At 32.1% G+C, this 121,896-nt stretch overlaps 5 protein-coding genes and 1 pseudogene across 8 annotated transcripts; 2 read left to right on the top strand and 4 right to left on the bottom strand.

The window, feature by feature from the left end:
- Window positions 1–29,824: 29,824 nt before the first annotated feature.
- LOC143084208 (uncharacterized) lies at window positions 29,825–34,956 on the bottom strand (annotated as a pseudogene).
- A 954-nt stretch (window positions 34,957–35,910) lies between these two features.
- Window positions 35,911–37,604, bottom strand: LOC143083127 (uncharacterized). The gene has a single exon (XM_076259353.1). The coding sequence runs from the start codon at window positions 37,170–37,172 to the stop codon at window positions 35,973–35,975; it is 1,200 nt and encodes a 399-aa protein (XP_076115468.1). The 5' UTR covers window positions 37,173–37,604; the 3' UTR covers window positions 35,911–35,972.
- A 17,868-nt stretch (window positions 37,605–55,472) lies between these two features.
- LOC143083132 (small ribosomal subunit protein uS15) lies at window positions 55,473–61,736 on the bottom strand. The gene is made up of 6 exons (XM_076259360.1): window positions 61,652–61,736; window positions 59,931–59,979; window positions 59,566–59,644; window positions 58,699–58,868; window positions 56,073–56,173; window positions 55,473–55,538 (listed from the first exon to the last, which is right to left on the bottom strand). Exons 1-6 carry the CDS (start codon window positions 61,672–61,674, stop codon window positions 55,505–55,507), a joined length of 456 nt encoding a protein of 151 aa, XP_076115475.1. The 5' UTR covers window positions 61,675–61,736; the 3' UTR covers window positions 55,473–55,504.
- LOC143083130 (NAD-dependent protein deacylase sirtuin-5, mitochondrial-like) lies at window positions 61,712–77,768 on the top strand. 2 transcript variants are annotated; one of them, XM_076259358.1, is made up of 10 exons: window positions 61,712–61,851; window positions 68,047–68,202; window positions 68,813–68,911; window positions 69,519–69,645; window positions 70,806–70,893; window positions 72,373–72,426; window positions 74,624–74,747; window positions 75,459–75,574; window positions 76,393–76,491; window positions 76,674–77,768. In XM_076259358.1, the coding sequence occupies exons 1-9, from the start codon at window positions 61,774–61,776 to the stop codon at window positions 76,463–76,465; spliced, it is 915 nt and encodes a 304-aa protein (XP_076115473.1). In that variant the 5' UTR covers window positions 61,712–61,773; the 3' UTR covers window positions 76,466–76,491; window positions 76,674–77,768. The 2 variants fall into 2 exon arrangements, with proteins under 2 accessions (XP_076115473.1, XP_076115472.1); XM_076259357.1 differs by having other exon boundaries at window positions 76,700–77,768.
- A 3,022-nt stretch (window positions 77,769–80,790) lies between these two features.
- LOC143083128 (NAD-dependent protein deacylase sirtuin-5, mitochondrial-like) lies at window positions 80,791–92,389 on the top strand. 3 transcript variants are annotated; one of them, XM_076259354.1, is made up of 9 exons: window positions 80,793–81,003; window positions 82,247–82,402; window positions 83,156–83,254; window positions 86,065–86,191; window positions 86,976–87,063; window positions 87,303–87,356; window positions 88,353–88,476; window positions 90,146–90,261; window positions 90,997–92,389. In XM_076259354.1, the coding sequence occupies exons 1-9, from the start codon at window positions 80,911–80,913 to the stop codon at window positions 91,070–91,072; spliced, it is 933 nt and encodes a 310-aa protein (XP_076115469.1). In that variant the 5' UTR covers window positions 80,793–80,910; the 3' UTR covers window positions 91,073–92,389. The 3 variants fall into 3 exon arrangements, with proteins under 3 accessions (XP_076115471.1, XP_076115470.1, XP_076115469.1); XM_076259356.1 differs by lacking the exon at window positions 82,247–82,402 and having other exon boundaries at window positions 80,791–81,003; XM_076259355.1 differs by lacking the exon at window positions 87,303–87,356 and having other exon boundaries at window positions 80,792–81,003.
- A 132-nt stretch (window positions 92,390–92,521) lies between these two features.
- Window positions 92,522–121,596, bottom strand: LOC143083131 (CD82 antigen-like). The gene is made up of 9 exons (XM_076259359.1): window positions 121,482–121,596; window positions 117,186–117,268; window positions 115,377–115,568; window positions 107,685–107,759; window positions 106,869–106,979; window positions 103,271–103,343; window positions 102,326–102,489; window positions 100,947–101,030; window positions 92,522–98,661 (listed from the first exon to the last, which is right to left on the bottom strand). The coding sequence occupies exons 2-9, from the start codon at window positions 117,240–117,242 to the stop codon at window positions 98,581–98,583; spliced, it is 837 nt and encodes a 278-aa protein (XP_076115474.1). The 5' UTR covers window positions 117,243–117,268; window positions 121,482–121,596; the 3' UTR covers window positions 92,522–98,580.
- Between the last annotated feature and the right edge of the window lie 300 nt (window positions 121,597–121,896).

Consider the following 121,896-nt stretch of genomic DNA (forward strand, 5'->3'; position numbering starts at 1 on the left):
AGGCCACTTGTTATTTCGATCTAACTGATTCAAAATTGTTCAGTCTTTTATAACTGACTATACAGTAAACGGGGACAAGCAGTCAATACGGACTGTAATTCATATACTTTTGTTGTCAAATTGTCATCGATATTTCTTTGTCAATTCAAAAAAACAAACATGCTTTTTCTATAGCCAAGCTTGTCAGCAGGAAAATAAATATCTCCGTTCATTATTATAAAAGACAAAAGTTCAAGTTAAATAGAGATAGTGCATGATCAAGTTTGATCAGCAGAGCACTCATAGTAAACGTCTCCTATAAAAATAATGAATAGTGGTATAATTGCTAAATATGTAAATAATTACATTACATGTATGTTTCATTATAATACTTTATTTTGATTGGCTAACAGCAATCTCGCGTCATTCTGAAATTAACATTCATTTAAAAATGAACAGCAACATTCATGATGACACACGTTTCAACAATAAAGTGCACGGGTAAATAAAAGAAAACAGTAATAGTAATCATTTTTTCATGATCATAGTGAAAAAATGTAATTATAAGTATTGAATGCTTCTTTTAGTAATTTCATAGGGCTGTAAAAGCGTTGACCATGCACACTTTTTTAGAATGAAGCACATCCACGCTTCATACAAAATGAACATTGGTCAATGCTTTTACACCCCAATGAATTTACAAAAAAAAGCATTCAATTCTTAAATAATGAGACAATTTACGCTCCACCAAAGACAAATCACAGATCACCGGGCCCCTTTCAATAATTTGCAAAACTATATATATTACATTCAAAACATTTAAAATATATATAAACTGTATATATACAGATATGAAACAATACAATATATGTTTAGATTGTCGGAAGAAATTTTCTCTTTTTTCATTCATTGTTAAATAACGAAATAGTAGTATATCACTGTTCAATAGTCATAAACTGAAAGAAATCCGGGTCACAAATTAAAACTGAGGGAAACACATCAACTATAAGAGGAAGCAAAACGGAACAACATAAAGACTGAACAGCTATAAAAACAAACGCCAAAATACATAGAAAAGTTTACATTTACTAACTACTAGTATCAAGAAACACTGATTGTAACATTACTGTCAACACAGTTTCCACATTATTTAAGACTATACACGAACACAGTTTCATTTCTATTCGCGACTAACATCTTACAAGTTGATCTCTCAACGTGTGTAACCGATGGTTCCTTTAATCCATTCTCACTAGTTAGAAGCTCTCTATAATGCTGACCATCGGGAGAGATAACCACTACGTTAATTGAACCTCCTCCTACTACGTAGACATTTCCACCTCCATCTACAGTTATACCAAAAGAGGTTTTGAGAACAGTTTCAATCGTGTGATTCCTTTAAAGTCAATGCAGGTTACATTATCGTCTTAATAATCTGTATAGAAAATATTGTCTCTGAATGCTACGAATGAACATACGAAAAGCTAGTTACTTCGGTTTTAGTAATGTTGATAATAGATTCATCATTAAGGTTGATCATTTGTATTCCATCTTTTTTAGCACAATAAATCAATTTGTCTTCACAGTATGCTAATCCAGTGTTTACTGATTTCACTTATAATGTTTTCCTTACTTTCCTTTGCTTTAAATCAATTAAATTTATTTGAATGGAGTCCTTATAAAAACCAGATGTCACAGCGACTGAATTATCTCCTATGTTTGTCACATCGAATACATGTCCAAAGTTTCCAATTTCAAAATCCAGAGAACCATCTGGCTTAAAAACGTTAATAATTCTATTTGAAACCCATGAAATTACCATTCTACAATCAGGCAAAAGCGTACACCCCCCGACAGCCGCAAATATTGTGTCAAATGATTGCAGCAGTGTAGGTGTCAGGCTATCGATAGTCATAGGTGTTACAGCTACCATCATCTGAGCGTGTTTATCCTTCTGTCTCTGGATTGGTATTTTACATTGATCTGCTGTCACCACGACATCTCCAAATTTCTGAAAGGCAGATATCATTTTTTGTAAGGAGGGACTAATCTTGCACGAAAAGTCAACTTGGTTCGCACCATCACTTTTGACAATTGTTTGGGTGTACTGTTCTTTTTCTACGACATCTTTTTTCTATGTTTTTCAAAGCGAGGAAGGTTTGCAGCTCTGATGCATACTGCTTTATATTGCCTATATTTGTTTGGTGTTCTGTTATCTCGTTTTCTTTATCTATTAATGACTTCAGTAGTCCTATTTTGTTAGTTTCTTCTTCTTCCCTCGATTTCAGATCCTTCAATAGAACCTCTTTTTCAATGTCTTTACTCTTTTTCCTGATTGACGCCAAATTGTCTTCCAGGTTGATTCGAAGTCTTCTAATGTTTTCTGCAATTTCTGACACGGTCTGTTCGATATCTACAAAAGCATTTTGAGGTTTCGTGTAATATCATCGATATCGGTCAATTCTTTACATTCCATGTATGATTCAACAACACATATCTTGCAGCACGGACAATCATGCTTTTTACAGAATAACACATAATTTTCATAATGCTTATATAAATAAATTTGGTGTTTTTACTGTCTTCTGATTGGTTAAAATTATTAGTTTTATTTTCAATGTTGTCAATTTTGATGGTGACACGCCCACTCTGACGTTGTGTATTCATACGCCAACATGTGTGTACGTTGTTATTGTTAATATAAATAATATAAAAAGTTCTTTGAGCCTTATTTTTGATAGAAATTTATTTATAATGAATGGCAATAATAAGTTTCTGGTACTCCGTTATAGATACAGTGTCATGACTTCTTGTCCTTAAGTTGTTCACATCCTCGTCCTTTGTTCCCTAATATATAGGTGTTTCAAAAACAGTCATACATATGTTTACACTGTATGTAAAGCTCGAAAAAGCGCCGAGCCAAACCAAATTTTTTAGTAAAACTACAGAAATATAAATATTTCTATCAACACTAAATTTTCTAAATAATAAACATATGACAAAATGCAAAAACTGAAAGATTCCCAACTTTGGACAGATCCAAGGTTAGAAAGGGTAACGTGGATTGTTTATAGAAAGCAGCATATTGAGTATTATAACTTTTGTAAATGTATCAAATATATATGTATATGCGAAAACGATATATACTACAGCAAAATATACATGCGATAGCAAATTAAACTAGAGGCTCCACCAAAAAGTCTGTATTGCAAAACAGACATTTTTCATAGACCTGATATAATACAATTTGATTATTATATATGATAGTTACTGAACAAAAACCGCAACAAATAGGTAAACATTGTCATTCAAGGGCAATTACTCGTATTTACAGTAATGTAGATTTTTTTTTTAATTTAAGTTAATGATGTTTCACCAGTATTTGTCGAGGTTCGTGTTGCTCAGTATTTAGTTCTTTATGTTGTGTTTTGTGTATTGTTTGTCCATCCATGATATATTTCGCCTATCTTTTTTAACGCCCTACAAATAACTTTTGAGCAGTCAACTAACGATATCAGCCAGGTTGTCAATTTATAAATCCTGAGTTATTACAGTGACATAAGGAAAATATATATACTTCTAATAAACAGCATGAGATCAAGGTCATAGAGATCGTTAATCATACAACAATCAATCAATCATTCATTCAAAGTAAGCAATATCTACGACGACATAGATACTGTATGAACTTAAAAATTCATTTCAATCATGGTTAAAAAGATGAGGCTATGAGTATGACAAAAAGCAGATTTTGAAAATTCATAAGTCATTTGGGAGATAGTCAACGATGAGTCATTTTGAAAAAAACATTGAATTGCTTATTGCATAGTTTAATTATCAGACATGGTTTTTGCTTTAAAAGATGTAAACAATAGCGTTTTATGTATTACTGGTAAAGTATTCAGTCGGAGATTTCGTTACCACAAATTACTTAGAACCTTTACTAAAGTTTTCCACAGATACACAGATTTTGTTTGCATGCACGTTTGGCAGTTCTTGTACTTGTTTCAAACCGAATAGCACATCAATTTTTTTATGGGGATGTTTTTTTGACCGAGCTCAGAAATTTAGATACAAACTTTTGAATAAACTTACACTAAAAGGTTACAGATTCAAAGTTGTATTCATATCTTTGAATGTTGTTTTTATTGGTATAAATATTGATTTTGTTATCAGTAAATTAAACCATATTAATATTAAATATTATTGTTATACACATATGCACATTCAAGTTATTACAATCTGTCGACACCTACATTTTGATATTGCACAAGGTCATGTCTTTCTATGACTGTTAATGGTGTCTTACACTAAATCCATTGGATGTTGGGTGTACCAGATATTCTAGTCTTAGATAAATGATGCTTGTACTGTGTTATTGGCTTCGTTAGAACTAGTTGTTAGTAGTTGCTTGTACTCTTAGTTCTTTTCTTATTGTCTTTTGTATTCACGGTGGGAATGGTTGTCCTGCGAGAGAACGTTCTGTGCTGGTGATTTGGTCCTGTCAGGTGCTGGTGGGTCCTGATTCTGTGCTGGTGGGTTTGTTTACATTGTATCAGAACGGCAATAAAACGACTGTTTTGTTGCTTAATTTTTCTCTGATGCGTCATAAGTACAATGCAAAGTATATTACAACAATATTATATTGCAAAAGTCGTGCAAGTTCGTTAAACGGAATTGTCCTGACGCTGTGCTGGTGATAAGAAAAACGGTCCTGGTTCTGTGCTCCTATGTCCTGGTTCTGTGCCTTTATATTTTAGTTAAAAGTGGCATATATCCAAGATCATTGATGCTGTACTGTTATTGACTAATTAACTGTTGTCTGCTTTCTTGAAATTGACATTGTTGTGAATCTGAATACTGTTATTATGAGAGAAAAAATACCCCCCTTTTTTTTAAATTAACTGTAATCTTATTTATTGACCTGTTAATGGAAACCTTCTTGCACCCTTTTAAGATAAGAAAATATGTTTACGATTTTCGGGATTACGATCATTTTGCAAGATCACCAAAATACGTTGTAATTTATACAATACTTATATAAAGCAGATGGTGTGGTATGTTTGTTGTCAATGGACAAATTTCCATAAGAAACCAAAGGAAGTATGTGTTAACAACCATACGTCATCGTACGACCTTCAACAATAACCCATAAACAATACAAATCTACACACAAAAAAAAACTGGCTTAATTTCAACTGGTTATCAACCCGAATCGCTATTAGATCATATATAAGCTCACCCGTGTCAATGGGTCGTGTGAGGTTCATGTATTGTCTTGGAGTCCGCAATTACAAAAAGATCTTTTCTGAAATTACTTGACCAAATGTTACCAAACGATTTTTCAAGAGTGAATCTAGGAAAAACAATATTCATCAACAAACATGACCACTGTCTGTTAAAATGTATTCGAGTTTTTAGTTACAGCCGATTCCATTGAGTATATAGGCAAATGTAATATCTTTGATTAGCTTACTTGTTAGCTAAACCGTGAAGTCATTGTTAGGTAAGGTATACTACCCTCCTTTCGAAGTAGCCTGGTCCTACAGACAGAAAGATGTGTCATTTGTCGGACTAGTCTACTCTTAAAGTAGGATAGTTTACATAACCTAACAATGACTTTTCTGTTCAGCAAGCAAGATAACCAAAGATATTCCCTTTGTCTACACACTAATTGAAATCGGCTTTAATATTGAAAACACACATTAAACAGCCAAATGGATGCACAAGAGCTAAAATAGGAGTCATAGATCCTATTGACAACAATTATCTGCCCAATTTTATTGATTTTGTAACATTTGTTTCAAATATGACCAACTTCTTATCCAAAATCACCAGCACCGTATCAGGACCCACCAGCACAATGGCAGGACCCACAAGCACAGTATCAGGACATGAATAAATTGAGAAAATGCTAAATTTTAATAAATTGCAATGTTTTTTCACAAAATAGTTTTGTCGTGTGGATTGCGGTATAGAAAGCGGACTCCATGAGCATTTTTGTTTTATTTTTTCAGTTCTAGATTTTCTGAAAATGAGCATTTTTGTGTTACGCTTACTGAAACAGTTTAGAGGGTCAACTTTTTAATGGTTTACATATGAACCCATAAGAAACAAAATTTAAAAATCTCAACTGTTTTCTTCCATTTTTTATGAGTGAAAACGTCAAAAATCATCATTTTTGTCTTTGTTTACATTTTTTCATTGATCACCAGCACCCGTCAGGACCGAATCACCAGCACAGAACGTTCTCTCGCAGGACAACCATACCCACCGTGGTATTGTAGCATGTATAAATACGTTGCCACGTTCGGTCTGTGTTTTAGTTAGATACTTTTTGCTTTTTATCGATTTGAAGAATTCAGCCCCTTTCAACTGATTATCATAGTTTGTTCATATTGTGTACTGTTACATCCCTGTCCCAGGGTTGGGGAAGGTTTTGGTGCATGTATACTAGTTAAACCCCGTAATATTCTATGTGGGTTTTTTCCAAGTCAGGAGCCTGTAGATCTGTCGTTACCGTTGTTTCATGACTATAATAATTGTTTTTCTTGAGAAAAAAAATCATAAAATAAAGCCGTTAGTTTTCTCGGTTGAATTGTTTTACATTTACCTGTTGGAACCTTTAATAGCCTTTTTTAAAACTGAATTATCTGGTCTTAAATTGTCAGCAATATTACTCAGTTATTTAGCAAACAAAAACATAGGCTGAACAATGATAATCTCAGTTCATTTTTTTTTAAAGGAACTCAAATAACATATAGATATTCCGTGATAAAGTTTGATCAGCAGAGCACATCTCATATACAACAAGCATTCTGTGAGTCAGTATTCGGCATGGCAATACATAGTCCCCTACCGATTAGAAAATCATTGTTCTAACTTGATCTATAACTTGTCTTGGTGTAAACTACTAAAATAACAAACAAACCTACCACTAAAATCTTCAAACAATTTACTAAAGACAAGGGAAAAATCCAAAATGTCATTTATCTTAATACAATATCTTTTACAAATCTTTTAAAAAATGAGTTATTTCCCTTGAACAGAAATCTAGTAATTAATATAATAAAATTAAAAGTACCAATTTTCTTGCACCAGATGCGCATTTCGACAATACATGTCTCTTCAGTGATGCTCGTGGCCAAAATATTTGAAATCCAAAGCTTATATAAAAGATGAAGAGCTATAATCCAAAAGGTCCAAAAAGTATAGCCAAATCCATGAAAGGAATCAGAGCTTTGCATGAGGGAGATACATTCCTTAATTTATAATAATTTCTATCATTTTGTAACAGTAAAATTTAATAACACAAAAAAACCGTATTTTCATGCCAGTACCGAAGTACTGGCTACTGGGGTGGTGATACCCTCGGGGACTAATAGTCCACCAGCAGAGGCATCGACCCAGTGGTAGTAATAAAATTAACGGTACCAATTTTATAAAGTATTTCATCACAAATTTAATTCTGGGGAAAGTTAGAAAGTTAGTTATTTCCCTTTGAACATAAATCTAGTAATTAATAAGTTTTTCATCAAAAAATTAATTCTAGGGAACGGGCTTTAACTGAACAAGAAGAAAAGCTAAAATCGTGAAAATCGAACTTGACCTGTAACTTGTCATGATAACATAATACACCAAATATCAAATCAATATCTTCAAGCATGAAGAAAAAAAGTCCGGAAAACTGATTTGCCGGACTGACGGATGGATGGACAGACGAACAGACAGACAGACAGACGGACAGAGTGCAAACCTAAAGTCCTCTTCGAATTTGTCGGTAGCGGACTAATAAGGAGAAATGGTTCAATTGCAAATGAGAAAGTTTACTACCCAACTAAGACAAATGGACAGAGATTTGATATAGATCATCATGCTCATTTGCAAAACTCACGCCTTTGTATTATACTTTATATATATACATTTTACAAATATGAAAAAAACATACAATTTATTTTTAGATGTATCTCAGAAATGTTCTCTTTTTCCATTGTTACTATTGATTAACTTCTTATTATCATTAACTCTAACTGTACTGACATCAATCGTCGTCAAATTATTTAAGATTATATACGAACGCTTTTTCCTTTCTATTTGCAACTAACATCTTACAAGATGATATATCAACGTATATTACTTCAGGTTGCTTCAGTCTTTTCTTATTTGATAAAAGTTCTCTATAGTTTTGTCCGTTACGAGATATAACCACTACGTTTTGCGAACCTCCTCCTACTACGTAAACATTTCCATCTCTATCTACAGATATACCAAAAGGACTTTTAAGAACTCTTATATTTTTGAAAACCCATCGTGTGTTCCCCTTAAAGTCAATGCAAGTTACACTATCTTCGTTACAGTTTGTATAGAAAATGTTGTCTCTGAATAATGCAACATACGAGAATTTAGGAACTTCTGTTTTAGTTACGTTGACAATGGATTCATCATTAAGATTGATCATTTGTATACCGTCCTTTCCAGCACAATACATCAACTTGTCTTCACTGTATGCTACTCCAGTGTTTACTGAGTTCACTTTCAATGTTTTCCTCACTTTCTTTGTGTTTAATTCAATTAAATTAATTTGGAGGGAATCCCTATCATAACCAGAAGTCACAGCAACTGAATTATCCCCTATGTATGCCACATCGAATACGGGGCCGAAGCCTTCAATATCAAAATCCAGAGAACTATCTGGCTTAAAAACTCTAATTAGTTTGTTTACCTCGCACGAAATAATCATCCTAAAATCTGGTAAAAACGTACAACCAGATACAAATTCAAGTTTTGTATCCAGTGATTGCAGCAGTGTAAGTTTCAGATTATCGATAGTCATCGGTGTTATAGCTACCATCATCTGAGCTTGTTTATCCTTCTGTTTTAGGATTGGTATATTATATGTATCTGTTGTCACCACGACATCTCCATATTTCTGAATGGCAGATACCAAACCTTGCAATGACGGATTAATCTGGCATGAAAAGTCAACTTGGTTCTTACCAACAATTTTTATCATTGATTGAATGTACTGTTCTTCAACTACGATATCTTTTTCTATGTGTTTCAAAGCGAGGAAGGTCTGCAGATCTGAGGCATACTGCTTTATATTAGCAATGTTTGTTCGGTGTTCTGTTATTTCTTTTTCCTTTTCTGTCAATGATTTAAGTAGTCGTCGTATTTCGTTACTTTCTTCTTCTTCCTTCGTTTTCAGATCTCTCAGTATGGCATCCTGAAGTTTATCAAGATGAAGATCGATCCTAGCACGAGTTTCGAGAACCTCTTTTTCAATTTCTCTTCTCTTTTTTCCGATTGACGTCAAATTTTCTTCCCGGTTGGTTCGAAGTCTATTGATATTCTCTGCAATATCTGACAAGGTCTGTTCGATGTCTGAGAACGCATTTGAAGATTTGATAGTTCGTATTATATCATCGATATCGGCCAATTCTTTACATTCCATGTGTGATTCAACTACACATTTCTTGCAGCACGGACAATCATGCTTTTTACAGAATAGCACATATTTCTCATTGTGCTTATCACAAGAACGTGCCAATTGTAATACGTTGTTTGGAAGTTTCCGGTGCTCGCTAATAGATACAGTACCATGACTTCTGGTTCCTTTGGAAATACTATGATGGTCTTTACATTCTTCACAAAGCCCTTCATCACACTCTGAACACCACACAACTGATGGTTTGGTAATGTGGCGATAATCACATACCCCGCAAACACTCCAATTACTTGCCATTATTCTGCAAAGAAACGTCACAAAATAATTTGAAAATATACATGTGATTTTTACACGTTAAAATATTTCGCACCTTTATGATATCTTCTATTTTGATATGATCCAAATCAGTGAAATCACTTACAATTTCGGTTTTGTTAATAAATTTAACATATTAATGCCATTAGGACATGACTTGATGTCAAAATTATGTCACTTCTGTCTACAATATTTAACATTTAATAACCACGCAGTTATCTGATTATCTGGCAACATATAATAATTGTGTAAGGAATAGCGTTTTTATTATATAATAAAAAGACAGTCTTACTAATTTTTTATTTGTTGTCCAATCTGATTATCTGGCAACATATAATAATTGTGTAAGGAATAGCGGGGTTTTTTTATCTAATAAAAGATAGTCTTACTAATTTTTAATTTGTTGTCCAATTTGAGTTTGAAAACGGTTTGAATTTGCTTTAAACCATTGTATCATTGAAACTTAATTTGTTCTGTTGCTTTTATAGAAAGTGACCCTAACTTAGTTTTAAAATCTTGGGGTTAACGTTTGTGGTTCATAAAGTTAAAAAGAAGAAAAGAAAGATGAGAAATGAGATGAAGTCTGGCGCGGAATAAGAAATAATGAAAGGGGTTTCTGCTCTTATAATCGTCTATTTCTGCTTGATTAAAAAAAACGACGAAAAGACAAACAAAGGTACACAAAACAAAGACTGGTCAACACGAACCCCAACAAAATGCAGGATACTCAAACAATAAATATTTTCAATAAAGGTGTTTTAACATCATCATTATCGTATTCAAAATCAATCATTTCAAACCAAAAGTCTCCAAAATCACGAGCAAACAATAAGTCATGTTATTATCGACCAATAAGCGGTTTTAGGTTCACGTGTTGCTTTTTTTTAATTTTCAATTCAATTCTTTTATTACTTTGAGCAAATAATGCTCTTCAGTACAAAGATCATATATATTCAAATACAATATATCATAAATAAATACATAATGCATACATAACAAATAAATGAATACATCCGAGAAGAATAATTATCTATATTAAATATTGGTTACTTATAACATGTCTGTTCTACGTTAAAATGTATGGAAAAGAAATTTACGAAGGTTACATATGTCTTTTACATTTCCTGTGCTCAACAACTGTATAAGCGCAAATGACGATGGACGCTTATAATAATATGGATTACTATACTGTCTCCTTGTTGCATTATAACAATCACACTGTAAAACTAGAGGCTCTAAAGAGCCTGTGTCGCTCACCTTGGTCTATGTGAATATTAAACAAAGAAAGCAGATGGATTCATGACAAAATTGTGATTTGGTGATGGTGATGTGTTTGTACATCTTACTTTACTGAACATTCTTGCTACTTACAATTATCTCTATCTATAATGAACTTGGCTCAGTAGTTTCAGTGGAAAATGTTAGTAAAAATTTACAAATTTTATGAAAATTGTTAAAAATTAACTCCTTAGGGGGTCAATTGACCATTTTGGTCATGTTGACTTAATTTTAGGTCTTACTTTGCTGTACATTATTGCTGTTTACAGTTTATCTCTATCTATAAAAATATTCAAGATAATAACAAAAACAGCAAAATTTCCTTAAAATTACCAATTCAGGGGCAGCAACCCAACAACAGGTTGTCCGATTTATCTGAAAATTTCAGGGCAGATAGATCTTGACCTGAGCCAAAAACTGCATTTCACCCTTATGTTCTATTTTTAGCCATGGCGGCCATCTTGGTTGGTTGGCCGGGTCACCGGACACATTTATTAAACCAGATACCCCAAAGGTGATTGTGGCCAAGTTTGGATTAATTTGGCCAAGTAGTTTCAGAGAAGATTTTTGTAAAAGTTAACAGACGACGCCGGACGACGACGACGACGGACGACGGACGCAAAGTGATGAGAAAAGCCAGGTGAGCTAATAAAATGAACTCGTCTTCTATTGTATTTAACAATAAAGTACGAGTGTGCATTTTCCTTCTGATCTATTAACACCGTGATATCGGCCTGTTTCAACAAATAAGTTATGTAAAGACAATATTATTCTCGTTAGATACACTCTAAAATTCAAATGTTTAATAAGGTATAATTGTAAACAAACCTTATTCAGTGTATGTAAAGTGCGGATCCTAAAATATCATTTTCACTGTATATGCCAGAAATTTTTGATGTAGAATGATAAATAAACAGACGACTTTTATTTTATTTTTGAAGAAAATTAGTTAAAAAGTATATGTTAAGAAACACATAATACTAATAAAACAAAGTAAGAGATGCGAATCGGTTTTTTTCGCGCCTAAATCCAAATAGCTGTGAAATATATACCAAAATAGGTGAATATTAAGGACATTTCACGAACAGATCGTGCAGGTGTTTTATAACTAACAGGTAAGATGTTGTTGTAGAAAAAATATTCATTTCAACACAATTATTAAAGTTGTATAACGTAGAATAGGTTTTGTCATTCAGTTTCTTCATATTGAACTGAATTCCACTATGATGCTTTCTTTATGAGAGTCATGTTTACTGTCGAATAATGATACTATTCTTTCATTTTCACTGTAGAGCGATTCATTAGTATTGTATATGCGGCACATTTTCACTGTATGATATATTTATTTTTTTATCTATTACGGCGTATTTTTTTAAGCATGTAAACATGTTGAATTTAAATGTGGGAATTATATCATTGAATATTCTACTACTTATACATATTTAGGTTTAGTTTTAAGTGAATTTTTAGATTATAATGTAACTGCTAAAGCTGTTGCAGCTTCTGCAAATAGAGCACTGGGCCTTGTTATAGCCAAGTGCAAAATCTTAGGTGGTGTTACTCATAATGTCTTTTCAAAATTATATGAGAGTTTGGTGCTTCCAATTGTTGAATATGGTGCTGGTATTTGGGGTTGCAAAAAATTTTCTTTTATAAATGCCATCCATAATAGAGCTTGCAGATTTTTTCTTGGAGTGGGTAAATATACTCCAAATGCTGCAGTTGCAGGGGATATGGGGTGGATACCTATCTTTCAAAAACAATGGCAATGCTTAATTCGACTATGGTGCCGTTTGAACAATATGAGTTCTGATCGTTTAAACAGAAAAATTTTCATATGGGCAGACATTATGAGTAAAAAACATAAGTGTATAAAAAATTGGAATTTTTATGTAAGGAAAACGTTTTCTGAGTATAATGCAGAACATTTGTGTATCATTACAGATTATGTTGATAGTACCTCAGTTGTCAATACTGTTATGTCTAAAATGTTTAGTAAATATGTCGAACAGTGGCAAGGCAATTTACAATCAGAGAAAGCTTTATCTGGTAAAGGTGGTAACAAACTTCGTACATATAATCTATTTAAGAACAGTTTTGAAACGGAAACTTATTGTAAAATTCCAATGCCATTTTCGCAAAGGAGTTCTTTTGCCAAATTTCGATGTGGTGTAGCACCACTAAGAATAGAAACGGGGAGATTTGAAAAATTAATTTTAAAAGATCGAGTCTGTGATAATTGTATGAATATTTTAGAAGATGAAGCCCATGTTATTTTATCGTGTCCTTTGTATGATGATTTTAGAAAAAAATTATTTGATGAAGCAACACATTTTAATAGTGATTTTATGTCTTATGATGATAAACAGAAATTAGTGTTTTTATTTACAGATAATAATATGATTCGTAGCTGTGCCAAAGCCTGTAATCTTATTTTAAATAGACGTAGAAATGTTTTATACTGTAAATAATGTTAATGTCAATATGTTTTATAATATATAGATGCATTCTTTATATAATTTTTAATGTTATAGTCTCTTGTAATTCTGTACAGAATGGCTCTCTTTTTATATTTATATATTTTTACATTTAATGTAATGTTGTATTATATATTATTGAGAGATGAGACTTAAATAAAATATTGAATTGAATTGTAAAGCAAAACTTTAGTTAGCGTGCTTGCTTTGGGTTTTTTTTTTGTACAGTCATTATGATAACACCCAATTTAATTCAAATATAATAATTATATAAATACAGGTTAAACTATGCCGATACATATTGTTTAAAGATGTCAATCTTATTTACAAAGTTTGTATAAACAATTATACAAACTAAGCAATCAAGTCAACCAACGTTTTGCTTTACATGCATTAGGAAATTAGCTGTAAAGCCTTAATCTAGCCGACTTGCTCAATCAATAGATAAAGTAAGAGATGGATTTGATAAAATTTAACTTACGGAGGAAAGTTTGGTTTTAAAACACTCTAAATAAATTCAATAGAAATAACATTTATTTCAAATGTATTCCATTTTTAAAATTTCTTTCCATTTCCATATCCTTGTTTTTTTTTATCCATTTCCATGACACTTCACCACTAATTACGTACATCTTGATAAAGATTGAATCGTTGGTTTTCCCGTTTAAAAGGTTTTACACTGGGGCTCTTTATAACTTGCTGTTCGGTGTGAGCCAAGACTCCATGTTTTGACGTATAAAGGTATACTTTTTTTAATTGTGACTCGTTTTGAAAGTTGTCTCATTGTCACATATGACATCTTATCTATCTGTGGCTCAACCCGAAACGAGACGGGATAAAAAGGGATAAAAAACACTTTTTTAATATATTTATAATGGGCTTAATATGAGTCAGAAAAGAGTAGAATAGTGGGTCGCGTTGGGGTATAAGCGTGACGCTGAATTGCCGATTTTTTTTGTAAGCATGACACGTGATAGTCAAATGATTGTGTCGTGAAAACGAGAAATAAAGTATAGCGGGACACGGAAAATTTAAAAAAATGAGAACTGCATAGTATAAGCGGGATACGGGAATCTGAATTATGGAAAAACCTAATTTGAAGAATACGTCAATATGACATTTTGAGAAGCGTTTTTGTTACAAGTTTGAAAAGCTATATATTTGATAAAGAATGAATGAGTAGTTTGTATTTCAATTTGAAAATACATTTATCATAAATTCTAACGTCATCAACTAAGTTTTTTCATTTGTTTCAAGTACATTTATCAAATAATTCTACAATAAAAATTCCTGCATCTTCGAAAATTCCACATCAGAAATGATTGCACTAACAGTGATAATTCATCGCATCTATAGTTAAAATGGATCGCTTTCAAAAATCGATATGCTATATTATGTTGCTTTTATAACACTTATTTGAACTTTAATGCTATGTTTGTACATAATAAAGACATATCACAATGAAAATATGTAAAAACTTTCCTTCAAATCAATTAATTTGGTATTTTCAAAACGTAAACAAATACAGTTTTCCCATGATCCTTTATTCTACAATAGACATACCCGCATAGGACAGTGAAAATGAACTTCTGGATTCGCACTTTATATACACTGTTATTTACACAGTATTAATACAAATAACATTTTGGCGAGCCATCCAATAATTGATTCAAGTATTGATTAGCTTGATCAAAGCTTCTGGTTTTGATAAAATACTTAAGAGTGTCACTGATTAACAACTGAATTATTTAAGGAAGGCAACTTGATTTTATTTTTTAAATGGATAAAATATTATTTCTCCGTGAACTTTATTATATAAATAAATTTTACCAACCATTAAATGTGTTTGATCTGTTTATGTAAATCCTTACTTTACATTTAGTTCAATCTTGATAAAAACGACTGTGGTCATCTTGATCTAAAACATACGAAAGTGAAAACAAAATGAAATTATAAACTAAGGTGGCATGCAAACAAGTAAAGTAATGTATATCGTCAATTATTGGCTATAATCGTCTTGTTGATAATCTTTTATAAAAATACCTTACAATCGTCTTAAATCCGTTCATGGTTGCTTCGAATTACACCCTACTTATCAACCAGGAAGGTGAAGTATCACATGTATCATGTGACCAATTTAAGACAAATATTTTATCATTTGAATATGGCGGACTATTTTGAATTTGGTTGTTTATAAATTTTCGAAATTCAATTATTTTACCATACATACATAATTATGGTCACTCAGATTTTTTTTGGTCATGACCGTACGCGTATGGTCCAAATACTCATATAGTCCGGAACACATACACAAAGCCTGTCCAATAATATGATATTTTGGGATTATACATTATTTCAGAAATACAGATTATTTACAACAGAGAGTGGATTGTTTTCATCATAACACATGATTTCCATTTTGGCAGGTTTTTGATCAACACAATATATATATTTTTTTTTAATTTTTAATGATTAATGCATTTATGAAGTATAGTGGTTTAGTCTGTAGATTCATCTATGATTTGTACAATAAATAATGGTGTTACCTTTGTTCAATAAAGTACTTGCATAATTTGTTATATAACAGATTTGTAAAAAAAGATAATGTGAAAAAATTTAACAGAAACAATAAGAGAAATGTGTTTTCCTTTTTCAGACTCCAGAGAATCAACCTATGTAGCAATGTGTTTGGTTTAATCATTCTTTGGAGACTGTTGATGAACAGATTCACTATGGCCAAGTCACTGTGGAAGTTCTTAATGGGATGGGCATTGAAGATATTCAAAAGTCTGCCAACACTTATGAAAGCTACACAATAATCATGACACGTTTTAGACAGGACAAATTACATACTTCTGTGATATGGTTGTAAACTATATATAATATTGTAGGTTTAACTCCAAAAAAGTTTCCAAATTAACCTCTGTGAAAAAAGGAACTGGATTTATAAAAAAAAATAGATATATGGTTTGTATTCAATGTTTTAAGTTCAAAACACCTTTCACAAACTTTATAAAAGATTTGATATAAATGGCTATTTATGATTTTTGTATGTAATTAAAATTACATAATCATGATAAATACACATCTTTTATATCAACATTTTTTATTTTCATTTTCAAATTTTGTTTATATATACTGTATGATAAAAAATATTTGCAACTTGATATTTTTTGAGTGGATAAGAATGTCTATTGGCACTTTCTTTCTTTATTTTCACAACATTACATTATATTTAACCGGATTTTTGTGACAAAAATGTCGGTTATTGAATTGGGGATGTACGGCGGGCGGGCGGGCGGGCGCCAATCAAATTTTGTCCGTGCATTAACTCATGAAACGTTCAACCAAAGCTTTTAAAATTTTAATATGTTGTTACTGACAACTAAATGAAGGTCAAGTTCAATAATGGCGATTTTGACTTTTACCGTTCAGGAATTATGGTTCTTGAAAGATTGAAAAATGGAGTTTCCAGTTGTGTCCGTGCATTTACGCATGAACTGTTCTACCAAAGCTTCCCAAATTTTAATATGTTGTTACTGATGACAAAATGGAGGTCAAGTTCAATAATGACGATTTTGACTTTTACCGTTCAGGAATTATGGTTCTTGAAAGATTGAAAAATTGAGTTTCCAGTCGTGTCCGTGCATTTACGCATGAACTGTTCTACCAAAGCTTCCCTAATTTTGATATGTTGTTACTGATGACAAAATGGAGGTCAAGTTCAATAATGACGATTTTGACTTTTACCGTTCAGGAGTTATGGTTCTTGAAAGATTGAAAAATGGTGTTTCCAGTCGTGTCCGTGCATTTTCTCATGAACTATTCAACCAAAGCTTTTCAAATTTTAATATGTTGTTACTGATGACAAAATAGAGGTCAAGTTCAATAATGACGATTTTGACTTTTACCGTTCAGGAGTTATGGTTCTTGAAAGATTGTAAAATGGCGTTTCCATTCACGTTGTTGCATTTACTCATGAACTTTCAATCTAAGCTATTCAAATTTTAATATGTTGATACTGATGACAAAATGGAGGTCAAATTTGATATTGACGATTTTCACTTTCACCATTCATCAGTAATGGTTCATTTGATATTGCCAGGACACAAATAAATGTTAATAAATCCGGTTTGCTGTCGTTGTGACAGCCTCTTGTTTAATGTATGAACTTATGCTAAGAAAATGACACTGCTGTTAACATTGTGCTCTTTTCTTTAAGAAAGTGAATAGAGTTATAATATAAATCAGATCCGGTCATGTGTACAGATATGAAGGATTTTCTATTCATCTCGTTTTTATGGAATTATATTTTTAGTTGGATATCAATTTCCAATATTAACACCAGTAAAAAAAAAAAAAAAATTCAATGAATATCAAAAGTGAATAAGATAGATGACTATATGTTTAAATTATTTAAGCCCTTGCTATGATTTACAAAAGAATATAACATAATGAATAAAAGATGTCAATGGTAAACATTTTTTAAACCAGACTTGTATCTAGACACTATATTTGTTTTGTAATTATGAATACACATTAAGTAAAATATAGCTCTTATGTCTATAGTGACTATTACTCTGTATTTTTCAAAGCAGTGTTATACTTTGTATCTGTAATCATGGTTCAGAGTAATGTCTTTCTACTTTTTGTTGATGTGTACAGTTATCAGTACTTGTTGTGTATTTGAATGTTAGTTTTAAAATACCTATTTTTTTTCATTAATATTTATTTTCTTGTGTAGGTTCTTTTTATACTTTTATATTTTGTTAGTATGACTTGTTGAATTTTTATGCCTTTCTGATTTGTTTATATAAGACATGACTGATAAAAAAAAAATTGAAAACTAAATTACCAGTATTGTACTGTAATTAATTTTTTTACACATATTATATTAAAACTTAAGGGCATTATATATTACTTGACAGTTTTTATCTTAAAAGATAAAATAAATCTTAAGATTTAGATATAACCACCACTTTTTTTGCTCTCGTTCTATTATCAGATTTCCAAAAATCTATTTGGATACTTTATTTCTTGTTTGGTTATCTGACAACACTTGATAGTCATGTTGGTTATCGAAAGAGACATCTATATTACAAATTGGTGGCACGAGTTATATTCATAACTTAAATGTTGTGCTCATGTCTGTTTTTTTTTAATTTGTTTTGTATTAAATTAACAGACAGAAATTTTCATAGAAAAAAAATCAATCATACTAAATTAGATATGCAGTCAGTAAGACGCATGCATTATCTTAAAAAGTATTCTTGTCCCCAAAAAAATAACCTAGATTAGTGCTCATGAGTATTTATTGGATGTTTTTATTTTACAACAAATAATGATTTTGGATATGTATGTGACTTAAATTTGAAAGTCTATCGTAACAGTGTTAACTTCTGAATTGATACATCAATAGTTGTTTAAGATTTGTGATGACAGTCTTTAGTTAATAAATGTCTCAACTTAATTTAAATCAACACAAATTATTATGAATACATTTATATTCGGGGGTACCAATTTTACTGGATTAAGGAATGCTTGGTTTTCCATGGATACTAAATTTCAAGGTTTTGTCAAAGTCTACGTTCAAACTTGTTCCCATGAAATCAATGCAAATTGATAACCAATGAATAATAATTAATCCATAGTTTATCCTCATCAGTTTTTAAAAAGAAAAGGGTTAGAAAAAATATTCTCTCATTGATTGGAGTTTTTTTATACTTCGTAAAAAAACCAAACGGTTTGTTAAATTGTCACTTGCAATTAACTTATAAGTGTGTATTCACTTGGATTGGTAGTTAATTCATTTCACATTATTTACATTGCTTTGCAAAAGAACTGATCATAATTTTTTTCTCTTCACTTCAATGAGAGTTCAGCAAAGAAACTAAATGTTAGTTGTTTACAATAGAAGGACAATCTACATGTTAGTGTATATCTAAATTTTTGTTTAGTAAAATTATTTTCATGTCATTGGTTGTACTGTATGAAGCTATATATTTCCATTATGTACAAACTGTTTTCAAGATTAAGAATGAGATTCATTGTGTTTTATAATTACACTAATGTTTGCTACTGGATTTCAAAATAGCAACATAGCAGTCTTATTCAATAGATAATATATAATACAATAAATATGAAAGTTATAAATTTATAGTTTGTTGTTTTGTTCTTGTTTTTGATATTTTTAAAATGGTCCTTCTTATTAATAGGGGAATAGGATTATTTTTCGTACAAAATTCATTGGTAGACATCAATGTCAGACAAATAAAAATGGAGTAGAAATGACAAAAATCTAAAATGTTTTTTTCAGATGTCTATGTGTAATCTATGGTTCTAATTAAATGGACCTATACACAGTAATTCTCTAGAAATCTTGATTCTAGAAATTAAAAAGACAATGCAGGCTGAGTTACAAGGAGCAGTTGGGGATGAAAAAATATCAGTTAGTTTTAATTGGCATTTTTCCATTAAATTCTTGATTGAAATTTTAGCTATAAATAAGGGCAATCTTTAAGGCCTTTTAAAATTTGCTCCATTTATTCTCCTCAAAATCTGCTCTACAAATTTGTTGTAAGATGCCTGTAGCACTTAACCATAATTTTTGAATTTGATATTGATATCTGCATATATTGTGAAACAGACTTGGATGGAGAGTTGTCTCATTGGCACTCATACCACATCTTTTTATATCTACTTTCTTCTGTGAAAGCAAAGTGCCCTTCTTCAATAAATACAATATAGAAATAAGGAGATGTGGTATGATTGTCAATAAAAGAGGGACGAAGGATACCAAAGGGACAGTCGAACTTATAAATCGAAATAAACTGACAACACCAAGGCTAAAAATGAAAAAGACAAACAGACAAACAATAGTACACACAATTTAGAAAACTAAAGAATAAGCAACACAAACCCCACCAAAACTAGGGGTGATCTCAGGTGCTCCGGAAGGGTAAGCAGATCTGATCCACATGTGGCACCCATCGTGTTGCTTATGTTATAACAAATCCGATAAATAGTCTAATAAAATACCTTCAGACAAAGTACAAATGATGTCATTTCATGGAACTACAGTCGCTGTACAGCTTGCATGAATGAGCAAAACCCATACCATATAATTGCTATAAAAGATTTAACTTTGACAAAATTAGAATGAATAAAAAATAATAAAAAAAAACAAAGATCAGATTTATTGCTTAACAAATATGAATACACCAATTGACAATAACCACTGAATAACAGGCTCCTGACTTAAGCTTGGGACAGGCAAGTTCAGCATTGTGAGGTAAAACATGGTTATGAGAGCTCTATATAACCTTGCTGCACACAAACACAACTAATAGAAAGAAAACAGACACAAAAGACCAATATGACACAGCATGCATTTACTAAAAGCTATCAAAGGTGAAGTCCATAACAACTAATGAATGAATCATGTTAAAACACTGAAATATCAATCGGTGCACATCATATGGATTAAGTGTTAAGAAATCATTAACAGCATGAGAAAGCATGACCTTGTGCAATACCAAAATATAAGTAAATAATATCAACATGATTTTTTACCAATCAAAACTTGAAATCTATAGAAGTTTACAATTTCTATCAAGGAACATAAGCCCTGGAATATTGTGTCAACTGGGAAATATATCCTCGGTATGCTGGCGCTGCTGAAATGTTGCTACATAGAAATGGGAAGTAAAATTATCTTCTTTGTTGTAAAGATTTGTTTTCGACCAACTCTAATTGTTTAATTCTAGATGGAAGTCAAGATATAAGTCAGACTTAACTGTATCTGCTGTTTCCTTTATCTCAAAATTGATGCGTTCAACATCGTCACCAAATTATGAATTATTTAGTGAGAGAACATCATCTATATAGCAAAAGTAAAATTAATAAATATTGCTGACTTCTTTTCTTTCTTCCTAAGTTATTCCTGTATGAAGTCTTGCCCATATGAATAAAGGAACAAGTCGGCAAGAATAGGGGCACAGTTGGTTCCCATGCGAATGCCGATTATTTGTTGTAAAACATGTCCCCCAAACGTAATAATGTTGTTAAACAAGAAATCAAGCATCTTGATTATGTCAGTTTCAGGTATTTTTTTGTTTGATTCAGAGATATATTTTACAAAGTACAATGATCTCTCCATAAGACAAGACCCATTCTTTTTTATGAAACAAGCATTACGAACTCTTTAAACTTGTCTTTTAGTTTGAAATGGGGAATACTTGTCTAAAGTATAGAACAGTACTATTGAAAGTGTCTTAGATCGTATGTAATCGAAAAAGATCTTTTGAATTTTTTAGTATCCACATCTGTTTCACGCCACCTTAAGAATAGGTAGTTTCACAATAAGATTGAAGGCGGCTTTGAATGCTAATAAAATAGACGTTAATAATTTAGAAAGATCTAGAGATTTCATGGAGCACTTAGAAGACCTAGCAATAAAATGTTGTTTTACGGACACATATGTAGTTTAGTTATCCAATACAGTGGAGGAATATCCAGTTCTTCGTCATTGGTTAAAATCCTAAAGAAAAATAGAAGAGACCTATGATAATACAGGAGTCATCCTTGGTAAAACAATCGAGAACAACACGTTTAATAATTTCATCCGTCCGAAGCGCTTTTCTAGATTTACCTTCATCAGGAACGCTCAAAGCCAAACATTTGAAATCCGAAGATGTATAAGTACCGAAAACGTTGAAGAACTATATAACAAAAATACATAAAATAAATAGCAAGATTCATCTAAAGTCAACTTTGCCTGAGGGAGTTGAAACCTTAGTTTCTTAATAATTTCTAAATTTATAAACAGACAATTTAAGAAAAAATTGTTAAATCATACTAAGCTGTTGGTAATTAAGTGTCGTGCGTGTATATGTCGAGTTTCAAAGTGAATTGTCAATACCTAATGCATTTATCAAACAGTTTGAGAAATGTGATTTACACACAAAAACGATTTTTGTTGGGCTTTGTCTGCGGGGACAATAACATATTTGATATGGAGGTAGGACAAGTGTTATGCAACATTTTGACATTTAAAAATTATTGTAGTATTGGTGTACATAGACCCATTCATTTTTTTTATTCAAATTTGTGTGTCTGTCTATACAACATCATTCACTATGTTAAGCTTTAAGCTGTGTAGACTCTTTATGATTAGGTTATAAATTTATAGCGAATGCTACCATATCTATAATGAAAAGCATTTTGGATTATTGATTTGAGACGACTTTTCTGATCGCATGCATTTGTGGTTTAAAAAAAACTCTAAAGAACTTCTGGATTTTGAAATCTCGATCTTTCTCTGAAATTAATTATATCATGATTTTTCAACCCTTTATACTACCATTCATCGTGTGAAATTGAAAAATCGTTCGAAAGAAATAATCCACACTATTGATCACTTTGGGATACAATACGGCATGTTTTGTTAATAGAGAACAAAGGGGTAAAACATGCTACACAGAGGAACAAGAAACCAGTATGCTGAAGTTTCTTATTGACAACATATTTGCTGAATTTGAAGACAGACTACTTCAACACTCTTATAGTTGACTATGCGATATGAATTTTTATTATTATTGAAGACCGTACGGTGACTTATATTTGATAATATTTATGTAATTTGGTCTCTTGTGGAGAGTTGTATCATTGGCAATAATATCACATCCACTTATCTTTATATAGGGGAACCTTTCTGGACATGTCTGCTTTAAACGCCAGAGTCCTGCACTAAACTAATAAAAAGTGAATGTAAAAGTAAAAACGGTTGCATAGGAAGATGCAAATGTGTAAGGCAGCATTAAGTTATACTATTCCGTGTAAATGTGGGGGCCAATGTGATGTGGTATAATAGATTGGCGATGTTGTGTGATCTGGGAACAGTATATATATATATATATATATATATATATATATATATATATATATATATATATATATATACAACTCGTCTAAACATCAACCCAACAATGTTAGATCTGTAAATTTGCTTTCGCAAATTTTTGGTTCTTCCCTCGCCGGGATTCGAACCCATGCTACTGAGATATCGTGACACCAAATCGCCTGCACTGCAGCCGTCCCGCTAGACCACACGACCACCTGGGCTCTCAAAAAAAGAGCTTTCGGTGGGCATGTGTTACCTTTCCACGTCAGTTTTAATCTAGCGGCGTACTACAGTACATGATATATAAGGCATGAAGATGTTATTGTTACAGATCAGCTAAATTATCTATAGTAAAGGATCCTACAAATTAATGTAAGATACAGTCACAGAAAATAATTATATTCATAAGTACGTCTGAGTCAGTGACAACCCTACAACAGATGTATCCATCGGATCGCCATCAAATATATATATACAACTCGTCTAAACATCAACCCAACAATGTTAGATCTGTAAATTTGCTTTCGCAAATTTTTAGTTCTTCCCTCGCTGGGATTCGAACCCATGCTACTGAGATATCGTGACACCAAATCGCCTACACTGTAGCCGTCCCGCTAGACCACACGACCACCTGGGCTTCAAAATGAAGCTTTCGGTGGCCGGGTGTTACCTTTCCACGTCAGTTTTAATCTAGCGCCGTACTACAGTACATACTATATAAGGCATGAAGATGTTATACTTACATATATGTGTCAATGTAGCTGAGCTGTAAGAATAACATCTTCATGCCTTATATATCATGTACTGTAGTACGACGCTAGATTAAAACTGACGTGAAAAGGTAACACCCGGCCATCGAAAGCTTCATTTTTATGAAGCCCAGGTGGTCGTGTGGTCTAGCGGGACGGCTACAGTGCAGGCGATTTGGTGTCACGATATCTCAGTAGCATGGGTTCGAATCCCGGCGAGGGAAGAACAAAAAATTTGCGAAAGCAAATTTACAGATCTAACATTGTTGGGTTGATGTTTAGACGAGTTGTATATATATGTCAATATAAATGTTCCTTGTATGATTAACAGATTTGACAAAACAAGTGCTACTTATTTATTGTTTTGATAGTTATAGCCTCAATTGAGAACATTAAGGCAGATGATTTCCTTATGACATCATATGCACTTGAATGATATGATACTATTTATGCCTACATGCATTGTGTCAGTCTAATAAATCTAATTTTACAGTTTGTTCTGATATTGTGAAGTTTCGCCACATTCCCAAGTTATAGGGTGGTTGGGTGCTAACACATATGTTTAACCCAAGCATTATAATTTATATACAATTGGACAAAAGTGAGTTCATTGGACAAAAGTGAGTTCATTGGACAAAAGTGAGTTCATTTGACAAAAGTGAGTTCATTGGACAAAAGTGAGTTTTCAGTCAAAAAATTTCCTTTCATTTTAACTGTTTCAAAAAAATATTTCCAAGCAACTACATGACTAATTTATATCAAATACATACCATAACATGAAGAAATTTTTAAAGTTTTATTGTTTATTTGGCCATTATATTATTCATGCTTATTTTAATTTCTGACCCTCTTTTAAAGCTGACTAAACGATAAACTGCAGTCAATATATATATATATATATATATATATATATATGGACTATGATTTGAATTATTTTGTACGTGAATGATCGTCTATTGCAATATTACTTGATAATTAAAAAATAACATCTTTATTCTATAGCTAATTATCTCTGCAGAAAAATAATATTTCCATTTTAAAGCTACACAAGATTGAAAAGGAATTGCAGTTAATAAAGCAGTGCAATTCAAAGTTTCATCAGCAGAGCGCTTTTGTCACTCTTTATGTAAAAATAAAAAGATGATATAATTGCCAATAAGACAGCGTCCCATGGAATCTACCAGAGACAAAGTGACAAAAACTATTACATAGATCACCGTGTTGCCTTCAGTAATTTGCCAAACTCACGCCTTTACACTCAGTTCGAAACATTATGAATGTATATAAACTTTATATTTACAAATAAGAAACAATACAATTTATTTCGATGTTTCTAAGAAATATCCTCTTTTTAAATTGTAAATATCATTTAACTTTCAATAAGCATTGACTCTCACATAAGTGACATCATAGTTCCCACATTATTTTTAAAGATTAAACACGAACGCTTGTCCCATTTCATTGGCAACTCACATCTTACAACATCTTGATCTATCAACGTGTAGAACTAATGGATCCGTCAGTCCATTCTCACTTGTTAAAAGCTGTCTATAGTTTTGTCCGTTAGGAGAGATAACTACTATGTTATTCAAACCTTGTCCTACTACATATACATTTCCATCTCTATCTACAGATATACCTAAAGGAAATTTGAGAACACTTTTATTTTTGAATACCCATCTCATGTTTCCTTGAAAGTCAATGCAGGTTACATTATGGTCGTACCGCCTGTATAGTAAATATTGTCTCTAAATGTTGCAACATATGAATAGTAAGGTAATTTTGTTTTAGTAACACTGACAATGGCTTCATTATGAAGGTTGATCATTTGTATTCCGTCTTTTGCAGCACAATATATTAAATTGTCGTCACTGTATGTTACTCCAGTGTTTACTGAATTTAATTTCAATGTTTTCATTACTTTCTTTGTTGTTAAGTCGATTAAACTAATTCCAATGGACTTATTATAACCAGATGTCACAGCAACTGAGTTATCTCCTATGTATGTCACATCGAATACAGGACCAAAGCTTCTAATTTCAAAATCCAAAGATCCATCTGGCTTAAAAACTTGAATAATTCTTTTTGTTAAGCACGCAAAAACCGTTCTACAATCAGGCAAAAACGTACACCCAAAGACATCTAACAACTTTGTGCCAAACGTATTAAGCAATATAGGTGTTACGTTATCGATAGTCATCGGTGTAACAGCTACCATTATCTGAGCTTGTCTTTCCTTCTGTTTAAGGATTGGTATTTTACATTGATCTGCTTTCACCACGATATCTCCAAAATTCTGAATGCTAGATAGCGAACCTTGCAATGACGGATTAGTCTGGCAAGAAAAATCAACTTGGTTTGCACCATCACTTTTGACCATTGATTGGATGTTCTTTTCATCTGCTACGACATTCGTTTCTGTGTGTTTCAAAGCGATGAAGGTTTGCAGTTCTGAAGCGTACTGTTTTATATTAGCAATGTTTGTTTGGTGTTCTGTGTTCTCTTTATCCTTGTCTATTAATGATTTCAGTAGCCGTCGGATTTTGTTACTTTCTTCTTCTTCTCTCGTTTTTAGATCTTTCAATATGGCATTCTGAAGTTTATCCAGATGAAAATTGATCCTAGCACGAGTTTCTAGAACCCCCTTTTCAATTTCTTTACTTTGTTTCCCGATTAACGCCAAATTGTCTTCCCTGTTGATTCGAAGTCTTTTTATATTCAATGCCATTTCTGACAAGGTATGTTCGATATCTTCAAAAGATGTGTGATGATTTGATGTTTCGTGTTATATCATTAACATCGATCAATTCTTTACATTCAATGTGTGATTCAACTATACATTTCTTGCAACATGGGCAATCATGCTTTTTGCAGAATATCATGTATTTCTCATTATGATTATCACAAGAACTGGCTAATTGTAACACGTTATATGGAAGTTTCTGGTAATCGGTAATTGATTCAATGCCATGACTTCTGGTTCCTTTTGAAACACCATGGTGTTCTTTACATTCTTCACACAGCCCTTCGTCGCATTCTGAACACCAAACAACCGATTGTTTTGTTATGTGGCGATACTCACAGACCCCGCAAACAGTCCAGTTACTTGCCATTAATCTGCCAAAAAAAAACATTTATTGATTTAAAAATACATGAATTTACAAACTCGTCAGGTTTGTTTTATTTTGAACTTTCATTCAGGATTCTAGAAACACGTTGATTCTAAATTTCTACGGACCAAACAAGAAAAATGTTGTTCGTAAAAAATCTGTAATTATTCCAGACATTCAGATTACCAAGTTTAATATTATCAAGTATTAAAATATATTTTGCATTTATTCAACATGATCAACAAACTTCAAATTTTTATATAGAGAAGTCAATGACATAACAATTTTTCATCAGCTGTATGAAGAATACCTATTTTCGTCTTTTATAAAATAAAGAAAATACTTAAGTAGAGGTAAAAATGTCTATCGTTCAAATTGTATCTTTACATGTAATGTAGCTATGAACACTTAATTATGGTACTACATCATATCGATACGTATATTTTGAAATTGCACATAGTCGGCATGCTTTTCTCGCACTCTTTGTGAAGTCTTCACACTAAATCCATACGTTGGATGTGAAGTGATTTTTATATTTGATCTTCTTCTTAATACATGTTAAAACAAATATTATACTGTTTTGTAAATTTTGACTACTTTAAAAAGTGAAATTTTTCAGTTGCAACTGCAATCTAAAAATTTGTTCAAACGTTTCCCATCTGCAACTTAATCTGGTTCATTTGTTAACGAATTAAAAGGGATGTGATTTATACGTCTATAAGACCGCAACCTGACAAAATAATTAACCAAAAGACACCTAGAAATTAACATAAGATCACAACAATAAACATGTGTGTCAACTATATAGATGCAAAAAATTAAGACAAAGCTTCATAAATTTCCTTTGTCCGAAGCACTTTACTTGATTTACCTGATCTGAAGACGTTCAAACTCGAATAATTGAAGGCCAAAGTGTATTAAAAACGAGCTATCTGACCAAAAAGACATAAAAAAATGTTGAGAAAGTATTTACAATAAATATCACACAACACAAAATTTACATATAAAAATCTTAAACATGAATATGACAAAACGCAACTGTAGAGGTATGCAGGATTGTATGTAAGTATCAAGTATGTGAAAACAGTATATACTTTCTGAAAAAAATATATTGAGTGCAAATTAAACTAGAGGCTACAAGCAGCGCGTATCGATCAACTGTCATGTATCCTCAGTAGAGAATATGTCTGAAGGTTACTGGAAAAAAACGTAACAATGTCATTCAAGGGCAATACTCCTTCAAAGAGCCCCTTTCAAAAGGCTGTTGATAATTTTTCTGTCACATTTGTAAGTTGGTGATGCATTTTTCTCTACCTACTTAGTATCAAGCAAAAAAAAAACACAAAAAAGGGTGTTAAAAATCATCTTTCAAAAAGTAAAATCACACAAATACTGAACTTCAAGGAAAATTCAAAACGAAAAGTCCCCGGTCAAATGATAAAATCAAAAGCTCAAACACACTAAACGATGGATACAATAGACACAATACGACTCAATAGGTAAAAATGTCAAAACAGGGGCACAGCAGTCAACATTGTGTTACTATTCTAATCACCATAAAATTAAACAAACATGTAGCAAAGAAGCACAAAAAGGCATATAATAAATTTAACAACCTATAATGCAAATTTATTTATCCATGTTAAATCCACCCATAAAGGATTGAACGATTGCAAGACCGAAGCCTAACCCTACAAGGCACATGGTTAGGTTAACATTAACTCTGACGTAGAATTATGTCAAGGGCAACTTCTACAAGTCCCCTTACGAATCTTTCAGACTTTTCGTTTAGGAAAGAGCTTGGATAATTTTGGATGTTAAGCAATAATCTAGCACGAATCAAACATTTGTCAAAAGAGAAAGGTTATTAAAGTTGTGATTATATGTTAAAACAAACGGAATTATTTCGCTTTACCACAATGTTTGTGCTGTAATATGGCCTTGTGGCGGTTATTTTTAGAACACGCACTGTTTTGTGTGCGAGCTATGCATGGGGAGGCAGGTATTAATGTGTATCTGTAGATTTACAGTAGCGGTCTGTTGATATGACAACCGTCTTTTATGTAGTTGTGTCCAAATAAAATATTATAGAGTCGGCAATTTATTTGACTGGTTGGCGTTGTTTGCATGTATGATAAAATCATCAAGTTTTTGTTGAGTTTCAATCCAGTTCATGTCAACATCATCGATTAAACGGAAACAAGACAGAGGCTTAGATAAATTGTTAAAATGATTTGTTTTTCTACTTGCCAATGAAAATAGTGGCGTAAGACGGTGTAATGTTCGTCCTCGTCGCCGTCCCGTTACATGTATATTGATGGTGTTCTTTTAATTAACAATCCACATATTTCTGATTGGGTCACATACATATATCTTCCTGAACTAGATGTTTAAGACATCACATATACAGCTTTATAAACATCATTCTTAGACAAAGGCCTCACATTTGACAACACCGGTTATCTGAGTACAAGAATTTTATGAAAAATGAATTTTTCCTATTTCAAACCGTGCGGAATAGCGACCCAGGTTCAGGTCGCACTTATTTTCCCAAAAAATATTGTTTCTTCTTCTTCTTCTTCTTCCAATACAGTGCAGTCCTCTAGTTGAGTATTATCGCACTATTGCCCATGCTGGGTGTGACAACAAAGGTGCAAGAAAATATTTACAGGTGCAAGTTAAAAACAGTCTGATGGTGCGATTAAGGGATACTGCAGCTCAGTACCCCCTGCTTGAAAGCATCTAGTGAGGTACTGTCCACCAAAGGTTGTGGGAGGCTGTTCCATATCCTTATGCTGTCTGGGAAGAAGGAATGCCTGTAAGTTGAAGTTCTGGCATACGGTACGAGAAATCGTGTTGTGTGTCCTCTTGCTACGGATGATGTAGTGTGTAGCTCTTGCGTTGGTATTGCTACGAGGCCATTTACTATCCTGTACATCATTACTGCTTTGCAGTTTGCCCTCCTCTCGGCTAGTGGTTGCCACTGTAGAGTTTTTAGCATTGATGTTACACTGCTGGTTTGTTGGTAGTTGTTCAATACAAACCGGGCTGATCTTCTTTGCACACTTTCTAATTTCTGTATGTTAAGGTTGGTGAACGGGTCCCAGACTGAGCATGCATACTCAAGCAATGGTCTTACTAGCGTTGTGTAGCATACAGATTTTGTTTTTTGGGGACAGTGCTGAAGATTTCTTTGGATGAAGGCCCTGGTTGAATTAGCCTTTTTAGCTATACTCTCTATGTGGGTGTTCCAATTAATAGTTTTGTGGATTGTGACGCCTAGATATTTTGCTGAGTCAACCAGTTCTAAATTGTGCCCATGAATGTTGTAGCTTGTTAGAAGTGGTTTGCGCTTGTTGGTAACGCGTAGCAGTTGGCATTTGCTGGGATGGAATTCCATTTGCCAATCAGATTCCCATCTGAGCAAGTTGTTCATGTCTTCTTGTAGTAGCTTCGAGTCTACATCATTTTGGATCCTTCTGTACAGTACGCAGTCATCAGCAAATAGACGGACTGTTGATGACTGAACATAGTCTGGTAGGTCGTTGATGAATAGAAGGAACATGAGTGGTCCAAGTACGCTCCCCTGTGGTACCCCTGATTGGACTGGTGCAGTGTGGGATGTTTTACCATCCACAACGACTCTCTGATTTCTGGAGCTTAGGAAGTCCCTGATCCATTGGAGTGTTGGCCCGCTTATACCATAGTACTCTGCTTTGTACAAAAGTCTCTCGTGAGGGACTTTATCGAATGCCTTGGAAAAATCAAGCAAGATAAGGTCAATTTGTTCACCGAGATCTATGTTTTTAGCCAGGTCCTGTATTGTAAGGATAAGTTGTGACTCGCAGGAACGGTTCTTTCTGAATCCATGTTGAGCGTCGTTTAGTATGCCGTGGATATCAAGATGTTTTGCAATACTACTGCATATTATGTGCTCTAGGATCTTGCATGTGACAACAGTCAATGAAACTGGGCGGTAGTTACTTGCACGTTATTTATCTCCTTTCTTAAAAATTGGAACCACAAAGGCTTCTTTCCATTCAGGTGGTATGGTGCCTTGATTTATTGATGCTTGAAAGAAAGTGGTAAATGTTTCTGCTAGGTATGGTGCAAGCTCTTTGAGTAGTCTTGTCGGGATCTCATCTGGACCAGCTGCTTTGTGGATGTTCAAGTTGCTTAGCAGTTTTTGTACGCCATTTTCAGTTACATGTATTCTGTTCATTGTTGGATGTGGACTCTTTCCTTTATTCGGTATGGTTTTGATATCCTCACTGGTGTTGAATACAGATGAAAATTGGTCATTCAGAATGTTTGCCTTCTTTTCGCTTTCTGAGTAAGTGAGTCCATCTGTATCTTTGAGAGGCGAAACTCCAACAGATATCCCAGAATCTTTTAGGGTTTGCTGATAATTCAGGATTAATGATGTCGTTAATGTAGTCTCTATAAGCCTTTCTACATTCTTTCTGTGTTGCGGCTTTTAATCGATGGTATCTGTCAAAATCAGATTTTCTTTTGGTCTTTCTTGCTTTTTCAAAGCTCCTCTTTTTCTGTCTTGTAAGTTTTTTAATTTTCTGGTTGATCCAGGGTTGATTGAATCTTGAGGATGACATTTTTTATGGTACTGTTTGTTCAAGTATGGTAAGTAAGCTGGTTTTGATAAATTCCCACATTGCAGTTATAGGACTCTCCAGGTTAAATTTCTCCTTAAAGTCTGCATTTAATTTCATAGCCTTTTCAACTTGCTCCTTGGCATCTGCCTTTTTCCAAATAAATATTTTTCTCTTTACAGGTTTGTTGATTTTAGCTGTTATATCAGTGTCGATGTATACAATGTCATGGTCACCAATGCCTGGTAATGGCTCGCATCGATTCACTAATGAAGGCCGATTTGTTAGAAATAGGTCTAACGTGTGGTTTTTTCTTGTTGGAAAAGTGACTATCTGTTCCAGATGGTTGTCTTGTACTAGGTCGAGGAAAGTACTGTTTATTCGTATTGGATTTTGATGGTCCGTGATAGATTGTGTTTTCCAGCATATATCGGGTAGATTTATATCACCCCCAAGCCAAACAACTGATGATTTGTTTTTTCTTATCAAGTTGTCTACTGTATGTTTAATTTTCTCCATGTAGTTAATGTCACTACTAGGTGGTCTGTAAATACTACCAATGATGAGCGATTTGTTATTATGAAGTGAGATTTTAACAAATATCGACTCAGTGTCATTTTCTATGTCTACAAGCTCACTGATGTAGTCTGATTTTACTGCTACAAGAACTCCCCCATAGCCATCCCATCTATCCTTCCTGTATACAGTGTACCCGTCAGGGAAGATCTCAGAGCTACTGATGTCATTACGTAGCCAAGTCTCTGTTCCTATCAGTATATTTGGATTTGCTGAGTCTAGTAAGTTGCAAAGTTCTTCTTTTTTGTTTTTAATACTCTGGAAGTTGACAACTAGTATTTTTGTGTTCTTTGGTTTTTGGTAGTTTTTGTTTATAATCCATGCAAAGCTTATCAATATATATAGTTCGTTTCGTTAGATATTTTTCTAGGATATGACGTACCTATTTATGTTTGAATATTCATTTCCTTAACACTATTATTTAATTATTTTATTTGTATACATTCTCCGCCTATTTTGTTCAGCCATATTGAATCTAGAAATTCTTTTTAGAAAAATTTTTATGACTTCAAAGAAGAAAATTCTAGATTTTTTTTTATAGTACGGAAAAAGTAGTTTTGATGATGAACATAATTAACATTTGTAAAAATCCAGTGTTATCCGGCTTTCTAATTGGTCCCCGTTGGGAGACGTTAAACTCTGGTTCATCTTCTTCTGACCGGCCAAACCCGAATCCACGGCGTTGACGCCTGCCATTTTCCAAATCAAGCACTCTGGCACTATGACGTAATGCTTATTATTACGTAACGTAAACATTCCGTTGGCCTTTGGGCCTCAGCGTGGCACTCAACGGTAGTGTTTTTGAATAGGCCGGATAGGCCCTATGGCAGAGAAAAGGTCAAATGCTTATCATTTTAGATATCACCCATCCTCCTTTTGAATCTCAATCATCAGTTGAGACAAACTCACATTTAGAACATACAGAAAAGCTATTATTGGAAAACACTTATGACTAAACGAACGGAATAAAAGATAACGAAAAATACCTGTCATGGCAATATTGAATGCTTGCAGTTAGCTAATAAGACATCTTGCTTCAAGCAGACAGCAATAAAAATAAATATAAAACCCAAAGTTATCGGTTTGTATTTTTTTATTATTGTTATTCCCTTCGCCTATATTGTAACTCTGCTCAGGGGCTCCGTACTTCTCGTAGATCGGCATAGAGATGCCAACAGGACTTATCAGTGACATTAAATGGTGTGAAAAGACGTTATAAAGCTTACTTTTGTGAAACATAAAACTATCTAAGAATTGTAAAAAGACCTCAATACTACTATAAACATATCAATTATTGTTGACGTTTCTGCGTTCAGCAAAATATCAGACGCTACCTCGGAGTTCAGTATTTTCGTGATTTGACTTTTTGCTTATCCTTAAAAAAAAGATCAAGCGAAGCTTTGCTTATCGATATCAATGTATCGTTGATCTGTTATACATATTCCGATTTAAGTTCTATCGGTAACGTATATTCCTACAGATTCCCTTTTTTTCAGGTAATAGTTCATTTTGTTATAATCTATGTTTTTTTTTTTTTTTATCTAAATGGAGTAGATCAGGAAAAACATAGATAATGATACGATATTTAGATCAGAGCATCACCTTTAGTGAACACATCGATAAAAAAAAATCACAAAACTCATGCATACATGTATGTGCATTTCACTTAACTAGTACACACTTTTTTTATGTGCTAGCTAAAGCCTGACTCCGGGAGCGGTATTTTCTTGCTAAGTTGAAGACACATTGGTGGCCTTCTGCTGTTTTGCTCCTTGGTCGAGTTGTTGTCTCTTTGACACATTATCCATTACAATTATCAATTTCATAATATGCCCACAATGTTATAATGTCGTTTATATTTTGTATTTAAATATATTTAACAATGCAAATTAGTTAAAGAAACAACAACTTACTAATTGTTAACATTTGCTAACTTCCTTGTAGCATTGGTTTTAAAATTATGTAATTAACACATAGTTGAGAGGGTGAACAAGAAGATTGACACCCAAAGAAAACTAATTCGAAAAAGGGATAACAATGCTCTATCATCCTCTCAGTTGTGTGTTATTTAATTTATTATACTGATTGTTCTCTTATGCTGTCTATTAATATTATACTCAAAGTAATAAACTATGTCATCTTGTACATCCATACTTTTTTAATAAAGCGCACAGATAATTGTATTTAGTAAAACATACATTTGACCAAGAGTCTCAGTGCAGAGTAATAACGTATCAATCCATCGGTTATAGTACATTATCTCCCTCACATTAGGCAATCAAAAGCTGGCATTTTGACATTAAGTATAATAACATTTCTTCTTCATAATTATCTGAGATTATACACCACTAACGCTTTTTCCTTTGTATTTGCGAGTAGCGTTTTATTTGAATTATCAACGTGTTTCACTGCTGGCTCCTTTAATACATCATCATTAATTAGAAGTTGTCTATTGAACTGGTCGTTTGCAGAGATAACCACTACGTTATTCGTTACTCTACATACTACGTAGACATTTTCATCCTCATCTACAGATATACCCAAAGGGGCTTTTAGGACATCGACATTCCGGACCGTCCATCGTCTTACCCCTTGAAAGTCAATACAGGTTACACTGTTGTTGTTACAGTCTGTATAAAAAATGTTGTCTCTTAATGTTGCAACATACGAACATTTATTTACGTTAGTTTTAGTAACTTTGACCATGGATTTATCATTCAGGTTGATAATTTGTTTTCCGTCCTTTCCAGAACAATAAATCAACTTATCTTTACTGTATGCTATACGTACTCCACTGTTTTCTGAATTCACTATCAATGTTTCTTTACTTTCCTTGATTTTACGTCAATTACAATAATTTGAAGTGAGTCATTTATATTACTAGATGTCAGAGCAAGTGTGTTATTTCCTATGTACGCCACATCGAATATCGGACTAAAGTTTCCAATATCAAAATCTAGAGAATACCCTAGCTTAAAAACTTGTACTATTTGTTTTGCTAAGCACGACAAAATCACTCAGTGATACATAACAGCTGTATATCCAATGATTCTGCTGCAATGTATATGCGATAGGCTGTAGATAACAAAACTTGTCACAGCTATCATCATCTGAGCTTGTTTATCCTTCTGTTTCAGGAGAGATCAGGAGATAATAAAAAAAAAAGTTCAAGTATACTTTTATCAACACAGACATTATATGATAAAATTTGAACAACACAGGTCTTTTAAAAGCGCTTCACATAACAAAGGAGATTTGGTACAATTGCCATAGAGAAAAATATTACACAAAGACCAAAGGTTAAACAGTTGAACTATGGATCAATGTGCTGACTTCGGCAATTGGCAAAACTCATGCATGCCAATAGATAATGCTCAACGTATTTTGAATTTACATACACTATTTATACAAATATGAAATAGTACAATTAGTTTGAGATGTTTCCAAGAATAGTCACTTTGTATTTTTGTTAACATTAACTCATTACCGAGAAGCACTATCTGTAACACTTCTAACATCAATAGTTGACAAGTTATTTAAGATTATATACGAACGTTTTACTATCAAGAGTTGCGACCATCATCTTATTACTTGATATGTCCACGTGTATAACTGCTGGGTCATATAGTCCATTTGCCCTAGTTAAGAGCTGTCTATAATGCTGGCCATTCGGAGTGATAACAACTAAATTGTCCGTACGTTTTCCTACAACGTACACATTTCCAGTTCCATCTAAAGATATACCATAAGGGGCTTTGAGAACATTTGCATTTTTGAAAACCCATTGTATATTCCCTTGAAAGTCAATGCAGGTTACACTATCGTCGTTACAGTTTGTATAGAAAATTTTGTCTCTAAAGGTTGCAACATACGAATAGGAAGTTACTTTAGTTTTAGTAACATAGGTAATGGATTCATCATTCAGGCTGATCATATGTATTCCCTCCTCTCCAGCACAATAAATCAACTTATCCGAACTGTATGCTACACCAGAGTTTATTGAATTCACTTTTAATGTTCTCTTTACTTTCCTTGTTGTTAAGTCAACTAAATTAATTTGGCGGAAGTCCTTATGATAACCCGATGTTACAGCAACTTTATTATCTCCTATGTATGTCACATCGAAAACAGGACCTATGTTTCTAATCTCAAAATCAAGAGATCCATCTGGCTTAAAAACTTTAACAGTTCTTTTTATTAAGCATGAAAGTATCATTCTACGATCAAGCAGAAACGTACAACCCCTGACACTTGTCAGCTTTGGAAAAATTGTATGCAGCAATGTAGGCGCCAGGCTATCGATAGTTATAGGTGTTACAGCTACCATTATCTGAGCTTGTTTATCCTTCTGTTTCAGGATTGGTATTTTACATGGATCTGCTGTCACCAAGATATCTCCAAATTTCTGGATGGCAGATATCAAACCTTGCAAGGGTGGATTCATTTGGCAAGAAAAGTCAATTTGGTTCGCATCATCACTTTTGACCATTGATTGAATGTACTGTTCATCAACTAAAACATCTTTTTCTATGTGTTTCAAAGCGAGGAAAGTTTGCAGCTCTGATGCATACTGTTTTATGTTGCCAATATTCTTTTGGAGTTCTGCGATCTCCTTTTCCTTGTCTGACATTGACTTCACTAATCGTCGTATTTTACTACTTTCTTCTTCTTCTCTTGTTTTCAGATCTTTCAATATGGCATCCTGAAGTTTATCTAGATGAAGATTAATCATGGCACGAGTTTCTAGAACCTCTTTTTCAATTGCTTTACTCTTATTCCCAATTGACGCCAAATTGTCTTCCCGGCTGATTCGAAGTCTTCTAATATTCTCAGCAATTTCTGACAAGGCCTGTTCGATGTCTGCAAACGCATTTGAAGATTTGATATTTCGTGTTATATCATCGATATCAGTCAGTTCTTCACATTTAATGTGTGTATCAACTACACATTTCTTGCAGCACGGACAGTCATGCTTTTTACAGAATATCACGTACTTCTCATTGTGCTTATCACAAGAACGCGCCAATTGTAAAACATTGTTCGGTAGTTTCCGGTACTGTGTAATTGATACAGTGTCATGATTTCTAGATGCTTTTGAAATACCATGATGATCTTTACATTCTTCACAAAGCCCTTCATCACATTCTGAACACCAGACAATCGATGGTTTGGTAATGTGGCGATAATCACAAACCCCGCAAACACTCCAGTTACTTGCCATATTATCCTGCAAAGATTTAAGTATATATGAATTCACAGATTCGTCAGAACTGTTTTGTTTTGAACTTTCATTCAGGATTCTTGAAACGTGTTGATTTAAAAGTTCTACCAAGAAACGGGATGTTCGGCAAAAATATGTTTTAAATTAAGAACATAAGGATTAACAAATTAAACGTTATTAAGTTATAAAATATATGTTAGATACTAGTATCAGAAGTTCAAGAAAAATCTAAAAAAAAAAAAAAAGAAGTTAGGGACAATGGACATACGCAAGACCGAAACTTAGTGACATAAGGGATCTGTATACAAGACAATAACAATCAAAACCTAGGAGTAAACAAAGACTCACAAAACCAAAGGACATTTACATCAACAGTTATAAATAATAAATAAGATACAATACGAACTCCACTAAAAACCGGGAGTGAAATCAGGTGCTGTGGAAGGGTAAGCATTTCCTGCAACGTATACAGCACCCATCGTGTTATTTCTACAAGATATGAAGCAAACAGATCTTTTACCAACAGAAATATCGAGTATTATAAAAAAAAAAAAAAAAAAAAAAAAGGTTTACGCCGCCGCCATCGAAAAGTAATCCCATTGTCTCACTTCTGAAACTTTCGTTGTAGGCGAGACCACACAACTAGAGACTTTAAGGAGCCTGCATCGTTCTTCTGGTGTTTTTATATAAAATTGATATAATGCAACAAGAGCTGTTTTGTTGAGAAAAAAACTGTATGGTCGATTATAGTCTTTAAAGTAATAAGCATAACTAAAAAATGGATCAAAATTGGGATTTAAATGAAACAACTGCTCTAAGAGTTTGATTAACAATTTCAAATATATTCCTAAGTTGAGTCATCAGACGATTTGGATCGTTTATGCAGAGCATTTTTCCAAAAACAGTTTATCTCTATCTATCATAGTTTTCAAAGTAATACAAAAACATAAATGGTAACAAGAGCTGTCAAAATGACAGCATACCGGAATTTCCTGCAGAGGTCGAACCCTGAACAGCTGAGCAAGTATGGCCACAACGTTTAAGCTTAAACCAGCACTGAATTTGAATTGTGATTGCAATTATCCAAAATCTAAGAATATTGTTAAAATCAGACTATCATAAAATCCAAAGATTTAAATTTTGATGAAATACGTATTGATTAAACCATTTATGTTCAAAGGGAAATAACTTAAACTAATTTCCATGAACCAGTAATGTTAACATCTAACATAAGATATGATATAACCACTAACAAATAGTTCAACATCAGTGGCGGATCCAAGGGGGGGGGGGGGTTCCGGCGGTGCGCACCCCCCTTTATTTTTGCCGATCAATGCATTTGTATCGGGACATATGTTTTGCACCCCCCCTTTGCCCTGGGTGCCCTGGGTTAGCTAGCACCTTCCCTTTCGAAAATTCCTGCATCCGCCCCTGAACATTAGATATGATCAAGATGATGTTATATCTATTTTAAAATTACTAGAACACACCCGTGATATCGCGGGTCCGTGACTGAATTAAAGTATATAACTATGCGCAAGCCTTATTTTAATATTAGTATTGTCATCTGATAAAGTCATGCCGATGATAAGATACGCAGTTTTCTATGCTTTCAAATCTTTCTGCTTGAATCCGTCGAACTGGAACTTATCAATTATTGATAGTATTAATTAGTTGGAAAACAAAAGGTCCTGGAATGGAATATTTTTTAATCAACAGCATTGTCCTATATTAGTTATAAAGTTGAATTCTTTGATTCGCTGTTTACGTCATGCCCGATAACAAATTGAAAACTGTACCTATACGCCTTATTTTAGTCCAGACTTTTAGTATTCGTATTGTTATCTTAGAAAGTTTTACTGATTAAAATGCTACAATAGGTAACAATTTGACAATCTAGTAGTGTCAACCCTGTGAATATGACCCGTGTATACAGCATATTAATCCTGAGTACACCGTTTGGTGGTGCGCCTGTCAGATGCGGAACGTACAAATAAGGTAATAGGTAACAGGTGAATATACTATTGGTATCGGTATCGGACTCAACCCGGAACTTCTTAATTATTGGCAATATGAATTACGTGGAAAACAAAAGGGCCTGGAGTGGTGTAATTTTTAATCTACACCTTTGTACTATATTAGTTATATATAAAATTGAATTCTTTGATTCGTCGTTTTTACGTGATGACGGCTGACAAATTGGGCCTCGTAATTTTAGTATTATAGATAATCAAATCTTATTAATAATTTTCCCTTTTTTTCTGTCATTTGTGACAAACTAATATAGATCTGCAAATATTCTATCTATCTATCAATGTCAACACAATGTAATGAAATATATCCTTTTATAAGAATAGATTATTAACTTATGAAAATGATATTTTCAAATCTTGATCCCAAACAGGTCATTAATACACACAACAATAATGACATCGACCTTCAAAACACACTTGACTAAAAAAAAAAAAAAAAAAGGCAAATAATTGAACAGATACAATCATTGATCTACACATTACCTCATTAATTTCTGTTCAAGGAAAATAACTTTATCACATAATAAGTATCACTTTTAGGTACTAAAAGGGTCGATAACTGAACAACTAGAAATGCAAAAGTCGTGAAAATTGTACTCGACCTTACAATTGAGTCACTGAAAACATCTTATCTAAATATAAACCAGATGCTCCGCAGGGCGTAGCTTTATACGACCGCAGAGGTTGAACCCTGAACGGTTGGGGCAAGTATGGACACAACATTCAAGCTGGATTCAGCTCTAAATTTGGATTCTGATTAAATAGTTGACACAGCATCGGTTTCTGACACAAAATGAATGTGGTCTAATGAACTTAAAATTTTGTTTTTGCCTTTGAGCAATTCACTATGCTGTTGAATATTAATCCTCTCAAAAAAAATGTTTGAAGAAATTTTCTTTTTATTTACGAAATCTGAAATGAGAAAAATTTATCCCCCCCCCCCTCCATTTTTGTTCTCATCCCCCTTTCCCTTTTTCCAAAACTGATCTCAATTCAAATTTCTGGAGTTTGCAACAATAACGACTCATTTAAATACATCATAAAATATTAAAATGTAAAATAAAGTGCTTGTTATCACTGAATGGTAAAGATTGTTTTAATTTATCAGTTGGTAGTAAAAGTGAATATACATTGTTTATCATATACTTAGACTAAATAACATATGATTTTTACCGTATGATAATAGCATTAAATTAAAGTATTTTCCATATTTTTCGTTGTTATCACATGCCTTTCCGTAACGTTATCACATGGCATTCCGGTGATACTCGGCAAATTCCGGAAAATACACCTCAATGCTACGTTTTCAGTGGAAAAACATTACAAAGTAGTGTACAAAACAATTATTTGAATACTGGGAAGTATATTAATTGTGTAAAATAATTAAATTAAATTAAAAAAAAATATATATTAAATAAATGCATTTTTTAAGTTTTTCTGAAACATAATTTAGAAAGTTACTTTAAAAAAGTTGACTTTTCCAAACAATTTTCATTATGTATATTGTTGAATTTTTTTTTTTTTTGTCGATTCGTCCATATTAAAATGTGTTTTTTTTTTCTTTGTTGAGGCATATGATAGAAATATTTCATATTGAATGTACTAAGTATCAAATTTTGGGTCCGACATCCGTGAACTTTTTACTCTTTCAATGTACTAAGTATCAAATTTTGGGTCCGACATCCGTGAACTTTTTACTCTTTCAACATCTTTTCGGGAACCACGTAGAAGGATCAATATTTGAATCTGTTATTTTTCTCTACTGTTGAAGCATATGATAAAAAGATTATAACATGTCATTTTTCATATCGCATGTATTATCAGCCCTCGGTCAATATCAGCCCTCGAGCCATGCGGCTCTTGGGCTGATATTGAACCTAGGGCTGATAATACATGCGATATGAAAAATGCCATGTAATAATCTGATAATATTGTATAAAACAATGATTTAAGTTGATTCAACTACTATTCTGGACAAAGAAAGATAACTCCAACCAATTGAAAATTTCTTGCTATTGCACAATATTGTGCAATTAGATATTTCTTGCTATTGCGCAATACTGTGCAATAGAAAATATTTGCTATTGCACAATACTGTGCAATTGAAGATTTCTTGCTATTGCGCAATACAATGCAATTAAAAATTTCTTGCTATTGCACAATACTGTGCAATTGAAGATTTCTTGCTATTGCTGAATACTGTGCAATTCAAAATTTCTTGCTATTGCACAATAATTAATATAATAATTTTGGATCCTGATTTGAACCAACTTGAAAACTGGGCCCATAATAAAAAATCTAAGTGCATGTTTAGATTCAGCATATCAAAAAAAGCCCAAGAATTCAATTTTTGTTAAAATCAAACTTAGTTTAATTTTGGACCCTTTGGACTTTAATGTAAACCAATTTGAAAACGGGACCAAAAATTAAGAATCTACATACACAGTTAGATTTGGTCCATCAAAAAACCCCAATTATTAAATTTTTGATGAAATCAAACAATGTTTAATTTTGGACCCCGATTTGGACCAACTTGAAAACTGGGCCAATAATAAAAAAAATCTAAGTACATTTTCAGATTCAGCATATCAAAGAACCCCAAGGTTTCAATTTTTGTTGAAATCAAACTAAGTTTAATTCTAGACCCTTTGGACCTTAATGTAGACCAATTTGAAAACGGGACCAAAAATTAATAATCTACATACACCGTTAGATTTGGTATATCAAAGAACCCCAATTATTCAATTTTTGATGAAATCAAACAAAGTTCAATTTGTACCCTTTGGGCCCCTTATTCCTCAACTGTTGGGACCAAAACTCCCAAAAACAAACCCAACCTTCCTTTTATGGTCATAAACCTTGTATTTAAATTTCATAGATTTCTATTTACTTATACTAAAGTTATGGTGCGAAAACCAAGAATAATGCTTATTTGGGCCCCTTTTTGGCCCTTAATTCCTAAACTGTTGGGACCTTAACTCCCAAAATCAATCCAAACCTTCCTTTTGTGGTCATAAACCTTGTGTTGAAATTTCATTGATTTCTATTTACTTATACTAAAGTTATAGTGCGAAAACCAAGAAAATGCTTATTTAGGCCCTTTTTGGCCCCTTATTCCTAAAATGTTCGGACCAAAACTCTCAAAATTAATTCCAACCTTCCTTTTGTGGTCATAAACCTTGTGTTAAAATTTCATAGATTTCTATTCTCTTTTACTAAAGTTAGAGTGCGAAAACTAAAAGTATTCGGACGACGACGACGACGACGACGACGCCAACGTGATACCAATATACGACCAAAATTTTTTCAATTTTTGCGGTCGTATAAAAAAGTCAAAGCGTTTTCATGTTCATGAATAGATACTGTTTGGCAGCCAACTGCCTTACGGCTCGCCCCCGGACATCCCCAAATCCTTTGAAAATCCTATTAAAATGGTCACATCAGGTAAATTCTGAACATTTCTGGACATTATTTTTTTACCCTTGATACTCAAAGGATGATTGTGGCAAAAGTTTTGTTTTAATTGGTCAAGTAAATAATTTTGTAAGAATTTGTTTGTATGAGTAAACGGACAATTGACGCCAAAAGAGATACAAAGGGATATTCAAACTTAGATTTAAGTCTAAACAAACTGACAATGCCATGTCAAGTGATGAGACTAGCACAAACTAATTCTTTTGGCTTTGTCTGATAAAGGTGTTCTAAATGTTAATATTATACTGGAAAGTTTCTAGAGAAACTTTCGACTGGAGTGACATTGACACTGTTGCAAAACTGTTGACTCACTCAATAAATATATGGCACATATTTATTATTTGAGTCAGAGATGTGGGGGAATAATGTGCATATTAGAAATAATGATTACATTTGATTAACAGAAAATTCCGCGGGATGTAGAGGAAGTTCCTTTGGTGGACTTAATTTTCTTTTGAGATTTTTCTAGCAGTTTCATTCAGAAGAATTTTGCCCATGGACTCAATATCTGAAACGAACTTAGATATACTCCTACAAAATCGTGTGTTGTCAACATCACTGTGGTTATTATATACCATTATTTAACCGATTTCTCTTTTTGAGAAATATCGAGGTCGATAAGATTTTATGTCAAACATATTTCTGTAGAAAAAAGTTAACTGCAATATTAACAACACATAAATTCATCGTTTGACTGTGAATAAACCAATACATTGCTTTATTTCTACACCAAACATTATCTTTATTCATTGTTAAAACACACAATAAGACATCTACTAAATCGTGAAAGTAAGTCAGTTCAACATAACTGAAGCTATTGTCGGCTCTAAATAAACCGCTTTGTCCTTTAACAATAACAAGTGAGACATTATAAGAAATGTGTTTCTATAAAGAGGTTGTAATTTGTTATTGGCTAACAATATTTGATTGACATTTGTTTTTGTTACTTTTTTTATAGAAATTAAATTCCATATGGTTCTTAAATGTAGTGTCATACAGATCATGCCATAAGAAAAGAAGAAAGGGGTGTAGGAAATAACAAGAGTTTCTAAAGGGAAGGTGATTATGGGTAGTGACACTTGGATTAGTGGTTTCAAGCTTCAGTTTGGAACCTCATATACACTGTTGCCTCTCGTGATCAACACCATGAGAAAAAGACTCAAGTGAAAGCAGTGCCCTGTCGACCCTTCAAGATATATTACTCCAACTTAATTCATCTCGGGCTCTTCTTCAATTGTATATACTTACAATTGATTCACATTTTCTCTCCATGAGCCTCTAGAATATACTTACCCTTAATTTCGAATAGTCACCTGTTTACCAAGCCCTAGTTCTGATTCTTGTTAAATCAAGATGGACGTTCTCTAAAAACGAAAGTAAAAATCAAATTGTAATAAAAGATTAAGCTGGAACAAAGGTATAATTGTGATAAACAATTTATAATTTAAATTGTCAATTTTTAATACATTTGTTTTTGCTAATTTTATTAGAATACCTTACCTTAAATGGTTGACTTTTCATGATTCCTTTCAAGTGTGTATATATATATCTACTTTACTGACTAAACAGGAAGGTGAATCGTCATGTGACTAATTTGATTAGTCCATGAATTGTAAAGTTAACTTTATAAAGACCTGTTTTCTGTTATACTCAAACTGGTTACTGGTTAAAAACAACCTGAAACATGTTTTAGCTTGAACCATGAACAATTTAAAGGGAGAACAAAAGCGCAGTGGTTAAAGAAAATGTCCCAAGTCAGGAGCCTCTGGCCTTTGTTAGTCTTGTATTATTTTAATTTTAGTTTCTTGTGTACAATTTGGAAATTAGTATATGGCGTTCATTATCACTGGACTAGTATATATTTGTTTAGGGGCCAGCTGAAGGACGCCTCCGGGTGCGGGAATTTCTCGCTACATTGAAGACCTGTTAGTGACCCTCTGCTGTTGTTTTTTATTTGGTCGGGTTGTTGTCTCTTTGACACATTCCCCATTTCCATTCTCAATTTTATTAAGCTATAAACCATTTTTAAAAAAAATATAAAAATGCTTTCAAATCCGGTTGAAATGTTCTTTAACCATTTAACCGCAGGGTTAAGACTGACCCATCAAAAAACTGTTACCCGTAAAATGTTTAAAACCAGGTTACTGGTTCAGAAAAAAAACCAGGCCTTAAACTTTACTAGTAGTCCAAAGTAATACTGTACAAATTTCTGTTCATTTGAATTGGGCTATTTTTAATAGTCCATGGGTTCCTATTACGAATTTTGAAAATTCCGAATTACGAAATTTAACTATAAAAGTGTTATACATACATATAACAAATAATTATTGTTAAGCCCAGCACAATATATATACTATGCTCTTACATGTTTTGGCTTTGCATAAGCAAATATAGTTTGTCATGTTAAAATTCTTACTTTTCTAACAGAAATATGTACTCGACACTTAAAAGATCTTTAAAAAATAGACCATATGACATTTATACTCCTATTGTTAAATATCCTTCTTGCGAATATGCGATGGTCTCCTTTCGATGTCGCACAGCTATTCCTACACCCCATTGGTTCTTCATCCTACAATTTTCATGATAAGCTAGACATAGGTCGCAATTGACAATATAATTCAGAGAATTGGTAGACGTTGTATTTGAGATAGCAATCTAATTAAAAACCGATCTCTCATCGCTCCTGTTTCTGATATGTCCCACGCGACATATCAGAAACAGGAGCGATGAGAGATCGGTTTTTAATTAGATTGTTGAGATAGTGTCTCTCTGTTGCGTATACAGAAAAGAAAAAGGTCGTAATTGAAAATCTAATTCATATAATTGGTAAACTGTCTACTTTCTCTTTTGAGTATAAAGAAATGGATAAGATATCAGCTCTTCCCATCTGGTATGTTAGATACATACTGATTATAATTGACTTATACGTGTATTGTCTTATATAACATGTATAAGGCAATCGACTTTACTGAGGGCCCTCATGGGGTTTTTGATTATGTGATTACTTGGCCGTTTTTTTTAATGATTATTTGATTATTAAGCCAAATATTTCATGATTATTTGATTACCTAGGACTGTATTTTTAGTTTATGATTATTTGATTACTTAAGATAAGCAAATATTTAATGATTATGTGATTATATTGGCAAAAAAATGGTGATTATGTGATTACTAGGACCCCCCCCCCCATGAGGGGCCTCTTTACTAGCACAAAGTGTGAACTGTCTATTTCCCCGGAAAAAAACACACTTCATTAATAGTGGAATTCTATAGTGTAATTGCTGTTTGATTTAAGTTCAGTGGAAAATATTACATTCAGGTTCGGAACGAGAACATATTAACAATTGATTTAATAATTAGGTATGTTATATATAAATATTATTAATTCGTATAATTTAACAAATTTGATTCGTTTAGGGATAGTCACATGTTAAACTATATTTCCGTAGGTAGAGATAAAACGGCGGATAGCAAAATACATATTGACCGGCAAAAAGCATATCGCACGGTTATTTTTAGAATATCTAAAAACCTATATTCTTTGTGACGTCATGTAATGAATTTCAGGATATTGTTTAACGTTTTGAAACACATGATATCTGTGATCGATTATTTGACGAAAAAAATCTTCAAATACGAAAAAATCTTCAAATACGTAAGATGTAAAAAAAAAAATAGTAAATGAAATAACAACTAATTATGTTGTTATTGTCAAGGAAACAATGTAATATCTATAAAATTCCAACAAACCTAAATGACGATTTTGATACAAATATGGTCGGAAATTAATAATATAACAAATATAGCCTTTGTATGAGGTCAATACAGAATATATCGACCCAAAGAAGTATATCGACCTCGGACTTCGTCCTCAGTCAATATACTTCTTTCAGGTCAATATTATACAACTATAGCCTTTGTATGAGGTCGATACGAGGTTATATCGACCTAAGAGAAGCATATTGACTGAGGACAAAGTCCGAGGTCGATATAACATTGTATTGACCTCAACCAAAGGCTACAATTGTTATATTATTAATCAATAACTATTGCATGAACAATGTAAATATGGGGATTTCTAGAATGTATTTTTAGTAACATGCTGTATGCCTGTGCAATATGCTGTTTTTTGACCTACGAAAAACTAAACACAACAGTATTGGCGTGCAAACTGAGTAAATACAAATACTTATGTGATCAAGTTTTAACGAATCGCAAATCCTGAAAAATATTCGATTAATAATATATCCTTGTATCGACCTCATACAAAGGCTATATTTGTATAATATATATGTATACATGCGAGTCTTAATTGAAAACTACGTTCAAACCTATTATTGCGTTGGATAAAAACCGCAATTTTTATACGTGTGCATGTAAAACAAATTTCGTTGTAGAAGGGTCTATAAATACAGCACAAACAACATTTTCCAAAAGACCAAAAAAGTGAAAAAGTATATTTAAACAAATCGCATTTGACTAACAGGTCAAACAACTGATGTTCTTTAACCCTGCTGACTGCCAAATAAAATTGATCACAAGATGTAACAAAATGGATCTTATTTTATAAATTTAATACTAAACAGAAAACAATAAACTTGTGGACAAGATGTAATGCCACAAACATGAGGTGTCAATATTTTTGTTGTACACCAAATCCGGATTTCGACAATAAATGTCTCTTCAGTGATGTTAGGGATCGAAATGGTATTTCGGTATTTGGAAAGCCAGACAATTTACCCTCAATTTAGATAGACTCTTGAATTTTAAGAGTCAATATAAGATGAACGGATCATATAAACCGGAGGAAAAATATGATATATATGTATATGCCGCTATTATTGTTATTGTTACCAATTATGTAAATCTGATTTTATGTCCTTTATGAGCCCTGTAATTTGGGAAATAAAAATATTCTATTCTATTCTATTCTATAAATATGGAATCGATAGGAATGGCGGGAAATTTGGACTGCCTTTAAAATTGATGATATATCGGAGAGGGACAGAAATTTAGCCTAGAAACAGAATACTACAGGACCTCTCAGAGTTGTTGCATTGGTTAATGCACTTTCTCTATACCAGATTTAATGTTTAAATTCTGACCGAACGTGAGTATTATATATATATACAAAAAAGATAAAATATTTTTATTCAAAAAGGCCTATGAAGAACAAACAGTATGACGGTCACAAAATGACCAAAAGGGAACATATTTCCCTACATCAGTCACCATTTGGGGTGAAGGAAATTTAAAGTTCATTCGCGCGTCGTACAGGAAAATGCTCAATATGCTCTACAAAACGATAAAAATAAAAACATTTCATTTATAATAATATGAAAAGAAACTTTATCCAAACTGAACATGAATTTTAAAATCGAAAGTTTTGGAAAATAAAAAATAAAATCTACATATACCCATATCATCTTAACATTTTTTAAATTGTGCAACGGGCTAATTAATTGTTATTTTATGGTTATTAAAACGGATGGTGTTTGCAGTCTAAATGACATTACAGCAGCAAATATTTATTATAAACTGCAAATCCATTGATAAGCTACAAACATTTACAACTGGACCTTATGCGTACATATATTTTAGATTATAAATCATATTAGAATGGCTATGCGTGTTCTCTGAAAGCAGTGTTTTAGAATGTGGATAACCATTAAAAATCGAAAACTTGATAACAAAATGATTCTTTATCGGCGTTCTGTTCTTTCCAGATAAACAAAATGCCAGGCGAGACATTTCAGCGTGTGTACTCTTGGTGTTAACTTTTCGCCGTTTGTAAAGTTTACATTCTAAACTGTGTATGTATTTTTGTTTGGGTAGATTAGAAATTATAATATAATAGGACAGAAGCTTGGAGATGAAAGGGCATTCAATATGTTTCTTTAGATTCAATTGTTTCTTAGATTACAACACATCAAGTTTCTTAAGCCTTATGACAGGTTCAGGATGATCCAGGAAAAATGAACTTTGAATGAAAATGTATCCTTGAACGGAAAATTATAAATTGTGACTTAAAAACAACGAATATTTATTGCCTTGAAAATGTCTGTAGTAAAATCTAGATTGTCACACGTTTGCTGGACATGAAATCAATCTTTTAAGCCCATGCTTTCATGTTTCTGTGTTTATATTCTGAATATATTTTTTTTTCCTGTCCAGAAACGTTCCAGTATGAATTAATTACCATTTTTCTGGTTGAAAGTAGGTAAACAATTCATTAGAACTTCGATTCCCTAATTTATTTGCCTCATGCCTCAATGAACAGTTTATTTTTGGAAATATGTATCAGGTACAGAAAACTGTACGGTCTATACCATTTTAACCACTCATTATCCAATTTTATCGACTTCGTATAGTATAGGCGTTTTTTTTAGGCACACATAAACCTTACAGTCGGAAACCAGGTTGAAATAGAACAAAAGAATCGAAGCTCTTTGTTAGAGAAGGCGATAAATGCTTACTGTAATGTTTACTATAGTGACAACATTTTTAAAAGTTAATAGAAACAAACAAAATTACAATTTTCTTCTCAATTATGAAGTGTTTTATTTTGAAAACACCATTTGCATAAGTTTTCAATTTATTTAGTACATAGTTAAGCAGAACAATTAGATATCAAGTCGACGACATAGGTATCTTTCAAGTTGGATGTAGAAAATGCATAACCTCCGATTTTTTTTTTTTTTTTTACCACGGACGGAAAACATATCAATCTATTAGTTCAGTAATTTTCGTGTCTCAAGAAAAAATTCCAAAAAATGGGTAACAATTGTATCGAAAAGAGAAAATCGAGTGCACCTTTTTATGTTCGGGCGTGTTTGAGTTGAATATTTCATACATCGTCTCGCTTCAGATTCTATCATTTTTATATATCAAAGCTACAGGTTGACTTTATAACATATAAAAATCACAGTACTAAAAGATGAAATATATGGGTCAAGTGAAATACCTATTTAATGAATCACAAAAACAGAGTAGGTGTGTTCGAATAGCTATTTTTTTACTGAAAGTACTTGACGACAGTCTTTCAAGTTGGATGATGAAAATGCATATCTTGGAAAAATTATAATTTTTTGTGTGTGAAAACTAGGGTTTATAGTCTCCAACCCTTTAAAAAATCTAGTCTGCCCTTCCAGGAAATATTTAATTCGAATTTTTTTAAATGTTTATGAATTTTCGAAAATTCCACCTGACAACCGATCAGACAATAGTTTTAAGTTAAATCAATGCAGACAAGATCATTAACTAATACTCATTAGCTAGTTGATACATTTGTCTTTTAAAATACAACTGACATATAAGGATCGTAATGGTGCAATGTGGATAAATTATCGGTTGCCGAGAGCAAAATTGGCAGCGCGTCGTCCCTACAATGGCTTCCATTTCTACGATTGTGAAAATGAACTGGCGTAATGGGGAGATAATTTTGACGAAGTAGAGTCCTGACTGCTTAATACTATTTAAAATCAATATACTATTGAAAATACCTGGGACAAAATATTAATAAATGTTATATATATATATTTTATTAGTCATAACACATTTAGATTAGAAGTTCTGTTTGTACTAATCTGAACAAAGGCTGTTCTTCTCCAAGCTTCTGTCACATTGTTATATCAGATGCACAAAGAGAAACAAATTCAATTGTACAATATTGGTCTTAATGTCTATGACATACATCTCTTATCTACCCAAAATTGATATATATAAAAAAAAAAAAAAAAACAATAGACGCCATACAAGCGGATAACAGTGCACACGCTGAAATATCTCTCCTGATTTACTGACCATGGATTTTATGTTGAAAGTCTTATTTAAAGAAAAAGGTTCAACTACAAGTATCACATTAACAGAACATCTTCTAAGATCTGTGACAAGGAGTCAAGGTCAGTTAAATTTTGTCAGATGATACCGGCTAGACCGACATGTACACATTATAAACATTCCATACACTAATCATAGTTGACCTAATGCTTATAGTAACTGAAAAACAGACCGGACTACAAAAACTTGTCATTGACCAATGTACCATGAAATGAGGTCAAGGTCCGATGATACTGGCATTTGCCGACATGTATACCTTACAATCATTCCATATAGTTGACCTACTGCTTATAGTATCAGAGAAACGGACATAATCATGTAGCTTTAACCTATTTCCCAGATTCATGAAACGATGTCAAATTAGGTGAACCCTGTGTGATATACATGAAGATGCAAGGATTTTATATACTAAATATAGTCATCCTTTTACTCACAAGATAAGTGAAAAATTCACGACAAAAACTATTAAAATAAATGGGGAATCTGTCCATGGAACACAGATGATGCCCGGCTTGCATGTTTAACCAGGTGCTCCGCAGGGCGCAGCTTTATACGACCGCAGAGGTCGAACCCTGAACAGTTGGGGCAAGTATGGACAAAACATTCAAGTGTGATACAGCTCTGAATTTGGATTGTGATCAAATTTTTGACATTATATGTTGTTTTTTTACACAAAACAAATGTCAAGATTTTACAAATCAATTAAAGATTTCTTCAAACTTTTTAAATCTAAAATTAAATAGTTGACACAGCATAGGTTTCTGACACAGAATGAATGTGGTCTAATGAACTTAAAAGTTGTTTTTTTGCCTTTGAGCAATTCACTATGCTGTTGAATATTAATCCTCTCAAAAAAATGTTTCAAGAAATTTCTTTTTATTTATGAAATCTGAAATGAGAAAAATTTAACCCCCCCCCCCTTTTTTTCACATCCCCGTTTCCCTTTTTCCAAAACTGATATCAATTCAAATTTCTAATGGAGTTTGCAACAATAACTACTCTTTTAAATACATCATAAGATATTAAAATGTAAAATAAAGTGCTTGTTATCACTGAATGGTAAAGATTGGTTGGTAGTAAAAGTGAATATACATTGTTTATTGTATAAAACAATAAAAAAAACTTCATCAGCAACATTTTATATTGGCAAATTTCCAATGAAGTTATTTACATAAAGTTATTGGCAAATAAAAATAGAAAATGACATCATAGTCATGTCTGGCAAATGTCCAACATACATTATCTAAAAACATTTTAGATAAGATAAGGAAAAAAAGCTTCATCAGCAACATTTTATATTGGCAAATTTCCAATGAAGTTATTTACATAAAGTTATTGGCAAATAAAAATAGAAAATGACATCATAGTCATGTCTGGTAAATTTCTAACATATATTATCAACTACTATTCTATACAAAGAAAGATAACTCCAATTGAAAATTAATTGCTATTGCACAATATTGTGCAATTAGATATTTTTTGCTATTGTGCAATACTGTGCAATTGAAAATTTCTTGCTATTGCACAATACTTGATATGGAATCCTGATTTGGACCAACTTGAAAACTGGGCCCATAATCAAAAATCAAAGTACATATTTAGATAAAGCATATCAAATAAGCCCAAGAATTAAATTTTTGTTAAAATCAAACTTAATTTAATTTTGGACCCTTTGGACGTTAATGTAAACCAATTTGAAAACGGGACCAAAAATTAAGAATCTACATACACAGTTAGATTTGGCATATCAAAGAACCCCAATTATTCAATTTTTGATGAAATCAAACAAAGTTTAATTTTGGACCCCGATTTGGACCAACTTGAAAACTGGGCCAATAATAAAAAATCTAAGTACATTTTTAGATTCAGCATATCAAAGAACCCCAAGGATTCAATTTTTGTTAAAATCAAACTAAGTTTAATTTTGGACCCTTTGGACCTTAATGTAGACCAATTTGAAAACGGGACCAAAAATTAAGAATCTACAGACACAGTTAGATTCGGCATATCAAAGAACCCCAATTATTCAATTTTTGATAAAATCAAACAAAGTTTAAATCTGGACCCTTTGGGCCCTTTATTCCTAAACTGTTGGGACCAAAACTCCCAAAATCAATACCAACCTTCCTTTTATGGTCATAAACCTTGTGTTTAAATTTCATAGATTTCTATTTACTTATACTAAAGTTATGGTGCGAAAACCAAAAAAAAAGCTTATTTGGGTCCCTTTTTGGCCCCTAATTCCTAAACTGTTGGGACCTAAACTCCCAAAATCAATACCAACCTTCCTTTTGTGGTCATAAACATTGTGTTTAAATTTCATTGATTTCTATTTACTTAAACTAAAGTTATTGTGCGAAAACCAAGAATAATGCTTATTTGGGCCCTTTTTTGGCCCCTAATTCCTAAACTGTTGGAACCAAAATTCCTAAAATCAATCCCAACCTTTCTTTTGTGGTCATAAACCTTATGTCAAAATTTCATAGATTTCTATTTACTTAAACTAAAGTTATAGTGCGAAAACCAAGAAAATGCTTATTTGGGCCCTTTTTGGCCCCTAATTCCTAAAATGTTGGGACTAAAACTCCCAAAATCAATCCCAACCTTCCTTTTGTGGTCATAAACCTTGTGTTAAAATTTCATAGATTTCTATTCACTTTTACTAAAGTTAGAGTGCGAAAACTAAAAGTATTCGGACGACGACGACGCCAACGTGATAGCAATATACGACGAAAATTTTTTCAAATTTTGCGGTCGTATAAAAACAGAACTCAAGTGGTAAAAGTGACGCTAACCAAAATCGAACTTGATCCGAGTTTTGTGGTAAGCATTGTAGATTAGTTTCACAACATTCGGTTGATTCAAACTTGTTAGAAGGGAAACGAAAAATTCAGCAATTTTTCTATTTGGCAAAGACTCAAGACAAAGCTTTATTTAGAGTCGGTATATGAATACAAGCACAAACATAAGCTCTGAAGAGCTTTTAAAACCAACAGGAGTATAACTCTAGAATGGTATGGTGAAACCACCAAAATTCAAACTTGAACTGTGTTTAATGGACACAACATTTGGTTGATGTAAACTTAAGAGAACGAAAAAAGAAAAAAACAGCAACTTTTCCATTTGCAAAGGGGCATTACTTTAAAACAGTAGTGTACAAATGACGCAACCAAAGTTCAATCTTGATCTGGGTTCCGTGGTAATAAGCATCTTCTTTTTTATTTTGTGTATAAGTTTTACATTTGGTTTAGGCAAACTAAGTTAGAAACAAGAAACCAATTTGGGACATAGAAATGGACAAGGGTAAAACTCATTGCCCTCTATGCTATCATAGGCTATGACAGGGACATAATCAAGCAATCACTCAACCATGAAAATAAGGTCAAGGACAATGGACATACGAAAAAGAAACTTTGTAAGCAAGTGCACTATCTTCTGAAATATGAAGCTTCACACCAACAGCTTGTGCTGACAGTGATCCCAGTCTCCAAAAAACTACACCAATAAGGCAGCAGGACCAAGCATTTTAAACCAGGTGAGATGAAGTTCCCCATCAAGTATATAATTATTCTTATGAATTTCATAATTTATGATAAAATACTGTCTAGTTATGACAAGTATTCATGATTCTTCATTGTGTCCATACTGTTAATATTTTGCATAAGGTCATGCTTTTCTCTTGTTTTTGACATCTGTTTACTTACCCCTCTTTGATGTGTAAATTTGTCTGGGAAAACATGATTTATTTGTTAGCTTTAACTATGTACTGATCCATGTTTTTTGTTGCGTTTTTATGTTTAATAGTTGGTTTTGTACCGATTTATTGAATTAAGCCATCTGCACCTGAAAGTTGTGTTAAAACAACTTTCCCAGGTCAGGGGAGGGAAAAGCGCTCACACATATGTTTAACTTTGTCACATTGTGTGCCTATTCCAAGGCAGGAGCCTGTAATTTAGTGGCAGTGTCCTCCCTGGACATTTCATTTTGGCATCCTGGTTAACCAGGGAAATTTAAAATATAATCTTGTTTCTAAAAATTACAGCATCACATCCATAACATTTAACTAATAAGAAAATCAATTCATATAGCATCACATTACCATGGCAAAAGGCCCTGGAGAGAACACTGAGTGGTCAACATTGGTTCATGTCCATCATGTTTTTGTAATTGTATTGTATAAATCATGCTGTAATTTTTCTGGTTTTAGATTTTTCACGTCAGGGCCTATAATAGCAGACTGACACTATGAATTTTTCTCATTGTTGAAGGTTGTACTGTAACCTGTAATTGATTTATCTTTGTCATTTGATCACAGGTGGGAAGTATTGGCAATCCTACCACAACATCTCGTTTTGTTATATGAATGATATTTTGTCTACAACGGAGAACAGGACTGACAACACAATAATAATTCTACATAAACTGGTTTAAACATATCATACAGAAATACAATAATATCCTGTTTACTGGTTGGCTAGAATTTTATTTAAATGTCTATTGAACCATAGCAGCTGCTGTGGAGGACTCGCTATAAAGAAAAGAAAATATTTTTAAAACGTGTCATCATAACAAATGAACATGATTTCACAAATGTACATAACTTAATAGTTTGTATTAAATAGCTCTCTTTATATTTCAGTACACAACAATACACACAGAAACTGATACCAGCATCATGTATTGGATGAAGTATGTTTTATTTGATTGGTGGGGTAACATTATAAGTTCCAAATATAGACGGACTAAATTACTTAATCCAGCAACATTTTTATAATTTCCAACTAATACCATGAACAAATTTAACATTAATAATGTGTTCAAAATGATGATTAACTATGTCTGGATTCAAAGCTACTGGTTTTCTTTGCACGCCCTGATGAATTTGAAATATCATTTTTTTTTAACTTTTCCAACAACACCAAAAAGAAGAAAAAAGCTCTGTTCAACATTTCTTTTAGCTTTAACAATTCATCTGAATTCTAGGAGGTATCCATAGAACAATTGATTTGAGTGTAATCTTCATAATACTAGCACTTATCTATAAAATTCAATGAATACATACTATTTCCAGTTTGGTGGTAAAACCTTCTTTGTCTTGTAATATCTAGCCAATCTGTGGATTCTAGATTCTACCAAAATCAGTCTGAATTTGGAGTCCCTATCCTAAAATATAAATTGTGTTCTGTGTATTTGCAAAGAAAGGAAATCTTCTGCATTAACCGTTAACATGTGATACCCATGTTTTATAGCATGTTTAAAGATCGCTTATCTGAATGGAGTTCTCTGTGACCAATCTTAGCATGTCAAATAATTATTGTTTAAAAAATAAAAGATAAATATTAGAAGTCTTCGTGAATGAAAGTTGTCATTAAATCAATATAAACTAAATTCATAACACTCTACTGAAAGAGCATGGTATACCCATTTTTTTTTGGACAAATTTAAAGAACATTTAATTTGAAGGCTTTAAATTATTGGAAACCCTATTATCAATTCTTAATTCGTTCATAATTTAGTTTATGAAATTCGATTCTATTCTCATCATCATAGCTTTTGGTCATTTAATCATAAGATCCACTTACAAAACTTTAGAGCGATTTTTTTTTTATTTGTTTTCGGTTTAAATTTCTTATTTTAATTTGAGTTGTTCTAATACTTGTACATTTTTCAAAGACATTAAAATGTGGTTTCAAGGTAAATCTTTTTATTCAATTAGCGAGTTGTATAATCAAAGAGCTGAATAGATCTGAGGGGAAAGACGGTCCTTGTTTCTATTTCATTTTTTTTTTGGGTTGTTATCTTTTGATAGTCTTCATATAAAGAATGAAAAAATAGAACAGACATGTGGAAGGTTGACACTATTGGAATCAATTGTTGTTTAATGTAATTTCGTTTCTTTAGTTTAGAATTCTATTAAGACCAATGGAAGAGATCTGCATCTTCTAAATCTAAACATACAATTAAAGTTGATAGTTAATTATCTAAAATCCAACTAGTTGAATTCTGTCATTTTACAACAACTACAATTATTTTTGAAATCTTAATAGTGTACAGGGGCGGATCCAGCCATTTTAAAAAGGGGGGGTTCCTAACCCAGGACAAAAGGGGGGTTCCAATTACATGTCCCCATCCAAATGCATTGATCGTCCAAAAAAAGGGGGGTTCCAACCCCTGGAACCCCCCTCTGGATCCGTGCCTGGTGTACGACTGAACTGCAGGCTAGGGACATTTTCCATTTTTTGTGACAGTACTCTTAAGATTTTAAATTTTTTTCTTGAGAAAGTTAGGACTGAAAAATCTATTCAGTTTTAAATTTCCATTGATAAAGTTCCCAGTTACATATCTCATCACAGGGATACAGGTACTAATAAAAATAACAATATGATTGATGTAAACTGTGTGAAGCTTGTTTCCAAATCCTACATTTTGAAATATTTGTAAAATTTCATGAATAAAGAGGTTTAAACTACAAAATGCAACATTTGTAATTTTTTTTGTAACTATTACAATGATTATGTTGGTACACAAAATTTAGTTTTAATGGAAGACTACTTATCATATACTAAATGTCACATTTTAAGTATTTTTTTTAGTGGATAATTAGCTCATAAATTGAGGTGCTCCTGAATTGGAGAAAGATTCTCAAAACAGAGATTTACAGAAAAATGGAAAAGATCGTTTCTCTCCCCCATCTCATGTAGCCCCTCAGACTTCCTGTTTTCTTTGAAAGTTGTTGACCTACAAATTAAAAGTTTTGCATGTTGATGTTTGAATCATCTACAGCAAACATCATTATGTTTAAATTTAACAAATACTATTTTTTAATAAGTGCACAATCTTTGAGAATGATTTAAATAACCAGTGAAGGATATCCCTGCTTATTCGTAGTGTGGCATTCCAACAATGACGTCACTATTAAATATAATGAAGGTTGGATATATTTAGAATATCTCATCATAGATATAGGAAGATGTGGTGTGAGTGCCAATGAGACAACTCTCCATACAAATAACAATTTAAAAAGTAAACCATTATAGGTTAAAGTACGGCCTTCAACACGGAGCCTTAGCTCACACCGAACAACAAGCTATAAAGGGCCCCAAAATTACTAGTGTAAAACCATTCAAACGGGAAAACCAACGGTCTAATCTATATAAACAAAACGAGAAACGAGAAACACGTATATATTACATAAACAAACGACAACTACTGTACATCAGATTCCTGACTTAGGACAGGTGCAAACATTTGCAGCGGGATTAAACGTTTTAATGGATACTGATTTTTCCGGATTGTAAAAGAAACGTAAATAGTGTAAAGAAGAGCTCAATATACGATAATTTCAAGAGAAACAGAAGGAAAATGTGTAAAAAAGTGTTTAAAGTCAATTTATTCACTTGTGTCTCCCCATCTCATCATTCTCAGTAAGATTTGTTGGGGTTTTTTCCACGCTATAAAAAAGAATGAATGATGTGAGGGAATGTCACTCTGGTCAACCCCATTGGGGATTGAAGGCTTGAAGCCGTCTTCCCAAAAAACTGAATCAGAATTACAACACAGAATTTACAATATATTAAAAAATACTTTCAGTGAAGCCAAATTTTGAGATACAAATATCATCTGGTGAAAAGAACACTTCAGTTGTTTTAACTTGTGTTTGCAGTAGTCCATGACAGTTGTGTTCATACCTTCCTGTTTCTCTCCATGTGTTTTCTAATGCTGACAGCTTTCTTGATGAGATGATACAGATCTTCTGGAAGGTCTGGAGCTAAACCTTTAGCTTTAAGAATTCTCAAAATTTTGTTACCAGTGACAAATCTGACCTGTGCAACGCCATGTGAATCTCTCAGAATAACACCTGTAAGGAAATGCATAGTATAGACATAAAGGTCATTGGTGGAACACATTTGACCACTACCGTGGCTTTTTATGGATACATGTATCAACTGTATAATTACAGTCTGCATTGCAAGTCTGATGTCTGAGACTAGTTAAACTTTATTAGGACTAGAAATTGGGTAAAAACTCTAATTTGGCATTAAAATTATAATGCCCATAAATGCAGCATAAAAATATATCAGAATTTCGATCTTTGGACTAGTAGTTGGAAAAGATTTTGGCGCAAACTGTAACTTTCCCACTATTTTGGTGATTTCCCATAATGCATGTAAATGAATATAAAACTAACAGAGCATTATAGTTTATGACTTCAACACATTTTAATTTACTTCTATAGGTGGTTGCCCCTTATTCAAAATCCCTTCCCTGGGTTCCATTACGCCCTTAAAAACTGTAAACTTTGATAAAGGTAGAAATAACTTTTAATGGAGTTATTTCATTTTTATCTTTTCTAATGCTTTTATGATCATTGGAATTTTTGTATAATGTTAATCCAACATGTCTTTAACTCATTTGAAACTACAAGTGTGTAAATTTAATAAATATAAATGCATGCTAGAAAAGCAATTTATAACATTGTATCACTCCATAGATTATTAGATGAGTTTCCCTCATCAAAATTTTATACTGCATCTGACAATACTTAAAGAACAAACCTATCTGAGATGGTGTCAATCCCTTCTTTGCCAGCTTGAATATCTGTTCTTGTACATCTTCAGATGTCAGTTTCAACCACTAAAATCAACAAAATATTAGGATGAAATCATAATTATTCATTATTTGCAAGTTGCAACTCCTTCAAAACCTATTGCTTATACTTCTGTTTGGTTATTTTTTTGTAAATGAATATAGACATAAAAGCAAACTTGCCTTATTATCTGAGCCATGATGCTGATCAACAAAATGTATTTTGACCTTATGGAGTTTTCTTTTTATTCATGTGTCAGAAAAGAACATTTTTTTTATATTTTCATTCTTATCTTACATGTTTACCTTACTATGGCGATAAGAGCTTACTTACTGTTGGAACTGATCTTCTGTATGGAAGTGCTGATTGGGAAATACCCTTACTGTAAAAAAGAAACATAAATTTGTCAAAGCTTTCAAATATATCCAGACTCTTTACTGGAGTTTAAACACTAGATGTTCTTTATTATTATTAATATAAAAATAAGTGTACATTTGCCAATAGTAATCTGAAAGTTATCATTTGAAGATTTTTAGACTTGGTTTACTATTTCACTGTGTGTGACAAGGGAAGAATATGTGAAAATCTGCAAAAGAATTCATCCTTCTTGACATTGAGCTGATTTGACCTGAAGATGCTTACTTTGAGTATAAAATGTATTTTTGCATCAAACTTGGTAAAATTTGCCAGACCTGAATTTTTTGGACAATATAAAACACATGTTTCAAAAATTCAGATACAGAAATCAGATTAATGTTTTAGAAAAAGAGTGCACAAGTTTAAAGTTTGACAATACTTTTTGAAGACAGGTATCAGGTCCGTTCGCGCCCAAAACACTTTCGCATCCTACACGTTCGCACCTCGCACGTTCGCACTCTACACATTCGCGCCCAATTTTTATTCACATTCCAGTTGAATAATTGAAAATTATGATTGTTGTTTAAAGTTGCTTTGGTGTAAATACTGAATGTATTTATAGCTTAATATGAGTAAAACTTTGAAGATTTTAAATGAAAAACACAAAAGATAATTGTTTTTAACAGCTTGGTTCCTTTGACCTGAAACAATATCACAATTAGATATAGCAATACACTATTATAACCAAAACATGATAACATTTATTCAACACAGAAGAAAAAAACGTAGTCAGAATCTCCTTTCATTTTAAAACAAGTCAATGAAACAAAAGTTAAAGCAATACACTAACCAAAACATGATTATAAGAGTTATTCAGCACAAAATAAAACGTTGACAGAATCCCACTTTATTTAGAAAGGATTATTAATTTTTTAACAATACACTATCCAAAACATGATTAAGATTTGTTCAACACAAAAAAAATGCTGTCTCACTTTATTTTGAGACGATGACAACAATTATACTTATTAGAATACACTTGCCAAAAATTTGATTACAAAGTTATTAAACACAAAACCAATTAAAATTGGGCGCGAACAGACTTTGGGTGCGAACATGTAGGGAGCGAAAGTGAAAGGGGGCGAACATGAGTGGGTGCGAACGTGAATGGGCGCGAACGGACCCGGATTCTTGAAGACACATGCCTCGACATGGCCATTGTTAACCAAAGGTGATAATCAAAATTGACTTTAGACAAATTGCTTAAACAACAATTTACTAGAGAGTAGAGATGTATATAGTATATAAAGTATCATACTATAATATATGTCTCTGGTTTTACAAATAAAAATGTTTCCATACATGATCCAGCCCCCCTTTTTTCGAAATAATATTCAAAACTTTACAATGCCTGCAACACCGTCTAAAATCTACTTCAACTACAATACAATCGCCAAATAAATAAGTTTAATGTGGCATTTTCATTCATCAGGTGTTAAATTTGTCTCAAAGATACTTTTTGGATAGACCGTAGTCTTTCCGTGACGACTTCCTTTTCTTCAAATAAACGATTCGTTACATAAAAATGAGAAAAGTAGTTTTATATTAATTAAAGACTAGTTTAAATTTAACATTTTGGTCTTTACTATTTCTGATACCGTCTGATAATTAATTATTTATTCTAGTTTTTCATATACCCAGGATTGTGCATGCGACCCATGATGGCAGCGTGGTTGTAAAAGACCCGGATGAAGGAGGAAGTTGTACAAGAGAGATAACTCTAGTCTACTTTCATTTTCTCCACACACAAGGCAAACTCATGATTAGGCTTTTGATATCAAGATCGCTTTTTAATTCACCGGTTATAACTTCATCCATTATTAAGATGACAGCAAAAGTAATTAGATTATGAAAAATTTATATCTATTAGTATAAATCAAATCAAATCAAATTATTTTATTGGTGTAAAATCCAAATATTGAATTGATTCCAAATGCCTCTTGAAGAGGAAAAACAAACATGACAATATTTACAAACATACAATATTTAAATTTAAACAATATTCATTTTCTAAAAGACTATATAGAGATGTTTTGGATGAGGTGATACTTTTACAAATTTGAAAGTACAATATTGAGGGGAGGGGGGGGGGGGGTAGGAGGGGTCCTGATCCCGAAATCCCGGGCTTAAAAACCAAATCCTGAGGTCACTAATTGAAATAAATTTAAATTCTGACATCCTGAAATTCGAAAAAAGAATTTCTGGATCCCGAAAGTGTCAATCCCAAAATCCAGAGCTTAAAAACACCCAATCCTGGAGTCCTGATAAAGGTCCTACCCCCCCCCCCCCCTCAATATTCATAATGCAATTGATTTAAAATATAGCATAACTTAACTACTATAAAAAATATAAAATAGTCATAACTTTGTTACATTAATTAGTTTTTCTTATCAGCTAGGCTTTTAGCATATATATATACATATATTCTCTTTTTCAGATATTTCTTGTTTTCTGAAACACAATATTTATTTAAATTTTAAATGTATGTAGTTTGATTTTAGTATTTTTTTAACTGCAGTGTAATTTGTCTGTACTCCGACATGCTTTTGAATGGCAAGCACATCCAGTTAAACCATTTGTTTTACAGAAACTTTATGTTTGAAATGATAACAAATGGAAAAAATATAGCTTTATTTACACATAGAAAAATACTCATTAGTACAGACTTACCAGTTTTGAACACAAACAATACACAATTGAACAAGAACAGCTTTCCTCTTCATAGGCTTTCAGTAGACAAAACATGGTTTTCTGTTTAAATGATAAAAAAAAACAGTGACAATAAATTCTTTACTAAAACAAAGGGTAAAAGGATACATCTGTTATAAATCTGCACACTTTCTTATGAATTTTAGTGTTAAAAAAATCAATGCAATAGAAGTGCTGTCCCCAACATACATTTACAGTAACAGCTTTAAATTTTGGGGTTTGACCATTCTTGAAGCAGGTCTAATCAGCTTATTTTCATTTTCTAGCACTCGGTCGATTCAGTTGTGGGTCAACTGTAAAATCTTGTTTGTTTCATCTGAATATTCAGTGCTTCAATAATGACATGGTTTATAACATATCACTCTTCATTTCACCATTGGTAAATTGAAAAAAAAAGTTGGATTCGTAACATAGGTTTAAACTCCTGGATGACCTATGTTAAGCAAACAACACCCAATCAATCAAGTAGAACAAAATATATAAACTGCTTTTTCTTAATTTTGATCATTTAAAACATATGAACGCATTGTATTACCTAAATCAGTAATTACATTGTGCCCCTTCATATATATCTATAATACCAAAATTACGAGGTCCAATTTGTCAGCCGTCATCACGTAAAAACGACGAATCAAAGAATTCATCTTTATATATAACTAATATAGTACAAAGGTGTAGATTAAAAATTACACCACTCCAGGCCCTTTTGTTTTCCACGTAATTAATATTGCCAATAATTAAGAAGTTCCGGGTCGAGTCCGATACCGATACCAATAGTATATTCACCTGTTACCTATTACCTTATCTGTACTTTCCGCATCTGACAGGCGCACCAACAAACGGTGTATTCAGGATTAATATGCTATATACACAGGTCATAATCACAGGGTTGACACTACTAAATTGTCAAATTGTTACCTATTGTAGTATTTTAATCAGTAGGACTTTCTAAGATAACAATACGAATACTAAAAATCTGGACTAAAAATAAGGCGTATAGGTACAGTTTTCAATTTGTTAGCGGGCATGACGTAAAACAGCGAATCAAAGAATTCAACTTTATTTATAACTAATATAGGACAATGCTGTTGATTAAAAAATACTCCTTTCCAGGACCTTTTGTTTTCCAAATAATTAATATTACCAATAATTGATAAGTTCAAGTTGACGGGTTCAAACAGAAAGATTTGAAAGCAGAGAAAACTGTGTATCTTATAATCGGCATGACTTTATCAGATGACAATACTAATACTAAAATAAGGCTTGCGCATAGTTATATATTTTAATTCAGTCACAGACCCGCGATATCACAGGTGTGTTCTAGTATATATAAAATTGGAATGGAGCAGGTAGTACACCTTTCAAAGGAGATTGTGCACAACTTTTAATTGAATGCATATACATTATTATAAAAGTTTATCAGTCACAACTTCTTGTTATAAGATATGGATTTAAGTTGTGAGACAGCTGAGCAACCTAACATTGAACACAGTACAGATAACCATAAGTAGAGGTTGTTTCTGATCATTTCACAGATATAATAATTGTTTTGATTGAAAACAATTATATATATTAGAAGCATTTGATGCTGAAAATAAAACTTTTTTATTATATTCTGCTATAAAGGAATGTGTTCTTTTGTAAAAATCATGCGGCGTAAAGCAACCAACAATCAATCAATCTTTTGTAAAAAAAAAGAACAAAAAAACTTTATTTACTAGCAAGCAATAATAAGGCACATTTAAACTATAACTTGTCCCTTTTATTAGCTCACCTGGCCCAAAGGGCCAAGTGAGCTTTTCTCATCACTTTGCGTCCTGCGTCCGTCGTTCGTCATCCGTCGTTAGCTTTCACAAAAATCTTCTCCTCTGAAACTACTGGCCAAATTAAACCAAACTTGGCCACAATCATCATTGGAGTATTTAGTTTAAAAAATGTGTGGTGTGACCCTGCCAACCAACCAAGATGGCCGCCATGGCTAAAAATAGAACATAGCGGTAAAATGTAGATTTTGGCTTATAACTCTGAAACAAAAGCATTTAGAGCAAATCTGACAGGAGTAATATTGTTCACCAGGTCAAGATCTATCTGCCCTGAAATTTTCAGATGAATCGTACATTTCGTTGTTGGGTTGCTGCCCCTGAAATGGTAATTTTAAGGAAATTTTGCTGTTTTTGGTTATTATCTTGAATCTTATTATAGATAGAGATAAACTGTAAACAGCAATAATGTTCAGCAAAGTAAGATCTACAAATAAGTCAACATGACCAAAATGGTCAGTTGACCACTTTAGGAGTTATTGCCCTTTATAGTCAATTTTTAACCATTTTTCGTAAATCTTAGTAATCTTTTAGAAAAATCTTCTTCTCTGAAACTACTGGGCCACATTTAACCAAACTTGGCCATAATCATCATTGGGGTATCTAGTAAAAAAAATGTGTCCGGTGATCCAGGCAACCAATCAAGATGGCCGCCATGGCTAAAAATAGAACATAGGGGTAAAATGCAGTTTTTGGCTTATAACTCAAAAACCAAAGCATTTAGAGCAAATCTGACACGGAGTTAAATTGTTCATCAGGTCAAGATCTATCTGCCCTGAAATTTTCAGACGAATCGGACAACTGGTTGTTGGGTTGCTGCCCCTGAATTGGCAATTTTTAGGAAATTTTGCTGTTTTTGGTTATTATCTTGAATATTATTATAGATAGAGATAAACTGTGAACAGCAATAATGTTCACCAAAGTAAGATCTACAAATAAGTTAATATGACTAAAATGGTCAGTTGACCCCTTAAGGAGTTATTGTCCTTTATAGTCAATTTTTACCAATTTTTCCTAATTTTTTCTAATCTTTTACAAAAATCTTCACCTCTAAAACTACTGGGCCAAATTTAACCATACTTGGCCATAATCATCGTTGAGGTATCTAGTTTAAAAAATGTGTGCGGTTACCCGGCCAACCAACCAAGATGGCTGCCATGGCTAAAAATAGAACATAGGTGTAAAATGTAGATTTTGGCTTATAACTCAGAAATCAAAGCATTAAGAGCAATTCAAACATGGTGTTACATTGTTTTGCAAGTCAAGATCTATCTGCCCTGAAATTTTCAGATGAATCCGACAACTGGTTGTTGGGTTGCTGCCCCTGAATTGGAAATTTTTAAGGAAATTTTGCTGTTTTTGGTTATTATCTCGAATATTATCATAGATAGAGATAAACTGTGAACAGCAATAATGTTCATCAAAGTAAGATCCACAAATAAGTCAACATGACCAAAACGGTCAGTTGACCCCTTAAGGAGTTATTGCCCTTTATAGTCAATTTTTAATAATTTTGTATATTTTGTAAATTTTTGTTAATTTTAACAAAATATTTTCCTCTGTAACTAAGGGGCCAAGTTCATTATGAATTGAGATAATTGTAAGAAGCAAGAATGTTCAGTAAAGTTTGATCTACAAACACATCACTATCACCAAAACACAATTTTGTCAGGAATCCATCTGTGTCCTTTGTTTAATATGCACATAGACCAAGGTGAGCAAAACAGGCTCTATAGAGCCTCTAGTTTTATCTCCAAAAAATTTCATGATTCTTCTAACCATATATCCCACTCCCTCGTACTCTCTCCCATTGATAGACTCTCCCCCTCTCACAATTTTAATGTTGCCATCATACATCAGGGGAATATAGCAACTGATTTATTTTGCCTTTTGTAAATGTAATGAAATGGGAAATAACTCTAACATGTCTAGGATAAATTATAAAAACAAAGTTTAAATCCCAGTTTTTTTTATGATTCAACCAATATCTTTATAGCTGGAAATTTGATAACCAGGAAGTGTGCCTTCAAACTTGTCAAATGCTAGTTATTCTTATATATCTGTTCTCTCAACATAAATAGGATGTCAGGAGTTGTTATTCACACACCCTCTGTAAGTTTATTTGGTTTACATGAACATTGTAAGGCCTTTGTTAGTCTTGTATTATTTTAATTTTAGTTTCTTGTGTACAATTTGGAAATTAGTATGGCGTTCATTATCACTGAACTAGTATATATTTGTTTAGGGGCCAGCTGAAGGACGCTCCGGGTGCGGGAATTTCTCTCAACATTGAAGACCTGAAGGTGACCTTCTGCTGTTGTTTTTTTCTATGGTCGGGTTGTTGTCTCTTTGGCACATTCCCCATTTCCATTCTTAATTTTATCGTAATGTTGTTTATCTTAATAATTTTGATGTTACAAAAAATGTAAATATTCTTATCAAAAAATCAAATTATATGTTAGAAGCTATATTTGAATAATGGCCATCTTTTGAATACAATTCAATCTATATTGATGAGAGATGTGGGTCTGACAAATTTGAATTTTACAAAAGTTATCAGTTTTAAATCAAAATGTGTAAATTGTACATGTATTTTTTTTAATGGAAATATTTAAAGCTGTTTAAAGTTGTTTAAGTTTATGAATCAGAGGCGGATTTAGGGGGGGGGGGGGGGGCAGGGTCCCCCTTTTTGTGAAAAAAAAAATTTGGTTGCTTATATAGGGAATCACTGAAGTGTGATTGGAGTGGCCCCCCTCTTAGGCAGTCAGTGGGCCCCCACTTATGAAAATTTCTAGATCCGCCAGTGTGAATTATGATGTAGACTGACTCTTTACAATTTAATTACAAAATCTAGTCAGATTTGACATCTTTGATATTTAGATCCTGTGGTGGAACCTTTGTTCCTACTTTTTTTTTTATAAAAACGAAACAAGCTAGTCACCTTCATTTAAATTGTTTTACTACAAAGAATACTGTAAATTCAGAAATTATTGCTAGGTTTTTATAAATGGAAATAATATAACTGGCTGAATATCCCAATAAGAAGAACTTGCATTCTATATATATACATGTATTAATAACTCATCTAAACATCAACCCAACAATGTTAGACCTGTAAATTTGCTTTCGCCAATTTTTTGTTCTTCCCTCGTTGGGATTCGAACCCATGCTATGTAGATTTTCCTGAAATTACAATAAGTAATCTCACATTTGTGTCTGTTCTACAAAAATTGCATTTATAATAAATGCATGCATGGATTACTGAGCTGACTTAAAAAATAAGAAGATGTGGTATGATTGCCAATAAAACAACTCTCCATCAGATCTAGAGAAGGAATGATGCAAAAGTTCACATCTATAATAGGTCACTAAACATCCTTCTACAATAAGCAAAACCAAGACTGTGTTTTAAGATTTGGAAAATAGGCCATTAAATGACAAATGTAAAAACAATTCAAACCAGAATTATTGTATATTAAACATGTTAAATATACATTTTTCAGGATATGAAAGCTCCCAGTTCTAGTATGCCCCAATTCAGGGAAGACTTTGCCAAAGCTAAACATATCGTGGTTTTAACAGGAGCTGGAATCAGTGCTGAAAGTGGTGTGCCTACGTTTAGAGGAGCTGGTGGATACTGGAGGAAATGGCAAGCACAGGTAAAAATAATTCAATAATATGAGATCTTGAAATTGATAGGGCCTTGGTTGCCAAGTGGTCTAAGTGGTCCAACTACTGTATGACTAGCTTGTCAATACTTTGATTGTCAGTTGTAACATTTAGCAGGTGTTCTCCACTCTTAATCTTGATTGACTAGGATTGTCAGTTTTCCTACCAAAGATAATGGCTCTCTCCAGACGCTCCATCTCCCTCCACCAACTTGCTAAAAAAGTCTTTGTTTTGTATAACTTAAAAAAAATATGCATTAACCAATATCAGGTTTTTTTTTTCAAAAGCATAATCTTTTGCTCAAAGTACACAAACAATGCAAACAAAAAAATAAAATTGTTGATTAATTATGTAGGCAGAGCTAATAATTGTTTTTACAGAACACATGTTGTTCTCATACAAAATGAAAGCATATGAGGGAATCAAGTGATATGACTTTCGGACAATGAAAGATCAGCATATGTATTTATTGAACAACAACTGTCAATATTATTATACTTACCCACTGTCATGACTGTCCTGCAAGACCTTTATGGGTAGTGAAGGTTGTAACAACTCCTCTCGTTTTTGTAATATTGTTATTGATCATTTCTTTTACAGCAATTAGCAACACCAGAGGCATTTGAAGACAATCCATCATTAGTGTGGGAATTTTACCACTATAGGAGAGAAGTCATGGGTACAAAAGATCCAAACAAGGTATTTGAATAGGAATAGCAGCATCAGATTCCCTTGCTATTTTTTGTTGGTCCCTGTTTTTTGTGCAATGGTTCTTGTAGGAAATTGTATCATTACTACGGTAATGGTGTCATCTTTGGTACAGGTAGTTACAAATTCAATATTGTGTAATCAACTCTGCCTACAGTTTATAGCCTTGACCATTCATTCTCATGATTCTTTCTGTAGTGTTTGTTTAATTATTTATTTAAGACTTGTTTTTTGTACTGTGTCTTTTGAAATTTTTTATCTGAATATTTTACTAATTTTATTTTTTTCACTGTTGAGTGTTGAACTAAGGTTTTATAAAGTTCTTTTCTTATACTTTAACTTTTTTTCTAAACTGAATAGTTTTCTTTGAAAAAAGTGTACAATAAAAAAATTAACGATAGAATTGATCAACATTAGTAAATCATATTTGTTTGAGAATTCAGTATATTTGATATACGTACAACACATGGACAGCATATATATATGAAAAAAATATGAAGACACTGATGATACAGCAATCTAGCTTTTAGAGAAAATAAGCACTTATGATTAGAATATTTTATGTGAATTGTGAAATGAAATACGTATTGTTTTTAAGGCTCATATTGCAATAGCTGAATGTGAAAAGAGGCTGAAATCACAAGGAAGAAGAGTCGTAGTAATCACACAGAATATAGATGAACTTCACAAGAGAGCAGGGTCAGAAAATATTCTTGAATTGCATGGTAAGTCCTTCATATATAGTTCTCAAAATAAGTTTTTGGTTATGTGAATTGACAAAGAGTCAAAAACTATTTCTTGGTCCCTTTTATCTGAAACAAATATCATTTTTGTTTGTTTGCATAAAATCATTAAAAAATAATTCAGCATTACTACACCTGTCAAAGATTTTACTCTGTATTTTTTCCAATTATGTCCCCTTTTCTTTGAACTGTGGATCTACTTCTGAAAGTTAACTTATGTTCTGTTTACTCTGTTGATGATACATTTGATATCAAATGTGCCATCAATGATTTTTGTATCATCACAAACCTGATGAAAATGTATTGACTTTATTCTGTGATGTATAGGCTTCAAGCATTAACTCACTGTAGTTTACTGAAGTGAATTAATGATCAAAATATGTCCAGTATCATATGATTAAGGCCATTAAGCTCAATTTTCATCATACACACATCCATTCTTTAAATTTAAGTAATTTTATAAGTAGAATTCATATTGAACTCCATTTTTCAAAGCAAGTACACAGACTTGCCGCATTGTACTTTCTAGGTCAAATACATCAGGAAACATCTATGGGCTCATACATTTAAAACACATCAGTTATCAACAAATTAGATACCGGTATACAAGTAGACATTATAACATTATTAAATCACAAATCAGAAATATTCACATATGATATATGATATAAATATTGGCAGAAAGTATATAATCATTCTCAATCAATATGTTCAAATAGTTCATGGCTTAAGATCAAAAGCTTGCTCATTGGATAACTTGTCTATACACTTTTTTTAAATGTTTTGGTATCCTCATTCTTAATTTTTCCTTAATCAATTTTTTGAAAGCTTGTGTGTCCATTTATGTTCTGTAAAATTATCAGATAATATAAGAATGGTTAATTTTCTAACAGGTCTGTTTCTAACTTACACAAATTTAAGCCGAAATATTTGTGTGAATAACAAAACCAAACAAAATAGTGAAGATATGAAAACATAGAAATAAGTTTCCAGTAGTAATAAAGCTTTCAAGGACATGCAAGAAAGTTAGAGGATTCATATATTTGTGAAAAGTTACTGACTAAAATTTTGAAATACTTGCTACTGGATGGATGACACAATTTCGTTGATCTTTTATTACCATGTTCATTTCCGGTTTTTAGGTAGTTTATTTAAGACCAGATGTACTAAATGTGAAGAAGTTATAGAAAACAGACTCAGTCCTATCTGTCCTGCATTGGCTGATAAAGGGTAAGCAATTAAAAATAGTTACAGCTAACTGCCTAGTTCTTGTAGGGTAAAACATTGGTTAGCTAGCTTGCTTTGTTTGTATAAACATTTACTCAAGCTTTGTAATTAAAATTGACATCTTCAAACAATATGTAAAGGCATAGATAAACCTGTCTTTTTCAGTACAAGTAAGGATAAGGTATAGTTTTGACATGAAATAACTGCCACTTTATTTGAACTTAAAACAAAGTAGCCATTAATGCTTGAAATTTCATAATTTAACATAGAATGCAATGGGGCTATGAATTAGTTGTTTTATACCTGAATGACATTATTGTCTACTGGTTGGGATGCTGCACCAGCATTTTACATTTCCGCAAATTGACATTACTTTTCTGGAGAAAAAAAAGATGACGTTTCCGGAAAATAAAGTTTACGTTTACGCAAATAAATATCTTACTTCTCCGTGAAAAAAGTAACTATCCCAGAAAAAATAAATTATTACTTTTCCACAAATAATTGAGGAATACCTGTTAATCGAAAGCGAAGCCATAATGAAAAATATATATTTATTAAGTTAAAGGTCATCATAACATGCAACATGTGCAAGTAAAATTCATCATTAAAATGTATGAAAACGTATGTTCAAAAGTCAGCAATAATCAGATATATCTTGATATGAGTTCATAAGTCAGTTCTGGCAGAATATTTGTAGCCAACACGTCGTACAAAGTCCACAGTAGTACATTCACCTTTTACAAGTTTTGTATTTTGTTCATTTTCATATTTCAAATATTTATAATTTACCAGGTAAATATGCAAAAAAGTAATAAATACAAATTGCGGAAACGTAGTATTGGGACTTTGAAAAATTAGCGGAAATGCAATAAGCCCATGCTGCACACACACTTGTAGTATAAGATACCTCACAGGGTTAGACTAGTTCATTGTAGTTGTCATACATTATAAACAGTCATTTTAGTTTGGCAATTTTTCTCAGAGTTATAGAACTTTGATCATTCAAAAAATAAACTGTTTGTGAAAGCAACTTTACTGAGTCCTTTATCCAGAAATCTTTGATATATGCAGTTGGCTGTACTAGTCATTTGATGATTCTTGCAGGAATAGGGCTCTTCACGGTTAGTTCGGCCATATTGGATAGGGGGCAGATTTTTTAGAAAGAGGTGGAAATAGTATGAAAGTATGGGAAATACTATGTGTGTTTCCAAGCAACAGCTCTGTTTTAATGATGTGTTCCCGAATTATTCACACCATTTGTACCTCCATTATGAAAATCTGCCCCCTATCCAATATGGCCGAACTAACCGTGAAGAGCCCTATTAAAGTAATGTATGAATTGCCAGGAATTTCAGTGATAAGTACAAAAGTTTCAAACTGTGATGGTAATGTTAACTGCGTTGCTTTTGTAAAATAAATTTTTCAGAGTTGACATTAAAAAGATGAATCTTCTTATACACATCTCACATTTATCTATTTTAGAGAACCAGACCCCAAGGCAAAAGATGCCAAAATTCCAGTGGACCAATTACCAAAGTATGTGTATTTAACAAGTTATTCCGATTCATAACTTTCATTTATTCTGAGTAACTTCATAACAGAAATATCATTTGCCTTAGGTATTTTCGCCACACCAATCAAAATTAACTAGAGGCTCTAAAGAGCCTGTGTCGCTCACCTTATGTTCTATTTATACCTATGTCCGCCATGTTGTTTTGCAGGCAGGGTCATCGGACACAATTTTTAAACTAGATACCCTATTGGTGATTGTGGACAAGTTTGGTTAAATTTGGCCCTGTAGTTTCAGAGGAGAAGATTTTTGTAAAAGATAACAAACGTTTATGAAAAATTGTTAAAAATATGTTGACTTATTTGTAGATCTTACTTTGCTGAACATTATTGCTGTTTACTGTTTATCTCTATCAATAATAATATTCAAGACAATAACCAAAAACAGCAAAATTTCCGTAAAATTACCAATTCAGGGGCAGCAACCTAACAACAGGTCTGATTCATCTGAAAATTTCAGGGCAGATAGATCTTGACCTGATAAACACTTGTACCTATGTCAGATTTGCTCTAAAGCCCCAGTCCCACTAGACCACAATCGCACCACGCTCACCGCGATCTAGATTAAATTCACATTGTGGTGAGGTCGCTGTGTGAGTGGCATGAAAATGTTAATTTTCGTTGCTTTCACGATGCTACTGTCCTCATTATGCTCCTACAACGATCCCACTACGATCATACCACGTTCTCATCGCGCTTATTCTGCGACCTCACTTTGCCCCTCAAGGATCTTTCTACGCTCTTCACGTTCTCACTAAGATCATACCACGAGTTATCCGATTGCAACACGATCTTACCATGCTTCTACTGCGATTATAGCACATTCTTACCATGCTTCTACTGCGATTATAGCACGTTCTTACCACGATTATAATAAGTTCATACCCCGATCTTAGGGACGACATCAAAAAATCAATGTAGGTTAAAACAAACTTAAATCAAATAGTTTGCGGGGAGGGGGGGAGGGGGGGGGTGGGTAAACTGTTGCAAGTTTCGTTTATTCAACTTTGATTTTTACATATATCCATATTGGTCAATCAATTTTTTCCCAAATTAAGTTAAGAGGGGTGGGGTTTAGGCAGTGGGGGTCGGAAGGGGGGGGGGGAGTTGCCAGTGAAAAAAAAACCTATGTGAATTAAGTTTTGTATCTTTAATTGAACTTTTGATGTCGTCCCTTACTACGTTCTCAGCAATAACGTCATCATCGTGTTCCATATCAATATAGTTCCATTTTTTCTATTTATGATTAAAACGTATATTTCTCAGAAACAATACAGTCATGCCATTGAAATCTACTAGAACATGACGATGTTTTAGTGAACGATAGCAGAGATGACACAGCTGGTTATTGTTAAAAATGAATAGATATTCAAATGTATTGCTAATATTACTGTATGTGTCGTATTTGTTGTAATTCTTGAAAATAAAAAATAAAATATGTTGGTTATGATGATTATGCATTGTTTTATGCTGATACAATGATAAGTCATTTAAAATTAGCCAGTCAGATGATAACTATAGTTCTGCTTACAGCACACTTGCATAAGAAGAAGAATAAGAATTTAGGATAAATCAATAGACAACTTTCCAGTTCGATGCATTTCCGTCAAAAACTCTGGTTTTAGTGAATGTCATTTGTGCGTTTAGGGGCGTCGTCACTTCCATTCCAATGTTGAGCGAGTGGTTGGAAAACTATAATTCTATATTGTATGAATTATATGACAAATTGAATTCTCAAAATTGACAATCAGCATTGATGTCATTAGGGAATTGTCATTAAGTACCTACAGAACAACCATTATTTCTAGTTTATCCTGCACAATGACGATCACCAAGACGCTTGATGAACGTAAATAGTGCAGGGATACAGGCGACCCCCTCTATCTGGTAAATGACGTCATAATGGCGCATATAATTGACGATTTTTTTCCGGTGACGGATGAACTCGAAAGTGGTCTACTTGTCTCTATTCATTGAAAAAGAAATGCAATAATTTTGTTACTTTTTTAATTACATGTAATTTAAAGAAAATAAAGTTGCGTTCTTGTAATCTTTTTGTTTTCACATTTTTACAGCCTTATCAGTTAACTCTTTAGATGCTTAGATGGGTGTTAAAATTAAAGTCCACCTTAAACCGTTATAGTTCATTTTTTTACAAATACAGGTGTAAAAAAGCTGGTTGTGGAGGACTTTTGAGGCCCCATGTTGTATGGTTTGGTGAAAGTTTAGACCCAGCAGTAATGGATTCAGCTGAGAATGAGCTAGACCATTGTGATCTGTGTCTAGTGGTAAGAATGATTTTTAGATTTTCTTCAGTAAATGATACGGTTGGTTATATAAGAAGTTGACCGGTCCTTTGATCGATGTAATAATTAGATCATAAAATTATCATGAGTGACTTGCAGCTCTTATATTTTTTTACACAAATCAATGAGGATAAAATACCTGACTAAGTACCTTACACTCTTATATTATTTAAAATTATTTTATTCTGTAACTAATTAACTAATTTACATCTGACAGCCAGTGAACAATGGCCTTTTGCATTTATGTTGTTAAATCAGCATCAACTATTATGCAGAAAAATTGGTACTGATTATGTTATTGAAAGAAATTACTGAACGCAAGCATAAATTTTCACAGAATTTGATTTCTTTAATTTTCCACTTACCCGCCCAAAATAAGTGGAAAAAAAACACCCCATGCAAATTACCCTGCTATATGGTTAATAAAATAAACACCTTTATCTTTAATCCTGTTTAATGGTAGAATGAATATATACATAATCAGTATATTGCAAACATTTGTTTTCATTATCTACTACATATATATAGAGATATGAAAGCATCTTATCAGTATTATTGCAATTTTATTTTTATTATCTAATATATATTAGATGTATATATAGAAATGAAAGCTTTATATTGTAAAATTTGGAAAAAATAGGTTACAAAAATGTTTACCTTAGACTTTATAGTTAAAACATTTTATTGTTAAAGGTTGGAACCTCTTCTGTTGTGTATCCAGCAGCAATGTTTGCACCCAAGGTAGCTTCTCGAGGAGTACCAGTAGCCGAGTTTAATCCAGAAAAAACTGATGTCACAAATTCATTAGGGTAAGAATTCGTTATAACTTCAATCTAATTAAAACAACATGTTTGCAATGGACAATAAGAAGGTGTGGCTTTAGTGCCAATAAGACAACTCTCCATCCAATTCACAATGTATCAAAAGTTAACAAAAATCTTCTTTTATTTCAGATATAAGTGCAAATATGTTTAAATGTCATATAGACATTTATGAATTTAATAATTTTTTTGGTAGTATAAGTTTAAAATATTACATTGTTCTTGTTTATCATTATTTTACAAAAAATGAGCAAATTCATAATGACAAATTAATTTAATTTATATTGCAATTACTTTGAGGCTTTGCTTTTGTGATACTCTTTTGGTAATTGTTCTAATACTGTTGTTATTTTTCCCTCTTTTAAGTCCATAAGAATTTATGTTCCACAGCTATATTTGTGCTAGATTCACCGAACTATATATGTATGTCGTGTGGTCTAGGGGGACGGCTACAGTGCAGGCGATTTTGTGTCACGATATCGCAGTAGCATGGGTTCGTATCCCGGTGAGGGAAGAACAAAAAATTTGCGAAAGCAAATTTACAAATCTAACATTGTTGGGTTGATGTTTAGACGAGTTGTATATACATATATATATAATAAAAACTACAACACAAATTCTCATACATTTCAGCCATTACGGCCTTCTTCATTGGAATAAATTACAACATTGAAACAACAATTACATCACTTGGATACATTACGTTGTAATGGCCGAAACGTATGGGAATTTGTGTTATAGTTTTTATTATATTATCATTCAGAGACTTTATATATATATAAATATATATAATGTTTACTTTTCAGATATCATTTCCATGGACCGGCAGGCTCATTTCTTCCAGAAGCATTAGCTAGACACCCATCAGAACCTGAATAATAACGCTTTATAAAAGGCCATCATCTGTGATATATACATTATAATATACAAGTTGATATATACATTATAATATACAAGTTGATATATACATTATAATATACAAGTTGATATATACATTATAATATACAAGTTGATATATACATTATAATATACAAGTTGATATATACATTATAATATACAAGTTGATATATACATTATAATATACAAGTTGATATATACATTATAATATACAAGTTGATATATACATTATAATATACAAGTTTTATCTGTATTGAGTTCAAGATTCTTCATTATTAATTGTTACTTTACATTTCAAAGTTACACTCATCATCTGAAAGTGTATATGTAATACTTTGTCCTTTTGAACAAAAAAAGGAGATTAATTGTTTGTTTAATACATGTAGTACATTGTATACATGCATTTCAATTAATTTGACAAATATAACAGTATATATGATATTTGTTTAAGAAATTTATGTTTTTGGGAAATATTAAATTGATATTTGGTATATTATTTTATCATGACAAGTTACTGATCAAGTCATTAATTATTAAGCAATTGTTTCAGTCTGATAATTCTCTGCAGAGTTATGGTAATTGGAATTTGAAAATTCACCCAAATATTCGGTTTTCTGCATTTTTTTTTGTCATGCTTGAATAAATTGATTTAATAATTGGTACGCTGCTTTATCATGACAAGTTACTGTAACAGATCAATTTTGAATTTTGTTCAAGTCCAAATGATTTTTCTTGCAGAGTTATGGTCCTTGGACTTAGCAAATTCACTCAAATAATCAGTTTTCCACACCTTCATGGTTGAGGATATTGATTTGATATTTGTAAAAAAAGTTTACATCATTTCAAGTTATAGGTCCAGTTAGCGTTTTGTTCCAGTACACTTAATTTTAACCGGTATTAAAGGGACTATGTTTTGCCTTGTAATACTCTCAGAATGCTTGATCTTTGTTATAATTTGGAATTTTGATTTTTTCAACTCAGTTGAAACTTATTTTACAACTATTGTTTTTCATATGTGCATTTTGTTTACAATTGTTGTGGAAGTAATTTAGTGAATACAGTCTTGGTAACATTTGTTAGTCACATTTATTGCAACCCAGACACTTTTGAAAGATCTGACCTTATTTTTTTTCCTTTCTGTGAAGGGATAAGTTAACATACAATAAAACATTATATATTTTTCTATACTTATATATTATATGACAGTTATTTTATCCTTGATTTACTGTCGGTATTGTTTTTAGTTGCATTTACATTTGAAAATAAAAATCATAAAATAAATAGATATGTAGTAAACTATGATTTGGTGATATTACACCATTACAGCATATGCATAAACAAAAAAGATCATTGTGACCACTGACCAGGATTTTCCAAATTGTTACCTGGTAAAAATAATAATTCCAAACACTAACTTCACTAGATTTTTTTTTGGAGGAGGGTGGGGGAATTTGGCAGGTTGTGACTGAATGAGGTAGTTTGACGCAAGACAACTTTGGTGGGATATCATCCATGAGGGAAATTTGCATGCAAGGTCATGAAAAAACAATATGTTAAAGTGCAAAAATACCAAACTGCAAGGAAGATTTAGAATGGATAGTCCAGTATCAAATTGCAAAATCAAAAGCTTATAAACATCAAACATATGGAAAACATATTCCAGACTTGGTACAGGAATTTCCTTGTGTAGAATATATTGGATTAAACCTGGTTTTAGAGTTCACTTGAACACTAACTTGTATATGACAGTTACATATAATTCCATTATATTGACAAAAATGTGTGAACAAAACAAACAGAAGTAATAAAAATGTCAAAATATGCATAAAGCAGTCATCATTGTGTTATACCGTAATCTTCATCACTTTAATTTAACAAAATGTCAACAAAATTGAAAACAAACTGTTCAGAGAACAATTGAAGGTCTTTCCACATCAAAGAAATTTTGAAAAGAAGCTAGTTTCTCAAACTGATGCTTTAAATAAATGGTTTTGATATGCTTGAAAGTGAACTAAAGGAAATCATATGCTACTTCCAGTTAAGGAAATGTTACTTCCGATCTCATATGATAACTTATTTCACTCTCATTCCAAAAATATATAGTTTCTATATACTTTTATTTGCACAACAGGAGATAATTGGCCACTTCCGGTTTATCGAAAGTTGTTTCTTGTCTTTAGTGATAAGTTTATGTATCTATATTACAAGATGTATGGATTCCAAGTACTTTTACATGAAAAAAGTGCAAAAAATATGTACTTTCGGTTTTCTCAATGTCACTTCCGGTTGTCATTTTTCAAGGTCATATGTCACCAAACTTTTTGTTAAAGGTCATATGGCTTTATAATGAACCAAGTTGAAGTTGTATTCTAATAACCTTATAATCAGACATTCCAGGGGCATTAACTCCTGTAAGATGTCATTAGATGGTATCAGACCAAATGTAACATATCTTTATTAGCATATAGCAATCATTTTGCACTTGTTGTGTTATACATATCTTTTAAAGTGCTGGAGAAAATAGAAAAACATGGAAAAGTCAAAATTTAGAACTTGACCTTGACCTTTGACCTTGACCTTATTTTTTAAGTAAGGACCAAGGGATCTCAAATGAAAATATTCCAGGGCTATACGGTTAACGGTTTATTAGTTCTTACACAATGTGACATACCAACAAATTTATATCGGAAAGCTAGATAACTCCTATAAAATTTCATCGAATCGCTTTGATCCAAAAGAAGCAATAATTCCTGAGGATGTAACGAATAATTTGTAAAAGAAATTTGGTAGAAATCTTTTTTTGTTACGAAGAAGATGCACACAACAGTGAATAGGGAGATAACTCTTACAAAGAAAATGGTTAGGCTTAGCAAGGTGAAATTTAAAAGCGAATAACCTATACGATACAATATGAGAAATATCTAAGCGACGTATTGCGAGACAAACATTTATCGCAAGAACTAAATGTGGCGAAAAAAATAATAAATAATAATTAAAAACCAATTGTTCAGAGAACAATTGAAGGTCTTTCCACCAGTTAATATCTATTTTGATATTAAAATATAAAAAATCAGTCTAAAATGTCAGTTCATATGGCTTTATGATGTATAGATATGAATTTAAAGCAAAGGTCAAAATCTAGAACGTCAAATTAACCTATGACCTTGACCTCAATTTCAAGGTCACAAACTGAGGATTTCAAATCAAAAGACCCTAGTCTCTAATATGTATGGTTAATAAGTTATATCACTTTAAACATAATTTAAGATATGATAGGGCTAAAACTCCCATTCATCGTTTACGCACCCTTTCAACTAAAATTATTTAGTTACCACATGTCGCAACTAACAATTTATACAAAATAATTTGTCGATATCTTATAAGGTTAATGAAAATGAGTGAAAATAAGACAAATTCAAAAATTAGAATATGACCTTGACCTTTGACCTTGACCTAATTTTCATTTTTTTGGACCAAGGACCTCAAATCAAAAGATCCTAGGTCTCTATTACTTATGGTGTTCCAGTTTAAAATACATTTCAAAATTTCAAATACAAAAAGGGAAATAACTCTCATATGGAGCGTTCATATTGCTTCGGTCGAAATTGGAAAAATCATGCGAAGGATATAACGAGCAATTTTATAAAATAAATTTGTCGTAATCTTTTACGGTTGCGAAGGAGTTGTGATCACAAGGAAAACAGTGTTTGGGGAGATAACTCCTACAAAGAAAAGTATTCGGTTACGCAGGGTAAATTTCAAAAGCGCATAAACTGTTCGATATCATATACCAAATATCTAAGCGACATATTGCGAAACAAATGTTTATCGCAAGAAAAAAATTTGGCGGAAGAAAAAAAAAAAATAATCAGAAGAAAAACAATAGGTCTTTCCACAGAAAAGTGGAAAGACCTAATAATAATCAGAACAAATACAATAGGTCTTTCCACAGGAAAGTGGAAAGACCTAATTAAACAAAATGGCATATAGACAAAGCACAGAAGCAAGAATGAAAGAAACGAGTACAAAAAATTACCATAGCACAATGGCACAAAAAGCAACAACTTTAAATATATATAGAAAATATTGATTTTATAAATGCTTAAGAAAGGCCTTCAATGTCTATTTCTTCATGGATTTGTCCAACCATAACACTATATATTTTTTTATTTATTATAAATTAATATCTATATAGCATTAGTTACAGGGAGATAACTCTTAAGTTTTTTTAATCGTGAAAATTTAAATCCAAATCTATTTAAAGAAATGACATTTGTTTACTGCTACATTTATATTATGTTTCAAATCAATAAATTGGTTAATGGGGAAGTACCATTTAAATACGCAACTTTAAAGAATTAAATAACAGGATGGACTAACACATTGAAATAGATTTTAAAAGATATAAAGAGTGATTATAAGCAAATATGGATAAGAATATGGCAATCAAAAATTGGGACAGCCTAGATAACTGGCAAAAATTTGATATGTTTGGGTTAATGCTTGGAATAACACCTACTGTAAGTTTTGTAAAATAATGTTTTTTTAAATAATAGATGTTTTTAAACTTCTTAATTTTTTTCATTTCACCTTCATAATAATATAGTTTAGCATCTCTGTAAACATGCCTTTAAGCTATTTTATTAATTCTGTTGCCTAAAAGCCTAATTTTCAAAACGTTTGAAAATTTTTTATCTTATAAAAACGGTCTTGTCTGGCTAGTGATTGTATACAGTAGTAACTACTTAGACCACTCGGCCACCGAGGCCCCTAGTGAGAAAGAATATGAAAAACAATGGATATTATATCAATTGTATATTTATTGTATATAATGTAATGTGTGATATGTTTATTAACATTTGCATCAACAATCAAAAACTTAATATGCACTTTAAGCTGAACCTTTTGGTTAATAAATACCCACATCTTCTTTTATTCATATATACTAAAAAAATATGGGTTAATCAGGTTAAAATTAATAGACTAGCCCGTCAGGTTGGGATCCCAATGTTAAAGGTTGGTTGTATGTTAATATTCAATTTAAAAGTGTACCATTCTTTGAGAAATAAATTGAACCAATAAAAATACTTACTTCATCCTCATTTAACTCTTCTTTACAGACCAGAGGGCATAACATAACTTTAGTGACATTCTTTTCCAAAATGAAAATAAAAAAAAGTTTTTATAAAACAATTTTTATTGGTATTTTTCAAATGAAATATTGTCACATGGTTAGGATTCATGACCATTTTATATTCTCTGGGGTATTTTTTATGCATCATATCTGATCATTGAGGGCCCTCATGGGGTTTTTGATTATGTGATTACTTGGCCGTTTTTTTAATGATTATTTGATTATTAAGCCAAATATTTCATGATTATTTGATTACCTAGGACTGTATTTTTAGTTTATGATTATTTGATTACTAAAGATAAGCAAATATTTAATGATTATGTGATTATATTGGCAAAAAAAATGGTGATTATGTGATTACTAGGACCCCCCCATGAGGGGCCTCATCATTCAACCTTAAATGATTTTTCTGTCATGGTTTTTTGACTGTTAGTCTGAAATTGCATGGTAGTTGATATATTCATTCCACATGTACAAGTTTAAACTGTTCAAGTGGTCTCAAACTTTTTGGAGTCCATTGGATTCCATTAGACTTCATTACTTGTTGATTTATTCCAAAATGGTATATAAGTTTAGAAAAATAGTAATCTGCTGTCATCTGTTATTAAGATATGAAATGATTTTTTCAGGCAAATTTTCCTCCAAGTACCAGTATTTCTAAGTTCAGAGAGGACTTTGCCAAGGCCAAACACATAGTGATTGTAACAGGAGCAGGAGTGAGTGCAGAGAGTGGTGTTCCTACATTTAGGGGGCCTGGTGGTTATTGGAGGAATAAGAAAGTACAGGTATCTTCATCTACACAAGATAGTATAGGGACTATTAGATTTTTGAGAGGGGGATTGGAGGGTTTTCATATGTAAATTTGGTATCTTATTAATTTCATGTCTGGTGTAAAATTATTCATTTCCAGTTATTAACAGGTTTGAATGTCCATTTATCCAATGGTAATAATAAACTGGCTTTTTTTGTTTGTTCAGGATTTGGGTGGATTTTTTCAAGAGGTGGAGACTTATTGTTTCTATCTACCGCCTGTCTGAAGGTTTTAGGATGATAGCGTAAATTAAGTATAAAAAAATCAGGAGAAAAAAAGTCCAGTATCCCTTGCTTGATTAGTATGAAACTTGTACATATGAAAGATATAAGGCCCCATTCAGACCCTCATACTTGTATTTTAATTTTCTCTTGAATTTGTATGCCCCATTTATGGGCATTATGTTTTCTGGTCATTGTATCTGTTAGATCGTTTGTTCGTTCGTCCGTCTGTTCGTCCTGCTTCAGGTTAAAAGTTTTTGGTTGAGGTAGTTCTTGATAAGGTTGAAGTCCAATCAACTTGAAACTTAGTAAACATGTTCCCTATGATATGATCTTTCTAATTTTAATGCCAAATTAGGGATTTTATCCCATTTTTACGGTTCACTGAATATAGAAAATGATAGTGCAGATGGGGCATCCGTGTACTGGAGACACATTCTTGTTTTGTATACATTATTTTTCTGTTTCAACTTGTTTACTGACCATTTAAGTATAATCTGTTACAGGAATTAGCTACAGTTGAGCATTTTGAGAAGAACCCATCTCTATCTTGGCAGTTTTACCATCATAGAAGGGAAGGCATGGTCACTAAACTTCCAAACAAGGTTTGTAACAATATACATGTGTTCTGCTCTATTTGTTTGGGTTGTTGTCTCTTTGACACATTCCCAATTTCCATTCTCAATTTTATAGTGGTATTCCATCTTCTAAGTTTTTTAATTAATCTGGGTTTCAGTCAATTGAATTAACCAAAGGCGGATCCCGGCAGGGGGACCCTGGGGGGCCCGTGCCCCCCCTTTCGTGGGAAAAAATTGGTTGATTATATAGGGAATCATTGAAGCATGACTGGAGCGGGCCCCCCCTTAGGTATATAGTTCGGAGTTTAGTATGAAGTCCATTATCACTGAACTAGTATACATATTTGTTTAAGGGCCAGCTGACGGACTCCTCCCGGTGCGGGAGTTTCTGTTGTTGGCCTTCGGCTGTTGTCTACTCAATGGTCGGGTTGTTGTCTCTTTGACACATACCCCATTTCCATTCTCAATTTTATTCCCTCATAAATGTAGATCTTCAATTAAATTTACAAATTTGAGAAAATAATGTTATTCAATGTACAATTTTCCATTTACCGTACATGAAGAAAATTATATGTTTTATCATATTTTTAAAACTTAACTATATAGAATACTTTATTTGATTGAATCAATTTCTTCACCTTTGTCAATAACTCAGATAGTGTAACTTTTGTCAAAGAATATTTAATTAATATACCAGTACCTATTTTGTTTTGTAGCAAGAAAACAAGTCTAATCACCCTCATTTTCCTTTTATTTTCAAATAGGCAAAAACTGAAATTTTTGGTAAAATTTGTCTTTTATAAGCAACTAAGATTTTTCCTATATATATTTCAATTTTTGACATCTGGTAATAGATTCAGGCTCATATATATCTTGTTATGATTATTTTGATGCTTATCAGACTTATCTCATTAGAAAACTTATTTTTTTTATCAGATACAATATTTAAAAGTTTCATCATAACCAAGACAAGTATATAATTTACTTTAGTAATTATTATTGTAATATTGCCACATACCTTTTGAAGTATGGGAAAAGTGGTCAACACAGATCAATTTGAGGTTCCACATGATGGAGAAAAGCTCATGGATTTATTACCGAGAATATACACTATTACTTAAAAATTAACCTTTTTTAAAAGCTTTTTTAAAGGTTTAAAATACTAGATATGCATCTACTCAATAAAGTTTTGGTTATCTCCCCTTAAATCAGCTGTTAAAATTATTCCATTGTATTCAATTCAAATGTATTTTAAAAAGAAAATTGTATTAAGAAGGCTAGAAAAAAAAGTAAATCGTATTAGCTGTATCCATCCAATACTATTACAAATGGTATAATTGAGAATTTTGTTTGTTCTTTAAATACAGAATACCATGGAACTGTCTATTGAGACATAAAACAGTTTAACAATTTTACCTTCTTCTAATGATGTAAACTTAAATATAGATGATTTTTCAGTAAACTTGTCTACCTATGTGGTGGAATCATAATATACAAAATCTGTAGCTACATACAAAGCCTGAAATTTATGAAAAGTACCATTATATGGAAAGTACTGGTTTAAAAGTCTGTTATTCTAACGATGTAGGATTTTGAACACTCCAACTCAAGGAATCAACTATTTATTGTACAAATCAGAACAGGTACTGTAAATTCAGAAATTGTTGTGTGCATTTATTATTGCCATTTTAGACTTAAATGCGATTTTAATTTTTGGGATATTCACAAAATTTATGTTTGATTCATCTAATGAATTTCAAAATGCGAGTTTTAATTATTGTGATGATAGCCCTGTCACATTTTTGTAAAAACATCATGATAATTTTTGAATTTACAGTACACAAATATATTTTTGATTTTATACAAATACAGTCCCCTGTCTTAGCCTGCTTCCATGTTGTGCAACAAGGAATGTAGGTATTTCTTATGCATAACAGTTAATTTTTTGGGTTCTCTTTGTGGTCTGTGTACTTGTATGTTAATTTTGATAAAATCAGAATAATTGATTAGAAATTGATTGATATTAACAAACAAATTATAGTTATAGTTGAATATAGAGAAATTTAAGTTCCAAGAAATGCCAAGCTAATGCTAATGACAATGAAAGAAAAACAATAAGAAGGAAGTGTGTAAAGTATAAAATCAAGTGTGATGAACTTTACCCTATATAATATGAGAAGATGATAAAAGAAAACATTGAATTTGGTATTAAATAATGACTCCTTTGCCATGAAACCTTGTACCTTAAGGAGGCTCTTGGGTATAAATCATTTTTTTTTAATTTAAAATAGGATTTCCCTAGATTTTTTTGTAAATGAACTTTATCATAAACTTAATAGAAAAATTAAATAAAAGAATGAGGTCACCATTCATTTAAGCTGACAATCTGTCTCCGAAAGAAGCATACATTTTTGTTAATGTCCTTTTTTTCTGTTGAAGTAATAGGAGAAATAGAGGTAATATCGAAATAAAAAAGGAACTAAATTACAGAATTTCAAAGCAAAAGTTATGAAACATGGTCCCCCCACAGAGCAAGTTCTCTTCTATATTTATACTACAGCTAGATCACTTCATATTGTTTGTATGAGGGCCCCAATTTTATTTTAAAAAAATCTGTTGCTTTAATAGGAAATCACTGAAGCATGACAGGAGAAAATCCCCTCTTTTTTTCTGCCACTGCATACTACCAAATATAATAGAAAAGTGATATTTTGTGAATTGTCAATTTTAACACATCTTGGATACAAAATTCAGAAAATTATTTCTTTCATTGCATGTGTGCACTGAATTATCAAAATTTTAAATTTATTGTATTTGTATCATTATTATATCAATAGGCTCATATTGCAATAGCTGAATGTGAAAAGAGACTGAAATCACAAGGAAGAAGAGTTGTAGTAATCACACAGAATATTGATGAACTTCACAAGAGAGCAGGGTCAGAAAATATTCTAGAGATGCATGGTAAAACATAAAAAAATTGGTATTTTAGATATGGTGATTTAGGGTCATGTATTGACTGCCAGGCCAATATATTAATTTTTTTGTACACTTTGATAACTAGCTATTCTTATTAAATTTTAAAATTACAATACAGTGTCTGTTTTATATACCTCAACTTTATAATTATACTACATGTATAAATTGTCATACAGGGGATGGAAATATGTCATGAAATTAAGAACTTGAATGGAAATGGGGAATTTGTCAAAGAGACAACAACCCGACCAAGAGCAGAAGACAGTCAACGTCACCAACACAGCTAGAAAATCCCACTAATGGAGGCAGTATTCAGCTGGCCCCTTAACAAAATGTGTACTAGTTCAATAAAATTGGATGTCAAAACATTAAAATGAACTAAAATTTAAAATACATACAAAGGCAATAAGGCCTGGGACAGACGCACCAACATGGGGTTAAACAGGTTTTGTGAGATCTCAACCCTACCCTATTCCTCTAGCCAATGTAGAATAAACAAACAAACAGCAATATGCACAGTTTAACTCAGTTTCAAAGAAGTCATACATGTCATACATGTATATAATGACTAATAGTGTAGTGCAGGAGAGGGCCACATTCTCTCTATTGAAAAAAAAATTACTGTAGTAACTTAAAAGAGGTTCCTCAATGAGTTATTGCATGACAAAACTTTTACAGATAACCAGCATATATTTTTTTTTAAAGAGGCAACTTGTTTTTATCTTTTACCCCATTTCACAGATTTCTGACATAATTTGAAATTTTTCAGGTAGTTTATTTAAGATAAGGTGTACCAAATGTCAGGATGTAACAGCAAACACAGACAGTCCAATATGTCCTGCATTGGCTGGCAAAGGGTATGTTGATAATATTGATTGCAAAGTAATATCAATACTCAAAAAACAAATTATCTGACCAAAAGGCTAAAATAAAAAAAGAAGTGTGATAAATCTCAGCATATATAATCAATCACTAAAAAAATCATTTCTGATATTAGTTTGTCTAAAAAGTTGGTGTACTCTATTTTAAAGATAAAAGTATGTATAAAAAAAATTATAAAAAAAAGCAGATTTTTACTTTTGTTTCTCTTAAATAGAGCACCAGATTTTGAAGCAGATGAAGACAATATACCACTAGATGAATTACCCAGGTTAGCTGATTTTATGTTCATTTTAAAATGTTGGAGAGGTAATTTTTTAACCTTCATGACAATGTGACAGTCGTCACATGAAAAAGCACCATCCTGCCATTATTGTTCTATGATATATAGTCTTTGGTGGAGAGTGGAGAGTGGTCTCATTGGTACATATACTTATCTTTATATTATCCATCAGAATAATATCACATGCAAGTTATGAATTTTTAACTTTTGTATAATATATTTCAGGGACCTGAGACCTAAACATTTTGAGTTTTAAACTTTTTTTTTTTTAAGTTATCTGGAACAAATATGACAAAATGATTGTATTTATCTGTGATGAAAGATACAAGGATTAATCATCAAGGTCAAAAATAGTACACCAACATAAAGGGAGGTAATCATACTGGTTGGTATGAAAAAAACAGTTTTCTGAGATTTTTTGTAAAAAATATTCTGAAAATATACAAAATGTTTTGCCACAATTAAAAAAGATGTAAATAAACCATCAATATAATTAATAATGTTTAAAAAAGTGTTTACTTATAATGAAATATTTGATATAAATAGATTCCACAACTGCAACAGGTGTGTTACGATATTTCTCCACTTAAGACAGTTAGATTTTAATAGTTAATGCGCTAGTCTTGCCGAGCTTTTTGAATAATAAAATTTAACTGTTGGAGAAATATCATAATAAACGAGTTATAGTGGTGAAATCTTTTTCTCTAATGATTTTTATCCTTCCTTTTCAAAGATTTGAAGAAAGGGGGTACTTTTTGTGTGAGATCATCAGACATGGTTGAATTTTTTCATGCCATCACAAAAGGAAAATTTAGCCAAAACCAAGAAAGTTTGACGTCACAATTAAATATTGACCAATCATTTGCTGAGAGCAGATATTTCACTAGTCAGGAGAAATATTTTTCTCACACCAATCAAGAAATGTGAAAATAGAACAAAAATTAGAGAATATAAAATCTTGCATTTTCTGTATTGACCATGCAGATGTAAGAAAGCAGGTTGTGGAGGCCTTATGAGACCACATGTTGTTTGGTTTGGTGAAGCTCTAGATCCATCTATTTTAGCAAAAGCAGAAGAGGAACTGGAAAAGTGTGATCTGTGTCTTTTAGTAAGAATTTTTTGCTGTCAAACATTGTTTTTCTTTACAAAAATTCGTAAGGGTTCCATGGAACCCAGTGTCTCGCCTACTTTTGCTGTTAATCGCAGGCTCAACAAAAATGAGGAAAAAAATAAATAAAATTATTGCTCTTGGTACTATCTTTTAAATGTAAGAAGCTTCTGTCCAAGTTTGGTATTAAAATCCAGGATTGTTTATGAATCTAATAAATGTTTTAAAAACTTTAACTTCAGACTATATGTAACGTTAACTGGAAGAAAATCGAAGTCCATTTATAAGTATAATTCAGATACACAGGTACAAAATTTTAACAAAATTTCCTTCTAGATACTAGCTTTTGACCATAAGCAAGCTTCTGTCCAAGTTTGGTACAAATCCAAAATAGTATAAGAAAGTTATTAAAATTTTAAAAACTTTAATCATAGAGTGAATGTGTTGGTTCCTCGCAGAAAATGTAAGTCCATTTAAAAGTACAATACAGAAAAAGTGCAATTTTATTTTTACAAAATTTGCTTCTGGATACTATCTTATGATCATGAACAAGCTTCAAAAATTTCAAAAACTTTAACCACAGAGTGAATGTAATGTTTTTCCCGGCAGAAAAATTAAGTCCATTTATAAGTAAAATACGGAAAAAATGGTAATTTATTTTTACAAAATTTATATCTGGATACTATCTTATGAAAATAAACAGCTTAAGCTTCATTCCAAGTTTGGTAGAAATCCAGTATAGTTTAAGAAAGTTATTAAAATTTCAAAAACTTTAACCACAGAGTGAATATTTGTAGACGCCACCAACAACGAGGACGACGATGTGGACGGAATGTAGGATCGCTATGTCTTGCTTTTTCCACTAAAGTCGAAGGCTCAACAAAAATGTAACAATAATTTGAGAAAAAAATGCTGACAAAAAAAATTGAGGAATGAACAATCTGTATAATAAATAGTGAATCTATATATTCTTATCTATCTATTAAGTAATCTGAACTTGGTATTTTGGAGCATTGAGAATTTAATAATGAAAAGATGGGGAACGAATTTTAAAATTAGTAAATGAAGTTAAATTTTGTATGTTTGAAATCATTTAAGTTTTTATCACAATGTATAGGTTGATTGAAGAAAAACACATATATATATATATAGGACAAGCAGGAACTGTCAAAAATACAGCAGTGTTCAACAAACAACATCAAAGTGTAACATGAAACTCCTCTGGAAAAAAAAACCAGTAGCTAATACATGGTCAAGATTACATATATGTTATAAATTAAATCACACAAAAACAACAATTCACTAGCCGAGGCTGGAATATCTAGCTTGTTTAAATGATCATTATTGAATTTAATGTTGAAAGTCTTTAAAGTTAAGGAATTACATTGTACTACAGGTGTCCTATTAATTTCACATGATTCATGAAATAAGATCAAGGCCAGATAAATCCTGCCAAGAGGACATGTACACCTTGCTAACATTAAAAATACTGGTGTTTCTAGTGAAACAAACCTTAACATGAAAATTCAACTAAGAAGAGCGAACAATGAAAATGAGGTCAAGGTCATACAATCTCTTCTACTCAAACATATACATCTTATATTGATATTAATAATGTTGATGTTATTTCGCTAAATGTTTGTAATAAATTATGAACTTATTCTGATAGATAGGAACGTCATCTGTTGTAAAACCAGTTGCCTTGTTTGGACCTCGATTATCTATCCTTGGTATCCCAGTAGCAGAGTTTAACACTGAAGAAACTCCAGTAACAAAATCATTAGGGTAAATATTAGTTTTGGTCAGGATAGTTACAATAATGATTATCTGTTCTAGTTAACCATGTACAAGGGTAAACAGTGAAGATACAAATGGAATGATATGTATATGTTGAGACCACAAGGGTTGATTGGGGTTAGAAATACCAATGTTGATGGATGTCTAGGGTTAGAAATACCAATGTTGATGGATGTCTGGGGTTAGAAATACCAATGTTGATGGATGTCTGGGGTTAGAAATACCAATGTTGATGGATGTCTGTTTGGTTGTTAGGGTTTTTTAAATATGCATCCATCTGCAATCGTGTTGTTAAATCCAATGTTTCAGTTAAGGAGCTAGACAGCTCAATACTCTCTCTTTAAATGGGCGAACTGTTGCAAATCTTTTGAAAAGGACTTCAGGTGACTAATTTGCATGTAAATTCAGTCCTTATTAAATAAAATTTTCCTTTGCCAGTGCCTGTCTAAGTTTTAAGTTAAATTGGTATCCCTTCATATAGTTTCTTAAACATTGCAGAACCTATATTTGTATATCATATTAATTTGATGTTAATTCTAAATTTTAACAACACTCTAGGAACCAATCAACTAATCATGATTATAAGCTTGTATAATGCTGATGAGACACAGGAAATGTCAGCACTTAGATAACCATTAGTTTTCATTACTAAACCAGAAAAGAGCTTAACACAGAACAAAGACTTTGTTTGATATCTATTTATATAAATATTTTTTTTTTTAGATACCACTTTCAAGGACCAGCTTGCACACTTATACCAGAAGCTCTTGCCAAACATGAATCTGAACCAGAGAGATAAAATAATATTTTGCTAATACATGGATACACTAAAAGGTCTTGCCAGAAAAGAGTCTGAACTAGAGGGATAAAACAAATCTTTGTTAGTACATTGTATACATATGAAAATTCTAACCAGAGACATCAGTGAGAACTAGATTGATTGAACAAACCTTTTTTTTTTTGTATTCTGAGCACTAATTTTTTGGAAATTTGTTTATTATTATGAATATGTATTTTGATATTGAAGCTATATTAATATTTATTTTGATATTATAGCACAATGAATATGTATATTTTATATATTTTACAAATTATATTTTATTTTATACAGTTTTTCATACAACAGAAAAATTGTGATGTTTTTTTTTACAAGGCAACCTTCATATTCCACATTGTAAACACTTTTAAGTCACTTTGGCCAAATTGCAATCATTAATGAAAATGATAAACCTGATGTTTCAAAGGGAGATAACTTATGTTTTTATATCAGATGGGAAAGGGACATAACTAGTCTTTTTTAAATTTCAGATTGGATATGATCCTCCACTCTTCCTAAAATGAATTTTATCTAAAATATCAATAAATACATTTCAGTATATTACAACAAATAGGCAAATACAATACTAAAACAGAACCATTATAGTCTGGAATGTACCTTTAGTACCCTATAGATGATGATGAACACAGATTTGTATAATGCAAGATGTCAGGCTGCAGTTGTGATATAATACTTATTCTCTAAGTCAGGAACCATATCAATGGCTATAATTTTTTAATGTAGCTTGTCATTTTGATAATTCAGATCTTTGAGATTATTGATTAAATTCCTTCACAACTTTGTTGATTTAAAGGTGGTCATATTGTATAGGCACTCAAGTCTTGTTTATTGTTGAAGACTGTTTGTCTCTGATGGAAATCCTACATAACCTTTTAAACAAATGTTGTTTCATATGTTCCCCCTTTTTAATGATCACTTGCCTGTAAACAAACATTGAAAGAATGAATCTCAATCAATCATCTCCATTCTTTAACTTTAATGTGATTTTTACAGAGTTCTCTACCTGTAGTGTTATGTACAACCTTAATTGACTAAGATTGCTGATCTTTCTGCCATTTGTCAGTGGTTTGCTCAGGGGAATCCCACTTCCTCCACTGAATAAAACCATGACACAATAAAATAGCCAAGAGGGCTGCCATATGTCAGTGGTTTGCTCAGGTGAATCCCACTTCCTCCACTGAATAAAACCATGACACAACAAAATAGCCAAGAGTGCTGCCATATGTCAGTGGTTTGCTCAGGGGAATCCCACTTCCTCCACTGAATAAAACCATGACACAATAAAATAGCCAAGAGTGCAGAATGTAGTGTTAACAACCAACAGTCAATGAATGCTGTTTATTTGTAAATGTCAATATGCATCTACCATCTACATTGTTTCCAAGTTCATTCATCAATAATACACATCTTTTGAAGCATAGTTTTATTTACAATAAAAATATATTTATATAAAACCTTACAATGTTGTTCATAAAAAGGCAAGAGTAAATACACAGATTTAATATAAAAATAGCTTGGTGGTAATCTTGGTGTGGATTCATTATTATTCATTGGATACCAATTTTCATGTATTTTGTTGTTACACATAAAACACAAATTCTACTGTCCAACGAATAACAAATTTTTGACAGGAATGTATGCAGACTTTGGCAAAAACACGAAATCAAATATTCGCGAAAATGCAAATTTTTCTCAATCAGGAAAATTGGTACCCACAAAAATAAATGGATCCACAGTAGAATTGGAATGTCTTGAATGTTAATATTTTACAGTGTTAACAATGTCTTAATTAAGATGTGAACAACAGATATAATACAGAATACAGAAAAAGAGGCACATCACAACTATATATATGTATGATGTGCTTATATGTGTATTTGATATGGTAGACTAGACAAATTTAAATACAGTTGCTGTCCCTGTTCTTGAAAACTTAATATTATATGATATGTTTGTTATATAATACAACAAGTATTTGCAAAAACAATAGACCAAAAACAAAAATTAAGAAAAACAACAAATTGACCCTGAAAAATGTGCTCAAAAGGATTTTTTTTTAAATTGAACCAACCATTGGAAGATGTACATATTCTTTCTTTGAGTATTATGATATGCGTAGAATATGTCAAGAATGCTACAAATATATCCAGCACAACACATATTTGATGTAAAAAGATTAACAATAAAAATCCTGATTTTTCCCTTTGAGGAATGCTTCAATTGAATAGCTTTAAGATAATTTTCAGATGTAAGTCGAAATTCATGACATTTGCTTGACACAGAGGTTAATTATTCACAACTATTGATCTAATCACCTTAAAGATTTATGGAGTAAACAAAAGTGTATAAATAAAATATTTTTACAAATCAAACCAGGAATGTTATAAATTGAATAACAATCATAAAAATTTACAATCTAAGTATCTAAGTACAAATATTCAACATTTATACAAATATTTTGATGATTACCAACATAATAATCTACAATACTGGCACAACCACTGAAAATAAGCATCAAGCTTTGGATATTAAAAAACAACAAAAATTGCTACAAAGATTAATTTGCATTTCGAAACACATTATCTTTATCATTCAAAACAAAAACAAATTAAGAGTAATTAAATACCAAATGTGACACTAGATTTGAGATTACAATAAATTATTATACAAACATTATCTGGAGCATTTATTTTGCATTATAAGAGAATATGTAAAGGAATTGAATTGCTTACAGCTATTTTCCTACACACATTTGGAAAATAGCTCAAACTCTGCTAAAGTTAAAAGTATCAGTTAAGTCAATCAAAATATCAAAGTCATATTAATGTTTACAAATATGAACAAGAAGCTCTCAAGAGCCTGAATCGCTCACCTTAATTCTTTTGGTTAAATCTCTCATCAATGATTATTTTGGCTTTTCAATTTATTTAAATGTTTTTTGGATCGTCCCATTTTCTTCAAAAGCCAAAAAAAATAATCATTTTCTCCTATGTTCTATTTTAGCCATAGGAGCTATGTTTCTTGACATACAAGGAAATAAAATATAAAATTTATACTAGATACTCTGAAACTCATTTAGCCTAAGTTTGGCTGAAATTGATACAGCAGTTTCAAAGGAGAAGATTTTTTAAAGTAAGTCAACATGATGAACAAATTGTGAAAAAAGTCTTTAAAGGGCAATAACTCCTTAAGGGGTCAATTGACAAAATTGGTCAAATTGACTTAATTGAAGATCTTACTTTGCTGAACATTATTGCTGTTTACAGTTTATTTCTATCTATAATTATATTCAAGATAATAAACAAAAACAGCAAAATTTCCTTAAAATTATCAATTCAGGGGCAGCAACCCAACAACAGGTTGTCTGATTCATCTGAAAATTTCAGGGCAGATAGATCTTGAACTGATAAACAATATTACCCAACGTCAGATTTGCTTTAAATGCTTTGGTTTTTGAGTTATAAGCCAAAAACTGCATTTGACCCCTATGTTCTATTTTTAGCAATGGCGACCATGTTTGTTGATAGATCATAACTTCGGATACAATTTACAAACTAGATACCCTAAGGAACATTCAGTTAAAGTTTGGAAGTATTTGGCCCAGTAGTTTCAGAGGAGAAGATTTTTGTAAAAGATTACTAAGATTTACGAAAAATGGTTAAAAATTGACTATAAAGGGCTATAACTCCTAAAGGGGTCAACTGACCATTTCCGTCATGTTGACTTATTTGTAAATCTTACTTTGCTGAACATTATTGCTGTTTACAGTTTATCTCTATCTATAATAATATTCAAGATAATAACCAAAAACAGCAAAATTTCTTTAAAATTACCAATTCAGGGGCAGTAACCCAACAACAGGTTGTCTGATTCATCTGAAAATTTCAGGGCAGATAGATCTTGACCTGATAAACAATATTAACTCATGTCAGATTTGCTCTAAATGCTTTGGTTTTTGAGTTATAAGCCAAAAACTGCATTTGACCCCTATGTTCTATTTTTAGCAATGGCGACCATGTTTGTTGATAGATCACAACTTCTGATACAATTTACAAACTAGATACCCTAAGGAACATTCAGTTAAAGTTTGGAAGTATTTGGCCCAGTAGTTTCAGAGGAGAAGATTTTTGTAAAAGATTACTAAGATTTACGAAAAATGGTTAAAAATTGACTATAAAGGGCAATAACTCCTAAAGGGGTCAACTGACAATTTCCGTCATGTTGACTTATTTGTAAATCTTACTTTGCTGAACATTATTCCTGTTTACAGTTTATCTCTATCTATAATAATATTCAAGATAATAACCAAAAACAGCATAATTTCCTTAAAATTACCAATTCAGGGGCAGCAACCCAACAACAGGTTGTCCGATTCATCTGAAAATTTCAGGGCAGATAGATCTTGACCTGATAAACAATTTTACCCCCATGTCAGATTTGCTCTAAATGCTTTGGTTTTTGAGTAATAAGCCAAAAACTGCATTTGACCCCTAGGTTCTATTTTAGCAAAGGCGACCATGTTTGTTGATAGATCATAACTTCGGATACAATTTACAAACTAGATACCCTAAGGAACATTCAATTAAAGTTTGGAAGTATTTGGCCCAGTAGTTTCAGAGGAGAAGATTTTTGTAAAAGATTACTAAGATTTACGAAAAATGGTTAAAAATTGACTATAAAGGGCAATAACTCCTAAAGGGGTCAACTGACCATTTCCGTCATGTTGACTTATTTGTTAATCTTACTTTGCTGAACATTATTCCTGTTTACAGTTTATCTCTATCTATAATAATATTCAAGATAATAACCAAAAACAGCAAAATTTCCTTAAAATTACCAATTCAGGGGCAGCAACCCAACAACGGGTTGTCTGATTCATCTGAAAATTTCAGGGCAGATAGATCTTGACCTGATAAACAATATTACCCCCATGTCAGATTTGCTCTAAATGCTTTGGTTTTTGAGTTATAAGCCAAAAACTGCATTTGACCCCTATGTTCTATTTTTAGCAATGGCGACCATGTTTGTTGATAGATCAAAACTTCGGATACAATTTATAAATAAGATACCCTAAGGAACATTCAGTTAAAGTTTGAAAGTATTTGGCCCAGTAGTTTCAGAGGAGAAGATTCTTGAAATAGTTTACGACGACAGACGACGGACGCCAAGTGATGGCATAAGCTCACTTGTCCCTTCGGGACAGGTGAGCTAAAAAAGAAGGATTTTGGCTAAATGATATGTTGAGAATAATACATAAAAATTTCCACCATGACCAGTTATTGTGGCAGTGTAAGCTCTGCTGTACAGGACTGCTACTGACAACCTTGGTTAGTACTGTGAATTTAAAACTAAAAATATCTTCATTGTAGTGGTTAAACTTAAAAATATTTTTGAAATTAAGACAAAATATGAAGGTCAGAACGACCTTTCCACTTGCAGTGACTGATATCTGGGTAATATAATGATTCAAAAATCTTGAGGTGAATGTGGTGCTTAATGACCCCTCCTTTCAAATAAGTAAACACATAATGTTTATAACTGTAAACCACATATAGAAATACCTCTTCCTGTATATATTTACTTGTTGTTTTGGGATACAATAAATTATAGGATGATCTTACATATATAGTTATAAAAAAAAAAAAAATAAAAAAAAAAAAAAAAAAATAAAAAAATGAACTTATGAACTTTCACCAATATAATGCTACATTAATTCTTTTTTATAATACATGTCAGGCATATAATTCTAGCATACATCTATCAATACTTTTTTCAATAATTGTCAGTCATACATGTACATGTAATATATTTTATAATCAAAGTAATCAATTGTTAATTCCATAGTTTTGTTTATATTACATTATAAGGTACACAAAATATCCTACGAACATTAAAAAAATGCATTATTTTCTTCACAACCAATAGAAAATTGTTAAGAAAAAGTACCAAAAGTTGTCTCCCCTGTACCATAAACTATAAATGTTTAGTTTTATCATAGTGGGAGTGTCTGAGATCCAGATTTTTTTTTTCAATTGTCTGTTAAATAGCACACAGAATGATGGCACATGATAAAAAAGTTAGAGGTAAATAAAGCACTAAAACACCTAATAGAGAAAACACACTAGCTACAAATAAAGTATACATAAAATAGACAAAAGACTAAACTATACTTTACTGCAAAACAGGATGTTAGGGATTGACAAAAATACTTCTCAGTACAACAGAGAGCATCAACAACCAGCACCTGACTTCTCTGAACAACCATACAGACGAAGACAAACAGCAATGAACAACACATAGACCAAAAAGTATGAGAACAGACATAAAATCAGACTTTGTTCTTTTACCCCACAAATCATATAAAACTCTTTAAAATAAGAAACTAATGGTTTTCAATTATAATGAAATAATTTTCATCCATAAAAAATCATTTACCCCAGGATTTGCCCTATATGAGCCCTCTCTTTGCAAATAATGTTGGATGGGTATTTATTGTGCAAGGAGTGTGATACTCTTATCAATACAGTACACGTTGTGTATTTAATACATCCCATATAAACCAAGATACACTCTCTTTGGGGAATTTTTCCATTCCATCTTGGTATTTCAATGTTGATACAAAATCTTCAAAAATTATTATCTATTAAAACAATAATTTACTGAAACTGGTCATGACATAATAGATGTATCAGAATCTATGCTGTTTTTGCAAAATGAGATAGTCTTTCATGGTTTGAAAAATTGATATTGCAGCATATAATTTATAATCACCTATGAACACACTTATTATTACATGAAATCCATCTGATGTAAAATTATTCACAAGGATAAAATATAAAATATAAATTTGAAAATTCCTTAACATATAATAACCTGTATTTGTGGCACATTTTGATAATATGATGTGTTTCTACAATGTGTAATATATCAACATTAAGTGTCTGAAAGAATCGCTTTAAATAAAATTCATCATAAGGCCTAATTTAAACTATAGCTTTTAAAGATAATTTAGTAATGCATAAAAAGGTTGGTTAATATTAATCCTGAAACTAAATTAAATTTTCAACTGAATTTTAAAGATAAAAAAATGAAGTACATGCCAAAACACATATTATTATGTGATTTGATATAAACTGTATTTTTATTCTTTCACATTTTTATCCACTGAAACACATCATCAATATGGCTTCTACTAATGAAAGGTCCATTTCGACCTAATGTGTTTAGAAATCTCTTCTGTCAGTACACCATTACTATATTACCTATCAAAATTTCAAAAATAACTATGGTAGTCACAAGAAAACATACAAAATTAACTCAAATTCTATGGATTAAAATTTTGCCACTGAGAATAAAATGATTAACTACTCAGTATTATCAGCCTGGATTATCAGGAACAGATTATTATGTGTTACAACTCGGTAACTATGGAATGCATTCAATATAATGTCTTCTATTTATAGCTATGATCATCGCTCTCTTGTACTGACTGGTGTAAAATCATAGGTTATTCTCCTGTATAGAAGGATAGAAAATACCATTCCACATATCTGAAAGAAATCAAAACATTGTGAATCTGTTATATATAAAATCAATATCACATAAGTGTCAAAGGTCAGAAAGGCAAAATTTAATCATATGCTTTTTAGCTCACCTGGCCCGAAGGGCCAAGTGAGCTTTTCTCATCACTTTGCGTCCGTCGTCGTTGTCCGTCGTTAGCTTTTACAAAAATCTTCTCTGAAACTACTGGGCCAAATTAAACCAAACTTGGCCACAATCATCATTGGGGTATCTTGTTTAAAAAATGTGTGGCTTGACCCGGCCAACCAACCAAGATGGCTGCCATGGCTAAAAATAGAACATAGGAGTAAAATGTAGATTTTGGCTTATAACTCTGAAACCAAAGCATTTAGAGCAAATCTGACAGGGGTAAAATTGTTTATCAGGTAAAGATCTATCTGCCCTGAAATTTTCAGACGAATCTGACAACCGGTTGTTGGGTTGCTGCCCCTGAATTGGCAATTTTAAGGAAATTATACCATTTTTTGGCTATTATCTTGAATATTATTATAGATAGAGATAAACTGCAAACAGCAATAATGTTCAGCAAAGTAAGATCTACAAATAAGTTAATAATACTTAATATGACTAAAATGGTCAGTTGACCCCTTAAGGAGTTATTGCACTTTATAGTAATTTTTTACCAATTTTTCCTAATTTTTTCTAATCTTTTCCAAAAATCTTCTCCTCTAAAACTACATGTCCAAATTTAACCATACTTGGTCATAATCATCATTGAGGTATCTAGTTTAAAAAATGTGTGTGGTGACCCTGCCAACCAACCAAGATGGCTGACGTGGCTAAAAATAGAACATAGGGGTAAAATGTAGATTTTGGCTTATAACTCTGAAACCAAAGCATTAAGAGCAATTCAGACATGAAGTTAAATTGTTTTGCAAGTCAAGATCTATCTGCCCTGAAATTTTCAGATGAATCCGACAACTGGTTGTTGGGTTGCTGCCCCTGAATTGGAAATTTATAAGGAAATTTTGCTGTTTCTGGTTATTATCTTGAATATCAATATAGATAGAGATAAACTATAAACAGCAATAATGTTCAGCAAAGTAAGATCCACAAAAAAGTCAACATGACCAAAAAGGTCAGTTGACCCCTTAAGGAGTAATGGCCCTTTATAGTCAATTTTTAATAATTTTGTAAATTTTGTGAATTTTTGTAAATTTTAACAAAATATTTTCCTCTGTAACTAATGGGCCATCTTCATTATAAATTGAGATATTTGTAAGAAGCAAGAATGTTCAGTAAGTAAGATCTACAAACACATCACCATCACCAAAACACAATTTTGTCATGAATCCATCTGTGTCCTTTGTTTAATATACACATAGACCAAGGTGAGCGACACAGGCTCTTAAGAGACTCTAGTTAACATATTGGAAAATATTTGACCAGAAGACTATAATATAGTTTTCATCAAAATCTGGCAAGTATTGTATGCATGAGAGCCCTAACAATGCTGTTTTCCATATATCAATATTTTCATTGCACAACTCTTTAAAAAAATAATTGATCAACACCGTTTTTCCAAATTGTCAAAAACATTGATGATATAAACCTATTATTTAAATTCCATAAAAATCTGGAAAGAATTGTATAAATTAGAGCACTTGTAAAGCAATTTTTCAAAGGGCATTACTCTTTTGAAAATAATAATTAATTGGCCCTCAGATTTTCTATCTTGTCAAAGACAACGATGATATAAACCTATTATAAAAGTTTTATAAAATTCTGGCAAAAAATGTTCACATTAGAGGGTTCCTGAGACAATTTTCCTATTAGGCATAGCTCATAAAAATAAGTGATGTTGATTGATTTTCGAAATAGTCAAAGACATTGATGATATATATTTAAAATACAAGTTTCATAAAAATCAAGAATTGTACTTATGAAAGTGCTAACAAGACCGGATGGACAGAGGTACAGAAAGACAAACATGTTGCTCAGGGGACAATTAAACACACCAAATCTAGTTTAAGCAAAGAGCAGGGTACAGCCTTAATCAATAATATTTTTGTTACAACTATTCTTGTTGACACCTTGGTTCTAAGTGTATGCTTCACAAATTCAAAAAAAGCCTTTTCTGTAGCCTCAGTGACTCAATTTTAATTAAACCTTTATTTCCTATGTCAAATCCAATTCAATTGTATTTACTTCAGGGTACATTCAGTAATTGCTTTGAATTGAAAGATTTGGATCAAATCAGTTTAAAAATCTCTTACACATCTACAATGTCACTTTACTCTATTTTAGTACATACCAATATTACAGAAAATCCAAAGCCCATTCCTACTAGTACTTCTGCATTGCCTTGTACAAAATTTACAGCTGCCTGGTAACAACCCTGAAAAAAGAAAAAGTTTTTAACATTGGCATCACTGTATAAATTCAGCTTCATGTACACACAAATGTGAAATAACTTTATTTCATGTATACAGTATATTGTAATTTTTTCCATAAAATATCTACTGAAATTTTCATTTTCTAAAATTCAAAAGCAGGACAAGAGTGTTTTTGTATATGAATGAGAAGTATTAATGCAAATCTTTTCCTAATCTGTTTTAGAATTTTGGAAGATTTACATTTCGGCTTGACATTGAGATAATACCAAACAGGTGTAATCTTGATGATTATTACAAGGACTTATAGCTAACAAAGGCAATATTTTAGAATATTGTTAATCAACATCATTATCATGTCTATTATAAATGGTTATCTAAAATGCTGTATACACAAATAAAAAAAATACCACACTGTTTAACCTGCAACAGTTTGAAGTTTAAATAAATCATATATTTCTAAAAATGATTTCATGGTTTGTCAATAACAAATATATAGTGAAATTGAATTATTATGTAATTTTGATACATTAATTTATCCCGAAATTATTCATAAAGTAGGGTCATCAATTTGCAAGTCTTAAGTTGATCTCAGTATAATAATATATCCTAAACAACTAGCAGTGGCAAATCCAGAAATTTTCATAAGTGGGGGCCCACTGACTGACCTAAGAGGGGACCCGCTCCAGTCACGCTTCAATGATTCCCTATATAAGCAACCAAATTTTTTCCCAAAAAGGGGGGGCGGGCCCCCTGCCCCCCCCTAAAATCCGCCTCTGACTAGACTGACATTTCCTGCTATAAAGGTGCTTTTATACTAGGCATTGTTCAAAATAAGACAACCTTAAATTATTGTGTAAATCAAACATGCAAACCTCTTAACAGAATTCATCTAATGGAACCACTCAAAAATTAAAATATATGTAATAACAAAAGAACAGAGTTCCAATGTCCACTGTGTTGCACATATTTTACATTTCCAAGGGGCATACCTCTTTAAAAAAAAGTCCACCATTATTGAACTTGTCTGAGATATTGCTGATATTATTAACCTATAGTATTTGTTACATGAAAATCTAACAATAATTGCACCTATGAGAATGCTTACAAGACCGGATGGATGGACTGAGCTCGGTATTTCCATGTCCCATGCAACGCATTACACAGGGGCCAAAAACTTTTCTTTTGATTTCTATGAAAAGATCACACGCAAGTACATTGTATTGATTATGTTGTATTTTTCCCTTGTCTTCAAGTATTACAGACCGTATTGATTCCTCTATCTTAAAGTGTTACTCACTGTGTAATATAACGCAGGGTTATTCCCCCTGTCAGTATCAGACCCTGGTGCCATATGTGTAGCTCTCTGGCATGTGTGCAGGTTAACATACTGTTGATATCGCTCTGTATACACACAACAAGACGCTGGTACATACTTTATTTCTCCTCTCTGTACACCTTGCTCTGTCAGAAAAATTAATTTACAATAATTACATACAATCTCTTATAATCAAAATCATAAAGCATTCTTGATATATAAAGCTTCTATTTTTGTTTTACTCAATTTTGAAATTAAAAAATAAATTTTGTATTTGTTTAAGGTTCTATTCCTGATTTTGTTTACCTGACCAGAACAAATCATCATTAACAATCCTTTCTAAAACCTCATTTATGCAGAAGTATTTTTTTTTACTTTCAAACTAGAACTATATCACCAAAGTACTTATTTTTCACACATGCTTTAATTTAATGTTCCTCGCTGTTTTAAATCAATTTAAAAGCGATATATTCCTTTAACCACAACTAGACTACAGTATTTAGTTTTCTCAATTGAATTGTTTTATATTCTTAAATGTCAGGGCCATGTACAGCTGACCATACACATACAGTATGGGTTTCTCTCATTGTTGAAGGCCATATGGTTGCCTATAACTGCTTTCAAAAATACATCAATATATTTTCATATTAATTCAAAAACCACAATGATATTCAATTATCTTTATTATATCCAAAATATTAAAACATAGACAATACTTTTAAACAAACACATTTTTTTCTGAATGTACTGAAATAAGCTAGACCATTATTTGGGTAAAACACTCTTATTAGAGATGATTTTGTTTTAATATATACAGTGTTTGACAGACAATCACAGCCAAGACAATTATAAAAAAATATTTATGACAATGGACATTTAAATAATTACTAAACAGTGAATCTTTTGTCAATAACCCAACTGACTCACCTATTTGTGTTTTATAATACCATGACTCTCTATATAATCTGTAATCACGATCTTCTACTGCACAACATCGTAGCTGAAATATATAATACACATTGATTGATGATTGCCCTAACATCTAGTTGCAAATAACACATGCATGTACTGGAAAATAACATGTTAAAATACACATGTATACAAATGTATATGAAATATAATTTTTCCTTACACTTAACAGGCAAGCTCTGTTGGATATTGACAGAGCCAGTTCATAATAGTTGTATCTAGAGCAGGATTTTTTTACCCTTTAGGTGGCTTGGGCCTATTTGAAGTTTCTATCAGAAGTGCCGTATTTTGTGTTGTTTTATTCTTTACAGAAAGTGAATCAAATTGGTCGAAAAAAAATATGGGTCACGAGCCATTAAAGCTCAAAATTTTACTTTAAAACAGGTATGTAAAAGAGACCATTTTTCAATGAAATGATAGCGAAAATAGAAGTGTTGACATATTTTTATCAGAATATCAAAAAACGTTCTATGACACATGGTCAAGAACTGTAATATAAAAAGCTGAAATACAGCTTCAAAGAATGAGCAAATAAAAAACATAGGTCAGCGATAAGGAAAAATAAATATTTTGCCTTAAAACCCAAATTTTGGCGGGAAAATGGTGAAAATAGGTGAAATGTCATTTTGACCCTTTTACAAATACGGATAATAACAAAAATATTCTATTAGTCACATAACTACAATGATTTAACATTTCTAATCAATCAAAATATATAAAAAATATTTTAAACCAGATGCTCCATAGGGCGCAGCTTTATATGACCGCAGAGGTTGAACCCTGAACAGTTGGGGCAAGTAGGATTCAGCTCTAAATTTAGATTGTGATTAAATAGTTGACACAGCATAGGTTTCTGACACAGAATGAATGTGGTCTAATGAACTTAAAAAAATTTTGTTTGCCTTTGAGCAATTCACTATGCTGTTGAATATTAATCCTCTCAAAAAAATGTTTGAAGAAATTTTCTTTTTATTTATGAAATCTGAAATGAGAAAAATTGAATATCCTCCCCACCCAATTTTTTTTTCACATGCCCCTTTCCCTTATTCCAAAACTGATCTCAATTCAAATTTCTAATGGAGTTTGCAACAATAACTACTCATTTAAATACATCATAAAATATTAAAATGTAAAAAAAGTGCTTGTTATCAATACTGTGCAATTGAAGATTTCTTGCTATTGCGCAATACTGTGCAATTGAAAATTTCTTGCTATTGCACAATACTGTGCAATTGAAGATTTCTTGCTATTGCTGAATACTGTGCAATTGAAAATTTCTTGCTATTGCACAATACTTAATATAATAATTTTGGATCCTGATTTGAACCAACTTAAAAACTGGGCCCATAATCAAAAATCTAAGTACATGTTTAGATTCAGCATATCAAAGAACCCCAAGGATTCAATTTTTGTTAAAATCATACTAAGTTTAATTTTGGACCCTTTGGACCTTAATGTAGACCAATTTGAAAACGGAACCAAAAAATAAGAATCTACATACACAGTTAGATTCTGCATATCAAAGAACCCCAATTATTCAATTTTTGATGAAATCAAACAAAGTTTAATTTGGACCCTTTAGGCCCCTTATTCCTAAATTGTTGGGACCAAAACTCCCAAAATCAATCTAAACCTTCCTTTTATGGTCATTAACCTTGTGTTTAAATTTCATTGATTTCTTTTTACTTATACTAAAGTTATGGTGCGAAAACAAAGAAAAATGCTTATTCGGGCCCCTTTGTGGTCCCTAATTCCTAAACTGTTGGGACCTCAATTCCCAAAATCTATCATAACCTTCCTTTGGTGGTCATATACCTTGTGTTTAAATTTCATTGATTTCTATTTACTTATACTAAAGTTATTGTGCAAAAACCAAGAATAATACTTATTTGGGCCCTTTTTTGGCCCCTAATTCCTAAACTGTTGGAACCAAAACACCCAAAATCAATCCCAACCTTCCTTTTGTGGTCATAAACCTTGTGTCAAAATTTCATTGATTTCTATTCATTTAAACTAAAGTTATAGTGCGAAAACCTAGAAAATGCTTATTTGGGCCCTTTTTGGCCCTTATTCCTAAACTGTTGAAACCAAAACTTCCAAAATCAATCCCAATTTTCAATTTTTGCGGTCGTATAAAAAACTATTTAGAATTTTAGACAAATACTTTTGTAATTCATCCGTGAAATTATGCGCAGTCGAATAGTCCCGAGCCACCTTAAGGAGCACCATAGTTAAATTTTTGATGTTGTGTTTTTTACTTGTATGTCTTTTCTTGTTTTATTTTTTGCCTTGCCTTTTGACAGTTACTCTTTTACATAAGTGGCAATCTACCTATGAATCAGGCAGTGTAGAAACATGACAAACATGAAACCCACTGAACTTTACATTAATTCAAGTTTAGAATGTATAATGATGCTTAAATAAAACATTTGTTTTTTTTCCCTGTTCTGGTAATTCAAAATAAAATTTGATTGAAATGCACAAGAAATTATCCATAAAGGGGAGATAACTCGTAATTTGCTATCATTTTTACCAAATTTTATCAAGATATTTTTAACAGACAGAAAAAAAACACTATCATTTCTAACTCAGGATAATAGGGTTGTTAGAATGGTGGGGTGTTTTTTTGACAATGTTTAAAAAAAAATTTAAATTGCCTGATTCTTACATATACATGTACTGGCACTTTTATTTTAAAATATATTTTTTGAATTTCTCCTTTGTTTCTTCCAACCCTTTTTTTTCTAAAAATTATTGCCAGAAACTAAGGGGGCATGTGGCGTTGCTAATGAAATTGACAACTTAATCATTGGTAAAATAGCGATAAACAGATTATCATTGGTCATTTCAACTTGATTGCTTTTCTTACTTTCGCTGTACTATGGTATTTTGACCCCCCTGCGGTATATTGAACCCTACTCTAGACCTTTAATTAAAAAAATTCTGGCAATTTTAACTCTTTTATGTAGTTATAATACACCAATAAGTAGTTTGTATGTATTTAACTTGCTGGAAAAGATATTTTGAAAATTTTTCTTTGCTGTGGTATTTTGACCCCCTCCCCCTTTTTTACCATGAAAAATCAAAACTACCGTTATATATATATATATGTATATATATATATACATATGTTATAATTACAAATCATTAAAGCATTCAAGCTTCATATGGTCTAGTTATAATATGTCAATAAGTATTTTGAATGACATTTTGTTGGTAAAGATTTCAGAGCACTTATACCAAGCAAAGATATTTCTTTTAATCAAGCATGGAAAATGTACCTCCCCTTCTTGTATGAATGAGTTTTTAATCTATAATAAGCTTTAGAATAATGTATAATGTTCTAATAATCAACTAGGATGAAAAAAACAGGGGGGTTCAATTTACCATGGGGTTCAATTTTCCATACAGAGGGGGGTTCAATTTACCATGGGGTTCAAAATACCATATGACACCGGCTCAAGAGAGGAAATCGATCTCGTTGAGATGATCAACAATAATCTATAAATATAGGATACTTAAGAACACAACTGTTATTCTAGCTGACAAAACTAACCAATGTCTGAGTTTCATCCCAAGAGCGTGTAATTGTATCTGCCCTAGTTCCATCTGCGCCATAATATGTTTGTAATGTTGCTCTCATAGACGTTAACATGGTGGATTTTATCTGAAAAGGTCAAGTCAAATAGTTAATAACTTTTATCAAAAACATATCCCCATTTAAATCTCCAAGATCTACATTTCTACAGGGAATAATGTCATATAACTGATCTAGTACCTACTTTCACAATTCATCTTTTAGTTTTTGAATTGAATTAATTTTTTTTTCTCAACCGACATTAAAGCTAATCTAGCCAGGTAGTTTGGAAACTCCACATAGTGTAACCAAACAATCATTAAAAATGCATCAGCCAGACTAATCTTTATGGATTGTAGAAAAGACAAGTTTTGATGTACAGTTTATTTGTTCTTCTTCCTAAATAGAGCAGCCATTCCAACTGTCCTTTCTGCGCAGCCATTCCAACTGTCCTTTCTGTGCAGCCCTCTGTCCTTTCAGTCCTGTCCTAAACATTTTTGTTGTGGACATAAAAAAGAATTTACAATTGAAAAAAATATTACCATCAAAAAATACTATAAAGCCAAAAAAAATTACTATAAATCTAACAAAATAATGATAATTATCTAATTGTTTCATATATTTATTAATAAACATTATTAAGTTGTCCCCTTTCAAACAAGAAACTGCTTTAATGTGTACTTCATCTTAAAAGTATGCACCTCTGCTCTTCAATCCTAGTTAGAACACCATTTAGGATGAGTATCCATTCCTTTAAATACTACCCTTTAACAACAGATTAGATGTGTTACTTACTTCTCCTTGAAAAGCTGCTGCCATAATTCCTGCACCAATTAACATTATAAATGAGACTAGAACAGCTACAAAATACTGAAACAGAAAAAATAAATAGTTTGACAATTTGAATGTTCAACTAAGACTACAATTTTTATAGGCTTCTATGCCATGTATGCTAAATTATGCAAATCAAGGCTTACTTTGACCTGTTATGGTTTTACACATTTTGACTTGAATGGAGAGTTGTCTTATTGGCATTCATACCACATATTCTTATTTGTATCTAACTATCAGCGAAATACTATGTTTTCTCAATCCATTAATTTCAGTTCCCACAAAAAAGAAATGAATCCATTCTCTAATATCACGAATATTTAAGCTTAAACAATTTTTCATGAAACAAATTTGAAAACAACTGTAACACAACATTCCCTGGAAATCATACAAAGGTATAAGGGGGATAACTTACAATCATACAAAGGTATATAAGGGGGATAACTTACAATCATACAAAGGTATATAAGGGGGATAACTTACAATCATACAAAGGCATAAGGGGAGATAACTTACAATCATACAAAGGTATATAAGGGGGATAACTTACAATCATACAAAGGTATATAAGGGGGATAACTTACAATCATACAAAGGCATATAAGGGGGATAACTTACAATCATACAAAGGCATAAGGGGAGATAACTTACAATCATACAAAGGTATACAAGGGGGATAACTTACAATCATACAAAGGTATATAAGGGGGATAACTTACAATCATACAAAGGTATATAAGGGGAGATAACTTACAATCATACAAAGGTATATAAGGGGGATAACTTACAATCATACAAAGGTATATAAGGGGGATAACTTACAATCATACAAAGGTATATAAGGGGGATAACTTACAATCATACAAAGGCATAAGGGGAGATAACTTACAATCATACAAAGGTATATAAGGCGAGATAACTTACAATCATACAAAGGTATAAGGGGGATAACTTACAATCATACAAAGGTATAAGGGGAGATAACTTACAATCATACAAAGGTATATAAGGGGGATAACTTACAATCATACAAAGGTATATAAGGGGGGATAACTTACAATCATACAAAGGTATATAAGGGGGATAACTTACAATCATACAAAGGCATAAGGGGAGATAACTTACAATCATACAAAGGTATATAAGGGGGGAGGGATAACTTACAATCATACAAAGGTATATAAGGGGGATAACTTACAATCATACAAAGGTATAAGGGGAGATAACTTACAATCATACAAAGGTATATAAGGGGGATAACTTACAATCATACAAAGGTATATAAGGGGGATAACTTACAATCATACAAAGGTATATAAGGGGGATAACTTACAATCATACAAAGGCATAAGGGGAGATAACTTACAATCATACAAAGGTATATAAGGGGGATAACTTACAATCATACAAAGGTATATAAGGGGGATAACTTACAATCATACAAAGGTATATAAGGGGGGGATAACTTACAATCATACAAAGGCATAAGGGGAGATAACTTACAATCATACAAAGGTATAAGGGGAGATAACTTACAATCATACAAAGGTATATAAGGGGGATAACTTACAATCATACAAAGGTATATAAGGGGGGGATAACTTACAATCATACAAAGGTATACAAGGGGAGATAACTTACAATCATACAAAGGTATATAAGGGGAGATAACTTACAATCATACAAAGGTATATAAGGGGGATAACTTACAATCATACAAAGGTATATAAGGGGGATAACTTACAATCATACAAAGGTATAAGGGGAGATAACTTACAATCATACAAAGGTATATAAGGGGGATAACTTACATTCATACAAAGGTATATAAGGGGGATAACTTACAATCATACAAAGGTATATAAGGGGGATAACTTACAATCATACAAAGGTATATAAGGGGGATAACTTACAATCATACAAAGGTATATAAGGGGGATAACTTACAATCATACAAAGGTATATAAGGGGGATAACTTACAATCATACAAAGGTATCAGGGGAGATAACTTACAATCATACAAAGGTATATAAGGGGGATAACTTACAATCATACAAAGGTATATAAGGGGGATAACTTACAATCATACAAAGGTATATAAGGGGGATAACTTACAATCATACAAAGGCATAAGGGGAGATAACTTACAATCATACAAAGGTATATAAGGGAGATAACTTACAATCATACAAAGGTATATAAGGGGGATAACTTACAATCATACAAAGGTATATAAGGGGGATAACTTACAATCATACACAGGTATAAGGGGAGATAACTTACAATCATACAAAGGTATATAAGGGGGATAACTTACAATCATACAAAGGTATATAAGGGGGATAACTTACAATCATACAAAGGTATATAAGGGGGATAACTTACAATCATACAAAGGTATATAAGGGGGATAACTTACAATCATACAAAGGTATATAAGGGGGATAACTTACAATCATACAAAGGTATATAAGGGGGATAACTTACAATCATACAAAGGTATATAAGGGGGGATAACTTACAATCATACAAAGGTATATAAGGGGGATAACTTACAATCATACAAAGGTATATAAGGGGGATAACTTACAATCATACAAAGGTATATAAGGGGGATAACTTACAATCATACAAAGGTATATAAGGCGAGATAACTTACAATCATACAAAGGTATATAAGGGGGATAACTTACAATCATACAAAGGTATATAAGGGGGATAACTTACAATCATACAAAGGCATAAGGGGAGATAACTTACAATCATACAAAGGTATATAAGGGGAGTTAACTTACAATCATACAAAGGGTGCAATCCACAGTTTTTTTCTATGAAGTCATATTTTGAGGGACCATGCATAAGTGACCCTTAGTGGACTGATTAATGAAAATAATTGTATAAAACTAGATATCACTGAAATCAGAATGTTCTCTAGTTTATAATGAAATAAAAATAAAGTGTACTTTTAATATATTAAAAAAATTCCATCCAAAGAACATGGGGAAAAAAAGGCCTAATTTGAACATAAAAAAAATGAAATCAGGTCATGTGCACACCCATGAAGACATGATCCATGCACATTTTTCATAATCAAAACTGTATGAAGGTTTTTACCTGGCCTTTCAAAAAAATCTTGTTTAAGGGTATGGTTATCTGCTCTGAAAAGAGCTACAGTGGCTGCAAATAAGTTTTTTTCATTTTTCACTGCCTAAAAAACAGGTTGTTTACAGTGTTGTCTCACCTCAAAACATGTATATTTAATATAATTTTAAAAATTATTTCAATCATTCAACCTGTTTTACTTGAAAGCTTATTAACTATTTTTTACAATCAAATACAAAAAACATGATACTTTTTCACCAATTAAGTAAATAAACAGGGGTTTCCCTCGATGATTATTTTTATTCTGGGAATAACCCCTAGTTTTTTATATGAAACTGTTTATAGCACCCAAAGGTATATAAGGGGAGATAACTTACAATCATACAAAGGTATAAGGGGAGATAACTTACAATAATACAAAGGTATATAAGGGGGATAACTTACAATCATACAAAGGTATAAGGGGGATAACTTACAATCATACAAAGGCATAAGGGGAGATAACTTACAATCATACAAAGGTATATAAGGGGAGATAACTTACAATCATACAAAGGTATATAAGGGGGATAACTTACAATCATACAAAGGTATATAAGGGGAGATAACTTACAATCATACAAAGGTATATAAGGGGGATAACTTACAATCATACAAAGGTATATAAGGGGAGATAACTTACAATGGGAGATAACTTACAATCATACAAAGGTATATAAGGGGGATAACTTACAATCATACAAAGGTATATAAGGGGAGATAACTTACAATCATACAAAGGTATATAAGGGGGATAACTTACAATCATACAAAGGTATATAAGGGGAGATAACTTACAATCATACAAAGGTATAAGGGGAGATAACTTACAATCATACAAAGGTATATAAGGGGGATAACTTACAATCATACAAAGGTATATAAGGGGGATAACTTACTAATATACAAAGGTATATAAGGGGAGATAACTTACAATCATACAAAGGTATAAGGGGGATAACTTACAATCATACAAAGGTATAAGGGGGATAACTTACAATCATACAAAGGTATATAAGGGGAGATAACTTACAATCACACAAAGGTATACAAGGGGAGATAACTTACAATCATACAAAGGTATATAAGGGGAGATAACTTACAATCATACAAAGGTATAAGGGGGATAACTTACAATCATACAAAGGTATATAAGGGGAGATAACTTACAATCACACAAAGGTATACAAGGGGAGATAACTTACAATCATACAAAGGTATATAAGGGGAGATAACTTACAATCATACAAAGGTATAAGGGGGATAACTTACAATCATACAAAGGTATATAAGGGGGATAACTTACAATCATACAAAGGTATATAAGGGGAGATAACTTACAATCATACAAAGGTATAAGGGGAGATAACTTACAATCATACAAAGGTATATAAGGGGGATAACTTACAATCATACAAAGGTATATAAGGGGGATAACTTACTAATATACAAAGGTATATAAGGGGAGATAACTTACAATCATACAAAGGTATATAAGGGGGATAACTTACAATCATACAAAGGTATATAAGGGGGATAACTTACAATCATACAAAGGTATCAGGGGAGATAACTTACAATCATACAAAGGCATAAGGGGAGATAACTTACAATCATACAAAGGTATATAAGGGGGATAACTTACAATCATACAAAGGTATATAAGGGGGATAACTTACAATCATACAAAGATATATAAGGGGGGATAACTTACAATCATACAAAGGCATAAGGGGAGATAACTTACAATCATACAAAGGTATAAGGGGAGATAACTTACAATCATACAAAGGTATAAGGGGAGATAACTTACAATCATACAAAGGTATAAGGGGAGATAACTTACAATCATACAAAGGTATACAAGGGGGATAACTTACAATCATACAAAGGTATATAAGGGGGATAACTTACAATCATACAAAGGTATATAAGGGGGATAACTTACAATCATACAAAGGCATAAGGGGAGATAACTTACAATCATACAAAGGTATATAAGGGGGATAACTTACAATCATACAAAGGTATAAGGGGAGATAACTTACAATCATACAAAGGTATATAAGGGGGATAACTTACAATCATACAAAGGTATATAAGGGGGATAACTTACAATCATACAAAGGTATATAAGGGGGATAACTTACAATCATACAAAGGTATAAGGGGAGATAACTTACAATCATACAAAGGTATATAAGGGGAGATAACTTACAATCATACAAAGGTATATAAGGGGGATAACTTACAATCATACAAAGGTATATAAGGGGGATAACTTACAATCATACAAAGGTATAAGGGGAGATAACTTACAATCATACAAAGGTATATAAGGGGGATAACTTACAATCATACAAAGGCATAAGGGGAGATAACTTACAATCATACAAAGGTATAAGGGGAGATAACTTACAATCATACAAAGGTATATAAGGGGGATAACTTACAAACATACAAAGGTATATAAGGGGGATAACTTACAATCATACAAAGGTATATAAGGGGGGATAACTTACAATCATACAAAGGTATATAAGGGGGGATAACTTACAATCATACAAAGGTATATAAGGGGGGGATAACTTACAATCATACAAAGGTATATAAGGCGAGATAACTTACAATCATACAAAGGTATATAAGGGGGGGATAACTTACAATCATAGAAAGGTATATAAGGGGGATAACTTACAATCATACACAGGTATAAGGGGAGATAACTTACAATCATACAAAGGTATATAAGGGGATAACTTACAATCATACAAAGGTATATAAGGCGAGATAACTTACAATCATACAAAGGTATATAAGGGGGGGATAACTTACAATCATAGAAAGGTATATAAGGGGGATAACTTACAATCATACACAGGTATAAGGGGAGATAACTTACAATCATACAAAGGTATATAAGGGGGATAACTTACAATCATACAAAGGTATATAAGGCGAGATAACTTACAATCATACAAAGGTATATAAGGGGGGGATAACTTACAATCATAGAAAGGTATATAAGGGGGATAACTTACAATCATACAAAGGTATATAAGGGGGATAACTTACAATCATACAAAGGTATATAAGGGGGATAACTTACAATCATACAAAGGTATATAAGGGGGGATAACTTACAATCATACAAAGGTATATAAGGGGGATAACTTACAATCATACAAAGGTATATAAGGGGGATAACTTACAATCATACAAAGGTATATAAGGGGGATAACTTACAATCATACAAAGGTATATAAGGCGAGATAACTTACAATCATACAAAGGTATATAAGGGGGATAACTTACAATCATACAAAGGTATATAAGGGGGATAACTTACAATCATACAAAGGCATAAGGGGAGATAACTTACAATCATACAAAGGTATATAAGGGGAGTTAACTTACAATCATACAAAGGGTGCAATCCACAGTTTTTTTCTATGAAGTCATATTTTGAGGGACCATGCATAAGTGACCCTTAGTGGACTGATTAATGAAAATAATTGTATAAAACTAGATATCACTGAAATCAGAATGTTCTCTAGTTTATAATGAAATAAAAATAAAGTGTACTTTTAATATATTAAAAAAATTCCATCCAAAGATAATGGGGAAAAAAAGGCCTAATTTGAACATAAAAAAAATGAAATCAGGTCATGTGCACACCCATGAAGACATGATCCATGCACATTTTTCATAATCAAAACTGTATGAAGGTTTTTACCTGGCCTTTCAAAAAAATCTTGTTTCAGGGTATGGTTATCTGCTCTGAAAAGAGCTACAGTGGCTGCAAATAAGTTTTTTTCATTTTTCACTGCCTAAAAAACAGGTTGTTTACAGTGTTGTCTCACCTCAAAACATGTATATTTAATATAATTTTAAAAATTATTTCAATCATTCAACCTGTTTTACTTGAAAGCTTATTAACTATTTTTTACAATCAAATACAAAAAACATGATACTTTTTCACCAATTAAGTAAATAAACAGGGGTTTCCCTCGATGATTATTTTTATTCTGGGAATAACCCCATGTTTTTTATATGAAACTGTTTATAGCACCCAAAGGTATATAAGGGGAGATAACTTACAATCATACAAAGGTATAAGGGGAGATAACTTACAATAATACAAAGGTATATAAGGGGAGATAACTTACAATCATACAAAGGTATAAGGGGGATAACTTACAATCATACAAAGGCATAAGGGGAGATAACTTACAATCATACAAAGGTATATAAGGGGAGATAACTTACAATCATACAAAGGTATATAAGGGGGGATAACTTACAATCATACAAAGGTATATAAGGGGAGATAACTTACTAATATACAAAGGTATATAAGGGGAGATAACTTACAATCATACAAAGGTATATAAGGGGAGATAACTTACTAATATACAAAGGTATATAAGGGGAGATAACTTACAATCATACAAAGGTATATAAGGGGAGATAACTTACTAATATACAAAGGTATATAAGGGGAGATAACTTACAATCATTATATACATTCTCTTCATTTGTACAGTACTAAGACATCCCCATATAGATATTAGTATGAGGACGGCACCACATATTATCATAAGATATGCTCCAGCATTAAACAGGTCTGTACCAATTATATCTGATATGAAGATTTTGTCAACTGCTATCCATATTCCTATTCCTAACATTACTCCTGCTATGATCTGAAAAATATAAGTCAACTAATGTTACAATTGAGTTATTCTGTGGTTCATATTGTGTCAGGCTATGACCTTTTTTTAAGAACTCTTCATTATACTGCACTGAAGGTCCTAGGCATGGACTTAACCAAATATTCAGCTACCGGTAGTTTTAATAACAATGAATCAAACAATTTATTTTGCGTTGAGACTTGTCCTGAATCATTTCCATGATTTTCTATTAGAGAAGGGTGTACGTAATACTAGAAAATCAAGTCTAATCAATGCTAATGTTTAAGGGGAGAAGGGACAGTTTTTCTTCATATAATCAATGTAATATGATAGTATGGTGAATATACTTGCCCGACACCTATGTCCACTTGTCCCGGACAATCGGACAAACGTTAATGTCGAGCCCTGTAGAATCTAAATTATGAATGTCATTCTACATGTTTCTCAATGGACTATCTTATGTGTATCTAAAAAAATTTGTTCAAATAGGTTTTATACTTTTATTTTCTTAGTACATGTGTCCTGTCAATACAGATACATCATTCATATGTTTTGACTAGTGTTGTCAACGGTTAGCCAGTTAACCGGTTAACCGTTCGAACAACCGAATACCGAATACCAAAAACGCTAACCGGTTAACCGGACTTTTTTCAATTTTAATAGATTTGATATTTATTTGTATTGAAATCTTTAAATAGTTATGTTTTCTTTAAAAATTTTCGTCCTGGTAATTAATTTGACGGATCAATTATCCAGTATATTGAATGCTATTGTTAATCCAAAAATATAAAATTAATTAGAACTTGTCTCTCAGCTCCAGGCAAGATCTTAAGAAAACATAATTAGTTACATGTTTGTTTCACAGTAACTTTAAATCAGTAATACGATTAAATTTTACGATTTACTTCATTATTTCATTTTTGATCTATTTTTAGTAATATAGTGTAGACCTACATCTTAAATATGCAATCTCCGTCTTGCATGCTTTTGTTATACTTTAAACGAAAAGCTAACCCAAAAACTGTAAAAAACCAACGTGAACGTAATCAATGTATACTTGATGGAACGAGTATCAGGATTCATCAATTTAAATTAAAACACTCCAGATTATTTTATGGAGACAAGAGAAAACAAAGAATCATCGATTTCAGACATATTCAATTCTAAGAGATCAAGACGTGTTTTTTTTTTTTTTTATTTTGCAATCTGAAGTTAGTACAAACAGTGACATATAATATGTATTATATGTCTCTGGTACAAACGCCATAGTTAATACTTTGTATTTGATTATTAAAAGCCAATCTTCGACAGGAATCTTCACAGATAAGCCTTAAAATACCAAAGGACAAACTTCAATTCATCGTATTACAAAAACGTAAATGTATGACCTGAATGGAATGTAGTCAAATTGACAGTCATACCACATCTTCTTATATCTATGTGTAGGGTACTATTGATAAGGCCTTTGACTACCGGTTAACCAGTTAATCGGTCGAACGATTATACGAGTAACCGGTTAGGCAAAAGTATATGATTTGACAACACTAGTTTTGACTGATGTTTATTTACATGTAATTTGTTTATAACTGGTATATAATACATGGTACTACATGACTTTAATCTACTTACAAAGAATAGAACATTGGTAATTGTCATAAAAATCTTCAATGTTTGTCTGGAAAGCATTTTGCTGGTTCATGTAGTGCTACAATCTACAAACATATTGTAAACATAAAAGTTGATTCAAATTACATAGTTGTTATGATTGGTTGCTGTCTGTCAAAGTTGTTATTTGTTTATCCTTTTGTCATACATTTTGTAAACGAGGCCTGGGGCGTAGCTCCATATACGCTGTCACGCCATGGCGTGCACATCGTGGGGTCTAAAAAAATTATTTACGCCGGAAAATAAAATAAAAATACAAACGAGTAATAACGAAATATAAAATTTAACTTAACCAAGCAAATTAGAAAACGATACAGTATAACTATTTTAATAACGTCACAATTATATTTCAATATGTAAAATCAACTCTGACTGAAATCGTTTTTAATTTATTTGCGTGAATTTTCTGGTACTCAACGTAAAAAGCATAAAAAGCAACATAAACATGAGCAGTTCAAAGCGTGACAAGCCTAAATGGCAAACTTTAGACGATTTTTTCACTAAAAATCCTACTAACAGTACCAATAGTGATAGTCATGCAGAAACACAACCAGCAACAAATCAGGACAATATAGACTCTGAAACGTCACAAATTGACGATGTCAGAACTTAGCTTTAGCGCCACATCAGTGTCAATATCAAAGACAGTACAAAAAAATCTGGGACCATCTTATCCAGATATTTCTTTGTTGAAAGATTCGACATCCTTAGGAAAATATGTAAAATTACAACTTTTGACCGACAAATGGAAAGATGTCCACACCTTCAAATTTCCGACAAGGTATATTAACTCTATTTCAATAAAAAAAATATATAATGCGCTTCGTGGAACTAACAGGGCTGCAGGGGTTGTAAACCCACGTCTTTGTTTGGATATAAGGGTTGTAAATTTCGTACATAATTTTGGCAAAACATAACCAATTGACTTTTGTTCCATTTTTATCTCGCAACTTTGGATACGACCCTGAACAATTTAATGAATTACAGTAACCTTTATACAAGTTTGACTGTCCCTTTGGTATCTTTCGCCCCTCTTTTATACGTAAATTACGATAACGGTAATCATGGTAATCTGAATTCCCTCTTTAAATTATTGTGATATTTTGAAAGGCTACTTCATATTGTTCTGTTTTGACACCTTCCTGTCGAAATAAGGCGTCAACGCATTCAAGACTTCAAGAGAGAGGTTGAACGCTGGCGAGCTCGCTGTTGAATCCTACCTAGTGATAAAGTGCCGACAACACTGTGTCAAACGCTTGATATCGTTAATCCCGCATTGTATCCGTCTATTGATACAATTAATACTGTGTGTTCTAACAATGTCCGTTGCTAGTGCTACAGCTGAAAGGTCGTCTAGCGTACTGAAAGGTTTGAAAACGTACATCCGTTCCACAATGAGAAATGACAGATTGTCAGCTTTGGGTTTAATGCACATCCACCGTGATTTTCAGGTAAACTTAGACAAGGCCATGAACGTTTTTGTTGCAGCTAAAAAACGAAGGGCAGATTTTTGATGTTTCTCAATAAAAAATTATTAAATACAGTCTTAATAATTTGCTATTCAAACCAATTTTAGGCCCTCAGAACGCACCATTTTGCGTCTAGCCAAAAAAAACTGGGGGGGGGCAATCCCCCCCCCCCCTGGTTGGCGTGCACTTCAAAAGGACCCAGCTACGCCTCAGGAGGCTGTTAGTTTTTCATTGGAATTGTTTTACATTTGTGTCACAAAAGACAAAAACACTCAGATATTTTTACCGCATAGTAATAGTTTTACATTTGTCAGAACCTTTTGAAGCTACATGTATCTTTATTTGGATTTTGCAGATAAATTTGAAAAGAGCAATTATTAGGTTTTAACAAGGACTTGTTTAGTAACTACTGTATCCAAATAAATCCTTGGTCTAAAGGCAACAACTTTTAGTTAGCAACTGGAAAATGATGTTTGTATGAGTGATCAGCCTACATTGAAATAAATAATCAGTTTTTGGAAGTTATCTTATAATGAAAGTCGCTAGTAATGATCTAATCAATTGCAATTTTTACATTGGATGTGACCTATGATACTGCAGAAATTGTTTGTGCTTTTGACTGATAACTGAATTTATCGCTATTTTGTGCGTTTTTCCTTTGATCTTTTTTTATGTGATTATTTTTCATATCACATTGTATCGTACTATTCGCTTGAGATGGAAAATTACCTCTAGAAACTAAGGAGACACATGGCGTTGCTAAGGAAATTGACTTGAAATTGACATCGTCGTCATAGGTAAAATAGCGATAAACAGATTATCATTGGTCATCTCAACTCGATTGCCTTTCTCGCTTTCGCCGTCCCGGGTCAAGCGAGAAAATCAATCTCGTTGAGATGACCACCGATAATCTATAAATATTTCTTATAAATGCCCAGATATTATCAAGTATAAAATAATATTCCTTACTGCTTGTTCTAAATTCATTTCTTCAATGAATCCTCATGAAAATATACTTTTTGCAAATGTGTGTAAACTGTTTATGCATGAGAAGAATATCTCGAGGACATTTTCCACTGGCAAGGATGAAATATTTGTATACTACAGTTATATATATAGTAAATGTTTTACATTGTTATAAATTAAATATGAGAATTTGAGTCAAATCAGTGAACATGAATTTGATACATTGTATCCTTTATATATATACATGTACATGTATATATAGCTAAGTGCCCCTAATTTAAACTTTAAATAAAAATATAGAGTGGGGTACTCATTTTCACCATATCTTTCCATGTTTTCTGCAGTTTATGTTCAGGTCTTTATGTTTTTGAAGTATACGGATATTTCCATATGAAGATAACTTCAAATGCAAAATATTCTTAGCTTGAAAACATGTTTGTTTGAAAAAAAAAATCACCTGAAATGTTAGATTAAAGGATGTTTGAAAGTTCCTGATGTTTAGTCAAAGAGGGACACATATTCACCGTTTTTACACATCTATTTAAAACCAAATAACTGCAGCTTTAAACAATAAAAATCAATTTCATTATAGATGAATAGCAGACATTTCAAAGGTGTACAAAAGAACTGAAAATTAGGGCAATCAGTCAAAGAATTACTAAGAAATACTTTTTTGAAATCGTGTTTGTCATTCAGGAAATTGGCCGAAAATGGTTGTCCATTTTTTTCTTTGCGGCAAGTGCAGAAATTTTGTCTCAGTTTAAAAAATAATCATATTTGTTATAAAAATATAATTTACTGGCATATTTCTTCTATTATAGGCATCTTTTAAAGTGTTCTCACCTCAAATACGGTGAAATTGTGTCCCCGGCAAATATGTGCGCCCCTCTTTGCATGAAATATAAAGCTAAATATGTTTTTTCTCAAGTAAGGACCTGTGACCATCCACCAGAACTTCGGATGTTTAGTACTTCAGTACTTTGATTTTTAAATCTTTTTAATGAAATACAAAATTGAAATAATTACATGTAATATTTTTGCAATGGATTATTTCTTTCACATTATTTGACATTTATACAGGCATGACAGTGGCGGATCCAGCATTTTAAAAAGGGGGGGTTTCCAACACAGAGTAAAGGGGGGTTCCAACTATATGCTCCCATTCAAATGCATTGATCGGCCAAAAAAAAGGGGGGTCCATCCCCCGGAACCCCCCCCCCCCCCTGGATCCGACACTGCATGACAGGGTTGTTTTATCAAAAACATGTTATTTTATTCCTTTAGTTACTATGCATAGGTTCTTATTGTATGATTTTGGTTTTTGAAATATGTGTGCAAGTGGTCCCCACTTCCTTAATACATGTATGAGAACACGGATGATTTACATGTACTAATATAATTTGTGTAATTGAGATATCAGCAAGATTATTCTGCTTAAATATCACCAAATCTTTTGGGATTGTCAATATTGAATAAAACACAATAATTTGGTAAGATTAAACAATGAGTCATTTAGTTATTTTTGAAACATGCTCACAAAATGCATGTGAACGAAATGAGTGTTGTGTAATAATAATACTAACTTTATCATTATGACAACTTTATAAACACTTAAATTATTTGAACTTTTCTATTTTTTAAGATTGGAATTTATTCTCTCTCAAGAGACTCAAACAAAATTCAACTGTTATAAATGCTATTTTCTAGTTTATAACCGAGTCACTATTATAAAATCTGTAACAATTACCCGTTTACTTTTGAGAGTGAATTAATCATTAAAACACGTTTAATAGTGTTATTATTCATACATTACTTTAGTACTTACTTCTTTCAAATGTACAGGTTGCTTTCAGTTACTATTAAGTAATTTACACCTATATTTTGAATTTAGTTTAATTATGAAACCGGAAGTATCACCTGAATAGGTAAAAAAGGTAAAAAAGTCCGGTATGTTAGGTATGCAGATCCCGGTCTCATTCCAATTTCTTCTTCTTCTTCTTCTTCTTCTTCTTCTTCTTCTTCTTCTTCTTCTTCTTCTTCTTCTTCTTCTTCTTCTTCTTCTTCTTCTTCTTCTTCTTCTTCTTCTTCTTCTTCTTCTTCTTCTTCTTCTTCTTCTTCTTCTTCTTCTTCTTCTTCTTCTTCTTCTTCTTCTTCTTCTTCTTCTTCTTCTTCTTCTTCTTCTTCTTCTTCTTCTTCTTCTTCTTCTTCTTCTTCTTCTTCTTCTTCTTCTTCTTCTTCTT

This window comes from Mytilus galloprovincialis, chromosome 7 (genome assembly GCF_965363235.1).
Source record: "Mytilus galloprovincialis chromosome 7, xbMytGall1.hap1.1, whole genome shotgun sequence".
In the NCBI taxonomy this organism is placed as follows: domain Eukaryota; kingdom Metazoa; phylum Mollusca; class Bivalvia; order Mytilida; family Mytilidae; genus Mytilus; species Mytilus galloprovincialis.

Bases quoted from the DNA above. Each gene is read 5' to 3' on its own strand.
- LOC143083127 (XM_076259353.1), bottom strand. From the start codon at position 37,172: ATGATTAATCTTCATCTAGATAAACTTCAGGATGCCATATTGAAAGAT.
- LOC143083128 (XM_076259354.1), top strand. From the start codon at position 80,911: ATGGATAAGAATATGGCAATCAAAAATTGGGACAGCCTAGATAACTGG. The intron at 81,004-82,246 runs GTAAGTTTTGTA...TGATTTTTTCAG, and splicing joins TGCTTGGAATAACACCTACT to GCAAATTTTCCTCCAAGTAC. The intron at 83,255-86,064 runs GTTTGTAACAAT...TTATATCAATAG, and splicing joins TCACTAAACTTCCAAACAAG to GCTCATATTGCAATAGCTGA.
- LOC143083131 (XM_076259359.1), bottom strand. From the start codon at position 117,242: ATGCTTTCCAGACAAACATTGAAGATTTTTATGACAATTACCAATGTT. The intron at 106,980-107,684 runs GTAAGTAACACA...TGACCTTTTCAG, and splicing joins CAGCAGCTTTTCAAGGAGAA to ATAAAATCCACCATGTTAAC. The intron at 103,344-106,868 runs GTTAGTTTTGTC...TATATATTTCAG, and splicing joins GGGATGAAACTCAGACATTG to CTACGATGTTGTGCAGTAGA.
- LOC143083130 (XM_076259358.1), top strand. From the start codon at position 61,774: ATGATTAGGCTTTTGATATCAAGATCGCTTTTTAATTCACCGGTTATA. The intron at 72,427-74,623 runs GTATGTGTATTT...TTACAAATACAG, and splicing joins CCAGTGGACCAATTACCAAA to GTGTAAAAAAGCTGGTTGTG. The intron at 75,575-76,392 runs GTAAGAATTCGT...TTTACTTTTCAG, and splicing joins GATGTCACAAATTCATTAGG to ATATCATTTCCATGGACCGG.
- LOC143083132 (XM_076259360.1), bottom strand. From the start codon at position 61,674: ATGGGTCGCATGCACAATCCTGG. The intron at 59,645-59,930 runs GTAAGTAAGCTC...TGTTGATTTTAG, and splicing joins ACAGAAGATCAGTTCCAACA to TGGTTGAAACTGACATCTGA. The intron at 55,539-56,072 runs GTATGTATTCAT...TTTTCTTTATAG, and splicing joins TTACCACCAAACTGGAAATA to CGAGTCCTCCACAGCAGCTG.